At 37.0% G+C, this 144179-nt stretch overlaps 1 protein-coding gene across 2 annotated transcripts; it reads left to right on the top strand.

Annotated features, from left to right (window-relative positions):
* The first annotated feature begins 38647 nt into the window (after window positions 1-38647).
* Gnai1 (G protein subunit alpha i1) lies at window positions 38648-130177 on the top strand. Of its 2 annotated transcripts, none has more exons than XM_074064886.1 (8): window positions 38648-39055; window positions 88455-88497; window positions 88593-88734; window positions 112889-113046; window positions 116411-116539; window positions 121974-122103; window positions 123581-123734; window positions 128097-130177. In XM_074064886.1, exons 1-8 carry the CDS (start codon window positions 38938-38940, stop codon window positions 128285-128287), a joined length of 1065 nt encoding a protein of 354 aa, XP_073920987.1. In that variant the 5' UTR covers window positions 38648-38937; the 3' UTR covers window positions 128288-130177. The 2 variants fall into 2 exon arrangements, with proteins under 2 accessions (XP_073920987.1, XP_073920988.1); XM_074064887.1 differs by lacking the exon at window positions 38648-39055 and adding an exon at window positions 61965-61985.
* The last annotated feature ends 14002 nt before the right edge of the window (window positions 130178-144179 follow it).

Genomic DNA, 144179 nt, shown 5'->3' with positions numbered 1-144179 from the left:
TGAGTAGCTGGGATGTGAGCCATCAGGCCCATCTGCAGCACTAGATTTGATGGTTAATCTCTCCTAAACACGTGGAATTCATGTCTTCTCTCAGCAAGGAGTGCCATCAATATTTTAGAGTAATTTTTTAATTGGGAAAATATAGTCATTTAGAAATACTATCTGTTGTTTTTCAACTGAATATCAACTTAGTAATGTAGTTTATATTGTAGAATAGTCCAAAATACACAGGCATGCTGGTCCATCAGCTAATCATCTTATGAATATTTACAGCTAGAATTTGAGTCATTTCCTAAACTATTTCCCAAATTAGAAACTACTTGATGCTATATTTTATTCTAAATTGTACCTTTCAATCTGTTTGACGTTTGGAATGTTGATAACTAAACTGAATTACATGACTTTTAAATGTCTAAACAGAAGGCAAATTTTTCTGCATTGAGTTTCAGTTTGGATTCCTGCTGCAAGGGTTTAATTTTCCACTTCTGTTCCTAGTATATTTAGTAAGCATTCCATAGAATAATATTTTATTTGAATTAATTGTGCACTATAGAGAGATTTACAAAAGCAATATCAATGTTAGAACGCTTGCTTTGGCATTAAATTTTATTTCAGACTACTACTGAGTTGTAAACTTCCTGCCTTAAGGTTGCCTCAGGAATAAATGACTACACTTAAAGTTATTTAAAACCCTGAACTGGTTACAATGTGGTATTGACAAAATGAGAAATTCTAAATTCTGGGATGGATGCATGATAAAAAGTCTGTAACTTATTTTATATATAAATAATTGAGTTATTCTCATAAGTAAAAAATAAATGCTAATATCTAGTTAAATTATGGTGGTAAGAGGGATTTTGATATTAACCTTTTAAAGGGATTAGCATAATTGTTCAATATAAACTATCCTCCATTAGGCCTGAAAGTTTCTTTTAATGATTGTAATATCAAGGACTTTCTCAAAAAATTCTGGTTTTGCCTGTGTTTTAATGTAAAATTTTTTTTCATATAATACACGTTATGCAATATTTCACATTCAAATCATAAGTTACACAAGTCAATGAAAGTATACAGAGTATTGTCAGCCTCTGGGTAAAGAAAGAGAGTAGTGTAAAAGTTTTGCTTCTTCTGGACAGTACATGTGGAATTAAGTGTGAAAATGAAATTGCCAAAAACCTTCTGAGTTCATTATAATTATTTTAAATCATTTTTAGAAATAGTGATAGCAATACCTAAATTTCATATTCTGTTCACTCTTGCCATTAATTTTTATACATAAAAATACATTTTATTTGTCTTTTTTAAACCAAACAGATGCATGTCATACTTGAACATAATAAATAAAAGGGAAAACAACATTGACATCTTTTTTTGAGACAGGATCTTCTGTGTAGTCCAGGCGGACCTTGAACTTGCAATCCTCCTACTGGAATTGCAAGCATTCACCACTATGCCCAGCTCAACATCTTTCTTCTAATGAGCAGTGTTAAACATGTATGCATGTTTCAAAGTATATTCCTATACTAAGTGGTGACAAAATAGCTTACATTATTCTGTTCTGATAGAGAAACAAAAAAAGGAAAATTTTATTGCTTCCAAAAGTGAATCTCTTTTTATACTCCTTTTTTCTAAGGCAATCTTTTGTTTGATGCCCCAAAAGTATTTATTTTTTTTGTAGCAAGTGCTTATTAGTACTATCTGCATACCACAATCTGTCTTAGGATAACTATAGCATAGTAAAAAGAATCAAACTGTGGACATTAGACTAAGTATACAACTGATAAACAAAAGATCGATTTAATATTACAGAAAAATGAATCTGTAAATAGAGAGAGCCAAATAAACTTGACTAGCAATGGAACCAGCAACTAATGCAGATCCAAGTAAAGACAAATTAGAAACAGTTGAGAGGATGGTTTTGCTGGCCAGTAGGTGGCACTGTTTTGTGAAAAACTCATTAAATGTCATAATTTATATCTAATTTATATCCCTTTCTGATTCTTTTTTGGTCACATATTGAATTTGGATGCTGCCATATTATATTTATAAAGTAGTTATATTTTTTGTCTGGGATTAGTTAAACCCACACAAAAATGGAAATCATACCGTATTTGAAAAAGCGTAGGATATATCAATATTGATGACAATTTTTGGTTGTTAGATCAGAACCATTATTGATCAATAATCAAGGGAATTATTAACAGAAACCCTCAGTGGTTGGAATACCTGTAACAAGATGACTGCAGAAGCATGTTTATAATGGCATATTGCTAGCACCCCAAATTCTTTTCTTAGGAATGGAATCACATATAAGGTAATATAAGAACATTTTTTGAAAGCAAATCTACTTTTTCTATCAATTCATATTGATTCTAAATTGTATATAGGTGGGTCCACATCAAAATTAAGAAGATGAATTTAACCTTTGTAACAAATCCATTGTTATCCAAATACAGAAGACATTTTTCTTATAAATAGAGTAGATCTGAAGGGCTGATTTTATTTGCTCCCTAAAATAAACCTAAGCAATATCATTGACACAATCTTTTAGTGTCAGGCAGTGTTGATGCTCTGTTGGTCTTGTATATAACATTTTTTCAACACACACGGAAATTTGGCAAAAAGTTGTACATAGATGAGATTTTGTACTTTTCAACTAACACTAAAGTCTAACTATTGATAAGACTTTCCTTTGAGTAGACTTCCAAGTCTGCCCCATGTAGTTAAAGTAACTGATGCCGGTGAATAAGCTATCAGACCAGTAGATGAAGACACCTAACAAGCCACCATCTGATTATTTTCAAGCATTCAAGGTCATACGCTGTCCTAGCCCAGGGCACTATTGCTGCACAACATATTCTCTGAAACTTTGGCAGCCTAAAACAAATAAACATTTATCATTATCTCACAGTTTCTGAGAGTCAGGAATCTAGGAGTGGTTTAGATGGATGGTTCTGGTGCACATTTTTTTCACAGGGTGGTTAAGCTGTCAGCCAGGACTGCTTTCAAGTCTCAACTAGAATTGGATCCACTTCCAAGTTCTCTCACATGTTGTTTTCAAGCATCCATTTCTCTCTAGCTAGTATCCAAAGACTTTCATTTCTCATCATATAGCCTTCTCTATAAGTAGGCTCACAGTATGGATAGCTTGGTGGCCTGAATATGAGAGAGAGAGTTAGCACATGACAAAGGAAGTAGCATACATCATACCTTCATTGGAAGGGCACCAGTAATTCCAGCCCAACTTCTCAAGGGAAGAAGATTGCACAATGACACCAGTGTCAGAGGGTGTGGCTCATTGACAGCCATCTTGAAAACTGCCTGCCACATCAACACCAAAGTCTATGTATGTACCCTTCAAGTATCTTGTTAAGTAGCTAAAGGCTTTCAAAAATGAATAATGCCTTAGCAGCTTCCATCGAATTACCAATTAATTTTTAAAATATTCATTGTCAACACAGGGTATTAATTTCCTGAATTATATATAAAGAAACAAGGCTGGGAACATGACTCAAGCAATTGAGCTTCTTCCTAGCAAACTCAAAGCCCTGAGTTCAAACACTAGTACTACCAGAGACAGAGAGAGAGGGTTCTGCTTCACACTGGAATCTAAAGTTGATAAAAATAAAATCTAGTAAAGAAATTCTGTCATTGTATTGCTCAAACCACCCAGGCAGTTTCCCTGATTATCAGAAGCATATCCTAAATTAGGATATAATAGGTTAATGACACTGTTTCCTAAAATCATTCACTTTTCTTTTCTTAATTTTAAATCTACATATTATATACAAGCAATATAATCTTGGCAAAGTGATGGTCTATCACAAAACTGTCTAAATATCTGTCTTTCATCTGAAAACTAGAAAAATTCCCTGACGAGTCTTCTTAACATGAGAATGTTTTCATTTTACTTCTTAGTGCACCCTGGAACGTGAGGAGATGTGGCTGGGTTGTTTGTATCCTCATGATTAACTCCACTGATTGGACTAGTTTGCTTCTTCATTATGCCAAGTACCTACCTCTCTAAGCTATGACCTGGATTGACAGAGATGATATATTCGAGAAAGTGCCAATTAAAACTTTCACATTTTACTTTATTAGTCTCCAGTGACTCACTGAAAATAATTTCCCAAGAACCCAGTAATACATGAGTAAACCTGATAAATGACTTTGGCATATAATAGATACACAGTAATTTGTGAAATGCCTGAACATGCAACCCAGAGGACTAATTTGACCACACATACTCTTCTTCTCTTTTAAAGATCTTTTAATGTTGTTAGAAAAACATTCTCTATGCTTTGTGTTTGTTTGATAGTTACTATGCTTTTAGAGTGTAACTGGTTATTGGAATAACTATTTCCCTTATCCTTGCTTCTTATATCTAATTAGTTATGGTAAGTTTGCATCCTAAGCTAGTGAAGTCAACTAGATTCAGTCCAGAGCTAGAATGATGAATCAAAATGCTGAGGGCAAAGGTAGAATTTACAAAATCAGAAGAAAGAGAAAAGGAAAGAAAGGGAGAAGTGTGACTGGAACTATAATAGTCAAATAAGAGAAAAAAAATAGAGTTTCCATTCTCTTGGAACAAAGGCAGAATCTTTCAGTCTTCACACAGCCACTGAACAGTTAAGCACCTTGGAAAACAAAATTATGTTATTTTGACTGGACCCCAGGTGATGAACAGGTAATATCAGCTTTGAAAAAAACATAAGCCACAGAAGACCCTGATAATATCTTTTGAAATAAAAAAAAAAACAACCCATGGTTATCAGTATCAGGACTGAAAGTCATCCTTGAAAACACAGACACACAAATTTTCTTTCTTACCATGCCTTTCTCTGTTACCATGAGAGAATATAAACAACTTACATAACCAATTTTTAAGCTTCAATTTCTTCCTCTACAAAGAAAGACCACCTGTTTTACAAAGTTACCTATGTTATTGTATTAATTGCTTGTGTTTCAGTGGAAAACCATGTGTGTGTATATCTTCTGTTGTGTGCCTTTCTGGGTTATCAAGTGCTAAACTTGATCCTTTTCCATGAGCTATTTCAAAATCAGTAGGTAACTGATAGATAAGGTAATTCTGCTGTCTGATAATAACTTAACTGACTTCTTCCTCTCTCTGGAAGACTTCGTCACAATGTTTGTTTATTCCAAATAACAATAAGGTACTCTTTTGAGTTTTCTTTTGAAGCAGTTACAACATGTGCTGGTACCTTCACGTCATGTGAGAGAAATGAATTCCCTTTTTATTCATTTATTTTTGGCAGTACTTCAGCTGAACTCAGGGCCTTGCACTTCTAGGCAGAACCTCTAACTTAAGCCACATCCTCAGACCTTCTTACTTTAGTTACCTTTTGAATAGTGTCTTTTGTTTATGCCCACACAGGCCTGGACCACAACCTCCTATTTATGCTTCCTGCATAACTGGGATGACAGGCTTGCACTACACCCAGCCATTGGTTTAGATGGGGTCTTACAAATTTTTTGCCTGGGCTGGCTTCAAACCACTATTTTCCTGATCTCTGCCTCCCACATATCTGGGATTACAGGTATGTGCCATCAGGCTGGGCTAGGAAAAATCAATTCTTTACTATGTATTTGCTTTATGAGCCATAATTTGATGTTTTTCTGAAAATTAGTTTTTAACACTACATGACACTGCTAAGCACAGCGTATGACACATATTTGAAATTCTAAAATACAAATTCTATTCCTGCCTTTTTGTACTATTATCACATTTATTATGAATTCTTCAATTTATTTTTATCCTTAATAAAAATAATTCACAGATATATTTTAAAGATAGTGCCAAGGTATACAAAGTACATCGGTGGTTCACTGCAATATTCTATCTCTTAGGACATCACTCCTGATAAATCATGAACAACATTTACAGCTCTTTCCTCTGGTCTTTACTCCATCTTTGTAAAGAATTTGCAGCTATTTGATAACTTGCCAATTTTAGAAATTTCCTATTGGTTTCACAGTCATTTTTCTGAGACATGAGGCATTCAAATATCATTTTCATTAAGAATTATGATGGATTTCTCCAAGGTCTTCTATGATTCAGTATTGCTTTTGAGGGTGATGCAACTCTGATGTTCTGACTCTGATAGGTATCCTTTGTGTTTTTCTGGAAACTGTAAGTTTTCTACTTTGTATCTGCTGTTATGAAATTTCCCATTTTGTGTGCTTTGTGGGATCTTCTTCAATTTTTCCATGGATCATGCTATAGTTGGATTTTAAATGTCCCTCAAAGTCCCATGTGTTAAAAGACTTAGCTCCCAGCTTTGTGCTATTAGGTAACAGTGGAGTCTCTTTTCTTTTTCATTTCCTTGGGGATTGAACCCAAGGCCTTGGACATACTAGGTAAGCCCTCTACCACTGACCTACACCCACAGCCCTAGGTGATCAAAACTTTATGTAGATCCTGGAGGCATACCTTTGAAGAGCAGGTGGCACTCTGTCATTTCTCCTCTCTCTCACTTCCCTGCCACGAAGAAGAATGTTTGCAAATGTACTCCTGGCCGTGATGCACTTGCTGCTTCACCATATGCCCGAAACCAATAGGTCCACCCATTCAGGGACTGACCACTTCAAAACTATGGGTCCAAACAAGCCTTTTCTCTTCATGGGTTAATTGTCTCAGGTATTTGTTACAGTACAGAAAGCTAGCTAACATACCACATGTACAAGACACTTCTACTCTGGAGATTTATGTTCTCAAGACATAAAAATGTATATTCTTCTTGCTCCTTTATTTCATTATTTTCTCTTTACTTCATACTATTTCATATTAAATGAATACTGAATCTCATGAATTTAGTTATTGGATTTCTTTTCTATATTTCCTGTTTTCTGTGTGTGTGTTTTAACATTTTACCCTTAAATTTATCTTTCAATCTTTTTATGTTATTTATTTCTGTCATATTTTTGTTCTCTGTTTTTTCCTTTTCATAGTACCCTAGTTTCATTGCATCTATTTTAGAATATTAGTGTTTTCATATTAAGAATATTTTCTGTATTCTTATCTGTATGGTTATCTCTTTTTTAATTGCTTTATTCCCTTTTATTTCAGTAAGGTTTGCAAGAGAAAAAAAATAATATATTATTGTTTGCATAGGTTTTTAAAAGGAAATCACTTTTCCCTTTGTATTTTCCAAAACATTCATTTCAGGTTTTTCCAATTGTACTGGTTAAATAATGTCCCCCTAAAATACATGTCAGAACCTGTGAGTGTGGACTTACCTGGAAATATGGTCCTTGCAGATGCAATCAATTAAGATAAGGTCATACTGAATTAGGTTGGGCTCTAAATCCAATATTACTATTATTCAAATGAGAAAAGAGAAATTTGGATCCAGACACACACACACACACACACACACACACACAGGGAAAGGGACATGAAGATAGAGGCAGAAATTGGAGAGATAACACCAACAAGCCAAGGAACAAGGAGGATTACTGACAACCGCCAGAAGCTTAAGGGACAAGACAGAGACCTGGTCCTGCTCATGCCTCGATTTTGATTTCTGTCCTCCAGAACATGAAAGAATAAGTTTCTAGAAGTCATCTAGATTTGGTGTTTTGTTAAGGCAGAACAGGGAAATGAACACAGCTTTTCATTCTTATGATGAAAGCAGAATTTGGAAACAGATTGACTTGATTTTTTTAGAGTTGCTTCAGATTGGTACCTTTTAAACCTTCCTTTTGAGGTACAGAAAACACAAGACAGCTGAGACCAGTACCTCTTCAATATAATCCTTCCATCAGTGAAAAATTTAGTGTTGCCTCTCCTTGTTCCATGGTTTCTCCTGGCCAGGTCAGTTCAGGCAACACTAGAGATATTTTCCACCCAGTGATTTATGGGTAAAACAAAAGAACAAAGCAGTCCTTCCATGGTGATAACTGAAGATAGAATTACAGTTTTTTTTTATATTTAACTAATTAGAAGTGTAGATAATGACTGCTTTCCATGTGTAATTTTGGGGCCTGGGCAGTTTGATGCTTTTTTCTATACAATCAGATTGACATCCATTTTTCTTTTATGATTAAGGATTTGCTTCACTCTGCTCATAATTTTACTGAAATATTTTTGTTTCAAGACTAGTGAGAGATAGAAGGAAATGTAGGAAATAAGAAGACAAGCTCAGGAAATGATAGGTTCAAGAACAAAATGGTCAACTTAGTCAAATGCCACAGACTACAAATAAAAGACTGCCTGGCAAGTGTTTTATGTGGAGGGAGTTACTGACGTCTTTGGTATCTTGAGGAAGGCTGTGAGAGGCCAAACTGAAGCAGGCTCCTGACTGAATTAGAGGTGAGGAAATGGGTATGTATGGCGTGCTCTACTTTCTCAAGCAGTTTGGTTTTGAAAACAAAGAGGGGGGTAGTTACAGTGCAGTATTTTTAGAAGAAGAGACCGTTTACATCCAGAAGGGTAAGAAAAGAGTCTGACAGGAAAGGGCCTGTGGAGCTGCATCTGAAAATACTGGCAAGATAGAGGTGAGGTAGAGATAGAGGTAGAGAAAGATGATAGAAAGAGGTAAAAGGGAGGAGAGAGAGAAACAGACAGACAGAGAAAATGAGAGACATAGAGAGTTGGTAAAGATAATTTTTTGAGCAGGTGTAATACTAATATGCAAACAATGGCCTGTATCATTACCTTTGGACATAATAAGCACAGTCCCTCAGATAAGAAAGGAAAATACCTGATGTGGGTGCAGCTTTGTTTTCTGAGAGTTAAGTGGGAAGGGACAGGAAATTGAGAGCTCTTGATGTTCTGTGGATGTAGAAGGCAAAACTCACGCACTGAATGCATTTATAGAAAGAAACTAAATTTAATAAACTGAAATCGTTATTTTATCTCGAAGTCAAAATAGGAATTAAATGACTAAATAAGTACATGCTCCAAGGGCTCTCTTAAAACAAAAGAAAGAATCATTGAGCGACATCAAGTGTCCTAAGCACATGGCTTCTTCATGGGCAATTAACAGAAATTATGGATTTCATGCAGTCCATCCATTTATTATTTTTAGTTCATTTACAAAAGAGTAAATGAGAGGTACAGACTGTGGTTTCAGATGGCAAGAGACTGGTAGGTTCTGCTATTCTATCTCTTAATGCTCTAAGTATCCTGTTTCAATTGAAAAAAAAATTATGTGCTTCCTCTAACAGACATCCATTGAGGATGTGGCTTTATGAGCACAGTTTTACTTTATTGCCTAAGTGCATGCTCCTCCATGTGTAGGAAAAAGCTGCATAGAAAAAATATTTATATTACATTTATAAATATTTATATTATAGTTGCACTGTAAAAGTCACTCAAACAGTTTTTGCTGCAAAGCACTGACTCCTTACTTGGTCCCACAAATTAACTAAAATCAGTAGAAGCTTGGCATCTCTGCCTTCATTTTGTGTCTATCTTTGGTCTAAGCCATTCTCTTTATAGTCACTTTACAATCACCTTGGATTCCAGAAAGGACCAAACTGATAACATCTTTATGACAATGAACTGGAGCCACCTGGTGCTGCCACTCTCCCAGTGAGGACAATTTTCCCAAGAATACTCTCAAACAGGAATCAGATTAATCCCTCTAGGTGATCATTTCCCAAAATTGGACCAGACCAGCTGCCTGACCAAGATTGTCAGCCCCACCAGTCATAAACCAGCCAGACCACAACTGTGTCTGAACTGTTTAACTATGTTTACCTTTGTTCCCTGCTCCCAATTCTTTGTGTATTTAAACCTATAGCTCATGTCTGTAGCCCAGAAGATGGCTGAAGATGAGCTGAGTTCTTATTCTGCCTCTTCCCATGGCATGTCCCTAGCAGAGCCTTATAATAAGCCTCCTTTCTCTGCCATCACCATGCCTCTTTGGCATTTAGGGGCTGGTGGCCAGACCTGGTGCATATAGAATATCAGGAGTTTGGGCCTTGGGTCCAAAAATCTGGTTTCAGCACCATAATATTTCAGGAAAAAAAATGATAGAATACTTATCCATTTTAACACTGAATGTTAATGGACTCAATTCAGCCATCAAAAGACACTGGCAGGTGGAGTAGCTCAAGTGGTAGAGTGCCTGCCTAGCAAGCATGAGGTCCTGAGTTCAAACTCCAGTGCTGCCAAAAAAGAAAAAAGACACTGGCAAACTGGATTAAAAAGGAAGATCCGACAATCTGTTGTTTACAAGATTGACAGAAAGAAACACTGGCTTAGGGTGAAAGGCTGGAAGAAGATTTAACAAGCCAATGGCCCCTGAAAACAGGCAGGAGTAGCAATACTTATATCAGACACAGTAGATTTCAAACTTATATTGTTCAAATGAGGTAAATAAGGACACTGCATACTAATAAAAGGTGAAATATATCAAAAACATATAACAATTATTAACCTATATGCACTCAATGTCAGTGTACCCAATTTCATCAAATATACACTAAAAAACTTAAAAGCACCAACACAGTGGTAGTGGGAGACATTAATACCCTTCTATTACCAATAGATAGGTCATCCCAACAAAAGATCAACAAAGAAATCCTAGAACTAAATGATACCATAAATCAAATGGACCTAATTAATGTCTACAGAATATTTCATCCAACAACACAATATACATTCTTCTCAGCTGCCCCCATGGAACTTTCTCCAAAATAGATCATTTCTTAGGACACAAAGCAAGCCTCAGCAAATATAAGAAAATAGAAATAACTCCCAGCATTTTATCTGATCACAATGCATTAAAACTAGAACTCAACATCAAAACAACAGTAAAAACATGCAAATAATTGGAGGCCAAATAATATTTATCTCCACAATCAGTGGGTCATAGTAGAAATAAGGGAGGAAATCAAAAGTTCCCTGGAAGCTAATGAAAATGAAAACACAACTTAGCAGAACCTATGGGACACAGCAAAGGCAGTCCTAAGAGGAAAGTTTATATCCATGAGTACATATATTAAAAGGACAGAAAGATCTCAAATAAATGACCTAATGCTACATCTCAAACTCCTAGAAAAGCAGGCAAAACCCAAAACAAGCAGAATGAGAGAAATAATAAAAATAAGGGCCAAAATTAATGAAATAGAGACCAAATAAACAAAAGAATCAAGAAAACAAAAAGCTGGTTCTTTAAAAAAATAAACAAGATTGAAAAGCTGCTGGCAAATCTGACTAAAATGAAGAAGGAAAAGAACCAAATTAGCAAAATCAGAAATGAGAAAGAGGAGATAAAAACAAACACCACAGAAATCCAGGGAAACATCAGAGACTACTTTGAGAACCTATATTACACTAAATTGGAAAACCTTGAAGAAATGGACAAATTTCTAGATACTTTCAACTTTTCAAAACTGAACCAACGAGATATTAACCACCTAAACAGATCTATAACATGTAATGAAATTGAGGCAGCAATAAAGAGTCTTCTAAAAAAGAAAAGTCTAGGACCTGATGGATTCTCAGCTGAATTCTACCAGACCTTCAAAGAAGAACTAATACCAACACTCCATAAGCTTTTCAATGAAATAGAAAGGGAAGGAGCACCTCCCAGCTCATTCTATGAAGCCAACTCATCCCAAAACCAGACAAGGACACATCTAAAATGGAGAACTACAGCCCAATCTCTTTAAAGAACATCGATACAAAAATCCTCAATAAAATAATGGCAAACCGAATCCAACAACATATCAGAAAGATCATTCACCACAACCAAGTTGGCTTCATCCCAGAGATGCAAGGGTGGTTCAACATACGCAAATCAACAAACGTAACACAATGCATTAATAGAAGCAAAGACAAAAACCACATGATCATCTCAATAGATGCAGAAAAAGCCTTTGATAAGATTCAACACCACTTCATGATAAAAGCACTAAGGAAACTAGGAAGAGAAGTAACGTACCTCAACATTATAAAGGCTACATATGACAAACATCATACTTAATGGGGAAAAACTGAAACCATTTCCCTTAAAGTCAGGAATGAGACAAGGGTGTGCACTCTCCCCACTCCTATCAACATAGTCCTGGAATTCCTAGCCAGAGCAATAGTGCAAGAAGAAGAAATAAAAGTGATACAAATAGGTAAAGAAACAGTCAAAATATCCGTATCTTGCAGACATGATCCTATACCTCAAAGACACAAAAAACTCCACCCAAAAACTTCTAGACACCATAAACAGCTTCAGCAATGTAGCAGGATACAAAATCATCTCACAAAAATCAATAGCCTTTCTATATACCAACAATGAACAAATTGAGAAACGATACAGGAAAACAATTCCATTTACAATAGCATCAAAAAAGAATTAAATACCTAGGAGTAAACTTAATGAAGGACGTAAATGACATCTTCCTGGAGAACTACAAACCACTGAAGAAAGAGATCGATTGAGGAAGATAGAAGATGGAAAGATCTCCCATGCTCATGGATTGGTAGAATCAACATAGTAAAAATGGCTATACTACCAAAAGCAATCTACATGTTCAACACAATATCCATCAAAATTCCAATGACATTCATCACAGAGATTGAAAAATCTACCCTAAAGTTCATTAGGAAACACAAAAGACCATGAATAGTCAAGGCAATACACAGCAAAAAAAGCAATGCTGGAGGTATCACAATACCTGACTTCAAACTATACCATGTAGCCATAGCAATAAAAACAGCACGGTACTGGCACAAGAACAGCTATGAAGACCAGTGGAACAGATTAGAGGACCCAGATACAAATCCACACAGCTATGCCTACCTTAATTTTGACAAAGATGTCAAAAACATACAATGGAGAAAAAACAGACTCTTCAACAAATGATGCTGGAAAAGTGGCTATCTGCCTGCAGAAAACTGAAACTAGATCTATGCCTGTCACCCTGTCCTAGTATCAACTTAATAACCTTAATATCAGACCCAAAATCTTGCAATTAGTACATGAAAGAGCAGGGAATACCCTGGAAACAATAGGAATAATAGGCAAAGACTTCCTCAGTAGAACTCCATCAGCAAAGCAATTAAGAAAAGGATGGATAAATGGGACTACATGAAATTAAAAAGCTTTTGCAAAACAAAAGAAATGGTCTATAAAGTGAAGAGACCACACACAGAGTGGGAGAAAATATTTGTAGCTATACATTAAACAAAGGACTGATAATCAAATATACAGGGAGCTCAAAAAACTAACCCCCTAAATTAAGGAACCAATAAAGAAGTGGGCAATTGAACTAACAGAACTTTTTCAAAGGAAGAAGTCCAAATGGCCAAAAAACACATGAAAAAATGCCCACTATCTCAAGTCATAAGGAAATGCAAATCAAAACCACACTAAGATTCTACCTCATCCCTGTTAGAATGGCTATCATCAAGAACACCACCACAAACAAATGCTGGTGAGGATGCAGGGAAAAAAGGACCCCTCATATACTGTTGGTGGGAATGTAAGCTGGTACAATCACTATGGAAAACAATATGGAGGCTTCTTAAAAAACTAAACATAGACCTGTCATATGATCTAACAATATCACTCCTAGGGATATACCTGAAGGAATGAGACTCAAGTTATCACAAAAGCACCTGCACACCCATGTTTATTGCAGCACTATTTACAATAGCCAAGCTATAGAAACAGCCAAAATCCCCACAACCAACAAATGGATCAAGAAAATGTGGTATTTATACACAATGGCATTTTACTCAGCCACAAAGAATGAAATTTTATCATTTTCAAGTAAATGAATGGAACTGGAGAACATCATCTTAAGTGCTCAGAAGGCAAAAAATCACACATTCTCCCTCATGTGTGGATTACAGACCCAAAACAAATGCAGTAATATTATTGGACATGGGCCACACACTAAGGGGAGAACATGCACTGGAGAAGTAGGGAAAGGAAAGGAAACCTAAAATTTGAATGTGGTTGACGTGCTCCCCGTTGAGTTAATAAAGTAATCTTAAATTGGCAGAGGCCACTATGGGAAGGGACCAAGAAGTAGCAAAGACATCTAGTAGAAATGAACCAATGGGGTTGTAATACACAAGAGCATGGAAGCAATGCCAGGAATCTCTTTGTATAGCTATCTTTATCCCAAACTAGCAAAATCGCTATGTCTTTCTTATTATCTCTTATGTCTTCTCTTCAACAAAATCAGAGAAGAGGGAAAAACAGGATCTACCTGGAAGCAGGGGGTTGGGAGGTGGGGGGTGACAGGAAGGGGCACAAACAGTGTATAGACATGTAAGTAAATGTAAAAACAATAAAATAAAAGGAGAAAGAAAGAAAGAGGTATGTAGCACCTGTAGATAAAATGAAAGTTTCTGAGAAAAATTCAAACATCAGTAAAATATAGATAAGTTGCTTTTCTTAGAAAAGAAAGTGCTTTCATAAGGTAAGCATATAACTTACTCAATCCTCTCAATTAAATGAGTGCATTTATGATTGAGCATAGCACAAATGTTCACTAGAATGCAAAGACACACACAGAATAAGACTGCTATGTACAAAAAATTTTATGGAGATATTTTTGAAGCACAAAAATTCAAGGAAACACTGTACAAGTATCTCAGTCTTACTGTTTATATTTGCAATTTTCTCCTTGCTTTTATTATGCAAGTAAGGGTATTCCAGTCAAAAAGGGAAAGTCATGGCACAGGTATAATTTTTGTATCGAGAACAGTGCATAACTACTTGTAGCTGATTCCATTTCCAAGTGAAATCACACAGTAGCTAGTATAAGCCATTCTGAACTTGGACGAAATCTACGCCTATTTCTAGCAAATTTATCAATGTTACCCTTTCGTCAACCACTTTACTCTGCTTTTCTTCCTGCTCTGGGCTAATGATGAAAGAGTGAAGTTGTATTAAATGCCTTTCCTCTCTTCCTGTTTGCACTTTTTCTACCAAGGATTATTTCTGAATGGATTTTAGTTGTGCAATTATCGCACAATGTCAGGTTCAAGAATTCTAAGGAAAGACTGAAAATACAGAATTATGGAAATGATCCTAGCCACACTTAAAAGCCTTTATTGTACTCATGCAAATGACCCTGCCTTAACTCTAAAATCAGATAGGAATTGAGGGTTTTGATTACCATAGAAATAGAAGCACTGAGTTTTTTAAATGCCTGTTTTCTTAATATAGCAGGTAATAGAAAGGCGTTTCAAGATTTATTGAGGGGTACAAGAAGCAATATGTGGGCTGAAAGATATTGTATGCCCAGTCAATGTATAATTAATTGATACTAAAACATTACATTAGTGAAATTTTTCATTTGCACTTTTATGCTAGATTTATCATTTTCTTAAAAAAGAGAAAATATGTTATTTTAAAAAAATTTATATTAGCAGGTTTTCTTTTATATAAAAAATTAAATGAAATGGAAAGTAACAAATATTTATAGTAATATGTTAAATATTTTAGAACAAGAGCATATATACATAAGACACCGACAATGCTATTGTTGCCAGGTATGGTAGTACACACCTATAATGTGCTCAGAGCCTGAGGCAAGAGGATGGAGAGTTTGAGGTCAGCTTGGGCTACATAGAGAGACCCTGTTTCAAAAATAAACAAACAAAAAAGTTATTCTTAAATTCTTGACTTTCCACGTTTAAACAAATGTCTGTATAGTATGTAAAGCTAGGTTTGTGTTTGCAGCAAAGAACCCCAGAAAACTTATACACTTACTGCTTGTGTTGATTGACAGTTGCACATACTTAAATATCTCATAACATATACAATGATTTTGTAGTAATTTGGGTAAACACCCAGTTTTTAAAATAGAATTGTATGGTGCTGTGTGCCTGGACAAAGCTAAGCCCCCAAAGACACATGAATACATTTTATCAAACCTGTTACAACTTGTATGTTTTTATTTCTCAGAATTCTCCTAATGAAAATCACAATTTAGTATCTTGGTTTGGTTTGCCTTCTGGGGCCTTATTACTCAAATGTGGTTCCTGGATTAGCAATACTCCCACCTCCTGCACTTCTGCTTGTGAGAAAAGCAGAATCTGAGGCCTTACCCCAGAGCTGCTGAATCACACTTTACATGTTAACAAGGTCCTCAGGTTGTCTGTGTGAACATTAGAGTTCCAGCTCAGATGCTCAAGGGATTAAGAATCACATATGTTAGAAGTCTTAAAGGCCTCAGGAGGTGTGGAAAGAATATAAATTCCAAGGAAATATAGCCCAAATCACATGCAAATTTCCTTTTCCTTATCTTGCATTCCCTTTGGAATATACATATTGCAATGAGGTCATTGAGTGAGTCAGTTCAACAAATACAGTTTAACATTTGGTAGAAACCAGAGGTTTTATTTAGGCTGAAGGAGGCTGGAAAATTATTTTTTAAATAGAGTTATCAAGTGATTATTAGTGATTATGTTTTTCTGGCTAATTTCTTCATCACTTTTAAATCACAATTTCAACGATAGGCAATATATCATTGAATCAAATGCAAAAAAGCCTTAAAAATTACAGTAATTGAACCCTCCATGTGCTTTCTTTGCTTGACTGGAAAAGATTTCCAAAGCTAAGGAAGCTGTAGTAATGTTGCAGACTTTGTTTCTGTTTTGAGAATTCACTACATGTCTGCTTCGGAGATTTTTTTTGTGTCTTCACATGTTGTGTTCACAATGAACACTGTTAAATTAGTCTGCAATTAGAGACAAAGACTATTCCTCATGAAACAGACTGTAACAGAAAAAGATATGGGGTAATATCCACAAGGCAGACATATCCCAATGTTTTTATGGGACTGCATATAAAACAAGAAAACCGATTTATTTCAAAGTAAGAATTACATTATCGTGAAAAAATTGCTGGTCAGCACTCTGTCTTCCTGGAGAAAATATGTGTCAGAAGCAATGTTATAATCCGAAAGTTATTGTGTACCAAAGACACTAGGTGGATGATTATAATGGCTAGTGCCATCAAGCCTGAAAAACTGATACATAGCTTTTTACCCTAAGACCATACTAAACTCACAGAATAGATACTTGGTTTTGTGTGTTCAGGGTGCTTCATCCTTTGATCAGTACAGAGGTATTATATTATTTTTCTGTGCTCTGATCTCTTCCCTTCTTACCCCTCCCTCCCCTTCTGTCTCTTCTCTCCTTCTCTCTCCTTCTTTTCCTTCTTATCTACCTCCTCCTTATCTCCCCTCTCCCACCTTTCCTCTTCCACCTCCTCCTCTTTCCCTGCTTCCCTTGTTTTGAGGAATAGTTGGAATGGAAACAAGATGAACTGAGGGAGGCCAGTTAGGAGCCTATTGCTCCAGTACCTGTATGTTTGTGTATGTGTGCATTCATGTGACCTCACTTACTGGTTTTGCTGGACTTAGCATTTATCCAGGATTTTTCATTTCTATCAAAACATTAGTATTAATATTTGCATAAAATTATCAATGATGAGATTGTAAGGTTTATTTTTGTATTTCCAGCTTCTGCCATAGTCTTGGGGCACATAGTTATATCATAAAAACATCCTCAATAACCATCCAGATTTTTCTTGGGTCTTTCAGGATTTGCTGAACTATCATCTCCCTTTCAAGAAGTACACAGCCACTCAGTGAGAAAACCAAATGCACTTGGAGATGAGTGGCTGAGGACAGCCTGCACTTTTTCACAGTTTCAGGTGGTGATGGGGGATGTTTTTAAGGTTTTCTGTCTGGCAGAAAACTAGCTAGCTCTGCCATGACACATACCACAGACTGGAAGGTGGGTGAAGCCACCAGTCGACAGGCAGCAGGAAATATGGTAAATGAATGGTTAGATATATAAAATAACTTCTGCAGTATACTGTAGAAAATATCTTAAAGTCTCTTGTTACAGTAGTCTTGCTATTTTTTAATATTGTAAATCTATAAATACTTATTTTATTGTTTGGTAAAGTTTTATTTTACATTAAACCTCTTTTTTTGGTGATCCTGGTGCTTGAAATCAGGGCACTGCTCTTGGTAGGCACATGCTCTACCACTTGAACCACTCCTCCAACCCTTTTTTTCCTTTAGTTTTTTTGCAGATAGGGTCTCAAAGTTTTGCCCTACAGAGGCTGGCCTCAGACTGCAGTCACTCTATCTATGCTCCCAAGTAGCTGGGATTGCAGATTGTACCATCATTCCCAGCTTGTTTGTTGAAATGGAATCTTGTTAGCTTTTTGCCCAGACTGTCCTAGAATCTCAATCCTCCTGATTTCTGTTTCCCTAGTAGTTGGGATTACAGGCCTGGGCCAACACACCTGGCCAACTATATTTTTTTGGTAGTAATGGACTCAAAAAATGAAAAGCATATTTAATTAGAAATTTCATGCTAAATACCCACTTTCAAACAAGTGGACAATATGAATTTCCACACAAAAAAGTTCATCAATGCCTATTACTCACCATGCAGACATGGTAAATAGTCACTTCAAGACCGGAATACACAAATCTCTAAGGAAGCATCAATGTCTACTTCAAAAGCAAATAGTTATTTTTGAAAGAATTTTTCCAAACACAACAATTTAATACACACAGCTGCTACATTCCAGGCTCAAAAACATGAGTTTTCATTTAGATCAATTGAGAGTTCTTCATAATTCAGTTTGTTTTCAATTCCAATTTTTCTTACTCACATATGAAGCAGAGGAAATAGCTCTGACATTAGCTTTATAAAATTGCATTAGCTGCTTCAAATCAGAAATCATAGAAAATGACTCCAATAACACTTAAGATATCTTCCCACCTAATTTATGGAATGTTTTAGAGAAGGTAAAACATCTATCATTTATAATATGATATCAATGTGGTAAGTTCAGCTTGAAAGTTGAACATTTCAGATGTAATTGTTATGTTTATAGTGATAAGAGCATAAATTTTGGGAGGGAAAGCATTGCAGCAGAAATTAATGTTGTGATTAATCTAAGAAAAATAACATATCAATTGGTCATTGACACATTAATGTTCCTTATTAGATCAGTCCCAAGTCCAGTGGTTTAAAACTAACTTTATTCTCACGGATAAAGAATTTCGTGTTTCTCTTCTTTCTCATGGGACCAAGTGTCTGGACCAGGACAGTTCCTTCTGTGGTGAAGGCAAAGGCTCAGGGGCAAGAGCAATGCAGAAGGCCTCCTAAGGCTGAGGCTCAGGCCCAGCGCATTGTCAAATCTACCCAGTGCCAAAAGTAAGAGAAGGATGGGGAAGTATACTCTTCTCCAGGTTACCTATTTTGTGTCATCAAAAGTAGATGTACTACACATTTTTGATAAAGGTTATGTTAAATAAATTAAGACTCAGAGTGGCAGTATGTGCTTTCTATCTTTCCTGCTCATCATCAGTAGGACTTTAGGAAGCAATTGAGACTTGGAAGAATTCATCTGAAAAACAACCCAAAGACCTACAGCGGGGCTGGACTTAAACATACAAACAAAACCCAAACAACAAAGCCTTTACATTTTGGTTCGTTTAGAAATGTTTAATATAAATGTTCTGCATATGAAGCATTAAAAAACCATAGCTAAAAGTATAGCTTTTCAAGCTTTTAGAAAGATAAAATTATTGAAAACAATGCTTAAAACATTGTTTAAAGGCATTAAGATATATCTCTACAACAGCAAGGAAGAGACAGAAGAAATTCAAGAATGGGACCTCAAATAATTTACATAATTTTGCAATCATATAATTGCAATTGGAATATTTACATTTAAAGAATGAACCTTTTGAAAGAGTTTTTCTTTGTAATAATTTTATAATTTCTACCAAGCTTAAATAAAAGACTCATAATTTTGATTTTGATGAAATATACAAAAAAATAAAAAAGAATTTATTAGATGAGGTTTTTTTCTTTTAAAATGTACGAGGGCTAGGTACATAGCTCAGTGGTAGAATACTTGCCTGGCATGCACCAGGGCCTGCATTCAAACCCCAGAACTGCAAAACAAACAAGTAAATAAGTACATAAGTAAAGTTAAACAAAATGTACAACAAGAATGAATAGAGACAAAAAGATAAATCATGCCAAAATATTTTGGTTGAAATATATGCACATTTGAATACAAAAAAAAACATCTGACAGTAGGCTCCATTTGGCAATGTTTGGCCAGGTCCTGCCATGCATCTTAGCATCTAGACAGCATTCAACTGAGAACATGGAATTCACAGACAAAAATCAAACTAAATAATCAAAAATTTTGAATTTATTAACAATAAGTTGTAACTTTGATGATTCTAGGTAATTCTATGAAAATTGAAAATAATGAAGACAATATTTTTAAAAGAATTCAGAAAAACAATACCACTGACATTGATATCAATATCTAACAAACTGAGTAAAATGTGAATAGTCCCAAGAATAATTATTCTGCTTATATTTTAATACTATTATAATCCATATTAACCAATACTAAGACTTTTGTATTATTGAACATGCATACATGATACTTTTTATTTTATAAATTATTTTATAATTTGAGAATTAAATTTTTTTGGCAGAAAGAGAAACCATTTATAAATATGCAGGATTTATCTTGGTATCCTCTTCCATTCCCTAATGTATCCCAGATTAATGTTTAAAATAAATGTTCAAATCTATATTCAGCGATTTGTGCATGGTAAGATAGTACCTAAACTAGATAGATGGTAGTTGTTGGAGAGAAATGTGCACAGACTCTAAAAATATTTAAGAAGTAAAGTCAACAGGATGTGAACTAGACAATTCCAGGTTTTATATTTTGATTAGTGAAAATGCTTGTTCAGTGGAACTAGTTGGTTTATAGATGCTGGCCCTCGAGGGATTTAAAAAAAAAAAAAAAAGACAGAAAGAAGTGTGGTTTATCTGGAAACTGGTTTTCAAGTGGGAGGTGAAGAAACTTTGCCACATAAATCTAAAGCCCAGAGAGGCCTTACCCATTAATACAAATTGAAGGAACAGCTTTTTCCCTAAATGATTGTATTGAGGCATTTGTCTTATACTGTGTGCAGAGTTCCCCTATTCATTTGAACTTCTGAATGGATTCATTTTTGGTGTTTAAAAAGAAATTAGGAAAAGGATAATATTTTCTGTGTTTATTTGGTATAATATATTGGTAACAAGTTAGTAAGCAAAAGAAAAATAATCACATACTAATTTTCGGTGATATTAGGCAAATCAATGATGAAGAGTTCAGTAAGATAATACGAAGAGTAATTTTATAATTCCATTTGCCCAGAAAACATAATGCATAATTCAACTAAATAATGAACCCACTGGAATTTATTGCACTGAGGAAATTAAAAATGAATACATTTGTATTCCATATTGATTTATTTTGTTACTCTTACAATCTACTATGTGTTGTGTATAAACATATATATGCTACATCCACTGAAATCATAGCCCATACAATTCCCAGTTGAAAATATAGATTGATATATAACACATAAAAATCAGACAATTTGGCATTGTAAAGGTTCAACAAATACTCTTTTGAATTTTAACCTGGTTAACTTTTTTAGTCATCCAAATTATGTGATAGAACACTTGATAGTACTAATGAAGTTCTTCATTTGCATAATCTTGTATGATTATTAAAATCTATTTTTTGTGTTTTCTCCTTCTTAAGATCTTAAGTTACAGCTGGGGACATGTGCTGGAGATATGGTTCAAGTGGTAGACTACCTGCCTACCAAGTGTTAGACCCTGAGTTCAAGCCCTAGTACTGTCAAAAAAAAAAAAGGAGTGTCACTTATGGGCTGGGGATGCAGCCAAAGTGGTAGCGCTCCTACCTAACAAACTCAGATTCTGAGTTCAAATCTCAGAACTGCTAAAAATTATTTACTAGATTAGTTTATCTTATTGATTTAATTGACTACCTTGAAATTTTTGCACATGGGCATATGTGTACATTTTGGGAACTGCTTGTGGAAAATGCAATACAGAATCTTGCAGTAATATAACATCTGAATTATAGGATAGGAATTGGTAGTTCTAGGACTTCATAGTACATCTGAGGGATTCTAAATAACTCTTTATTGAAGACATATAGTTATTTAATATGGCAAGGTGTCGCTAAGTATAGCTAATCAGGTACTTCCCAGATAACAAAATGGAATAGATTCTTACAATTATTTGAAGGCTGATTCTAAAGTTAAAATGAGGCCTCATTTTCTAAACTTTTGAAAATATGTCAGTCATACTACTTGCTGCACTCATGGCTCATGCCTTGAGAAGATACTCATTCATTATGATACCAGAACATAACACAAGGATCTCTTCCTTGCTCCTGATGAGAATATCTGCTGCCCCATCCCACCCCCAGTTAACTGTTACCCAGATCTTTCTCTTACTTTAAATCTTAGGTGAGACACACTCCACCTTGATGTTCACTGAAAAAGTTACTGGCAGCAAATCAATTATCTTCTCTACTGCACCTACATGTACAATGGAACTAACTGTCCTTCTATCCAGTCTATTCTCATAAGCATGCATACATGCTCTATTTCCACTTTAAAACCCTTATTCTGACTCCTATTCGGACTCTACAGTTATTGTCCTATTTTACCAGAGAAAAAAGTCTTTATTAAGAGCCTAGCTTACTCTAACTACATTTCTCCAATTCATTCGTCAAACTATACACATTTGAGTTTATTCTCCTTTGCACTGACTCTATTCTTTTCAAGGTCACCAAGGTGAGATGTGTCAATTGCAACAGGAATTTCTCTGTGTTTAGTGTGCTTGGATTTTCTGACAGAATTCCACACGCTGGTAATCCTGTTCTGGAAATCATTCCTCCTGGACTCCTTTAGGCTTTTTCTCCTACCTCACTGTCACCTCAAACTCAGTCTCTGATTTAGGTCCTACTTTTTCTGATCCAAGACTGTATTTTTCACCACTACCCACATCTTCCTTCTAGGCTATCCCTTTCTTTCCTATAGCTTTAGGTAGCATTCCTGTATTCCCATGACCTGACTCTTTTGTTAAGGTCATACATACTCTTGTGGTCTGACTTCTAGATTCATGTGTTCGACTGCCTGTCTGACATCTTCGCTCAGATACCCAATGGGCATGGAATATTCAGAAGGTAGCTGATAGTCCTCTGTTATTCTATTCCTCTCCTTGTTTTTCCATCTTATGAAAGTCAGGGTACTCAAAAAAAAAAAATCATGCTTGATTGGTCTCTACTCCACACCAGCATCTCTGACATCCAACTGATTATCATCAGGTTCTGTTGGTTCTAATTTTAGCTGCCACTGCCTTATTCTAAGTTGCATTCCTCTCTTTCCTAAAATACTGTAAGAACATTTTTTTTTTCATTTGTATTTTTTGGTGTTTTTTAAAAAAATTTTATTTTAGTGGGGTTTGAATGCAGGGCTTTGTACTCACTAAGTAGGCACTCTACCTCTTGAGCCACTGCCCTGGCTCTTTTTAATTTATTTTTCAAATAGGATGTCACCTTTATGCCCTGGTCAGCCTGACCCTTGATCCTTCTATTTATACTTCCTGATTAGCTAAGATGACAGATGCACATTGCCATGCTCAATGTTACTCCTTGAGATGAGGTCTTGATTACTTTTTGCTTGACCTGTGTTCAAACTGGAGTCTGCCTCCCAAGTAGCTAGGATTACAGGTAGAAACCACTTTACCAGCTCCAAGAACATTTTATATACTATTTCTGCTTTCATTAATAATTTGTCTATTCTCCACTTTGTGACCAGTGTGATCCTTTTTGAAAAAAAATAAGATCACATTCCTACTCTGTTTTTACTTTTCACAATATAATCCAGACTAAGTGATATAACAATCTAATTGTTTAGGAAGTTCAGAAAATATAAAATCCTAAAAGACCTGGAAACACAGCATAGCTGAAGAGAATAAAAATAAAATAAATACAGTACGTTTGGAGAACTTTTTTCCTTTTCTGAAAAATTACTCAGAAATGTAAATATAAGTACAGAAATCTTTAAAAATTATTTAAGGAAAAACAATCTAAGTACCTAAATTCCCTTCACCTCATTAGAACCTCAATTAATATTTCATTATATAAATCTTAGGTTATTCTTGTGGAGGGCTAGACATTTCTGTGTCACACTTGAAATGTGGCTATATAAATGAGCAGGTGAAATTTTTTCTTTTAAATTTATTCTTAATAAAAATTAAATTAAAATTGAAGCAATGAAAAATCACTGTTTTCCAGTAAATACCACGTTATTATTTGGTGTGGCTACACTTCACTCTAACTGCAAAATTTAACCTTGGAATTGTGGTGTGTTAAGTGTAAAATATATGCTAGAGTTTGGAAGACAATATATGAAAAAGGCAAAAGATCTTCTTAATAATGTTTTTATGAGTGACATGTTAAAATGATAATATCTTGGATACAATGCATATTAAATATGCTTTAAAATAAATTTAACTTACTTAATTTTAGTTTTTCTATTTGCTTACCAGAAAATTTAAATTATATATGTGGTTTATGGCATATTTCTATTGCATAGCACTTACCTACATGTTTTTAATTAAATTTTTAAAAATAAGCTACTCCTTTGACTTAGCCATGTCATAAAATCATTCTCTGAAGTCTGTAAATACAGATACATATCTAGCCTTTTTGAATGTTTAGTATTTCACTGTGTGGAATATTATTGATATTCTTTATTAGTGAACATTGAGGTAGTTACTGAATTTTCATTTTTATATACAATGCTAGAAGAAATGCATTAAGGGATAATTTTATTGGTAAGGGATGGTTTTAAAGACCAAGTATCTTCCGTACTAAATTTTAAAAGATTTGGAAAAGGCCATGAGAATTTTTTTGGAAAATCATTTTTATAATTTATGTAAGCTTATATACTTTATAAAAGTACAGAGTTTATAACCTTGTATACTCTCATAAAATACACAAATCATTATATAAGTTATATAATGTATGTTATAAAGATTTCTTCAACTTATTTTTAAATACTGACATTTCTAGCTTTCTGAAGAATATATTATGATGATATCATCTTTCTAAGAAAACTTCTCACAATTTTAGACAAATGGAATGTTGTCATTTTTTAAAATAGAATACAAGCCTTTGGTTATAAACTAATGGAATCTCTGGCCTACCTCTGTTATTTTTGCCTGTCTCTGAGAATATTCCCTGAGTACAACCTTCAAGGACAAAGATAGGTACATGGACAGGTATCGTGGAGTGGCCTTCCTGAGAAAGCGTGTTAGCTCTATGCTTATGTCACCCATCTAGGCTTCATTCAGTGGTTTGCCAAGTTGTAGAATGAACAGGCTAATTCAAGGAAAACTTCATCCCCTGAGATCCAACCTTTTAAACCTACTCCAGGTAGTGAGAATCTACAATAATGTCCCCAAAGGATCAGGACATACTCTGTAGTAGAGAAAGCAAACAGTAGGACTGACTCGATTCTCCAAGTGTTTGAGTATACCATATGGTCAGTATTTCTGTATTGAACATTCCATGTATATTTCAGATATTAATAATCCAGTATCTCAGAGTACTATTGGGTAGCTTGTGTAGGGACACTCAAAAGATTCAGGCTTAACATTAAAAAAAATATGGATATGGAAAAGCAAGTACTTTAGGTATTATTTTGAAATAGAAGATAAACATAGTATTGCTAGAGAAACTCTTTTAGAATTTGAATCAGTTATTATTTTGGAAAAACCCAATCCTGGTATATGAGAAAAAGCAAGTAGAAACTGAAGAGGCAGTGAGACCCTACAAAGAGGCAGGCAGATCTAGGGCTGCATGAAGTACAATTTCAGGGACCTATGGACAGAAAGCATAGCTTAGATAATAGCAAGACAGAAGGATCACTATGTCCAGAGGTAGGAGGAAGGGATCTGTATGCTAAGCTAAACAAAGGTGGGTGTGGTCAACTGATACATACATGGCCTTTGTCACTTCTCTTTTTATTTTTCTTTTATTCGTATGTACATACAATGTTTGGGTCATTTCTCCCTCTTACCCTCCACCCCCCGCCCTGCCCTCTCCCTCTCCCCTCCATTCCCTCGCTTCCAGGCAGAAACTATTTTGCCCTTATAGCTAATTTTGTTGAAGAGAGAATATAAGCAATAATAGGAAGGACCTAGGGTTTTTGCTAGTTGAGATAAGGATAGCTATACAGGGAGTTGACTCGCATTGCTTTCCTGTACATGTGTGTTACCTTCTAAATTAATTCTTCTTAAACTAACCTTTTCTTTAGTTCCTGATCCCCTTCTCCTATTGTACAACATCAGATAAGAAATCATCCAGGTATCGTTGATTGACATACACGTTCGACTAACTATCTTACCCACTTAGTTTGTCCAAAGGGCTTGGTATATATGCCAGGATCACAATTGGGAAAAATAGCAGGCATGACCAAGATGGTTGAAGTCACATCAAACTGGCTCCCTACAGTTATGCTATTTTCTTCATAAAATAAATAACATGACATTCTTGGCTAACAGCAGTAATTCAGTTATTGTCATTTGTTCCTTTGGTCACTAAGTGTTTTGCCTCCTATGTCCTCTATTGGAATCTTATTATAATTTCAGTCAGTTTAAATGAATAATAAGATCTAAACAATGTTCAAGTTCTAACAATTATGCCTCTTATAAGCTAAGTTGGAAATTTAGTTAGAAGGTACTCCTCTTTGCATTACTGAGACCAGAGTTTTGGACCCAAGGCCCAAACTCCTGAGATTCTATATGCTAGGTCCAGTCACCTGCTCCTAAATGCCAAATAAAGAGGCATGGTAAAGGCAGAGAAAGGAGGTTTATTATGGCTCAGCTTGGGACATACCATGGGAAGAGGCAAAGTAAGCATTCGGTTCATCTTTAGCCACAGACATGAGCTACAGGTTTAAACAGACAAAAAAATGGGACACAGACATGAGCTACAGGTTTAAACAGACAAAAAAACTGAGGGCAGGGGCCAAAAGTACACATAGTTAAACAGTCCCAGTCACAGGTGTGGTGGTGACTTGTGGAGCAGTCTTGGTAAGGCAGGACATCTGATCCTGTTCTGAGAAGTTGTAACCGGGAGGGAGTAATCTGGTTCCTGTTTGAGAGGATTACTCTGGTTTGGGATGTGAATTGTTCTCTCTGGGAGGTTGGCAGCTCCAGGTGACTCTGCTTCCTTATTATAAAGATGTTATCCATTCTGTCTTTTCTGGAATCCAAAGTGATTGCAGTGACTGTAAAGAGAATGGCTTAGAGCAAAGACAGATACAAAATGGAGGCAGGGATGCCAAGCCTCTCCTGATTTGAGTTAATTTGTGGGGCCAAGTAAGGAGTCAGTGCTTTTCAGCAAAAGCAGTTTGAGTGCCTCTTACATTATCTCTGAAGTGTCACCCAGAAGCTCTGACCAGTTTTTTCTGCCTCTGATTATATAACAAAGGACATAATTAATTCCTCTGAAAGTCAACTTCCTGATCTATAATATAGGGACAATAAATCCTATGGTTTCTGCATCACAGAACTGTCATGTCATGAGAATCAAATGCGGAAAAACATATAAATACATTTTGAGGCAGGGGAGGGAGAGAGGGAAAGAGAGAAAAGGAGGAGAAAAAGGAGGGGGGGGAAGAGAGAGATGCCATTCCTGGAAGCTTAGAACAATTTTAATAATAAGTATAATAAACCTTCATTTTGTAACTATTTCTTATATTAGAAATATTATGATTATAAACAATAGAAATCAAATCAAATTAGCTTGAGGGGAACAAAAGGTGGAGAGAGGACTGTACTGTAAGGACACAAAAGCATTTCCTGGTATCAGAAATCAGGAGTACATCAAGATCTTAGTATAAGTACCCGGAACCAACTACTTCTCTCCTCTTTTTTATTTGTTCTCTGTTTTTCTGAAGCATTTAAAAAAAAAACAAAAAAACTAAAGACAGATTTCTTCTGCTTATTCTTGAATGAGAATGTGGCTGCCTACAGATCCATAGTGTAATACGTTAGAGATCCATAGCGTAATACGTTAGAGATCCAGCCACATAAAGACACTAATCGCTCTTTCACTTCCAATTACAAACTCATAGGGATTCTGGCTATGCTAGATTATGAGTGATCAAAGATAAGATAAATAAACTGGCTGTTGGGTGAACAGTGCTGTTCTTCCACATTGTAGAAAGAGAGGCCTCTTCTCCAGCCTCCTGAAAAGGGTTTGTAGAATATAAATTCCCCTAGGAATCCACCATTCTCTTCAATTTTTCAAATCACTTTTACATGTGAATGAAATGGAAAAAAAATGTATTATCATTACAATTAGACATAGAATTTCTCTGCGAGATGGAACTATTTTTGTTAAGAAAAAGTTACTTTGGCAAATCATTTGAAAGAGAAGTGAGATCTTGAAGGCATTGGTACAGCTGAGTTCTAAGACACAAACAGTGTTTACGGTACTCTGCTGCAGAAAAATTAAAATGCTCCTCACAGGATTGGGGAGCAAAGAGATAAGAGATATGAGACTGGAAACCAAAGAGACCAAGATGTGCACTCTATCTGCGTGTTAAGGACTTGTATAAAGGTCCCTGGTGATACAATATCTCCCCCAGCACCCTCATGCCCATTTTTAAAATAAAAAATATCCAATATGGGATTTTTATTTGTGTCAGAATAAGTTGTGGCATTTAAGGACAATCTCTGTGGTTATTATTAGAATGAGGAATGTGCGTGTCAAATCAGTGTATCTGGGCTAAATCAGTACGGAATAGAATGAATGTGTTTTAAATCAAAAGCAGAGGCAAAATATATACCACTGAGATGTGGGGGGCAGGGAGGCATCAGCTGACTGAGTTACAAATGCATTATTACCTATAATCTGCCATTCTCAAGTAATTACAAGAGTTATCATTATTGTTTGACAGAGGAAACTCAAGACAACCATTTACCCCAGGTCTTCCTGCAAATTAGTCTCAGAACAGAAATAAAGCCTATATGCTTCTTCCCTCTAGGGCTCACGCATTACCATGAACTTAATTCCTTCAAATATTGTGACAGCAGGCAGAACAGTAGCAGCATACCATAGTGTCAAGAATCAAGATGTCAGGCCTTTAAGTGAAATGCTTTTAGTATTTTTTAACGAAACCACAAAGATTACCTTTTATTCATTCTTCTATGTATTTAATATATGTTTGATGAATTCCTAGTCTATAACCAGTATTATGATAGGTGAGAGTCCTTTGCTTATGAATAAGGATAATTTGATCATAGTGAGCCTTGAAATTAGGAAAGAAAAAAGAAGATTAAACAGTAATGGAGGACCATATAATTCACAGTGTTTGTTTTTTTTCTGTACTTTCTGAAGTTTCAGTGACACACAAAGTCTGATTATGGTGTTGGCCACATTCAAGAATTTCAGACTAATTATATCAATCTAATACAGTGATAGTGGGAATGTAATGGTTTGAAAAAGTTAAACACAAAGTTATCATATGACTCAGCAATTCCACTCTTAGGGATATGCTCAAGAGAAATAAAAACAGGTATTCAAATCACTACTTGTACATAAATATTCGTTGTAGCACTATTCACAGTAAAGGGGAAACAACCCAAATGCCAATCAACTGATGACTGGATAAAGAAAAGGTAGCATATCCATATACAAAATGACATTATTCATCAATAAAAAAGGAGTTGCCCATCCATACTGCAGCATAGATGAAAGTTGAAAACAATATGAAAGAAGACATGAAAGGCTACATAGTCTATGGTTCCATTTATATGAAAAGTCCAGAAAAGGCAAATGTATAAGACAGAAAATAGATTACTGGTTTCTAGGAGATGGGGCCAGTAGGGAACTGAAAGTGACTACTACAGAGTATAGGTTTTCTTTTGGGATGGTGAAATGCTCTAGAATTCATGGTAATGATTACCTAACATTATGTACATATTAAAAATTCCTGAGTTCTTCACTTTAAAATGGTGAATTCATGTGAATTACATCTCATAGCTATATTATATTTCTGTTTTTATACAAACATAGGACAACAAAACCAGTGTCATCATGAGCACTGAACAGACTGCCGTGTAGTCTTTCATTATTATGTATTTTTTTCAGTGTCCTCTTTATGTTAAAAAGCAGTCTCAATAGTCTTAAGGAAGCTGAACTTCTAAGAAACAGCTGTGCCTTGCTTTGCCTTTCTTTTACTAATATTCTAGTTCTATTTTATGATATTTTTAAGCTACTGTCCTCAAAATACACTTCTTGTTATTGCTGAAAAAACAATTACTAGTGGCTCAGTCTAGTGCAGATCAATTGTGTTTTAAGAATTGTTGGAGGTTAAGGTAATACTTTGATAATTACTTTAACTTTTCCTTCCTAGGATCAAGAAATGCTTTGAAAGTGTCCTGCCAGCCTAAATTCTCTTCCTCATCTTGGAGTTACCAGGAAGCTGTTTAGAAAAGGGACAGGAGCACTTTGTGGATCACAGCACCATTCTGTCATTCACTATGAAGCCTCCACATATCCAAAGTAGATCCTGGATCAAAAAGGATGAGGGTGAACATGTAGCTGAAGCTTTAGGGATAAGCAGCTCCTTCGAATGAATACAGGTTAGACATGTAACCCAGGCAGGCTCTGTGTCCATTTACCCACAGGGTGCACCAAATCAGAAAGCTAGCCCCTCAGAGGCCCTGCATGAGTCTGTCTACTCCATGAAGGTGAGAAGCAAGGCATATGAGCAGAGGATGGTGTCTTGGATCCCACCTTTAAGAAAAAGTCAGTGTTCTGGGACCCATTCTGTGTCTAGGGCTTGGCCTACTGAATTATTTAGAGTATCTTCCTGAGTGCTAGGGAAACAATGAGCTAATAATAAAGAGGTCGTGGATAGGCGAGGCATAGGAGAGGCGACCACAGATTTGATTTTATTGCATCTATTTCTCTCCAGTTACTTTTTCCTGCAGGAGATTTAGGACCTGGTCACTTCCCACATTTGGATGATGGACTCTCCATTTTGCATTCTGCTGTGGTTGGAATATGGAAAACACGAATACTTTCATGTCTGGAAGCTCCCCATATGTGATATTTTTCCTCATTCAATGACCTTTAACTGTTAACAAAGACCTTATTTCTTAAAAACTTAATGTAAAACATTATCCCTTGTATCCCCTGGTGTGTATGTAGCCTAATGGTATGGTTGTTCAGCAGATGTTTGCTAAGCTACTTAAAACCAGTATTTGGAATAATATTGCCACTAACAGCAATTAGGATAGAAAAGCTCTCAGTGTTTCTATAAACCCTTTTGGCCTGGCTCCTACTCCAGTTCTCCATCAAGCCTTCTGTCGTAGTTCCTGCTGAGACGAACAAGAGGCACACATGTCAGCTTCACAGCTTACACAGAGAACTACAGTGAAAGAAAACCAGCTGAGCCAGCAGGAAGCATAAACAGAGGAGGAGGTGTCAAGATAGCTACTTTTTAATCCTGTGTAGTAAACAAACACATAGGTTTCAGTAAAGCCAGGTAGCTCTTTCCTTGAGAAGCTAGCCTTTGCTTCAAGCTTTGCCCAGGTTCAGCTATTAGAACAGCTTTTTTGAAAATCTGATCACGTCAAACAAACATTGGGGCAAGGGAAGACGTCCTCATTCTTAGGCTTACTCTCAAAAAGTGAAGTAGGAAGTCTGAGAATCATGAAAACCAAGGTAAGTGGGAATCAAATATCTATCTATCTATGTATCTATATGTATATTTGTGTGTGTGCATATAAAATTGTTTTGTTATTCGTCAAGTTGTAAGTGGATATTGTGCCATTGATTTGACTATAAAGTAATTTCTCCTCTTTAGATCTTATCCACACCTCTCATCTTTGCCCTCAAGGCCCTCAATTGTCCCCTCTACCTTAACCTCTTTTCCTATTTTGTTATTATTCTTTCATCTTGCAGAGCAGAAAGAAAATAGTACTATTAATTATGAACACATGATATGCTTTTGTGCTAGGAACTGTGTTATGCATCATATTATTTAATCATCACAACACATCTTATGTCTTCAGTTTTAAAGAAACTGACACAAATATCAGTTTAGAATAAATGTGGAATAACTTCAGAATGAAGTCTGACAACCTCAGATTGACCTGTACAGTTCTATGGAATCTCACCCTGACTACGTTGCAGCCATCACCTCTCTTACTTCTTACCTGATGCATCCTCAACATTGAACTTCAGCCAAAGTAATTTTGGGTTACTTGATCAGGCCAACTTCAGTTCTACTTTAGGGACTTTACTAGCACTCTGCCAATGAGAGAGACTGGAAACCATCCCTGTCCCACCAATCAAGTTCCTTCATGTTGAATTGAACACTCTGAGAACATTCTAGTTCTTAGCTGAATTGTGTTATCTTCTTAGATGGATCTCCCTCAACACTCTGCTGAAAGTACCTCACTAACTCCTTGCTCTGGCCACTGAGGTGCATCACTCAGACCAAAATTTAACAGAGTCCAGTTGGCTGACAGCCTCCAACTGCCTGCCCCATTTTTAGATCCCTCGCAGCATTCACACATAGGTCTGGGGCCCATGCTAATGAGGCTGCCCTACAGCCCAAGACTGAGCAAAGGTGGGGGCAGTAGACCAAGGCCCTTCTTGTCATTTCTTCCCAACATAGAACACCTCTAATGAGCAATATCTTCTCGGGATGGCATGCACAGAGGTCCCCACAGTCTTGGTTAAGACCATCTCACAGCTACACCATGGTTTGAGGATCTTCTTATACAAGATTTTCTCTTTCCATCTCTTGTCCTCAGCTGTCTCTCCCAATCTACTCTTGTTCACTATCTCCCATGTCCTTCATGGACCCTTCCCGTAATAAACCAAAAATCACATCTAAAATTCTGTTCTGTTATCTGCCTCTCAAAAGACCTGAACTGGTGTACTCTCTTGTAAAATAGTTTATCTTCATAATAAAGCTACCTGCATTTTTATCTCATTTAGTTGATCTACTTATATATTTATTTCATATCTCCCTCCTACCACTGCCACCATCTCTACCTCACTGTAACCTGCCATATTCCTAGTGCTAATAATAATTCTTGGTTCATGGTATGTCTTCAATTACTATTGTTGAATTAATGAATTAATGGATTTAGAAGATGACATACCCTAAAAATTTAGTTCCCTAAAATTTAGTTCCTCCTCTTTACTCATGGATTTTACTGTTCTAAGTATTAGACACAAAATAATAAACAAGAGGCAAACTATCTGCCTTTTTGAATTTATACTCTAGTAAGATACGTAATAAACTATCACAAAATATATATTATATATTTTGAATATATTTCATGTATTTATCATATGTGAAATAAATATGATATATATGATATATGAGAAAAGTTACAAAGAAAATGCAGTGTGTCGTAAAGGAATAAAGAATGATGTGAGGGAGGATAAACTATATCTCTCTGATAAGGGGACATTTGAACAGAGATTTGAATGAAATAAAGGAGTAAGTCAAACAGCTATCTGGCTGAATAATGTTCTAGGCAGTTAGAACATAAGTGCAAAAGCCCAATGACAGAGTCTATTTAGTAAGTTCAAAGAATACCAAGAGGGCAGTGAGGCTGTACCACAGACGGTGAGAGGGAGAGTGGTAAGAAATAATATGAGTGAAAGGGGTGAACATGGTGAATCAGGTAAATCCTTGTATGACATCATAAGAGATTTAGATGGGATTTTCTCCAAGATGGAAAGTGAATGGATAACTCTGACTGACATTTTAAAAGAATAACTCTGGTTGCTAGGTAGAAAATAGTAAGGGATAGGGGTGTAAGCAGAGGAACCAGAGAGCAGGTTATTACAATATTCCATAGATATCTTGAACTAGGGTATGCCAGGTAACATAGATAGAATCCTGGATATATTTGAAGGTAGAGGTAACAGGATTTTTTTTTTTTTTGTGGCAGGTTGAATATACAGACTTTGAGAGAAAGAAAAAAATGAAGGGTGACTCCAAATTTTTGACCCGCACAAATGAAAGGATGGAGTTGTTGATTACTGTGTTTCTCCAGTTAAGTGTTGATTGATAGGTAGTGATACAGATAGACAAAGAATAGAGTCAACCAGATTTCAGATTTTTTTTGCCAAATACAATGCTGTGGGTGCGCTGAGTGTATATGCAAGAGAATATTTATCCTGGTGAAAATGAAATATAAGCTAAATAAGTGGAAAGATTAACATATGAAAAGGTATGAAAAACTGGGAAATGGCATATGGTCAATTAATGGAGGGTCTCTGTGGGATTGAAAAATTAATAGTGATCAGGTAACAGAGGGAGGGAAATGAAAGAATTGGAGGTGGAGTTAGAAAGTGGGGTAGCCATGTCCTTTCCTTTGTACCACAGAAATCTCCTTTCCTTCTCTTGCATAATAATTGTGAAGTCATTCCGTCATGACAGAAATGAAACAAATTCTGAAGCTACCTCTCCATCTACCATCCCATGTGCCTACCATATTTTATGGTTAAAATTCTTGAATCTCCTCACTCAGCTTTTTCACTTTCAGTGTTTGCTTATTTTTTGATCCCATATAGTAAGGCTTGTATTCTTAATAGGGTATGATAATATTTTTGGAGATTTGTTCACCATCTATCTTGTTGAAATCCAGATTACTGGAACCGTGAAGATGATCTAATTCAACAGTCATGTTTATAAACAAAGACTTTCAAAGATAGATATGTATTTGAAGACAGAAGTCTGAATTGCTCTAAGGTTACCTACTTACTGGCCTAGAGCTTTTTCCACTATATTACTAACAACAGCTCTTTGTCTTTTTTTTTTCCCTAGTAATTTTTTGTGTATTCGAAATCATATATTTCTTTTTTTTCTGAACAGTGTAGTTGAAAATTCAACAGGAATAATTCAAAGTCTCATATGGTGGTCTAATTAAAAAAAAACCTTCAAAATAAGAAATAGACTCTCAACAACATATCCCACCAGTTATACACACAACCCTTCTGATCTCTCACTTGTTCACCCCCCATCTCTTTCCTCCCACTGTCACACACTAGATTAGTCTGACTCCATCTTCTATGTTCCTCCTAGTCTCACACCAAGCCATTAAAACTTTAAATCACCACATCTCACATAACTTCTGCTTGTTTGTCTAATGGTAGTATAAGAAGGGAAGCATTGGAGCCTAGAAGGAGTTTCTAAGCATTATAATCTCAGTTCTGATACCAATTCTACTTGATAGCTGAATAATACAGAATCTCAAAACTGGAATTGATTCTAAAAGTTTATCTTGATTGAGATTGTATCCAATGTGAGATCATCGAGTCTAGATTTTTCATCTTAGTCAAGAAAGAATGTGTGTCTGAGATGGCCTATTTTCTTTTGTGGGAGTTGTACACAATTTTTCTTTACACCAAAGCAAAATTTTGTTTGCTAAAACTTTCTTTCAATACTTTTAAATCTACAAAATTTGCCTGGATGCCAGGCAGAAAATGTCTATTACTTCTGATTTATGACCTCTCCTCAGTCATTTGGATATAACTATCAAGTCACATGTATCTTCTCATTCCTGCATTAAATTTCCTCAGTTTCTTCAATTATCTCTTTACAGTTTGGAGTTACTTTAAAACCTGATGGTCTCAGTTAAATGTGTTCCAGTTTGGATCTTAACATATGTCTCTAAGTCTCTTAACACAGGATGCTCCGTATTATTCAGTAATATAAAGAAATGAAGTAATGAGACATGCTACAATCTTTCATGGGTAAACCTTGAAAATATTATGTTGTGAAAGAAGCCAATTATGAAAGACTGCATACTGAATGGTTCCTTTCATATAAAATGTATAGAATAGGCAAATGTAAGTAGCAATTAGATTAGTGATTGCCTACAGCTGGGGAATAGTAGGATTGGAGATGATAGTGGCGGGATGTAGAGTTTTTTTGTGGGGTACTGAAAATGTTCTACAATTGGTTGAGGTTATGGTTGTGCAACCCTGTGAATATACTAAAAGCCATCCAGTGGCACACTTTGAATAGGTAAATTCTTTGGAATGTGATTACTATCTCAATAAAGCTGTTAAAACCAACATGATGCTGAAAAGGAACAAGAGTACTTTGGGGTATAGTGCTTTAACCTCTGGAATTTAAATTGCACTCTTTTACTCTCTACAAAATAGATAATAGATGCTCCACTTCCTCGACTAAGTTGTTGCATCACAGTTTGCAACATCATAATTATGTAAGTTGTTAGTCTGAATGACTCTTACTACATCATACCTGGATTACTAACACCATTCACTTCTTGGTAGTGCATTTGTTTTACACATGATAGCAAGAGATGAAAAAAATACTACTAGCCAACTCAGGAGAATTTAGGAACACTTAGTACCCATTGTTTCAAGTCCCATTCTTCACTTTAATATTTAAAACTCTTTTTCGATTTTGTTCCACATGTCCTACCATTCATTATAGCCAATCTACATTTCAATTGTAAAATAATTGCTATGTTTTTTGTATCCTTGCATATTAACCATTTATTTGGCTATTCTTTTGAAACAAAATACTCCCTGTTCTGATCTGAATGTTTGTGTCTCCCTAAACTCATTAAGTTGAAGCACTAACACCCAATATGATGGTATTTAGAGTAGAGCCTTTTGAAAGTAATTTTATTCAGAAGAGATACTAAAAATGGGACTTCTATAATGAGATTAGTGACCTTGTAAGAGGAGGAAAAGAGAAACAGAACAAAAATGCCCTCTCTCCCTCCATCTCTTCTTTCCCTCCCTCCAACATAAGAGGACACAGCAAGATGACCATCTGCAAGCTGGGAAGACAGTCCTCACCGGAGAAACAATCAGCTGGCACTTTAATTTTACACTTATCACCCTCAAGCAATGTGAGAGACATATCCCAGTTGCTTAAGCTATCCAATCTATGATATTGTATGGCAGTCCGTACTGACTAATAATACACACTTTCTTCTAGAATTTCCCCTGATACTGACTTCTCCATTACTTTCCTCTTAGAAGTTTTGCTTCATATGACACTAGTTTGTGGTTCTCATTCGTCTATGTATTACAATTCCTTGCCTAATTGAAAAGCTTTTCGAATCGGGGTATTGTGCGTAACCCTGTTACAACTTTATTTCTCCAAAACACAAATTCTGTAGTTGTTCTCACCAGTACTCAGTCATGACTGATTCCTCTTGGCTGAAAATGGTGCTCGTATACTTATCTGGCCTGAAGCTTGTAAGAAGTACTCATATTCCCTGCCAATCTCAAGTGGCTGATCTACAAACACTATTGAAAGTTGATTTAATTACGTTTAATTGCAGAGTTCTTGATGAACATCTAGAGTGTCAGGAATTATAGAGAAAGAAGGTGACCAAGTATCATTTAAGGTTGCTCTTTTTTTGTTGTTATATTATGAAAGTCCATAGGAAAAGTTGAGGCAGGTATTGAAATTCCATCTCTTAAGCCCAACAGGTTTGACTCTGTTAGGAGAACTAGAAAGGGCATATGTCATAAAGAGGAAACCAACAAACTTTGCTACTCATAGGCCTGGTCTAACCTAAAGCTATTGAGCTTGTATCATCAGCACAGCTCACCTTCTTAGAAAACTGAATCCAGTTTTCTCAAATAAGTTTTTAGAAAAGAAGACTTTCAGATGCAAACGAAAGAGCAATTTCCTAATTTAGAAGCATCAATAAAGGGATTTTCTTTGGTACTAGCTTCATCTTCTAGTCAGTCAACATATTTCATGGTAGTATTTATAAGATAAAGCCATTCAGCAACTGACAGGGAGAGCCCTACCTTAAACCATTTGGGGTTGGGTGGAATGCCTCTTTAGCCCTGCCTATAGAGCTGGAAGGATGGAATATTAGTATAGATCAACTTCTTTTATGGGCATTGAAGCTAAGGCCTGCAAAAAAGGAATGACATGCCTATTGGCACAGGAGTTACTAACATGGTCATGAATTTTGGTTCAAAACTTGGCGTGGAGCTTACCTGTGTCCTAGAGGAGATTTGTTACTGTTGAGGGGCGGACTTGTTTGTGTGGGCGTGTTTCATTGCTGTTGTCATTTTGAAATATACTGATTTCATTTTCTCAGGTTATGAATAAATTCTTCAAAATGGGTTCTGCTTGTGATAAGGAAGCTGAGAGTGGATGGGAGAACGGAAGGCTGGCTAGAGAGGAAAGAATAACGAAGGAACTTGACCTTGACGCCTCTTGGACCTCGGTCTGGATTCTCTGTTCCTTACTGTCTACACCTCTGGTTTCCAAGCTCTTGTCAGCTCCCTGTTTCCCACTGCCCAGAACGCCAGCCACCTGGGTTTACATTTTGAAAACCCTTGCGTGACTGCGGGCGCTGTGCGTGCTCAAACGCCCAGGACTGGCTTTTTTCGGTTCCCAACTTTGGCAGCTCTCCCACCGACACCCAGAGGGGCAGGTCCGCACCGATCCCTTGAAGCGCGTAAACGGGAAGAAATCACCGCACCCTCGCCGAGGGAGCAGAGACCGCAGCGCGACGAGCCGGAGGCCACATCCTGGGGACAGGTCGGCGCTCTGGGCGCTTCCAGGGAGCGCGCGAGGGGTCCGCGGCTACGCGGGCGGGCGGGCGCGCGCCTCCGAGGGGGCGCTGTCCGAGGGCACGTGCGCGGGAGCGCGCGCCGGGAGTGGTCGCGGGTGGCGGGAGGGGCGGGCAGGGGCGGGGCCGCGGCGGCGCGCGGACGCGGAGCTCGCTTGGGCTTTGCGCGGCTGCGGCTCGGCCAGCAGTGGGAGGGCGGTAGCCACTGTCCCCAGAACCTCAGCGCCGGAACTCCGGGACACTGAGCGTCTTCAGGAGCGGAGTCTGGCGTGGGGGGAACGGCCGTCCAGAACTGCTGGCTCCCTCGCGGACAGCGCGGCCCTCGACTCCGTTGAGGACGTGGTGGGGGCGGCGTGGGGACGCCCGCGTCGGCCAGGAGCGTATCCACCTGTGCTCGGAGACCCAGGGCGCGGAGGGAGCGCGCGGCTCTCGCTCTAGGCACCATGGGCTGCACGCTGAGCGCCGAGGACAAGGCGGCGGTGGAGCGGAGTAAGATGATCGACCGGAACCTGCGCGAGGATGGCGAGAAGGCGGCGCGCGAGGTCAAGCTGCTGCTGCTCGGTGAGCGCGGTCGAGAGACCGGGAGGCCGGGAGGCCGGGAGGACGGCCGGCCGCTACGGGCCCGGAGGGAGAGAGCGAGCGAGCGAGTGGGGCGGCCAGCCGCGCCCGAGGACGGCTCCAGTGGGAGCGGGTCCCCGCGTCCCCTCCTCCCTGCGCCCCGCGGCGACAGCACCCCGCGGTGGGTTCAGGGACTGCAACGACCCCACGGGCACCCGCGTGCGCGATCGGGCGGCGGGTCTTGTGAAAAGCTTTGCTTTGAAGTTCAGCTCAGCCTTCCTGGCAAGAAAAGAAAAGAACACTCCCTCCCGCCCCCGGAAAAGCCTTCATCCCGGGTGTTGTACCGCGGTCGTGGGGTTTTTTTCTTTCTGTGCCTGGAGTGCCACGTTGGGTGAAGTCAGCGCACCTTCCGTGGGTCCTCTGGGGTTGAAATGAGTCTTTACTGTCAACTTCCTGTGGCGACTGAGTGTAAACGACACTGATCACATTTACTCTGCCCAAGACCAGGGGCTGGGAGGGGCTCCTGGTTCTCTGTATTCGGGTGGGGATGGGAAAGCACTAAAGTTGGGTTAGGTTCGCCCATAGTAGCTGGGAAACCTGGGGAAAGATGGACTGGTCCTTCACACAGCAGGGCTCCCTCTCCACTGCCATGGCTTCTGATGAATGAGCTCTGGCAGCCACATGCCAGGCTTTCATCTGTTGTCAGCACTGTTCTCCTGCTGGTCTTTTCCCGTGGTTTGAAGGGGAAGGGGAAGACAATAAGAGTAAGCCCAGGTTTTGACAGTGGGATGGATACATTAGGAAAATAGTCAAGCTTAAGATTTTCACTTCTGTGATTTACGGTTTCCTTTTGTTTGCTTCTTTTCTGTCCACACTGTGTAGGTTTTTAGGTAGATGAAAGATTTCGAAGAATTTTTTGGCTGGCTTGTGGTATTTTTTGATTTTTTAAAAATAACATTTGTAATAAAAGAGAAATGTTATTGCATAGACCTGCTTTCAGTAAGCTTCTGTTTCATTGGTTTAGTGACTGCAGAAAAATGGTGGGTTTTTCTTCATTACTAGTAGGCTTAGAAGAAGCAAACTTGGCATGACTAAAAGTAATAATGATCTGAGTCATTTTGCCAGCAAACTGTGAAATAACTTTGCATTTTAAAGACCTCAGGTGGCTTTTTTCACCCTCCACTGCCTCCAAGATAAGTCTTTTTCAGTAAATACTGTTAGCCTAAGCTTTTATGTTATCAAAAACAGTGTATTTTGACAAGGTTTGTGTAGTCTTAGAGTATTCATAGGAGAGACACTACTTAATAGGGAACCATGTGTACATATGCGCCTTTTGTGACATAAAAGGAGGATTGAAAAGTTCTCTTCCTGCAGTTTCTGTGTGCCTGCCCTCATACATGATCTCACTGTCTTTGTGTGTGACTTAGTTGGAGCCAGCCATCCACCATGCTTAAAGAAATTGAAAAATGAGTCCTCTGAGATAAATCACTTCTGAGTGGTGATTTATCCTTTAATTAGATGTTTATTACAGAGAGATGGGCTAGGATGAAAGTATGTTTTAGCTTATACAGTGTTCAGAAGAGATTAGTGTTTCTTACCCCAGCACTGTTGGCATTTTTAGCTTCACAGTTCTTTGTCGTGCAGGCTGTCTTGTGCATTGTAGGATGTTTGACAACATTTTTGACTTCCACCCATTGGATGCTAGTAACAGCCTCCTATCCTCTGACCCTCCAAAACATTGCTAGGTGTCCCTTGGGGCAAAATTTAATCTCCATTAAGAACCACTCTTCTAGATTAACAGTTAAATTTAATTAAATATGTAATATAGTACCCAAAGTTGAATCTCTGTAGCCATCTATGGTGAGTTTTGAGAGAGGTGTGCCAGAGACCTGATTTTTAGAAAAAAATAGGGAATTCTTACTTCTCCATACCATTGACATTAGAAAGATTCCAGAATGATTAAAAAAAATAAAATAAGGAACTGAATTCCATCTGCTGTCTTTTCTAGCTTTGGGCTTTTCCTTTTCTCTACATCTCTTCTGTTTATAGAAGTCCAGTCTCATCCCTGTCTTGGTGGCCCAGCACTTGTCTCTACTATCTTACACCCACTCCATTCTCCCCTGTTGTACAGAGTTCTAACACTCTAGCTTACAAACAGAATGCTGACTTTTTTCATAAATCTTAATTCTTGGAATTAAGAACTTTTTTTTCCTGTTTTGCCTTTAGTAGTGGATTATGACCTTTGGTCCGAGTTTGGATGTTTAAAATCTGTGTGTAAGCAACTCCATAGAATCAGTCCATCTAAAACATGGCAACTGTATCAACTGGACATGTAAAATGGTTTCTAGGTAGCCTGTAACCAATGTCTCTGGTTTACATCAGGTTTTCTTCCTCTTCACTTGTTTGCTTTTCTTCATGAGATCACTTTAAAAAATATATTTAAGGCATAAAATGTGCAAGTATATTTGAAAGGTTATTAAATAGCCTATTATGTTGCATTTTTAATTAAAGGGTGTATAGTCTTGTTAGACATCTTTGCTGAGAGATTCAGGCATGAGACTTGTATGTTATTAGTACAGATTTGGTACTGGGTGTTTTTTATATACATGATTTAAATCAGAGGTATTTTACTATCCTAATAAGGCACAGTGAATTAGGACTTAAAAAAGACAGGACTTATTCTGATCATTGACCCAAAGAAAATTAGGTCAGAATTTGGGGGATTTAATCTTTCAGGTTTAGTTTTTAGGCTTTAGTATTAGAATAATGATCCTAAATGGAAAAGAAAAAAACATTTTAATGAGATAAATAATACAAGTTTTGTTTATACTATATGGATAATAGATTTAGAAAGAATATCTTTTATTGTTACATCTTTGAGAATGTTGTCATTTCTCATTCTTATAAGGGAAATATCCGGGCTGCTTTTCAGTGAAATTATGGTGTTCTGCTTATTAAATCTTATTTTGCCATGATTTTCATGATATAAGGTGTTAGATTATATAAAAGTACAATGTTCATGGGTTATTTCCTCCTATGCTGTTTCACTCTAAGACTGACTTATTTTCCTTTATTTCACCTCACTATCCTGTCCTGTTCACTTTACCCCCTCTACAGACAAGCACACAAAATCTATGCCCTCATCTTCTTGCTTAGTTTGCAAATAACAGGGTTGGATGAAAATAAGGTCTTTACTTTACTGGAACTCTTCTTTTTTGGTGGATATTTTTCCGTTGCTGCCACCAGTCTGTTATTTAGATGCTGTGTCATTAATCTTGTCGCTTTGTTTGAACTTGCCCTGTGACCACCCTAGTTGAGAAATTCTGTCATTGCAGGACTTTTAGTCTTGCCATGCTTTAGTTACTTCCTTACAGTTGGCTCAGTACCTTAGGTTCAAAAAGCTGAGTTCTTTGAATAAATGGTTCTGGCATTTCAACATGGCTGTGTGTTGTGTGCTTCTCTCTCCCTGATCTGCCTTTTATTGGCAGTGGCTTTAATGGAAGCCACAGATAATATAAAAGTACGTTGAATGTGATGAATGTGCTGATTTTCTAGATCTTCTTCTCACACTCATAATCCTAGTCCTTCTCTGCTTCCCACAGTCTTATTCCAGTAGGTTTACTCTCCTGGTCTGTCTCTGTAAGCCTGTTCTTTCTACTACTTGCTTGATCAAAAGTCTTTATTGCCTTCATTGCCTACAAAATAGAAACTTTCTTTTAGACCTGGCGTGCCTTTGTCTCCCTCAGGGAATCCCTGCCTCCAAACAGAGCAGTTAGCATAGGTTGAAGCATATTCGTGCTTGATTTCTAGTGCTGTTCAGTCTTTTGCCCCGTTTCCCTTCTCCTGTGAACAGTTTTGGGGCAGAACTGATACTTTATCTTTGTGTTTTTAAAAGTGCGTCTGCTTTGTCATGTGTAAAATGTATTCCAGATTATGGATGCAGGGTCGATTTGAGTCCTTGGGAGCTGGAGGGTGCACTGTGGTAGGCAGAGTTGTCGTCCCCAAAGAAGCGTACACCTCCACCCATGGAATGTGTAGATGTGTACTTCATCTTCTGCTGTTTTCAGTATCTGAGAATGAACAATTGTCCAGCCAATGTAAAAAAAAAAAAAAAAAAAAGAAGAACAAACAGTAAAAGTATGTGATGACCAACCTAAATGCTGACAGCAGATGGTGTGGTTTAATACTATTTTCCATATTTATAAGAGTTTTTGTAGTCATGTTATTTGATAAATTAGATAAATTTTAGGAAATCACACTGGGCACTTGTAGGTGGGTCTGCTATGCATGCTGACATTGTGATCTGCTACTTTAATTATTTTTTGTAAAGTAGATCATATTTCTAATATTTATCCTCTTTTTATAAAGGCTATGAACTTGTGTAATTTATCAAGTATAGAAAATATTTTGCCTGCCTTATAGGGTTTAGTGGAAGCTGTTAAGAAATACAATGACTACCTTACAGGATTCAGTAGATGTCTGAACTTGATTTTTCAAGTTTAAGATTGCTGTAAGTTTTTGAACAAAAAATTGAGTATCAAGCCACAATCTTAATTTTTATTTGGTTACACATTTCTCACTGCTTTGGAAAATTCTAGATACAACTCATGCAGGTAAGAGGACTTCAGTATATTGGTCACATTTCTAGTCACATATTTCTTGATCACATGTCCTGGGATGCATTTACCCAGTGTGTGACTTTCAGAGTATAACACTGGTGATTTCACATTTCAGATGGCGTTTGAGCCTGTGAGCAAAGGTTAACAGTATCTAAGCTCATAATGCTTAGACTGCTTTCTGTCATAATTTGTTAAATACTAATTAAAAAACTTAATGGAAATAGGGAAAATAATTAAAATGAATGTTTATTACCATATATTTTGTTGCTTTAAACAACACAGAATTTATTACGTAGTCCTAGAGTTCAGAAGTTCAAAAAGTGTTTCTACTGGGCTAAAATCAGGATGTTCACAGAGCTTCTGGAGGAATTGGTCCCTCCTTTCACCTGTTCTTTTCAGCCTGCCTAGAGGCCCCCTGCTTTCAGTTGCTCATGGTTCCTTTCCAGGTCTTTAAGGCCAGCAGTGGCAGGTATTGGGTAGAGTTTTTCTCATGTAGCTTCACTTATCTGCCTTCTTTCACTTTTATGAGGACCCTTGTGATTTCATTAAGTCTACCCACACCTTCCAGGGTAACAACCCTATTTCAAGATCCTTAATTACATCTGGAAAGTTCCTTTTGCTATGTAAAGTAGTCTCCATAGATTTCAGTGGTTGAGGCTCTGTCTCTTTCGGGACTGTTACTCCAGGATCTATCCTGTGTCCCAGGATTACCTTCCTTCGAAAAACTTCAACCCCTTACAGCACCAACTAAAATTCCAAAACTCATGATCTAACTGGGAGTGGGTAAGGGTCTACATGTAGTCAGTACTGGGATAAGTCCTTTGTATTTATCAACCTCAAAGCTAAATAAAACAAGTTAGCTGCTCCCATAGTATATTGGTAGGATAGGCGTAGATTATGAGTTATTGAAGGGAGAAATAGAAAGGGAAAAAAAGGTGTTATTAGTCTCAAGCACTTGAAACCATTTGGTTTCAAGGCTTGGGAATGGTTCTTTGTGACTCTGTATCTTTTAAGCACTGGGCCCTGCCTTTGGTCATTCTTCCTTTCTACTGAAAGGTGGCACATGCTTGTGGCTTGTAGTTTCATCAGCCTGTGTCTGGCTTATAGAATTGTGGTGGTCTGACAGCATTATTTCAATTGTGTAGTCTCATAATTAATTTTTCCTCACCCATTTTACTATAAGCAGCAAGGGGCGCGGGGGAGGGGAAACAATCATCAGATCACACTTTTAATACTCTGATGGAAATCTCTTCATCTAAACATCCAGATTTATAGCTTATTGGGTTTGTTCTCCATGTAACTGGAGGACATTATTCAGATGAGCTTTCTACTTCTATGTAGTAAGGATTCACATTTCTCTAGTGTCTACTATAATGTTCTTTTCCACCCAAGTCCCCACCACATGTACCTGTCTGTTCATGGAAATTTAGATATTTTTTAAAGATGAAATACCTCAAATGCTTCTCACTTCCTTCTGAGCCCTCTACAAGAGACCTTAACAGCATGTGTCTACTAATAGCATATCAAGGCCATCTAAACTTTTTCCATCATGCTCCTCAAAATCCTTTCAGCCTCTCCCCGTAACCAGTTCCAAAGCTATTTCTAAATATTTAAGTATTTGTTACAGCAGCACCCCTCTGCCAAGTATCTTCCTTGATATCTTGTGTATAACTTTAGAGATTGCTTAATGATTATGATTTTGAAGTTTCCAATCCTTTGTGATTTATATAACTCTGGTGACCCTAAAATCACTAATCTTTGGCATTACATATCGAATCCATGGTGTTTTACTCAAGTCATGTGGAAGACTCAGACTTTTCTTTGCCTTGTCTTCAGAGAAGTTTTTCTTGATCATCCATCCTAAATTAGTGTTCCTGTCTCTTCCTAATTATACCACATGGAAACCATCTTGTGCATTTGCTTTATTTTTTGTTTGTTTGTTTGTTGTGTTTCTCTATGGGAATAGCTCCTACCTCAGAGCATGAATCCTGGAGAACTTGTTTATCATCTGATGGATGGCACATAGTTGCCTCTTCATAAATGTTCTGATGAATGGATAAAATAGTGAACAGTTAGTTTGACTAGTGTACTTTAAAGGGAAAGAATGAATTTGTTTTTTTCAAACCATGGGTAATTTGAGCGACTATCCCCATTTATCTTTTTTCTGCTTTGGTTAGAGAAACTAAAATCTACTATATTACTTCTAACACCTAAAAATTAATTTAGGGAACCAAATGCTTGTTGCATAAAAAATTAAATGGTAGAATGGAACATAATTTTTCTATTTGTATATTCTGTGTACTTTGTTTTCAACAGAATTGTCACAATGTTAGTAAACATTTGACTACATAAAATGCATAGCTGTGCAAGGAAGCATTTTCTGTAGTCCCACAAGGATTTATGTCACACAGAATGATGTGATTGTGGGTGATCTTGGCTTTTAGGAGCCAGTCAGAGGCTCACCCCAGACTGTTCTTTATGTTTTGCCTGTCTTTGTGGGTGAGAATTATTTTTGGTGGCATTCATAAAGTGTGTCCTTTGCTTTTGGTATCAGGTTATGCCTTAGGCTTACCAATCTTTAAGAGAATGTGTCCAGTTCCCTTAGGGAAATGAAATGTATACATCAAACAATTCCTCACATTGGCAAATGGTTAGAAATAGAATAGTAGTGGATACTAAGGGAGAAGAGGTTCAGTACAGGAGACTTCAGTGTTGATCTTGTGGAGTGGGGATGGAATGTGTCTCAGAAATTCCTGTGGTTATAAATCTGTCAGTTTCCTTCCTGTATTTCTGAGCTGACTGTTTGATCCTAATTGGTTGTAAGCTCTGTGTTGTACAGAAACTTAGAACAGTTTACTATTGGTGAATTAAGTTTTCTTCAATTCCGTACGATAAGGAATTTTATTCTTCCAAGGTTTATTAGGCTTTGTAGGGAGACTTACTCTCCAGACAAAGCAGTTAAACCAGAACTCTGGTGGTAAAATGTTTTTCTGGAGACCTTGGACAAGTTACCCAAATTATTTTTAAGTTTTTAGGTTTTTTTCCCTATAAATGCCCAATAATTAATGTATGTACTTTGGGGTGGGATGGGGGGGACAAAGTAAGTTAGTGTACTGAAGTACTTAGAACATTCACTTAAGTTCTTAGTACATATAAGCTGGTACTATAAACACTTTGGAGACTCTAAGATCTGTCCTTCCTTACAGTTCTATCTGTTCATGGTCATAGTCATTAATCCTTTTGTTGGCTTTTCTTAGCAAGAGTATGTATATAGCAAAGGCTCCAAGAGTGAAAATCAGTTTTAATTACTAGGTTCTGATCCCACCACAGATTCCTTGCAGAACCTGTATTTCTGTTAGCAACCACCTACTGGGACTAGGCCATTACATATCTGTGCTTTGTTAAGAATTCTAAACAGAATAATTTTGTAGTAATTGAAACACTTTACAAATGATGTAAAAGCAATTCTGTTTTCATTTTATTACTTATTAGAATAAATGCAGTGGTTTCTTACAGTTTTCCTTTTAGCTTTTTTTGCAAATGAAACAGAGCTGGTAGTATAAATTATGAAACATTATTTGAGTTGACTCAAAAAATGCCTTTTCCCAGGGGGTTTATGATTCTTTCCTTCAAATTTAAGCGTTCTGTATTGTTGACTCGAGATTTTTTTAATAAAACTCCAGAGTTAGCTTGAATTTACTTTTAAGAGAGAACAAGCATCAGTTGAAAAACTGTAGTAGTGTTGATTTAGAAATAATGAGAAATTAATCCGTAATAGTTGGGCCTTGTAATAAATTGTAAAAGGAGTCCTTTAAGAGCTAGCCTGGAGTTGTCAGGAGCTCTTCCTGTTTGCTTTGCCTTTCTAAGGTAAAGACTTTTTTTTTTGTTTTTAGTATATTTATCTATATTGCATATTTTTCTTGCTTGGACACGTCTTTTATTTGGCAGCCTTTTCTTAAGACTTACTAATTTTGTTCTTCGTGATATTTAAGAAGTATGAAACTGTAAACTGCAGTTAAGATTATTGTAATACACAAGGAATTAGAAGAAAATTTGAGCCTTGTACGATTTGATAGTTCCTAAATTAATCTCATTCCAATAATGAAATTTATTTCTGTACAATTTATAATTGGTCCAGGTAACTCACTGACTTTTCACAAACTGAACACTTCAGTGCAGCCACCAGTTAGATCAAAACACTTGTGCCACAGTGGGCTGTAAGCTGGCCAGTATGGTTGCTGGGACTGATGAGATGGTCCTCACCTAAGTCTCATTCTTCCTCTTTCTCCTCCACACCTTTCTGTCCACTTTAACCCTCTCTGGCCTATTTACTCTGTTTTAAAGACTCCTGTGTTCTGGTGTATAAGCATTTTCAGGTTATGACTAGGATTAAAAGTTATACTATCCAAACAAAACTATTCGTATACCTCTTAAGTAATTTTTAATCTCTTATGTTTTCTTTTAAACTTTCCAGAATATTAAGCCATATTTCTGTTTTTACTTTTTCTTGTCATTCAAATTGCTTTGTATTTTAAATTATGGGTTTTTTCATTGATATAGAAGTACTTTAAATTGTAGGCTTTTTTTTTTAACGGATCTAGAAGTATTGAGAAATACAACAGACACTCTTGTAATCCCACCTGTCTGCACTTATTTAGAGATAATGTCTTGTATTCTCTTTTCCCTCCTTCGGCATGGAGTACATCTATATGTAGGTTAGGCTTGAGCTTCTCTTCTAACTTCTGTTAACATGTATGGTTTTTGTTCTACTTATGTGACGGGTTCATTTTATCTGCAGTATTAACCTAATTTACACTTTAATATGTTGATCTTTTCATTTTAATGGTGACAGTTTTATTTCTAGAAACTAGTCTAATCTTTTAAAATTTATTATTCTGGTTCTTTATTTTGTAGTTTTTTTAGTCACTTTCATTTTACTGTATTTATTTATAACGTAGAAAGTTTCATTTGGGGCTCGGCTGTTCCTCTTGTCTTGACTGTACCTTGGGTGGAATGTGTTGTTCTGTAACTCCTCACAGTGAGCTAGATTAAGCTGGGCATTACCTGGGTGATTCTTGTGCTCCTTGGGGTGGCTGCATTTTTTCTGTTCAGTCCTGTGGGGTGAGGGGTGGAAGACAGGTTTATTTCTGACTTAACCCTGACACAGTGTGTTCAAAGCTGAAACATCATATTTAACCACTTTCTCCTTCTTCCCTGGTTTTTCTGTCTTTGTTGATGGTAGCACTAACCTGTGACATCTTATTTACCTTCACACCCAAGAAGTTAAAAGCCACACTTTTTCTAAATAGTTTACTCATTTTCCTTAGTCTCATTTTGTGATCCAGTAACAACAAACTGATGGCTTCCTAGGAGGCGGAGGGAGAGGATAGGGAGAGAGAGAGAGTTTGGGAGAGAGAGGGAAAGGGTGTCCTTAGCACTGCTCTGGGGATCCTCACTGACTTTCCTGGTGCTCCAGCTACTTCTTACCTGCTGGTATCTGCTGCAGGTAAGAGATATGCTTGTGGGTCCATCCTCTCTGTCTTGGCCTTACTTTGCTGTGGCCCTCCCAATCACTGTTCTGTCCAGGCAGCTGTTGCTGCAGAGCCAGGCTCTTAGTTATCTCGAGTGCTCTGCCTTCTCCAGCCATCTCCAGCTTGAGGAAAATCGCTCCTTTGCTCTATTGCATAGGGGTGCCAGCTCACACGTTCCAATGACCACACTTTTCATCAGGCTGTGAGAAGACTTTCTTATCCCAAATAGGCCCCTCTGTTTTTAGCAATCTCTTCATTTTCTCTAACCTGTCATTCCCCTCTGGAACTTTGGTCCACAGAAATCAAGACAGAGGTCTGACTCTATGCCTCCCTGTCAGCCTCCTGCTAATTGATTGCACTGTGCCTCCTGGGTTTGTGGGCTTTGCCAAGGGTTGTCCAGGAAAGTAAGCTACTTGTGTACGCTTCTGTCTCTATCTAGATAGCTCTAATGTCTGCTTTTCCCATCAGTCATGTAAGTGCAAAAAAGAAAAAAAAACACTAATAATTTTCAAAATATTTTAAGCATTACATTCTGTTATCTGTTCTGAAAGTTAGGTTTTTCTCCCCCGCCCCAATAGTACCTAGTGTGTGTCCTTGCTGCATGTGCTAACCTTATTTTGCTAGAGCTGCTCTTCCTAAGCTTAAACTTCAATATGCATAGAGATAATTTGAAATCTTTTATTTATTTCTTTCAGTGCTGGGGACCAAACCCAGGCTTCCCAGCTGGAATCTTGCTCTTAAGTGCATGTTCTCATTCAGTAGGTCCAGGGTGGAGACAGGGCGGGAGTTTCTGCAAATCTGACAGCTTCCTACGGCATGGTTGTGCTGCAGAGTCCTAGAGATGATCCTTTTGTCTTTTTTACATTGATCTATTTCATAGGAATTTTTCAAGTCTTACCAGTTTTTTTTTTTTTTGCCAGTTCATGAAACCTCCCACAATCTAATCAATATAAAGTATTTACAACAATGCTTACTTGCACAAAGTAAGCCCTCATGCATGCACATTAATGTATGCACCATCTGTCACACTTCGGTATTATTTTCTGCGAGCTTTTGATGTTAATCTGAAATCTTATTTTAGGACTGCTTTTTGAGAAATATTACTAGTTTTATCTTTCATGTAAACTTGCACTTCCTGAGGAGTAACTGAAATCTACAATTCGTGACAGTCTTCAGTGTATTTATAAGTGGGCAAGAACTTTCTAAGTGGAGTTCCTCTGATAATGAGATTATTCGGTCAGGTTGAAAGAACCCCCATAGTGTTTTTATGACTGTCCTCATCTGGTAATGGTTGTGATGAAATTCCTTTGTCAGAAGTAAATGGCACTTGGTGCTGCGACTGGAATGCTTGTATTCTCCCAAAGTTAAAACCCTAATCATGAGGACTTGGCCTTCAGAAGGTACCCCCATCTTTGATTTCCAGTCTCCACAACTGGGAGAAGTAAATGTTTATTTATTTATTTTTTTCTTTATACATACTTTTTGGTGGTACTGGCGTTTGAACGCAGGGCCTCATACTTGCTGGGTAGATGCTCTGTCACTTGAGCCATGCCCCAGCCCTGCTCCCCTTTTTTCCTTTTAGTAATTTTTTTCAGGTAGCATTATGTCTTTTTTGCCCAGGGAAGCCTCCTACCTATGCCTCCCACATAGCTAGGATGCCAAGTGCACCTGGCTTATTGGTTAAGATGGGTCTTGCTGACTCTGCCTGTCCCCAGTGGCCTTGAACCATGATCCTCCCTGTCTCTGCCTCTCAAGTAGCTGGAATTTGACATGAGACACTGCACCTAACTGTTTATTTTTTAAGACACCCCATCTAAATATGCTGAAATAGCAGTCTAAAGTAACTGAGACATTGGCAAAGTGTGAAGGTACTAGAGCCATCTGATAAAGCAAATAGATGGTAATTGGACTTGAAATATTGATCTGTTATTTTTATATAACCTCAGCTCTCCTAAGCTATAGTCACACATGTGATAGTTGTCTTTGTCTTTAAAAGGGAAATCTGATCTCAGAAAATAACCTTCACATTAATATTTAGTTTTAAGTCATTATAAAATATGAGATGTTTTGTGGTTAAACATAGTCTAAAAGTTCTATAGCGTCTTTCTCTCATCATAGTATTATTTGCTGGTTGGGCTTACTTGAAGGATAGTCATAACATCTGGTTCTTATGAAACATGCAATTCATTCATATTAAATATTCAAATATTCATAGAATGGCAGTTCTTTAGCCTGTGTGCTCTAGATATCGGGGAATAGAACAGTCGTGGGAAATTGATATAAATTCGAAAACATTCTTTAAACATTTGCCATTGGATGAAACGATATGGTTGTTTTGGTTTATTTCATTATGAGTTTTAAATATTTAAGGAATGGGTTCTTGGTATTTTCTCATTTGTATGGTAGGTAATTTTAATTTTGTTTTGAATGATTGCACTTTGTAGGTCAGGTTGAATTTTGTTGCTTTTTGCCAAAAGTTATTCCATAACATTTAGAGCAAAGACTAAGTAATGAGCTTTACAGTAATTTATATTGTGCTTAGAATTTCAGAATTACTTTCCTGGAAAGTTGTCAGCCAACAGCTGTAGTCCATTGTAGACTTAGGAGTCACATCTGAAATAAGTTAAACTGTAATGTTGGCAGTGACTAGTGTAAAGAGTGTTCTGAATAAAATATAAAACTGTTAATGAGACTTAATAATGGCTCCCCTTGGAGAATCAGCATGACTCATGCTTTACAGTTCAGTCTTGTGTAGATTTTGAGTTGTATTTGGGTGTATGTGCACATTTTTGTCCAGCAGTGAATAAATGTTATTGTAAAATTAGCCCAGAAACTTAGAAAATTCAAGCATTCGAATGTCAGATAGGCAATTTAATGTTTATTTTCTGAATGTAAGTAAAAAGTGGTATGAAGAATTTCTAGAATGGATCCATACACATGGGCAAATACTTTGAAAGCTGAACTTTACTATTTTTAGATTTTATAGTGGTATTTCAGAAACCATTTAGCATAAAGGTTTCTCTGTTTCTGAAAGTTAAGATTTAAGTATTTTGATTCATGATATTTTTATTCGTTAAATATTATATGAATAAACTTACCCATAACATTTCCGGCTTTTTTGATAGAGCTTTAGAGTTAAAACATAACAAATATACTTGTCATATATTTCCCAGTATGTAGTTTGAGTTTGAAGAACTTGTTCTTAATAATGATATATCATTTACATTTGTGGAATTTTTCAAGGATGAGTTTACAGTAACTAAGTTTTTAAAACTCTACTTGCGTACCTAAAGTTAAAGCCCTGAATCTTAATACTTCTGTTCATTAGTAATCTTAGGAATACATTTCTTTTGTTAATAATGAATTGTGTGATATGGATTCGAAATTCCTTCATACTTGAATATAATGTTACAGTTTCAGAGTAGAGAAAAAATCACATTCTGCAACTTTCTTGGACATAAAATATTTATAAAGTGTTTCTTCTTTTCTAGCTATCTCTATTTCTCTAAATAGTCATCTTTACTGATAGATATGGTAAATATTTTGTATTATGTATAATGAACACTTCTGATTTTAGGTAGGGCCCTTTATGTCCTAGGGAGAGCTGCTCCTTAAGCTAGCCCTTGCAGAGGGACCATGATTATACAGAAGGCTCAGAGGAAACTCAGGCTGAACCTCTCTCTGCAAAGCTCCTTGGTCAGGCACCAGGATTGGCACCATAGGCTCTGGAGCCATATGGCACCAGCAGGGGATTTTCATCCAGTCTTCCTGTTTCCTCACTTCATGAGCTGTAAGCTCAATTCTTACCACTCAGTGCCGAAGCTCTTGATTGATTTTTCCAAAAGCACAGAAATCTAATCGTCTGGTCCTGTTTTGTCCCAAAGAATGTAGTCTTAGGCTTTCTCAGGTTGAAACTGGGCTGCTTTTTGGCTTAGTCCTCCACTCTGGTCCAGGGAGTTGTGGTTGGGGGATGTAGTACAGCCACTGGACCCACTTTTCAGTGAAGGCAAGGGAAGTGCTGTCAGACTGTTAAAAAACGCTATGGTACTGCTTCCAAATCCTTTACATCTCTGGTATCAGAAAGTACTTTGTGTGTTAAAACATCAAAGAAATAGGTTTTTATTAAGCTCTTCTGTTTATGATGATGTATGTATAATTGTCTGTCATGTTTTGCCATCTTCAGTCTTTAGACCAATATATTACTAAGTAATAAGTGAATATAATTTGAATGTCATAAGTTAAATGCAGCAGTAGTATTTTAGTATAAGAAGTATTCTTGTTTATTCTAGTATTTAATTTTTGAAATGCTGACTATAATTATAAAGTATTATATTTGTAGTATAATTATACTATGGACATTAGGAAAATAAATATTTAAACAAGTTTCTTTATGAATTTTGGTAATTGGTATCATACTGTGTAAGTATGTACATTTTTGTCTTAAATATTTATCCATCATTTAACATTTTCTACCGATTGTGCTTAATGGCTACATAATTCATTCTGTAGCTTTTCTATAATTTACTTAGTAACACTTACGTTGAAAATTGAGCTCTTCCAGTTTTATAGTTATATATTGTATTGTGATGATTATATTTTGTGCATATGTCATTGCCTGTGCTCCTGGTTATTGCATTAAGTTATTGGGTTAAGAGTTTTGACCTGTTTGAAATGGCTTATGTTCATAGGAAGATCACAGGAGGCATTCAGGGTGTTGGAATGTTTTAATTCTAAGAGAGTGCTGGGAGCCCAGATGTTTATCATCTTATTTTCTAGATATGACAAAAATGTTTTATACTTAAGCAGAGATTTTGTTACTGTGGGCCAGTTCATGTCAGTTTTGTCATCTTTTCCTGTGCTCTCACATCCTGTGATTTCCTAACTTTGTTTATTCTGCATTTGCATTGCATTGTGCATGAGCCTCTTTTTTCCTTCTTCAAGTAAGTTGGTCTGTTGTAATATCCTCCTACCTGGTCTTCCTGCTGACATACTTTCTGCCCTTCAGTCTATATAAGCCTCCCTAGTGACAGCTTTGATCTAATAAGTAACTGTCAGAAATCTTCTGTGCTTCCAGTTATTTACAGATTGCCACCCTGTTCATTAGCATGGTATTCAAGAGTCTCTGTGGTTTGGCTTCCTCCCTGTCCTTTCGTATTCCCCAAGACTGCCACTCTCAGCTTTCCCATGGGTTCCGGTCTTCATACTCTTGCTCTTCTTCTTCCTAGGAATGCATTCTACCCTTATCTGTTTTCAGCCCTATCTATCTGTGTGCATGGGTAGAGTTTGAGACTTTTTTCCTCAAAATTGAATACTGGGTCACTAATAAAATAATTCTTATGTGTGCCTAATAGTGATTGAAATGTGTTTCAATACCACTTAAATGAATTTAATTATGCACACATGTACCTTGTCATAAAAATTATCTTTCTCAGTCTTAAGAAACCACAAAGCCACATAATTGTACACAAGGCAACAAACTAGTTAAGTTCCCATTCACATCACTTGCTCTGTGCTGGACGTGGTATCAGTCAATAAGAGACCGCTTTTGCATTTGGCATGCCTTCTACCAAGTGCCAGAAGGTGTTTCAGTTCTCCCTTCTCTCTCTCTAATTACAAAACCCTCATTCTTGGAACATTCCCACCTTCAATAGAATAAATTCTTCAATGAGACATTTCTATGATATCATGAGTCATAGACTCATTAGTGTTCCTCCAATTGCCTGCTTTTATACACGAGAAAAACACATCTGGACTCAACTTTAAATAGCCTAAGTGCAGATGATGATTCAATAAACATTAGCTATTGCCTGCTGTGGGCTGTAATATGCATTGTGTAGATCCAAGCATGCGTCCAGCATGGATCCTTCCCTCAAGAAGAAAAAGTGAAACACCACTTACGGGAATAATGAATTCTGGGGAGTGGGATTTGAATTTGTACAGGAAGGCACTGATCTTCAGACCGAAAGATGAAGATCTACTTAAGTTAATTACTTAATCCTTCAACTCTTGAAAGGAAGTAGCAAGAATGCAAGGTCTAGCCAGATGCCAGTGGCTCACACCTATAATTGTAGCTACTTGGGAAGCTGAGATTAGGAGGACTGCAGTTTGAAGCCAGCCTGGGCAAAAAAGTTCTTGAAACTCTACCTTCAACATAACCAGAGCAAAATGGACTGGAGGTGTGGCTGAAGTAGAGTGCCTGCCTTGCAGGAACCAAGTCCTGAGTTCAACTCTAGTGCCCCTAACACCACCACCAAAAAAAACAAGTTCTTTATGTTTATTTTGAGTTGATTTTTCTGTTTTAGATTTATGTACTTCTCTCTTCATTGTCTCTTCTCATTTCATTTTCACAGTCTCCATTTCTTCCGGTTTTTTAGAACTAGGCAAGATGGTATTACTCTTAAGTTACAAAGCAGGAAACTGAGACTTCAGTTAAGTAATTTGCTCAAGGGCATACAGCTCCTAGATGGGTTTTATATTTCTTCTTGTCTGATTTCTGTTTCTTAACCCCCTTGATATACTTCCTCTTAGTACTTTCTTATACTTGAATTTGAAAAAAGCTTATATCCTTACCATACAATATTTAATACGGACATTTGCAACTGTGAAATTAAAACATTTTCCCCCGTTAAGGAGATAGGACCCAGTGGAGTAGATGCTACGTAAATGTTTGTTGAATAAATTAACAATGATATGCTGAAAGGGTAAATTAGCTAAATTAGCTATAACTTGTCACACCAACATTAACTGATATACCTAATCAGGTGTTTTAATCAGATTTCTAAAGGTGAAACTAAATCTTTTATATACCTTAAAATAGTGTGTTCTGTTTTTTGAAATGAGTAGGAGAAACCAACTTCAGGATATAATGTGTAGTTAGTATAAATTCAAGTCTTTTATGTCTTCAATATCTAGGGCTGAAATATTTCAAATGAAAAGTGAAATTTACTTAAAAAAAATCCTGAGGCAATTAAATGTCCTGAATCTTTGAAGAGAGAGTTAATTATACTTAATATCCTATATTTACTGAAGAAAGAATGTAGACTGTTTTATTTTAGAAAGTTTTTTTTTTTTTTTTTTAACATCAATGACTTTCCAATTAACCAGGGTCATGAAAGTACTTGTGAGAATCTACCATGGTGGAAAAGTATCCCTGTCATTGACATGCTGGCCACTGCAAGAGTATGACCTTAGGAGAACACATTAAATTAATCCAGTTTGTCATATGTGAGATGGTCTTACAGAAGGATCAAAGTGTGCATTTTGAGTTTGCATCTTAGCTTTTGATATTTTCTGTATTGGGGATTGAACTGAGGGTCTCGGGTTTGTTAGGCAAGAAGTCTGCCACTTGAGCAAAAGCCCTTGTCCCTTTCTTTTGATATCATCGGGCTTAAAGTTTTCATTGTAAAAGATGTATCTTAAAAATTAGTATGCCAGCCAGGTGTACTAATAACTGGTGCGCTTATACTAATGACTGGTAACTCATGCCTGTAATCCTAGTTACTCAGGAGGCAGAGATCAGGAAGATCTTGGTTAGAAGCTAGCCTGGGAAAATAATTAATGAGACCCTATCTTGAAAAAACTCATCCCCCAAAAAAGGGCTGGTGGAGTGACTCAAGGTATAGGCCCTGAGTTCAAACTCCAGTACCTCAAAAGAATAAAAATATAAATAAAATAAAGATTAGTATGCTGAAGTTAATGCTTGTAATTTCCAATAACTTTTTAAGTATGTGTGAACACTGAAATTAAAACCATTTTTAGCTCTGTGAGTTAACCAGAGATATGTTGGGGGTATTCTTTACTTCTTATTTTTTGTGATACAGTAGGAGAGACTCAGTGAGGTTATTAACAAACAAGTCAGAGATGGCTGAGATAGGATGCTTGTTCCATCTAAAATACTAAAATAGTAAATACAACAAGGCGAGCTTCCAGTCAGTTTATTTTGAGGGGTCATTTCCAAGTGGCCTCAACATTCTGAATCGTGGTCCTATATGCTTTTGTCCAAACGCCATCAAGAAGAGATGCCTCCTTTGTGCCATGGTCAAGAAGAAGAAAGGGGAAAAGTTAGTGAACAGAAAATAATATTTTCCCCCTTGCATGTAAACTAGATTTCTAATTTTTCCAATCTTAGATCTTATTTTCTGTGGCAATTATTTTTTTCCTTTAGAGTTACTCCTAGAAATAGAAAGGTATCCAGTTTACTGTAGTTACTGAATTGATTTATTTTAGAAAATATAATGGCACACTTTATTTTAGTTATTTTTGTGGTTACAGTGTCTTGTGATTACTTGAGCTCTGGTTGTAAGTTTTTTGTTAACAGTGTATTTTTATTTTATTTATTTATTTATTTTTTGTGGTACTGGGGTTTGAACTCAGGGCTTCATGCTTGCTAGGCAGGCGCTCTACCACTTAAGTCACTCCACCAGCCCAACAGTGTATTTTTAAGCATCTAGGTGAATTTGGTAAGTTTTGTACTGCTGCAGCTGTGAAAACTGAGATTGAACTTGGTACACAGGAACTTGAGAAAGAAAGTCCTACACTTCTATAAGTTTTTTGAGTTTGGCTCTAGAAAGAGTGGAAGGGACTGTTGACAACATGAATCTGTCAACTGTGTGCGTATGTTAATTTCCAGTCTGAAGCTACTGGGCCTTCCAAAATCCCAGTTTTTATTTGGGTGTTTCTTACATAAATAAGTTGCTGCCATCATTGATACACTCTCCACTAGAGTAACTTTTTAGGTTCATGATTGACAGATAACACAACTGAATTATTGCACCACTTTTTGGGGTTTTTCTTTTATAATAAATGATAAAAATATTTTACATTGAAGAGAAAGCTATAAGATATCATTTGAAAATTATTTTTCCCAAGTTGCAAGAGCTTAGCAAGGTTTCGATTATTGTAACTGGAGCTTTGGGATCTGCAGTAGCTTTCTGGGCTGTGTTCCAGAAGTATGCAAGGGGTATAATTGTAAAAGACAGATTTGCAACTTACTTGGTTACAGATACAATATTTTTAAAAGTAGGTTATTTTTCTATAAAACATAGTTCCATCTTTAATAATATGGACTGCTGCAGGACCCATACCTGTTACTTGTTACGGGAAAAATACATTGGTTATTCTTCCTTTTTAGTCTGCATTTGAACTCACTTAAAAATGTACTGCTTATGTTACAAATGTATTTCTAACTACAGTGCACAGGTTTTTCAAAATTATTGACTCAATATGTGGAATTGTGCAAGTTTTGAATTATTGAACTCTTCTTGGCACAAGGAAACATTTAATGCTTTGTATAGTCTCCTTACATGAACAAGGGCAAAACATTCTGAGTGGATATTAATCAAACACATGAATTATTTTGGTTCTTTGGATATTTTAATCACAGAGTTATTTTTCCTCACATAAGCAATTAAATACAATTATTTGATATAGTATCAATTTCAAATAATTTATAATTCTGTGTTTCTACCAGACAGTACAATTATAACACATAAAAATGACTTTTTTTGGTGTGTGATGATTCCAGAATTTGATTATTAAAGGTTTTGTTTTTATTGATTTTGAAAAATGATTCCATTAAGATTAAACAAAAACTGTGTGCATTCCTTCTTTAAATATATTTTATAGTCTAGTTTTCAAGACTCTACTCATAGTTATTAAGGTGTCAACGTCAATTGAGTAGGCTGGTGTCTTTATTATAAAAGATCAGTTATTATAATTGAGGTTTTGAAGTTTTAAGTAGCACTGGTATTCCAGGAGGAATGATAGCAGAGTTATGCAGGTAGATGTTTAAGGAAAAAAAAACTCTTGTCACTGAGCAGACTATTAGGAAGCCAGCGTTCCTATCAGCAGGCAAATCTGTCTTTCTTCCTTGTGACAGGAACAACTGAGAGCTCCTGGGGCTGGCCTTAGTTGTCTCAGGATGCTATATTCCTTTGCATAATCTTCCCAAACACTTTGTTCCAGCTTAAAACACTGTTGTGTCTGTATTCATCAAGCATGTATTGTGCACTTACCGTGTGCCAGGTGTCTTGTTAGAAGACCTGAAAGAACACAAGGAAAGAGAAGGTTCTCATACTGTGGATCTAGCAGTGAGTAAGATATTCTTCTATAAAGTGAAACAAACCCCTAAGTGTATGTGATGTGTCTACTTATTCTACAGGAGGGCTTTTTAGTACTAAAATGGAACCATCACTGTCTGTATACCGAAGTACACAGATTTGTCATTTCATCCCATGCTCATGTGTGCATAGACTTGCATGTTATCTGCATTCTCCAGCAGAACGGTACATTTTATAAATGGATGACATCTGCATTGACACATCGTTATTATCCAAAGCCCATAGTTTACATTAGATTCACTCTTGGTCTCGTCCATTCTGTAGGTTTGGGCAACTGCATATCGACATTTGTACACCATGATAGAATTGTAGAGAGAAGTTCTACTGCCATGTAATTCCTCTGAGCTTCTCTTGTTATCCTCCTTCCCTTCCACCTAATCCCTGAAAAGTACTGATTTTGTTTTAACTTTTCCCTTTCCAGAATGTCATACATCTGGCATTGTAGACTTTTCAGATTGGCTTCGTTCACATAATATGCATTTAGAAACCTTGGTGGTTTTTATGTCTTGATACCTCAATTTGTTTTTTTGCTGACTAATACTCTGTTATCCGTGTGTACCACAGTTTATTCATGTACCTGCCGAAGGACATCTTGGTTGCTTTCAGGTTTTGGAAGTTACAAGTCATGCTGTGTGCAAGGTACTGTGTGGATACATTTTCCATATCTTTGGGCAGATAGAAGGAGTGAAAATGCTGTATTGCATGGTAAGAAAATGACAGTAAGAAACAGTCATACTGTCTTCAAAAGTGGCTGTCTCATTTTACAGTCCCACCAGTAAAGGATGGATGGGAGTTCCTTTGCTCCTTGTCCTCACCAGCCTTTGGTGCATTTGTCAGGTGAGGGATTTGGGGCATTCTGATTGGTGTAGAGTGTGATCTCCTGGTCTGCATTTGCATGTCCTACCTGACCTGTGGTGTGAAGTATCTTTTCATATGCTGTGTGTCTTCTTTGGTGAAGTGTCTGTGAAGGTCTTTGGCCTGTTTTTAGTTTTTTTTTTTTAATAAATCTTGAGTTTTAAAAGTTCTTTGTATATTTTGTTTTTAAGCTTTTATTTTTTTAATTGGCAAAACAGATTTTGCATAGTATGTATATTTTATTACTATATTTTCCGCAAACAGTTTCTTCTAGGCTTGTCTTTTCGTTCTCTACAGTGTCTTTCATAGAGCAGAAGTTTTTAATTTTAATGAGGTCCAGCTTATCAGAGCTTTCTTTTGTGGATCCTGCCTTGGGTGCTGGATCTGAAAAGTCATCACCAAATCCTAGATTATCTAGGTTTTCTGTGAGTTTTTGTAGTTTTATGGTTTTGCATTTTACATGTAGGCATATAGATTTATGATTTTTTTTTTTTTTTGCAGTTACTGAGGATTGAATTTAGGGCCTCATGCTTGCTAGGCTAGTGCTTTGTCACTTGAGCCATGAGCCATGCCGCAGTCCTTTTGCTTTTAGAATGTTTTTCAGATAAAGTTTTATACTTGTGCTTGGGCCTGCCCATCCTCTGAGTAGCTGGGATTATAGGTGTGTACCATCATACCTGGCTTGTTTTTGAGATGGAGTTGCTAACTTTTTGCCTGGGTTGGCCTCACACTGCAATTTTTCCTATTTTTGCCTTCAGAGTAGCTGGGATGTATCATTATGCCCAGCCTCTGTGATCCAGTTTGAGTTACTTTTTGTGAAGGGTATATGTAAGGTCTGTGTCTAAATTCACTTTTTACACGTTTATATCTCCAGCACTGTTTGTTGAAAGAACTCTTTTCTCCATTGTCTTTGATCCTTTGTCAAAGATCAGTTGACTGTATGTATGTGAGTATACTTCTGGTCTCTCTCCTGACCAGTAGCATGCTGTCTTGGTTACAGTAGCTGTCTAGTAAATCTTGAGGACAAGTAACCTGACCCTCCAACTTTGTTCTTTTTCAATATCATGTCATCTTCCCCGGGTCTTTTGCCTCTCCATATAAACTTAAGAGTTAGTTTGTTAATATCCCCAAATACCTCACTGGTTAATTGCAGAACTCATAATGGTGAGTTATTAGTACACTTAATCGATATACTAATATTTAAGTGTTTGTAGGTATTTGTTGAATTCTTTCCCAAAAGTTAGCCTTTGAATCGAAAATTGCAGTGCGAATAGCAGAATACTCTTTCCTCAGTGTACATCAAGCTGCTCACATTAGCCTTAGAAAATTCCTCTCTTGAATTCCTCCCAGTCCATCGTGGGCTTGTTGGGGAGGATTGTTCAGTTGCAGTCTTGGCTTCCATGCAGACTTCATTTTCCTCCTCTCTTGCGGTGGTTCACAGTGGCAGTGTTTTCTAAAGCTGAGACTGCTTGTGTGTGTTGTATTTACCTCATAGCCTCACAAAGCCACTTGTGATGTTCTCTGTAAAGCTGGAAGTACTGTCCTGGACTACACTGTGCTGCTGGCACAAGCTCCAGTGCCTCGTGCTCACTCAGTCCACAGAGGCTTTGTTGTAGCAGGTCTTTGTGGCTTTCCATGGTTGTTTATCGTGGCACCCTGTGTCTTATTCCAGTCCGAGTCAGGGTGAGCTGTGCTGGGTAGCACCATGTTCTGCACCTTAGCGCTGAGGCTAGTCCTTTGCTTTTCAGCCAGACTGTGTAGCTTGACACTGTCCCCTCCCTTGACACGTCTAGAAAGGCCGAATTCCTAGGTAAGCACAGCTCCAGCAAGACATTTCTATTTACTGTTACCTCTTCTAGCCAAATACGAACATCTTAAAATACTGTCTGTTCTCTCAGGGATGATGAGAATCTTTAATTGTGGTTATCACCAGGTAGACGTTCTTCATTGTACATTTTTGTGCTAAAAGACTCTAGTATCAAGCAGGCCGACTTCAGTTTGAATCTCAGTGTTCTTGATCTGGTGGGGTGACGATGGCGCCTTTCTAAGTGTCTGGGGACTTTGTCCCCCTATGCATGAAGGTGGCAGGAAACACTTGTCTCACAGGAGTCATTGACAGTTTGACATGTGTCTAGTCTGGGACCATCTGGATCCTCTGTGTGTGGTTATATCACTCCTTGTTTCAGAAAGCTTTGCCTAAGCACAGCTCTCTTGCCCACCACTATTTAAGCCTCTCTCAGGGAATATGACTTGTCTTCTTTTAAAAGACAAACGGTTATACTAACACCCTACAATTCACCTTTGTATCCTATAGGTATCTCTTTTAAGTTAAGTAACTGCAGATGTTTTTCCCTTAAAAACTGAGAGGGAAGTAAAACTGTTTGCTTATGTGAAAATGCAACAGTCAGCAGGGTGTAGATTAAAAAACAACATCCCACAGAGCCAAGCCTCTGAATTCTCTGGATGGCAGTTTGGGTACTATGAAAAGTGGAATGAATGAACCAAGTAATTTTGTAAGAACTTTTCTGTGTTAAAAAAAAAAGTCCATTATTCTGTAAGACAGGGTCTGCTGTGCTCAACTTTGTGATTTAGATGGGACATTTACATAAATAAGGATGTATTCAGAATTTGGAAATTGAGCAGACAGCTTCCAGTCTCTTTGTGGCTTTCACAGATTTCCATTACATTTAAAAAAATTAATACTTGTAATGTCCATTTAAAAATACTTCCCAGTAAAAGCACACATGGTGATACATGCTTATAATCCCAGCAAGTAGGGAGGCTGAGGCAGGAAGATCTGGAGTTTGAGGCCAACCTGGGCTATATAACAAGACCTTATCCCACAAATGAAATAAATGTGTGCAAGTGTGTGTGTGTGTATGTGTGTGTGTACTTTCTTCCAGTGTGTTTATAGTGATCTGTTTTAAAAAGCAGAAACATTAAAGACGTTATGTTTTCAAAAAGCTGTAACTTTTAAGAAGAATTCCTTCAATTGATAAAGCCTACTATATTCTTCACAGCAGTGTGAAAATCTATTTATTGAGGAGAATATTTTGTTAAAACGATTTGAGTATCTCCCAAGGAAGGCAGTAAGAACTCTGTTTTTTTTTTTTTTTTAATATTCTGATAACAAATGTAAACATTTATATTGTATAGTATACTGTCTCTCAGTCTTCAGCACAACACAGAGTTTCCATAAATCAAGTAGCTTTCTGGTTAATTCTGTCTCAGGGGTGCTAAGTTAAAGAAAGTTTAAACTTAAAAATGTGCTCTTTTGAATCTCAAATTTGCTAATGTGAATTGTGAGTCCTCAAAAAGAAATAGTACATAGTTTATTTAACTGTGTAGTGTGGTATCCACAGAAAATCTGTGGGCATTTTTCTTATTAATGTGCCAAGAATCCAGTTCCAGGAAGCTCTGTAGACCCCACTTTGCATTTTATCAAGTGCTGTCCTGTTCCTACCTCGTGAGTCTCACAGTGCTGAGAGGTATGTGAGCATCTGTGAGTACCTTATGAAGACACATACTTTGTGGAGATTAGTTTGTGTTGAGAAGGACACTGGGTCTTAAATCAGCAACCACATGTTGTTTTGAGAAATATTTGAGATGATTGAGTATGGCTATGATGATTAGAGAGAATCTGTTAGAAGAGGTTGATATGGAGTTGAGTTTAAGAATGTCAACTATTTACCACTGGGCATACTAGGGAAACTTTCCACTCTTTGTAAGAACAAGAAAGAATTTCTTTAGATGTCATACATGTTTAGAAGTGCATTATGGATCTTCAGTATAAGCTCTTTGGGTTCTTGTTAAATTAAATTTAAGTATACGTTAATCTGTAATGATATTGTTGCTTAAGGATGGGTTTGTGTTTAAAGTAGAAGCTCCCTACTCCAGAGTGCCCTGACTGACAGGAACTTGAGTACAGAGTTTTGGTATTGCTGGTCCATCTTCTTATTCAGAAAGCTGAGATAATCCCTACACCTGCAGGATGGTGGAGTTGTATTGCTTGAGTGAAAGTCACTGAAATGACAATTGTGCTCAGTTGTTTTCCTTATTAACAGGTGCTCATATGTTACTTACTGTTTGCCAGACAATGATCTGTAAATATCAGATTATTTAATTAATATAAGTGAGGTAAGAACCCCTCCCCCTCCTGTGAAAGCCCTAACCCACAAAGGATGGTATTTGGATGTGGGGCCTTTGGGAGGTAACTGAGTGAGTTTGGATGAAGTCATAAAATGGAGTTCTCATGATGGGATGAAGGAGAACTCTTTCCACCATGAGAGGATGCAGCAAGAACATAGCCATGTGTGACCAGAAAGCAGGCCCTCACCAACAACCCAGCCCCGCTGGCAATCGATCTTAGATTTCCAGTCTCCAGAACTGTGAGAATAGTTGCTGTTGTGTTAGCCACCTGGTCTGTGGTATTCTGTTAACAGAGGCCCAGACTGACTAAGAAGTCTGCTTATGTGCCAGGGAGTTTACCTGGTTCTTTATCTAAGGTATTTTATAAAATCTTATGGCAACTCACAAAGGAAGTCTGTATTACACTCTTTATAGATGAGGAAACAGATACTGAAAATCTCTCGATTCTGAAACTGAAGGAGCACAGCTGTTTGTGAGGAGTAATATAAACAGCAGGAAAAGAACTACCCCAGCTCTTCAAGGAAAATCACTGTTTCTTTTCAGTTTCATGTTTTCAAAGAGAAAGTTTTACTCTTGTAGCTGCCATTTCAATAGCAATAGGAATCTCCCAGCCTAGAAAGAAATCTTGGGTTGAATGAATACTTTGATGAGCTCTTGGAGGTTGGGGGAGAGGTGTTGGAGGCACTTGCTGAGAGAATTAATAAGTGGTCCTCTTTAGGCCTAGGATTTGGTGCAGCTGTGTGTGGTAGGTGGGTATTAAGACACCATGTGGGAAGAGATTGAAGAGAATTTAGGTGATTTTTTTTTTTTTGTGGAGAGAAACACGGGAAGGAAGCATGGATATGTATAGGTTGTATGTGTAGGTTTCTGCTCAGCATTGTGTGAGGTGTATGTGTTTTTCTGGTTTTATTACAATATTTTACTTTATTAAATGTTTGCTTTAAAAAAATAATTTGCAAAGCTGTATTTGTTTTAGGGAATGTGGCCAAATACTCACTACAGCACCAAAAGAGGCTTAGAAGACTTGCTGAGGCCTCCCAAAAGAGGGTAACACATCTAGGTTTCATTTATCTCTCTGGAACTTACATTTATTTCCTTTAGGAATATAAGTAACAGTTACTTTTTTTTTTTTTTTTTTTTTTTGCAGTACTGGAGCTTGAACTCAGGGCCTACACCTTGAGCCACTCCACCAACCCTTTTTTTTGTGATGGGTTTTTTTCCAAGGTAGGATTTTGCGAACTATTTCCCCAGGCTGGCTTCCTGATCTCTGCCTCCTGAGTAGCTAGGATTATAGGTGTGACCCACCAATGCCTGGCCCAGTTACCTTTATTACAGCATCTGAAAGGGTTTAGGTATTAGGAGTACTCAATGGTCCTTGCCCTGGAACCACCTCAGAATTCTATTTAAATAATTTTAGTCTTGTAATCAAATTTTACTACATTACCTCCAGAAACCCAAGCAGCCTCTTGGCCTTCTGTGGACAGGCCTACATATTGAAAAGCCCAGCTGTGTTCTGAATAATGTTAGTGCTTGCACCTTGCTTGATCTCTGCATGTCCTCTTAGTAACATGTTCTTGGTCACCCTGTTTTGTCTTTACCAAACTCTTCACTGTTGGCATGCTAATTGTGGTCAACTGAAGTTCACTTATGTAAGTACTTTACTCAAAACAGTAACATGTATTAGATACTGGGTCATTTTAAATATAAGTTCTGTATTTTACATTAATTTTAAGACTTGAAGAGAGTTTGCTTTGGTTTAATATTACTGGGTTTTGAGATACGTTCATTTTCTCTTTGCCTTTCACTTTTTTATATTACACTTTTTATTTGTCTTAATTGGAGATTCACACATAGTGGAAACTAACAATATAGACATATCTCATATACCCTTTATTTGTTTTCCCATAATGCTAACATTGCAAAACTGAAGTCCAAGATCACAACCAGTACATTCACAGTGATGCAGTGAAGTCCAGAATGTTGTAATCAGCACGAGGATCCCTTAAGTTATCTCTTAGAGCAATGCTTACTTCACTCCTCCCTTCCTCCCTCCTTAACTTCTGGCAATTAGTTCTCCACTTTTATAACTTTGTCATTTCAAGAATTTTGTATAAATGGAAGCACACAATATGCTGGCATCAGGGGTTAATATCTTTCACTGAGCATAATTCTCTGGAGATTCAACCAGGTTGTTGTATCTATCAACAGTTTATTCCTTTTACTGGTGAGTAGTATCTATGGTATGAATGAACCAGTTTCTTTTTTTTTAAGGCATTTCCCCATACCATAGCAGGACTCTTAAATTGTAAAGCTTTTGATATCTGGAATATCCTAATTCAGGAATGTGAAGACAAGCTAGATCAGAGGAGGAAATCTAAAATACGTAAGTATTCTAAAATCTGAGCAGTAAAAAAAAAAAAAAATCAAAGAATACAATTGGAAAATTAAGCAAAAATGTAAATATAATTTCACCAAAAAAAAAAAAAAAGAAAGAAAGAAAATGGATGTACAGATAGATGGTAAGGGAGCTCATGGAAAGATCTCCAGTATCATTGGTCATGGGGGAAGTATAAATTAAAACTTCAGGGAGTAATCGCTATTCATATATCACAGTCCCTCTGTCTTTTCGTGCACTCACAAATTCTAAATTCTGCAGCACATCATCTATATGTCAGTGCTATTTGATTAAGCAGCATTCTTTTCAAGTTGTTCCACCCGATACAAACTCACCTGACTGAGTAGAGTCTAGTAGAGTCTAGCTTTGTGTTCTTGTATTGAGCACAGAATATATGGGACATACAGCTAAAGCTTTGCCGAAATTAGGCTACTCTAGGTCTCAGATGTAGCCATGTCTTCTCTGTCTAATAATCTTATGTCAACAAGACTGGCCCTTTTTAGTGATCCTGTGCTACTTCCAGAGCTTTCTTTTCTGAGTACTCACAATGTATCTTTTAACAATTTTTTTTTCAAAGCTGTCAAAAATTAACTCTGGGCTTTATCCCATTCCCACTTCCCCTTTTAACTTGGGGCATTTGTCCATTTTCTATTTTTCTCATGAGTTTTTAGATTGCATTTGATGAGTTTTTGTATAAAGATACCAGTAATTGGAGAAGCAAGACCAATGCCTTAATAATAGCTGTGTGACATTTCAGAGCATTAGAGTACCACCTGCTTCTTTATTTGGCTTCTAAACAGCAAGGCAGAGGCATCAAGAAAATAAACCTTAAGAGAAAAAGCTGAAGATGGTATTATTTGTCCCCACTGAGACCAAGCCAAAGACTTTATACATGAGGATGTAGTGTGATGGCCAGCTGCTTTGCACATTCCACAGAGACCAAACAAAAGGAAATGGATTTAAGCTGCATTATTCAAGGATTTATTTTGAGTATAAATAGAATTTTATGATTCTAAATATTGTCCATCTCTGGAGTGACTTTTTGGAAGAAGTTACCATTTTTCTCCTCTTCTAATTCTAAAAATAGCAAGTTTTCCTCTGTCAGTAGCATTGGAGTCTCACAGTGCTCCCTAGGATATATCCTAGGTGACCTTCACAAGTCCTTTCTTGTTCAGTGGTTCTCAGCTCACATCTAGAGCTCTGTAAAGTTAGATTCACTTTTTTCTTCTTTCTCTTTCTGTCATTTAAAGTGCTGTTAGCATTCCATCATGAATCTGCTAATGGAAAAGTGGCCATGCAGCATAGTGTGCTATACTCAGTGTAAAAATAAAGGTTCTTCATGTCTTCAGCTAAAACAAATATTTCATGCAGTGTTTCAGGAATTTAAGAATCATGAGATGCTTGATAAATTATTTTTAAAGGTAGTCTTTATTTTCATTTTGCCTTCAGAGTTTTAGCAGAACGTTTTTTCTTTCTGATATGAAATTAAGCATGCCATGCATTTATTTTTATATTTTCCTTCAAACAGGTCATTATTAGTTTTTTTGCCAAAATATTTTGTAACCGGAGGTAGTTTTCATTATGTTACTTAAAAACAGATTACTACAAAGCAGGTCATACTATCTGTCTAAAAGAACAAATGCTGTTTGAGACTATCTTCCCTGAAAGTTTCTGATTTGAAAATGAAGGAAATTGTAGATTTATTTAGCAGTAACTGTTTCCAAGATAGTTACTTTTTCATTTGGACAGCATGGTCCCATTTCACCTTTGTGTTTCAGTGTGAATTAAAAACAAGGTAAATTAATATAAATTTTGACTCCTGGATTCCTGCTCACACATGATGTAAGTGGACAGTTTGTTTAATCCTCAGTCTTATCATTCATAATTACATGGTAATAACCTAGTACCTGTTAAAATTAGTGAAGAATGAATGCAAAATGCTTAGCATGGTACTTGTTATGTAGAAAGGGCTTAAACATTGTTTTTTGGCATTAGCAGAAACAGAGAGTTGGCCTACTACTGTTTACTAGGCATTATGCTAAGCCCTGAACATGTAAGAAGGAAAATACTCATTTCTTGCACTGGGGGACCCCTCAGGATTACAAGGGACATGTAGAAATAAGAAATTGTGATAAGAGAAGGATCATAGAAATACAATCTTTCAGAAAGTGAAGTCGGATGGTATTGTAACTTGATCATTGGAGAATACAGAACTTCCAAACTGTTAAAAAAAAATGTTAAAAAAGTGAGGTACTGTTTATTTAGGTTATTTTCCTTTATGCAAAATATATTAACGTATTGTTTGTTTGCAAGCAATAATAAGATTATTTCATTTGCTTGAGTATAAATACAGAGTACAGCTGGAGGAAGAGAGGAGTCAGCTTCATTGTGAATATTTGCATGTTGATATTAATTTATATTCTAAGTTGGCTTTCAGATTACTTATATTGAATTTTGATTCTACTTTTTTTAACTCTACATGTGGTAAATTTATTTTAATCCCTCAAACTATATTGGCATTTCGATAATAATACATGAAGTTATTTTTATCTCCTTCCCCCTACACCAGTCACTAATCCTGACGTCATAGGTTGGAGATGAAACACTACAAATGAAACTTCTGTGCATATTGCTTTATAAAATATGTATACCTGTGGCTCTTAAAAGTCACTCCAGTTCCCCATTACTCCCATTCCCCAAGCAGGTTCCAGGTATACTTTCCTTTTTAGTCTTGAGGTTTATAAGTTGACAGTATCTACAGGGTATTTGTGTTACTACAGATTTATGTGTCATCATTAAGGTGTGTTACCTCGGTTATCGTGTTGCTTGTGAGAGCTGATGAAGGGCAGCATTGTCAGTAATAAGCAGTGAGAGTAGTAGGCTGAGGGGTGGTGGAGTCCTGGTTCTGCTTCATAACCCAAGGTCATTTGAGTCATTGGTGGTTTCATAGACTTCTTAGAGTTGGAAAGAAACTTGGAGTTGACCTTCACAGCTAAATTGAGAATGGCCTTTGTCACTTACCTCTCTAATGTGCATCCGTTCTTCGAGAAGTTGCACATGCGTGGAAGAAAGAGAAGCAAGTTTTTTCTTGAAATGCTTAGCATTCTGTGGAAAACAGACAACGTCTGTAGTGTTTATTTGGAGGCATCAGGGAGTTAGCTTTGCTGTTCTGTAGTTAAGATGGTCAGAGCTAGGTGTGGTGCATGTCTGTAATCCCAGCTGCTCAGAAAGATGAAGTGGAAGGATCACAAGTTCAAGCAAGCTTGAGCAGTATATTGAGTTTCAGGCCAGGCTACAGGGAGAAGCTCTTGTATAGCTGAGATTACAGATGTGCAGAACACATCTGGCTTTGTTGTTGAGCTTTTTTGTTGAGATAGTGTCTTGCTAACTTTTTACCCAGGCTGGCCTAGAACTGTGATTCTTCTGATTTCTGCCTCCTGAATAGCTAAGATTATAGGTATGATGCATTGTGCTCTGCCCCTTAACTCTGTTTTCAGTGATTTACTAGGTCATTTTTTTTCAAGATTACCATGAAATTTGTTACAAACAAAACCTACGCATAGAAAGACCTAGAACACCAGATTTGTGTATGTGTGTGTAAATATACATAACGTAAAACTTAGCATTTTAACTATGTTGACGTATACAATTCAGTGGGATTAGCTATAATCACATTGTTTTTCAACTATTGCTATCCATATTTAGAGCTTTTACATCATCCCAAATTAAAACTGTTGAACTATTGAACTGAAACCCATGGAGCAGTAACTCCCCATTGCCTCTTCCTCCCCGCTCTTGACAAGCACAGTTTGACTTTGTGTTTTTGAATTTGACTGTCCTACAATTCATATGAGGAAACATTCAAAAGTATTTGTCCTTATATCTATCTCATGTCACTTAGCATCCTGTCTTCAAGGTTCATCCGTGTTGTTGTGGCCATCAGATTTCCTTCCTTCTTAAGACAAAACAATATTCCATTCTCCATTTCTATATTATATACCACATTGGTTTATCCCTTGTTCTACCAATGTATTTTTGGGTTGTTTCCTTCTTGTGACTATTGTGAATGATGCTGCAATGAGTATGGGAGTATAAATGTCTCTTTGAGATCTTGCTTTTAATTCTTGCCAATATATATCCAGATGTGGAAATGCTGAGTCATATAGTAATTCTAATTTTTAAAAGATGCAGAATTAAAAAGTTACATTTAATTTCACACTGCCATACTGCTTTCTGTAGTCTCCACACATTTCCTGTTCCCACCCACAGTGGACAGGACTTCAATTTCCACATCCTTTGTTCTGACATCTGCTGTTTTTTCTTTTGTCTTTCTTTCTTTTTGCTAGCAGTCACACTAATAGGTGTGAGGTGTGGTGGTAGTTTGATTTGCATTTCCCTAATGATTACTCATGTAACCATGTGCATGTTGGTATATCTTTTGCCCATTTTTCTATGTGGTACTGGGCGTCAAACCCAGGGACTCGCTTGCGCTAGGCAGGCACTCGGTCATTGAGCTAGACCCCAGCCCTCTCCAATTTTTAATTGGATTGTTTGTATTTTTGGATGAATTATATGAGTTCGGTGTATTCTGGATTTCTTTTTTTTTTTTTTTAATGAAGATTTTTTAAATTACATTTTTGGGCAGAAGTTAGGTAAAGTTTTTTTTTTTTTTTTCCATTTATTCACATGTACATACATCGTTTGGGTCATTTCTCTACCCTGCCCCCCTCTCCCATCATTCTTCTCTTCTCCCCCTCAGTTCCAGGCAGGTCCTGTTCTGCCCTTACCACTAATTTTGTTGAAGAAATGACATAAGCATAGTAAGAAAAACAGCGTTTTTGCTAGTTGACGTATTCTGGATTTCTTATCAAGTGTATAATTTTCAAATATTTCCTTCCATGCTGTGGGTTACCTTTTCATTTTCTTTGTAGTGTCTTTGATGCACAAGCTTTTGATTTTTGTGTATAGTTTACTATTTTTTCTTTTGTTGCTTGTTTTTAGTGCCCAAGAAAACATTGTCAAATCCTATGGCATGACTTTTCCACCATGTTTTCTTAGAGTTTGTTAAGTTTTATCTTCTATGTTTAGATCCATTTCAGGTTAATTTTTGTATGTGTGTAAGGAAAGGATCCAGCTTTATTTTTTCCCATGTGAATATCTAACTTAACTGAGTTTTTAACTTTTCATTTTGAAAATTATCTTTTGTAAACTTAGCTATTTTACCATTGTAATATCTCAATCTCCTTGTCATGTGATTCCAGGATATTTAAGTTGGCTGTACTTTTTTTTGTATTGTTAAAATACATATATGTTTTAGGACCATTGCCAAAAGGCATAGCAGTGTTTGAATTTAGGGTGGTTTTTTTTTTGTTTGTTTTTTGGGTTTTTTTTTTTTTTATGGCTTTACGATATATTGTCATTGTCCCTTGAAAGGTCCTAGCAGCCTACTCCCAGTACCACTGTGTCAGTGCACTCCTCTCTCCACCATTTCTACAATGTTAAACACTGGTTTGACTAAAAATACTGCATTGTGAAATTTTTCACAATAGCTGAGTTTTATCTATCCTGTTAGATAAAACTGGTCCTGTATATTTACTCCATCACCATTTCTTATGTTTTGTTTTCTGCTTCTTTATTGTTGTTTGTTCTGTCCTTATTCTGTATTAGTGTATTGGTTTCATCTTACCTATTTTAAATGTAAATACTTTTCTTATTATTTTCTTTCTGTTTTCCTGTCATTTATTTTGATTTTATCTTTTACCACTTTTACTTGTTAGAATTTAAAAAAAAAACAAAAAAACCTTTAAAATATTTTTGGATTCAAGCCAGGGGATCAGGAGGCTGAGATGCCAGCTAGAAGATTCCCCATCCTACATATGCTTCTGAGCTGGCTTTATTCACGTGCTCTATGGTAGCCTTGTGGATGTTTTTTAATAAAGATCTTTTGTGACTGTTAAATGGCCTAAAATCTTTGAATTTTACAAGTCTGAAGACCTACAGGGCAAAATTTCCTCCCAAGAGAATACTTTGTTAGTGTAGTATTATACTGATGTAGTAGAAATGCTCCATTCTCTGATCTCAAACCCCATTCATCTAATAGTAATAAAATCTTAAGAAACTTGTACTTTATATAAAATTGCTAGTCTTTGAGCAAATTGTATAGTTAGAAATGCTGCAAAGCAGAAGGGGAGGTAGAATGAGGTTTGGTCTTAGCAAGGAACCAAATGTCAGCGTTTCAGATGATTTCATGGGAAAGAAGTCAGTAGAAAACTGTATTCAGGTTGTCAATGTCATTCTTAAATTATCTTATTAATTACCAACTATCAATTTTATTAGCTTTTTGAATTTATTTTTGAATTAGCATACTTATTTTATTAGTTGTCAACATGTGACTTACTCATTTAAAGTACAGTTGATTATTAGCGGTACAATCACAGTGCTATATAGCCAGTACCATAAATCAATTTTAGAATATTTGGAATGTTTATTTTCCTTACCTCCAGATGAAGCCCAGTGCTGTTCAGTAGTCACGTCTTGTTTCCCGCCTAACCTCACACCCATCCTAAGTAACCACTAATGTGCTTTTGTCTCTGTAGATTCATTTTTTCTGTACGTTTCATACAAGTGGGCTTATACAGTGTAATATGTGATCCTTGCGCTTGGGTTCTTTCACCAGCATATTATTTGTGAAGTTCATGTGTTGCAGCATGACTCACAGTGCTTCTGTTGTGTGGGTGAGCAACATTTTGTGTATGCATCAGTTGAGGGATGTGTGGATTATTTCCATCTTTTGGTTGTTTAGTATAATGCTGCCATGAATGTTCATGTATGACTTTTTGGATTTTTTTCCCATTTCTCTTTGGTGTATATTTAGGATTGCAAATGTTAGATCAAATGATAACTCTGTCTTTAATTTTTGAAGACTGTCAAAGTGTTTTTCCAAAGTAACTGCACTATTTCACATTCTCACTAGCAGTGTATAGGGTTCCAGTTCTTTTCTGATCCTCACTGTTTTTATTATCTACTTTTAGTCTTGCCATCCTAGAGTAGGTGTGAAGTAGTGTCTTCATTGTGGTTTTGATTGGTATTTCTCTGATGGTTACTAATGGGGTTAAACATTTTTTAGGTTTACTAACTTTTTTTTAATGGGTGGGATTGGGGTTTGAACACAGGGCCTTGTGCTTGCTAAGCAGGTACTCTACCACTTAAGTGACACACCCACCCTTTTTGCATTAGTTTGTTTTTAGATGGAGTCTCAGGTTTTTCCCCAGGCCAGCCTCAGAACATAATTCTCCCACCTACCTTTGCCTCCTGCATTGCTGAGGTAAAGGTGCATACCACCATACTGAGCTTGTTTATTGAGAATAGGGTCTTCCTAAGTTCTTTTGCTCTGGCTGACCTGGACCCTCAATTCTCCTTCCTCTGCCTCCCTGGTAACTGGGATTACAGGTATGCATCATCATGCCCAGCCACAGCTTTTATTAAGTCTTAAAACTTAAGACCTAATGGAAGCTCTAGCCTGACATTTAGATCTATTAGTGAGGATGGATCAAGGGGACATAACATATTTCATTAATTCCAAGTTATACATTTTTCACATTTAATGTTACTGCAATCATCACATCTTACAGTAAATGTAGTGTGGCTTTTGGAAAGACATTCAGTCCTAGAGTCACTGGGACTACTGGGAACTAAAATGTTTTCGAATTTGGACCAAATAATTCCTACTCTTCTTGGTCATGAGATTAGAGTTTTAAATAATGTATGGTGTGAAGTCTCCACCTGTGTAATCCCTTACTGATTAGCGGTTGGTACTTGCCAACCTATTTTATCATGCTCAAAGCCAATCTGGAGGGATTTGATGTAATATTTACTCTCATTGCAAAAAAAGAATAATTTTTCTTACAAGGAAAAGTTTATTTTACCGAATATTAGGCATTTTTGTCTGTACTCTTCTCTATCAACTTCCGGTCTCTATCTGGTGAAGGGGGCAGGGACCTGGTTACACGGCCCTGTAATTGATCGTTGTTAGGCTCACTCTTGTCTGCTGGAGACAGATGATGAGGAAGGCAGTGAAGGTTTATCTTTTATTGTTCCTCACTGGACTTTGGTGCTCTGTAAGACTGGCTGTGGTTGGAACGTATGAGCTCACATAGTAGTCGTTTATTTTTGTACTTAAGTTTTAACATGACTGCAAGAGTCAAATAATGTTAATGACTTCCAAGACTGTAATCTAGTAGTTTTTTCCACATTTCTTTTTGATTTACATTTTGATGTAAAATGACATCTAGTGAAAAAAATACACACACACACATAGTCACATACACACACACACTCTGGAGGACTCCTGTGGAGGGTGACAATCCTGTTGACAGGTGATACAGTTTTATAGATTCTGGCATCAGATTATTAATAGATTATTCTTTTTCCGGAGCCAGATTTGCTTCTATGTAGCTGCTGTTACTGATCTTAATTCTAGTCTCTTGAGTGTCACAAAAAAATTCTTTTTGCATGAGAGTCCTTAAGTATTTATCAGGTATCTCATTTCCCTTAGTCTTTTTCCCCCCTAAACATTCCTTCCTCCTTCACCCACCCTTTAAATGAAATAGTTTGTAGTTTTTTATGCCATCTCCTGGACATAATCTTCCTTCCTAGAAGAGTGATACTGGGGATGTTAGTGGACCAATGAAAAGTATAATAGAGTCGTAGTTCTTATACTTTGGTATTACATGTACTTTTACACATCTTATTTGCATCAACTTTCCCATAATCTTTTATTGTCTGTTTCTTGTTTTTCATTAACTTGGTCCTTACAGTGAGCTAGTATCTGCATTACTTTGTTTTAAGCTATATTAATAGCAGGTCTTGGTATTTTAAGAAAACCATCCACATACATTAATCACGTCATTTCCTTAGCGCACAATCTAAAATGTTTCCTGACACCTGTCCTCACTTCATCTGATCAGGGCCCAAGGATATCCTTAGTGTCTAGCATGGCACCTCTCATATCCTAGATATTGTAGGTACTTAATGTAATTCCTTTGAATTGACTCTCCTTGTAGGCTGGATTGAATTTTGGAGAAATAGGGGATCTATACTTTTATTCAACTTTGACTTCATTTTCTAATAGTCTTTGATGCAAGGCACAGGAGTACTGGCTGCATGGATTAGACAGATTATTTTGAAGATTTATATGACTGTGGAGTGGTTGGAGATAGTAAAAAGAAGTAAGACTGAAAGGCATTTAGACCCAGTTCTAGAATGCTTAGATACCTTGCTAAGAAGTTTGCAGTAGAGGTGGTACATTTAAACATTTTAGAAAAATAGACCTGAGAGGAAATGGAGATAATTAAATTTTGAATTGTTATGCAGGAAGAAATTTCCTCTGTACTGATGGGATCAGAATTCATCTGTCAAAAACAACCTGACTTAGAGGAAATCCTAAAAATAAAATAAAATAAAAATTACAAAAGTACCTTCAATATTTTACTTTAATTGAATACGTGTAAGTAAGTATGATTTTTTTTTTCCAGCTATCTTTTGATGAGGAGTCATGGCCTTTTGTTTTTGGAAAATGATTCACTGATTATAGTTTACAACCTTGTCTTTTTTTTTTTTTGTCATATCCGAAACGGACTCTTAATTTCTGTCAAGTAAGTGAGGATTTAAAGATACTTGCGAAACAATTTCAGTGTAGAGTCCTTCTAGACTATTAAGTTCTTTTCCCACCCTATGTGTCTCACTTTACCTACTTCAGTAGCAATCATTTTTTTTTTAAAGAAACTAGCCTTATTCCTTGTTTTTCTAAAGCATTCTACTTAGTTTTCAGGAGGAAAATCAAAACAAATTAAAAAAAACCTCCCAACTCTTTCATTTTGCATATGTTGAACCACATATTTAATTTAAAAATCAACTTAAGGGTGAAACAGACAGAAAGGAAAGGAAAGACTAGGCTTGTGGAATGTAGCAGAGACTTGTGGCTGTTTCCCAATGTCCAGTGGCCCTCAGAATCTATTTTGTGGGGACACCCTCCACATAGCTAGTGAATACATTTCCCAGTCTTGGAACCCTGTGAGACTGGGAGTCCAGTTGTGGCCATTGGGTTGGGAGTGGAATTGATACAGACTCCTGGGTTATGCTTTCATGGGAAAAGACATTCCTGCCACTTCCTCTGCTGGTTCACTCCCTCCCACCGATTGTAAACCACTGTCTATGGCTGAGATAAAAGCACATTACAAGATGCACAGCAAAAGAATGCTCCTCATTCTAAATATGCTTAGTAGCCTATGGTTAGGTATTAACAGTACCGGTTATAAGTGTTGATTCACATTATTGCTTCCATGTACCAGGAAAAATTATTTTAGTCTAAAATCAGGCTAGCTCCTGCTGATCAGTAGGGAACATCGAAAAATTTAAAAATGCTTAAGCATTTTTATCAGTCCATTTATGTACCTAAAAACTGCTTCATCAGTCACCTGTTGTTCTTCCTAATAGGGTAGGTCAGAGGGGAGGGAAGAGGGGCTTACCCGAGCCCATTTCAACAGGGACAGTCTGGCTCCTCAGATGTGATGTGCTCTCCCTCTGCTCTGGGAGGCCATGGCTCTGTCATGGAGGCCTCTGGCATCACAGTCAACAATTTCTGGTGCTGAAGTTCATGCCTGAGGTTCTGCAATGTCAGGTCTTGAATCTCTTGTCTTAGTCTCTATAGTGCTATGGTCCTGGCTTTCTGCTACCTTCATGGGTCACTTAGCAGTCTAGTGTCTGTTAGCTGTTACCACAGTCTGTGAAAATTGGAGGTTCCTTGGTTAGGAAAATGGACCCTGAGTTTTCCCTGCCTAACATGTTGTGATCTTTTCTAGGACCAAGGTAGATACGGGGCTCAACTTGGGAGAAAGTGCAGGGGGAGGAATGGAGGCCAGGATGAAAGTTCTGAGAGTAAAAGCAGTTTTCTGTGACTGGAGTGTGACATTTATGTGCGTGAGTTATGAGATGGGAAGGTGGGTAGATGCAAATGAGTTTAAAGAAGATGATTTTATTCAAGTTTCATCATGGGAGAGATGCCACTGAATTTTTCTAAATAAATTACATAATTTTGATTCAGTCTTAAGTATCATGTAAGAATTTGGAAATTGCAGAAATGTTTGAGGAATAAAATCACATTACTCAGATATAAACACTTTTCAGGGTTTTTCTTCCCAAGCGTGTTTCCCACTGTATAAAAATATATGTATTCATAGACAGTTTTGAAATTCTGTGCTTGTCTTTTTTCTCAAGAGTCATTTTTGTGACTTTTGCTATTCATTCTTTTAGAATAACACTGTATCCCCAGTGCCTAAGATAGTGTCTAGCACACAGTAGGTACTGAATAACATCTGCTGAGTGACTGAACTCTTTGGAGCTTGGGATGTCCCTGGGAAGTGGGTGATACCCATACCACCTTGTTGCTATTGGTGTTTTTCCTTATCAGTGAATGATAGTTCATGGTGTACTGATCTATGCTTTGATATTCATTATGAATATTTCCCCTATATTGTACTTTGCCTTTCCATTTTATGTTTTTCAAAACAAACATAGCTTCTGGAGCTTTTTTAACTATATATTTTTATGTTATACATGTATACTTTTGTTTATATATTTAAATCTAGCCAGCTTTTATAAAAATATTTAAAGGCCAAGGTCTTATATCAGAGAAACTTAACTTGATCATGTCTTCCATGTAAGAGATTTAAGATTAAGTAGTGTAGGGGCGTTCTGCCTCCTATCATCGTTCAGAAACGCAAGTTCCTGCCTTCTGATTGTTCCATCATATCCTGGGTGTGCCGTAATCCACGTGGTAGAACAGATCCATAGGCACACCCCTGTCATGAGCCAGGCACAAGAAGAAGAGCCCGTGGCTGCATTTTCCTTTCACGCACATGTGATAGGGCTTTGGTGAGCACTGTGGTGCTGGCTTCCACCTAGCAGCAGGGGAAGGTGAGAAATGTCACCTGTGCTCAGCTATTACTCTGCCACTGAGCTACACTCTTAAGACTCCAGCTTCTACCCTAACACAAGGAAAGGACAGAGAAACACTTTTTTTTTTTTTTTTTTTGCCAGTACTGGGGTATGAATTCAGGGCCTTCACCTTGAGCTACTCCACAAACCCTTTTTTATAATGGCTGTTTTTGAGATAGGGTCTTGCGAACTATTTACGCAGGCTGCCTTTGAACCACCATCCTCCTGATCTCTGCCTGTTGAGTTGCGAGGATTACAGGCATGAGCCACCAGCTCCTGGCTTCAGAGAGAAACTCTTAGTGGACAGTCACAAGCTTCCACCACACTTCTTTATCGGTCTGTCTTCTAATAGAACACTCCTCCTTCCACAGTTTATATAAATATTTACTACATTTTCTTGTACTCTCTTCTTTTGGTGTTTTCCTTTCTTCTTTCCCTTAGCCAGTGAATTAATGTCTATTGAGTTGCTGCAGTGTGCCAAGTATAGTGGTATGTCCTAGGTGATAAGAAACATGGGCTCTGTTTTCTCTTGCTTTATAGTCAGATGTGTGGGGAAGACATGAAATCATGGTTTTGGAGTGGAGGGTCCTCCTTGGACCCTGGAGACTATCTGGGATACGGTCTTCATAATAATAGTCTATAACATGTTGACTGCCTTTTCTGTTACTGCTGTTACTTGTACTGATGATACAAAATACTACTGGGTTGGAATGCTGGCACCTTAGCAAGAATCAAGTCAGTAGCACCAAATTGTACTAATGTTTATTGTAGTTTTTAACTACTTTGCATTTCTGATTTTTTAGAAAAAAAAGCTGAAGTGGTAAAAATAATTATTTATATTAAGTCTTGAGCCTTACTTACACATTTTTTAATATTCTGGATTTTTTTGTTTTGTGGTGTCTGGGGCCTCACACTTGCTAAGCAGGTGCTCTACCACTTGAGCCATGCCCCAGCCTTTTTTAACTTTAGTTCGTTTTTCAGACTGGGTCTCCCTAACTTTGCCAGGGCAGGCCCCTAACTATAATCCTCCTACTTCTGCCTCCCTAGTAGTTGGTATTACAGGAATGCACCATCTCACCAGCCCTTTTGTTTGGTGGTGTTTTGCTTTGTGGTTTAGATAGGATCTCATTGTGTAGCCCAGACTGACCTGGAACTATGTATGTAAGGCAGGATGGCCTCGAACTTGAGCTACCCCTGCTAATCTTCCTGTCTCATCCTCCAGGTGCTGGAATTACAGGCATGACCACCATGCTTGGACTTTTAATATTCTGTGTCTTGAGATGGGAAGTATACCTAAAGTACTTTTGCTGTATATCAAAGCATGATGATTTTCTAAGGAAAGCAGTGTTCTGAGTGAGTTCCGAATTGATCTAATCCTTTTGTTGGAAAACCACTTTTACTTGAAAGGGTGACAACTTTCTCTCCAAGAAAACAGCTAGCAGGATATGTCAGTAATAAAATTTAAACTTTGAAGAAAAGCTAAGTAAAAAAAAAAAAAAATCAAACTTGTCCTTGCTACTGGAACCTTGAAGTCTTCCAAGACAAATTCTTTTCTAATGAAATTATAGGCAATATTAAAAAGGTAAATGAGATACATGTGTAGTAATACAATGATATATATCAACATTCAGTTCTGTATAAGACTATCCACAGTTATCTATAAACATTGTTACATTCTTCCCTTTGCTAAGTCCATAATTGGGTGAAAATGAGTTTTCTTCATATACTTCAACCAAAGAAATATATTGTACAGAAGTAGGTAAGAGAATTGGCATGCTTTTTATTAAGCAATTTACAGAACTGTAAAATACTATTACTTGCCTCACTATCGGTGGGGGTGGATTTACTTTATAAAAATAATGTTTTGGATTTTTTTGAGACAAGGTCTCACTAAGTGCCTACATTGACCTTAAACTTATGGTCCTTCTGCCTCAGTCTCCCAAGTGCTGACAGGACTACCATGCTCAGTTAATGTATTAGTTTTTAATACTCCTTGGTTATGACTAGAATGATAGTTTCCTGCCTATCCCAGGCCTGTCCCAACTCCCCTCCAAAAAAGAAAAAGGCAAAAAGTGTCCCAAGCTGGATGGAAATTATATGTTCTCCCTGACTATGAGTTCATTTCAGCGTAAGCAGCGCTGTCAAGATTCTGTAGTTTTAGCTCTCTCACAGTCTCTCAGTACTGCCTCCCTCTGTTTTGGCCCCATCCTTTTAATGATACCTTCAATGATTCAATTATGGAAAGTGGCTTCTGTGGGCCATATTTCACATTGTCCTTTCAGTACAGTGATTTTTCATGATAACCTTCGTGTAAAATTTCAGGTGAGGAATGTGACTGGCACCGAGATCTCGTTCCTTTTTTTGTGTGTGTAGTTGCAAGGGGGAAATTACCATGTTTAAAGTGGTTTTTGTCTGTATATTTTTAATATATTTATGTGTTCCATAAAAATATATTTACATATATTAATTTGCAAAATATTTTGCTTGGTGGCTTTTATAAGACCCACAGTATAAGGAATTTCACTCCCAATGACACAAGTCCGATGGTCAAACTTGAAATACATGACTCTGTCTTTGGTGATCAGAGGTCAGGTGTTTGAAGTGATGGACTGAGGGATATTCAATGCACAGTACTTGCTTGGCACTTGCTTAAGTGTCTTAAGAACCTATAAAAACAAACTCAGATGTAGACTTTGAAATTATATGACCCTGTTTAGACATGTGAAGTCATCCACGTGACTCAGAAGTTTTGTTAGTTTTTATTACTATACAAATAAAAGCACTGAATTAAAAATTATTGCAGAAAACTTAGGGATCCCCAAGAATATACCTGTGGCCTTTAGTCCTCCAAGTTTCCTCACCCTCATCTTGTGGGTCTGTTTAGGCTTCCCAGAAAGAGCTCCAAGTGCTGTCTGGTTAGGGTAGCTTTGTATGTGTATTCATTTTTTTTTTAACTATATATTATTTTTTCACAGCCCTGGAAGCTAGAGCTTCAAAATTAAGGTGTCACCAGGCTGAGTTTTCTTTCTTCTTTTTACACATTCTGTTTACATTTACCTGCATTATTTACAGCTTATAATACAGTGTTTTGGTTATATATATATATCTAAGTGATGCAATCACCTCACATGCTTGTCATTTTTTTGTGGTGAAGACATTTCAGATCTACTAGTTTTAAAATGTACATTAACAGTTGTCATAATGTTGTTTGTTATCTTTAGCTGATAATTCCTCATTCCCCCCGCCCCCCAGGACCACTGTTCTATGTTGTTCTATTCTGTTCCTGTGAGTTCCTCTTTTTTAGAGTCTGCATTTTAGTAAGATCATTTATTGTATGCCTGGCTTATTTCACTTAATGTATCGTAATATAGGTTCATGAATATTGTCACCAGAGACAGGATTTCCTTTTTTAAGGCCCAGTAATACTCCATTTTGTGTATATGACGAGTTGTGTGTGTGTATCTTTTCTTTATTCATTTACCCACTTATAGACCCTGAGAATAATCACCTACTTTGGCTGTTGTGAGATAATGCTGCAGTGAACATGCATATATCTCATGGACATGTGATTTTTATTCCCTTTGTATTCATTGTTCATAGTTCTGATAGTATGATACCTGTCTGAGGCATCATGGGAGTAGTTTTTTGTTGAATTGAGACTGGGCAAAGTGGATCATTTTGAGGATCTAGATTTTTGTGTTTATAAAGTCATTATCAAATTATTCTAACATTTCAGAATGCCAGGTATAGACAGACACACACACAGACACACAGACACACAGACACACACACACACACACACACGGAGAGGTTGATTCTTACAGTTAAATAGAAAAGATTATAGATCATGTTTCCTGTTGGGGAGTTGCAATTAAAAATAAAAATCTCCCAACCCAGAAATGCTCTTCACAAAAGTAGTATTTTTTTTTAATTTATTTTTTATATTCATATTTGTATACAATGTTTGGGTCATTTCCCCCCTTCCCCCTTCCCCCTTTCCCCCCCATTCCCTCCCTCTCCCCCCAACCCCCTCACTACCCAGCAGAAACTATTTTGCCCTTATTTCTAATTTTGTTGTAGAGAGAGTATAAGCAATAATAGGAAGGAACAAAGGTTTTTGCTGGTTGAGATAAGGACAGCTATACAGGGCATTGACTCCCATTGATTTCCTGTGTGTGTGTGTTACCTTCTAGGTTAATTCTTTTTGATCTAACCTTTTCTCTAGTTCCTGGTCCCCTTTTCCTATTGGCCTCAGTTGCTTTAAAGTATCTGCTTTAGTTTCTCTGCATTGAGGGCAACAAATGCTATCTAGTTTTTTAGGTGTCTTACCTATCCTCATACCTCCCAAGTGTGCTCTCGCTTTATCATGTGATCAAAGTCCAATCCCCTTGTTGTGTTTGCCCTTGATCTAATGTCTGCATAAGAGGGAGAACATAGGATTTTTGGTCTTTTGGGCCAGGCTAACCTCACTCAGAATGATGTTCTCCAATTCCATCCATTTACCAGCGAATGATAACATTTCATTCTTCTTCATGGCTGCATAGAATTCCATGTGTGTAGATACCACATTTTCTTAATCCATTCGTCAGTGGTGGGGCATCTTGGCTGTTTCCATAACTTGGCTATTGTGAAAAGTGCCGCAATAAACATGGGTGTGCAGGTGCCTCTGGAGTAACCTATGTCACAGTCTCTTGGGTATAACCCCAAGAGTGGTATTGCTGGATCATATGGCAGATCTATGTTTAGATTTTTAAGAAGCCTCCAAATTTTTTTCCAGAGTGGTTGTACTAGTTTACATTCCCACCAGCCGGGTAAGAGAGTTCCTTCCCCCCCGCCCCCCAATCCTCGCCAACACCTGTTGTTGGTGGTGTTGCTAATGATGGCTATTCTAACAGGGGTGAGGTGGAATCTTAGTGTGGTTTTAATTTGCATTTCCACAAAAGTAGTATTGAATAGGCATTAAACCAGAGTGCCAGGTGATGTGACTCCTGTCACAGGCTAGCTGCTAGATATCGAAATACGGAAGTAATCTCACCCCTTACACAGCCCAGCTGAGCCATTGGGTACATGTTGACAAGATAAACACTTACCATGTCCTCAGGAGGACTTGACCGCACCTTTTTTCACAGGTGGTTCATCCTAACTTTGCTGTGGCAATTGAAATGACCATCTGGATTAGTTAGTTAGCCGTATTCAGGAGAGAGACAAATTTCTGTCTTTAGAGAAGTTCTGGCTCCACCCTATCCCAGAAACTGGGAGATTGGGGCACTGTCTTCTTTGATGTTTACATTCCCAGGTCTTGAGGAATACATTCCAGGTCTTCAGACTGGCCAAAGACGTATTTAGTTTTCAAGAGACATATATACATTTCAAAGAAAGGGAAAAATTATTGAATTTTCTAAACTAAATACTCTAAGGAAAAGGAGGAAGAGCAATCTCTTTCCCTTTTAACAGGGAGAATTAAGCCTCTATCATTTTTAATTTTTATTTGCCATCTTGTCTCCTGTATGTACTTCTTAAATAAAAGGACTTTGATCTTTATAATCTTATGTTAGCACTGTGATAAACAAGTAACTTAAATATACGTGTAATTTAATTTTGTCTCATTTAACTAAATTTTAATTTAGTTTTATTTAATGTAAGCAATTTAAATTGTTAACTTCTACATAAGTAATTAGGATTTTTTTTTAAAAAAAGGAGAGTAGTAGTGTCAGGAATTCATCATATAATTTCCATATTACTAGCTGATCACTTCATGACCTTGGGCAGCCAACAACCCTGTAGCCAGGAAATAAGTGATGTAAATGTGACCTTAAAACAAGAATCGGACAAAAGATTTTCATTAAAAAAATTGTTTTCTGAGGTCAAAAATATTTGTTTTTAAATTTTGCCAGCATTAAAACATTGAATTGGGGGTGAATTCAAGTATGATATATTTGATACATTGTAGCAACCTTTGTAAATGTTATAATGTACCCCCACCCACAAAACGATAAAAAAAACTTTAAAATTTGCTGTGTTATAGGGGCAGAGACACTTAACTTGGTTATCATTTTTCTGTAATTCTGATCAAGGAATTAGGATCTAGCCGATAGTTACTTAGCTTAGATTTTGATTTGTTTCAGCTTTTCCCCACCCCTCCTCCTTCCTGACTTTATGCATTTCCCTTCATGGATCCCATTAGTGGGCTGTTGTACCTTTGGGAGGCAGTGCTCCCTCTCCCTGCAACTGGTAAAGCTCCTTTGCCCTTCCTTCCAGCATCTGTTTTGCAGTCACATTTGCTAAGCTCCTCTTCACAGACCTGCTGGGTCTGCCTTTGCTCTCAGAGATGCATTCTCCATTGGCCACTTGCTCCTTAAAGGAGACATGAGGGAGAGCTCACCTCTGTGCCTTGGGCTCTCTTTTGGCTTCCTAGCCACAGGCCTGTGGACCATATGCAAGCATTAGTAGGCCTCTGAGAAACACCATCACCTTCCCTTCACTCACTTTACTGCAGTTATTTTACAAGCCACTTGTCACCTTTACCTGCCAGGCCTTGAGACTCCAATGGCCACACACTTACATCTTTCCTGACTGATGCATGCTGTGCATACATTTCTTGTTTCTTCATGTTGCTGGTGGTAGAGTAGGGGCATTTTTCTTTCTCACTCTGGATTGAAGTGAAAAGTAATAGCTGCCTGACTGAGATCTTCCTGGAACATTTGTCCCTTTCTCCCTGACCCTGTCCCTTCACCACTCAGTGTGGGTTTTATTGTTTGTTTGTTGTTTTTAAATATGATTGTTTCCTGCCAGTCTCTCAACCAAGCATGACTGATTTTGGTAGAGAACAGCCTTTAACTCTTTCCTGTACACTCTATTGGAGAGAGAATATCAGTGTTTAGAACCTTGAAACCTTCATCATGTACATTAGCTTTATTGATGGGAGTCTCTCTTCATGGAAGTGAGAATTGAAAATTAATTGCATAAATTGGTAAGCTTTGAAAGATTTTTCAGGGTTTCTATCACTAGATAGCTATTCTACAAAGAGTACTTTGTCACTCGTGAGGGGAGTAGAAATCCAATTAATACGATTACCATCTTCACTCTTTAGTGCCAATCAGACCTCACAACTTTTGAACCACTAGCCACAGACTACGTGCTCATTGCAATATAGTGAATTAGAATTTAAAGATGATATCTAGCATCAGAAAAGTTTTTTCTCATTAAGTTTAAAAAATTCTCGCTTCACACATAGTTCAGCTGGGAATGATCTTTTATTCTTTACTGTTTCTGATTTCTCCCTCACATGGCTGTCAGTCCTCACTAGCTTCTATTGTGTGAGCCTTTCTCTAGCCTTTGAGCTGTTTCCCTAACAGCACAGATCAGGGGTGGTTACTCATGGTAGCTCTCTGTGTGTGTGTGGAGTCACCCCTGTGGATGAATACTGGCGTCTGGCATATCCCATCACAGTATGGCAGCTGCAGACTCAACTTGCAGCACTCTGAAAACCCAGTGCGACCTCTTACCCATGGCCTTCCTGGAAAATGCCTTCCGTAGTGGCCTCCCCTGTGTGGCCTTAGGTGACCAAGCCTGGATCAGAGAAATGTGTGATACACGCATAATGCCTGCAAGTATGCTTCTCACAGAGCCAAGCATACTGTTGTCAATTAATAATAAATAATAGGTTGTTTATCTTGGAATTGTTTTTATTGGCAGATGACCTGAAAGATTCAAAGGCTTGCTGCCTGTAAGTGAAGAATGCTCTTACTGTTTATTCAATGACTGATTCTCTATTTAATGTGAGGGTATCTTGGAAAATTTTTCTGAATATCAAACCACAAGTTAGCTGGCTTTCTTTCTGAATTTTCCAAATAGGCCATTTAACTACAACCTGTTCTCAGATACGTGGGATGGTGTGTGTGTGTGTGTGTGTGTGTGTGTGTGTGTGTGTGTGTGTGTGTGTGTGTGTGTGTGGTTCCAGGGAAAGCAGGTGAAGAGAAAGATGAAGCCTAGAAGTTTACCATCTTGTTGTGTCAGTCACAAATAACTTAAATAAAATTTGACCGTGTCTAGCACCATATAGTTGCTGAGAATTCAGGTAGAAACACATGCATCAGATATCCCATGTGGAGTGGGTCAAAAGGGGTTGACAAAGACGATAAGATTTTTGGTTGATAGAGAATCAGCAGGGTGGCAAGAGAAAGCAGAACAAAATGCATCTGAGCAGGGAAGTAGTGAATTTGAAGGTTGTGCCATGATCAGCAGTGTGTTCTTGAAACCACACATTTCTTAGTAATGCTGAGCATAAGACACTGTAAAGGAAAGGTGTCCCTAGGAAGATAGAAAAATGGGGTCTAGGTAATGAAAATCTAGGCTCTGTCCCTCACATGGCTGTGGCCAAGAGAACGTGAAGTGATAGTCTTGTCATATCTTCCTTATTTCCTGTGTTCAGATGTTCTCAACCGTCCAAACATCTGGAAGACCCTAAATGACAATTGATCTAAGTGACATAAAGATAGCGGTCTACTGTTGAATGGGAGGGGTTCAGAGTTGAGTGAGGGTTCTAACTCTGTACGGGTTCATTTTGAATAATATTTCCATGTTGGTATAATATGATGCCAGGGACTCAAATCATAAAGAGACCCTGCATATGAAGAATAAAGGGAAGCTTTGAGGATGGCTCCTGTCTTTTTACTTGCGTGAAAGGAAGGTGAAAGTGCTCAAGAGACTTCCCAGCACACCATTACATCTCCAGAGCTAGCTGTGTGTTTGGTGTTTAATAATGGTGATTGGACAAATGTTACAAAGACATAGCTATATTAACAGATTATTTAAATTTTTTTCTTTTGGTTGTTTTGTTCTATTTCATATTTTATTTTAGTAAGACACGTACATAGCCCAAGCCAGCGTTGAACTCATTATGTAGCCTAGACTGGCCTGCATCTGCGAGTGTTGGGATTATATAGGTGGACACCACCGTGCCCGGCCTTAAATTTTTTCATATGAGCACTACCATTTTACTTCACAAGAGCCAAACGTTAAGATTATTATAATTGGCTAGGTAGTTAAAAAAATTTTCCAAAGTGGAACAAAATCTTGAATAAAACTAATTTATAGTTCTTCGGTTTGTAATAAAAGATTGAATTTTTTAATGCTTTAGAGAATCCACAACAATGAAGAGTTTTTTTCTTCAATTGAGTTTATTGAATTTTAGTATTCTAAAGTAACAGACAAGTGGGCTTATATCTGAGAACTTTTGTTATATTCGGAAATCAATAAAGTTCATTTTGCATTTTTAAAATATTATTGTGTACTTTAAGGTATACATGATGTTAGAACATAGCCAAACCTAGTAAAGCAGTTACTGTTGTGAAAAAGTTAACATAGCTATCATTTCATGTAATTACTTATTTTTCCTCTTGTGATAAGAACAGCTATAATCCACTCACTTAGCAGAAGTCCTGAATGCAGGGCTGGAGTGTAGGTCAGTGGCAGAACCTTTACCTAGCATGTGCAAGGTCCTGGGTTCACTCTCCAGCACTACAACAGAAAAATATTCTGAATACTGTACACTATAAGTAACTGTCCTAATGTTGTACAGTAGGTCTTTATACTTGTTCATCCTATATGTTTGCTGCTTTGTATCTCATTTTAATATAAAACAAAATTCAGCTATAGGAGATACATAGTGCGTGTGTACTGGGAACTGGATATACTCAAGTGATGATGTTGAAATTAGAAATCCCTTGTTTTATTTTTTAGGTGCTGGTGAATCTGGGAAGAGTACAATTGTGAAGCAGATGAAGTAAGTAGATTTAAATCATTGAATTTGTTTTTTATGTTTAAGTGTACCCTTCTGTGAAAGGAAGTAAGTGTTCTTCTTGCCTTTCGTCTCATTAGAATTATCCACGAGGCTGGTTATTCGGAGGAAGAATGTAAACAATACAAAGCAGTGGTCTACAGTAACACCATCCAGTCAATCATTGCTATCATTAGGGCCATGGGGAGGTTGAAGATAGACTTTGGTGACTCAGCTCGGGCGGTAAGTTATTAAGTTTATTGAAGTAGACCTGTTAAGTAAAAAGAATAACTCATGTGACAGTACTATACTACATGATACAGTTTTGTCAGCCTTCAGGAGCATTTTATAAAAGTGGCCAGAAGTGAGTCAGGAGCCTTAGAAGTAATTGAGATAAGAGTATACAAAGTTGTTTAATCTTACGTTTATAACTATACTTACCCTATCCATCAGGTAATGTAGACAGTTCAGTAATCACTGCAGTATTCTCTGAATAACATTCTGTATTGTAGTGTTAGTCACTTTCTTCACTGTGACAGAAAACCCAAGCAAAACAACTTAGAGGAAAGATTTATTTTGGTTCCCAGTTTCAGAGGTTTCAGTCCATGGTCAGCTGGATTTATTGCTGGGGGCCCTTTAAAGACAAGCTCCCAACGAGGTTCCCCCTCCTAACAGGCCATTGAGCCTGGATTAACCCATTGATGAGGTAGCATCCTCATTATGCAAGTACTTCTCAGTGGTGCCATCAGCTGGGGATTAAGCCTTCAGTATATGAGCCTTTGAGGCCATTTTAAATCCAAACTATAATAATTAGATACCTCTGAGTGTCTGTGTTCATCATTACTGTTACGGTAACAAAATACCTAAGGTAACCAACTTGAGGAAAGGTTTGTTTTGGCTTATAGGTTTGAAGGTTTCAGTTCATGTCCATTGGCTTAGTGCTTTGGGGCCTGTGGTGGCAGTAAGTACACCATGGTAGGAGCACATGGCAGAGGAAGCTGCTCACCTCATGGTGTCCAGGAAGCAAAAAGAGAGTGAACGAAGAGGCTAGTGTCTCATGTGTCCATTTGATGGCATGCCCTCAGTGATCTTTGACCTCTTACAAGGCCCCGTCTTTCCAAGGTCCTGCCATATTCCCATAGTGAAGATGGTTCCTTGGTTCCCTAGGGAGCCAAGCTTTTGACACATGAGCTTTTGTGAGGTATACTCTAGATCTAAACTGTGGCAGTTCTATAACAATATTTTTGAGTATTAAGTAAACTTCTTATGCTGGTAACTCTTCAAAATCTGTTTTTATAATTGGGACACTGAAATGATCTCACTATTTGTTTTCATGCCCAGACTAAAAAGGATTAATTTTCTTGATTAATGAAAACAGTATAAAAGTTTGCTTATCTTTGGAGTGGGAACACATTAACTATTAAAAAACATGTATCAGAGCTTAAGGGGACCTTTGAAGATGAGTTAGTTCCACCCCTTTATTTTCCTGGTAAAGAAATTGGAACCCAGGAAATGGCATGGTAGAAAGAGTTCAGTATAGTCAGTGATAAACTGAGGCTCTGTGCCTGTGGTTCCTTACTTGACCTAGTAGTGGATTTTCAGTTTTACTGGAAGCATCCCTGGTCCAGTCTGTAAGATGCTCTGTTTTTCTCTTTTTCTCCAGTCTGTTTCAGTGTTTAATCTGTTAATTTTAAGTTACTTGTTTTGTTTTAATAACAGGTAAAATTTGATCTCACCACTTTTAACTGAACCCTAGCTTAAGTTTTAATTTTTTGTAAAGTAGATATATTATTACAACTGTTCATTTTTATGTTTTCTTCTATTTTTATACATTTATTGTGTGTGTGCACCATTTCTCTACTAATACTATGAAGATCTTCTTTGTAGAGAGTAACTTACTGTCTTGGTTTATTTGTTTATGAGTTATTTTCAAATTTTGTTCTAAGTTACTGGCCCAGTAACTCAGTTTTTCCTTTTAAGTAAAAAATTAAAAGGTTAGTGTGGTCAAAATTTCCATGTAGATTTCAAGATTTTTTAAAAATAAATTTTATTATGTATATTTGATGTTTACAACATGATGCTGTGGAATGTACATAGAGAGTAAAATGGTAGCTATAGTGTAACTAACCATACTATCATTTCACATAGGCTTTTTTCCCTGTGACAAGGGCAGCTACAGTCTTTTCAATAAAAGTCTTCAGTATAGGACTGGGGGTGTTGCTCAGTGGTGGAGCCCTGGATTCAATTCCAGGTACCACAAAAATGAACACACAAGTAAACAGATAAAGAAATAATTACTAATATAATTTTTATTAATTATAGTCCTCATGTTGTCCAAAGACAAGAAATAACAAATCTTAGTGAGGATATGGAGATAAAGGATAAAAAGGAACCCTGGTATATTATTAGTGAGAATATAGATTGGTTTATCTTTTATGGGAAACAGTAGAGAGATCCCTGAGGAAATTAAAAATAAAACTACTGTGTGACCCAGCAATCCTGCTTCTAGACACTACCCAAAGGGGTTGAAATAACCACCTCATAAAGACACCTACAATGGCATGTTCATCTCTTCACTGTTCATAATAGAGAAGATAGGGAAATAACTCAACTGTTTTGTCAGTGGAAGAATGCATAAAGAAAACATGCTATACATATATACTTTAGAATATGTATTGTTCAGCATTTAAAAAAGCGGTCCTAGCCAGGTGTAGAGGCTCACACCTGTGATCTTAGCTACTGGGAAGGCAGGGATCAGGAGGATTGTGGTACCAGGCAAAAAGTTAAGGAGACCCCATCTCAACCATGGCAAGCATATAGTTAGCTGTAGGTAGAAACATGGCAGTCTGAGGCCAGCCCCAGGCAAAAATGTAAAACCCTATCTGAAAAATACCCTAAAAGCAAAACAGGCTAGTGGAGGTGTAGCTCAAACACACAAGTGCAAGACCCTGAGCTCAAGCCCCAGTACCAAAAAAAAAAAAAGGGAGGTCTTGCCACTTGGCACAACATGGATAGCTCTGGAGGATATTAAATTTGAAATAAGCCAGCCACAGAGAAAAGAATACTGCCTTAATTTACTTATATGTGGAATCAAAACTGAAAGTGTCAAACATACAAAGATAGGCAATAAGATAGTAGTTACCAGGAACTGAGGGGATGTGTGGAAGGAAATGAAGAGATGCAGGTGAAAGGACATAAAGTAGCAGATGTGTAGATGAAGAAATCTAGAGGTGTCATGCACAACTTGAGCACTGTGGTCAAGACTGTTTTAAGTAATGCTTTTCTCATTTGTTCTTTCAGCATACTCAGAAAGCATTTGTTAAATGAATAAGTGATAAATGCATAATTTACAGATTGAAAGAGTAGTGGAAAGGCAAAAAATAATATTCTGGATCTAACCAAATCTTATTTCAGGAAAGACAGTTTAGAAGATGTTATGTATTAAAATTTATCCTGAAGTCTTCTTGGAAATGCTAATCACACTGAGCTCTTTAAAAGGACTGAACAAAAGGAATCCATCCAAAGATGGAGGAGAGGTATAAAGTTGTACTTTATACCAATTCCAATTATGATAATTAAAATCTTACCAAATTCACATCTACAGCATTCGGCACTCAGATTTTATATGCAACTGTAAGAGAATGATTTGTGGCCTATGCTTTGGGAGATAACGAAGTGTTAGCACAATCTGCTTTATAAGAGGTCATTTGATTTTCAGATTTTTCTCTTTTAAGGAATGTTACTCTTTTCTACTTAAAAAAAAAAAAGATAAATTGGACTTAGTTTCAGGAATGACCAGGAATTACTCTCTTACCATAAACTCTTTTTGTTTTGTTTTGTTAACCAGTGTTCTTGTGCTTTGGAATCTATATATGGGTCTGCTTTGCTGGGTTCTCTAGATAGTAGCCTAGTAATTGTTTTCTTCCATTGGCTGTCATCACTGTTTCACTCACAAAAAGATCATGTTCTCACATTGCTTCTGATTGGTCAGTTCCTTGTTTTGTGTTGCCTTCTGTTACATAAGCCTCAGTATGGGACTTGGCCCATATGATTAGGCATAAGAATATAAAGAAGAAATACATGTGGCCTGAATATGAGAAAGATGGTTGAGCTCAGCATTGAAGCATGAGTAAGTTTTCTACACAAAAATGAGGAAAAAGCATTCTACAATTGAGGAATAGCATATTCAAAGGCAATCTGAATATATCTGTATTTCTGAAGTATTGATTCCTGAGAGTTGAAGGATAGCCAGATAATTAATTTTGGTAAGCACCACAGATTTGCTTTCCAAATATAAGCAGTGTGAGTCATCTTTTGTAGCAACCATGCATCAGTGTCTTATTTTCCCAGAGTCTCACCACCTTAGATACTATCGATAGTATAATTTTTAACAACTGATGACTGAGTACTATTATCTTTCTTTTCTGTTTTCCTCTGATTTTTAGTGAGGTTGAGACTTATTTTTAAAAAATTTGTCCATTTGTTATTCCATCCTGCAACAGCACAACATACATTCTTCTCAGCAACTCGTGGAACTTTCTCCAAAATAGACCATATCTTAAGTAACAAAGCAGGTCTCAACAAATACAACAAATTTGAAATAAACCCCTGCATACTGTCTGACCACAATACAATAAAACTAGAATTAAACAACAAAAGCAGCAGAACAACATGTTACTCAATGATCAGTGGATTACAGAAGAATTAAGGGAGGAAAGCAAAAAGTTCCTAGAATTTAATGAAAATGAAACACGACCTATTAGAATCTGTGGGACAGAGCAAAGGCAGTCCTAAGAGGAAAGTTTATAGCCATCAGTGCGTATATTAAAAACACAAAAAGATCTTGAATAAATGACCTAATGCTTCATCTCAAACTCATAGAAAAACAAGAACCCAAAACAAGCAGAAGGAGAGAAATAAACATAAGGGCTGAAGTCAACAAAATAAGAGACCAAAAATAACTTACAAAGAATCAACAAAACAAAAAAAGCTGGTTCTTTGAAAAAGTAAACAAGATTGACAAACTCCTGGCAAGTCTGACTAAAATGTGGAAGGAAAAGACCTAAATTAATAAAATCAGTAATGAAATGCTGGAGATAATAACAAACACCAAGGAAATACAGGGAATCATTAGAGACTACTTTGAGAACCTCTATTCAAATAAATTGGAAAATCTAAAAGAAATAGACAAATTTCTAGATACATATGACCATCCAAAATTGAACCAAGAGGATATTAACCACCTAAACAGATCTATAACACGAAATGAAATTGAAGCAGCAACAAAGAATCTCCCAAAAAAGAAATGTCCAGGACTTGACAGATTCTCTGCTGAATTCTACCAGACCTTTAAAGAAGAACTTAAACCAACTCTCCTTAAACTTTTTCACAACATAGAAAGGAAAGGAACACTGCCAAACTCATTCTATGAAGCTAGTATTACATTCATCCCAAAATCGGACAAGGACACAACAAAAAAAATAGAATTATAGGACAATTTCTTTAATGAACATAGATTTAAAAATTCTCAAAGGAAAACTGAGTTTAGCAGCATATCAAAAATATATACCATGAACAAATTGGCTTCATCCCAGAGATGCAGGGATGGTTCAACATATGCAAATCATTAAATGTAATACAGTATATTAACAGAAGCAAAGACAAAAGCCTCTTGATAATCTCAATAGATGCAGAAAAAGCCTTCTATAAAATTCAACATCCCTACATGATAAAAGCTCTGCTGAAACTAGAAGTAGAAGTAATGTACCTCAACATAATAAAGGTTATATATGACAAACCTATAGCCAAAATCACACTTAATGGAGAAAACTGAAAACCATTTCCTGTAACTTCAGGAACAAAACTAGGATGTTTAGTCTCTCCTCTCCTATTCAACATAGTCTTGGAATTCCTAGCCATAACAATAAGACAGGAAGAAGAAATAAAAGGAATACAAATAGGTAAGAAGAAATCAAACTATCCCTATTCACAGATGTCATGATCTCATACCTAAAAGACATGTAAAACTCCACCAAAAAACTCCTAGACACCATAAGCAGCTTCAGCACAGTAGCAGGGTACAAAATCATTTTATAAACTTAGCAGCCTTTCTATACATCAACAGTGAACAGATTAGAAGAATATAGGAAAACAGTTCCATTTGCAATAGTGCCAAGAAGATCAAATATCTAGGAATACACTTAACAAAGGATGTGAATGACCTCTACAAAGAAAATTAAAAACCATTGAAGAAAGAGATTGAAGAAGACTACAGAAGGTGGAAAGATCTCCTGTGCTCATGGATTGGTAGAATCAACATAGTGAAAATGGCTGGACTACCAAAAGTAATATACATGTTCAACGCGATTCCCATCAAAAATCCCGAATGACATTCGTCACAGAGATTGAAAAATCAACCCTAAAGTTCGTTTGGAAGAACAGGAGACCATGAATTCCCAAGGCAATACTGAGCAAAAAGAGCAACACTTGAGGTATCACAATACCTGACTTCAAATTATACTACAGAGCCATAGCAATAAAAACAGCATGATACTGTCACAAAAACAGGTATGAAGACCAGTGGAATAGAATAGAAGACCCAGATATGCATCCATATAGCTTTACCCACCTAATTTTTGACAAAGGTGCCAAAAACATAGTATGGAGAAAAGACAGCCTCTTCAACAAATGTTGCTGGGAAAACTAAAACTAGATTCCTGTCTTTCACCCTGTAACCCTGAAGCTAGTGCAGGAAAAAGCAGGGAATGCACTGGAATTAATAAGCATAGGCAGTGACTTCCTCAGTAGAACTCAAATGGCTCAGCAATTAAGAGAAAGGATCAACAAATGGGACTACATGAAATTATAAAGATTCTGCACAACCAAAGAAATGGTTTCTATATTAAAGAGGCTGCCCACAGAATGAGAGAAAATCTTTGCCAGCTACATATCAAACAAGGGCTGATAACCAGAATATACAGGAAGTTCAAGTAAACTAAACTCCTAAGAAATCAATGACCCAGTGAAGAAATGGGCAAATGAACTAAACAGAGCCTTTTCAAAGGAAGAAGTCCCAGTGGCTAAAAATCACATGAAGAAATGCTCACCATTCCTGGCCATAAAAGGAAATGCAAATCAAATCCACATTAAGATTCCACCTTACTCCTGTTAGAATAGCTACCATTGAGAAGACAAACAACAACAAATGTTGGTGAGGATGTGGGGAAAAGGAACCCTCATACACTGCTGGTGGGAACATAAGCTAGTACAACCACTATGGAAAATAACATGGAGGCTTCTTAAAAAATGAAACAGAGGTCTGCCATATGATCCAGCAGTACCACTCCTAGGCATGTACCTGAAGGAATGTAACTCAGGTAATTACAAAGGCACCTGCACACCTATGTTTATTGCAGCATTGTTCACAGTAGCTAAGCTTTGGCAACCACCAAGAAGTCCTACTACTGATAAATGGATTAAGAAAATGTGGTATTTATATACAATGGAATTTTATTCAGCCACAAAAAAGAATGAAATTTTGTCATTTGTAGGTAAATGAGTAGAACTGGAGAACATCATCTTAAGTGAAGTTAGCCAGGTTCGACAAGCTAAAAGCCACATGTTCTCTGTCATATGTGGACTATAGACCTAATGCAAATACAGCAATATTATGAAATATTGTTCACACTAAGGGGATGTCATATTTGAGAGGGGTAGGGAAAAGAAGGAAACTAAGAAGATGAATTTGGTTGATATACTCTCTACAAGAATGAATATAGAATTCTTATACCAGCTGAAACCACCTTAAGAAAGGGACTAAGTTAGAATGAAGAAAATGAGAAGAGATGAACCAGTTAGGGTTATAGTACATGCACACATGGAAATACCACAAAGAAACTCCCTGTGTAGGTACCTTTATCGCAAACAAACAAAAATGTCATTTTTTTTCTTATTTCCTTTTTCCTCTACAAAATCAGAGAACAAGAGGGCAGAACAGATCCTGTTGGGGGAGGGGTATGAATATGGTGCAAATACTGTGTACACATGTATGTAAACGCAAAAATGAAACCTGTTGAAAGTATTCCAGGAATGGGGGAAGGATAAAGGAGAGTGGAGGAGCCAGTGAATCCAATTATGATATATATGATACATTGTAAGAACTTTTGTAAATACTACAGTGTACCCCCACCCAGAAAAACAATAAAAGAAAAAAAACTTTGTCCATTTATGTTTCTTCTGTGAGTTCCTCTAAGCATTCTTACTTACTTTTTTTTAAAGTACTTTTCTTTTTCACAATGATTCTCTTTGAATATTAAGGATATTAACATCTTTATATATTGAAATGTTTTTACAGCAATTTATAAAAAGTTCTGTTACAGAACTTATTTTTGTAGTCAACTCTGATATCTGTTTTGTGTCTTGATAGAAAGATATTATTCATCTTACACTTATTTTAATTCTCCTATTCTCTGGAACGTTTATAGTTTTTAAAATATATCTTTCTCCACCCACTTGAATATAAAAAATCTCTTATAATGTAATTGTTACTTTGCTTTGTAGTCACTTATTAAATAACCAGTCCATTCCTCAGTGGCTTGAAAGTGTTACCTTTAATATTCCATTGGGTGTGTTTTTGGGAAAACACCTGTTTTTCTTCCACTGAAATAACTTTCCGAGATAAGTCACTAATTAAGTTCTTAACCTCTCTAAGTATGTTTCATTATAATGAAATGAAAATAATGATAATAATCTACCTTATTGGATTGTAAGGAATAACATACAATGAATTGTTTGCCATGTTTCCTGATTCATAGTAGATGTGATGCACAGATGACATGCACAGGAATTTCAGGTGCTCAGGGTTCTTGAGCCTGCTCTGAGAATGAAAGCACAGGTGGACTCCAGCAACAGAGGTTGGAAAGATTTTATTTGTAGAGAAGAGAAGAGAAAGACTGCATAGTGGAGAAATGCAGGGGAACCTGGAAACTGGTGGTCCCATGGGTCAGGTTCGGGATTGGGTTTTATAGCCTTTTTGCATTGCTTGAGGGCAGAGATGTCTCTCAGATGTAGGCAGAGGTTTCCTGGGAAGGAGAGGTGTCTCTTTGAGCACTTACCACCTTTTGGGACCTACTACAATGTGTCCTTCAATCCTCCCTTCTCAATGGTCGCCCTAACTACTGTTAGGGATAGGGATGATGAAGTCTGTTCAGTAACTGCTTCCTGCTGATAGGGCAATGAAGGGGCCCGCAGCATCAGGGCTGACCGCGAGAGGAGTTGTCAAGGGGACCACAGTAGTAGGTCATTTTCATCTTCATCAGAGGCATTTTTAGTTTGATGGATTCTAGGCGAGAAGAAACAAACTTGACAGGTAAGTTTAAATGCAAGGCCCAAACACAAGCAAGAGAATAATGGCAACTATAGGCCCCAGAAAGGGTAGGAACCAAGTCCTGGAGGGGAGCCAGGATTTTATTTGGTCCCATGTTTGTGTAGAAACAAGAGATTGCTCTTGGAGCCACTGAGCCTGTTGGAGAATGTAGTCTGCATGTTCCTCTACAGTGTCTGAAGTGTATTTATATGTGCAACAGGAAGTATTGGCAATGGCACATACCCCTCGTTTGGCCAAAAGAAAATCTAGGGCCAGACGTTGGTCCATGACCATACGGGCAAGGGATGACAAAGACCTTTCCATGTCCTTAATGGCAAGGCCTACCTGGTCTAAGGTGTCCTCTACTACTTTGGTTAGGTTTTCTGCAGTTACATGATTGGCAGTCACCCCATAGCAGATTCCATTTACAGCTACAATCAATGCTGTAGATCCCTAAAACTAATAGAGTAACCTCTCTTTTATCCCTATGGGAAGCTGTTCTAGTTTGTTGGGAAAATTCAGTTTGTTGTATTACAGTATTATTCAACAAAGAGATATGCTCAGGATTAGGTATTAGTTGGGCAATTGCCCAGTTTCCTTGAGTATGGGTGTAGGCATGGTAACCCCCATACCTGGTCCTTTTTCCATGACCTCCCTACAAAGAGATATCCTTCCTCAAGGCATAAGATACGTTGGGTGTTGTTAGCCTGGGCCTGGGAGGTGTCTCCTGGAAACAGGTAGTCAGAGATATTAAGTCTGCTGGTAAGATGGAGGCACAAGGTGGAAAGGTAGAGTTACACAGTTTTTCTAATCCTGTCATATATTTTGTTAAGATACATTTGTGATGGCCAGAAGTAAGTATGCAATAAGAGTTTTTACCAGTGAGGTTTGAGGACTTGGTCAGCTCGGAGACAAGCTCCCATTAAAATTACAAGCACTGGACCTAAGCACATTGGGATTCATAAAAGTGGGGCTCTTAGAGTTATTCATACAGCACCAGCTTACTGTGAGATGATAGTCACCTTTTAAGGGTGGTGAAGTCAAAAATGTCTTTTTGGGATGTAGTCCCTAGGTCTCTTATTGACAAATGACAGACTGGGACAGAAACGTTAAACATCCAAAGTTTTGTCTGAGAAATGAACCCAAGCCAAGAGTAGGACATAGTAGGCTCGTTCTTCCATGGGACCCCTGTAAGAGGAACCATGGCATTGGAGAAATTATCTGGCCTAAATATCAACAGAGGGACAGGACCCTGAGTGAAATTTAATAGGACCCATGCTGGCAGGTGAGTGGCTGTCGATCTCTCATAGCAAACCCAGGAATCCTTCAGTGGAGATTTTGGAAGGGTAAATGCTCGAGAGAGATTTAAGAACCCATTGGTCTTCCATGAAGGGCTGTAGCTCCTCCCATATGGGGGTGCTAGTGTACCCAGAAGACCAAGCCGCATAGCAATATAGTTAGCAAATAAAAGAAACATGCTGATGCTGTCTTTTGAGCTCTAGTCCAACCAGAGGGAGCTGTAGCAGCTAGCCCTATTCCCAAAGTAATTACAAGCAGAATGAATAGGAGGTATTGGAAGTTTGGATCAAGAAGGGTTATGAAGATGTTTTCTTTTTGAACAGCAGTTTTAATCCATCCAAAGGTTCACATGAGAGGGAGGCAGGCTCCAATTCTGGGTCTGGAGGTGGAGATGTGATGTTCATAGAGGAATTCCAACCCTTCGCTCTTGAGTGATGGATCCAGGAATCCAGGCCAGCCACTCGGACTGCCATCGGAATAGACAGAATAACTGGATACGGCCCCTCCCAGAGCGGAGTGTTTAAGTCCCTGGTTGGATTTGGAGACTATTAGGACTAGGTCACCAGGGCAAAAGAGAGGGGGTCCCTTTATATCCTCCCTAGGGGTGGCTTGTTTGATCTCCGAGAGTGTTTGTTGGAATATAGCAAGTTGAGTGACATGGGGAATTAATTGAGCTGTCTCTTGGTCAAGAAGAGGTCATTGGTTAGGAAGGGCCTGCCATATAGAGATTCAAAAGGGGTCAGTCCCTGCTTGCGTGGAGTGTTTCTGAGCCTGAGAACAATAGGGAGGAGCTTGGTCCAGGGGAAGTGGGTTTCTTGGGCCAATTTAGCCAGGTGTCTTTTAAAAAGTTCATTTGTTTTTTCTATCTCTCCAGATGATTGGGGGTGCTAGGCACAGTGGAGGTGGTATTCTATGCCTAGTGCTCTAGAAAGTCCCTGAGTTACTTCTGCCTTAAATGCAGGCCCATTATCACTTTGAAGGCTTTTGGGGAGGCCAAAGCAAGGGATTATTTCTGTGATTAGAACTCGGACCACCTCCCTAGCACATTCTGTACTGCAAGGAAAAGCCTCCACCCATACAGTGAACATATCCACAAATAATAACAGTAGTTTTGACTTTGGTCCCCTTGGCATATGGGTAAAGTCTAGTTGCCAGTGTTCCCTGGGATAGGATCCCTATCTCTGTACCCCTGGCATCTGGAGTTTTTATTTGGGGGATTTTTTTTTTTTTGGCACGTTTCACATCCATGTACAACTTGTTGGGAAGTGTCTCTTAATTTAGTTCCCCCAAACATTTTGTTGACCAAAACCAAAGTATTGTCTAAGTCCAAATGATAGAGTTGGTGGAGAGTCTTAAGAATTTTCCATTACAGTGCCTCAGGGAGCCATAACTTTCTTCCAGGGGACACCCACCAGTCTCAGTGATCTAACTGGTACCCTTGGTCTGAGGCTTGCTTACTTTCTTCTGACCGATAGTGTGGTCTCTCTGGGGGAAGGACAGTTCTTTTCAAGAGGAGAGGGTCTGGCTATATATTCCTGCATAGCTGCCCCTTTAGCTGCCTCATTGGCTGTTTTGTTTCCCTTTGTTATCTTATCATCTGAATCATCCAGACCTCTTTAGGCAATTTAACAGCATCTAGGAGAGCTAGTATGTCACAAGCATATCTAATGGGAGAGCCTGTTGTAGTCAGCATTCCCCTTTCCGTCCAGATGGCTGCATGACCGTGCAGGATCAGGAAGGCAAACTTAGAATCTGTATAGATGTTGATGCTCTGTTCTTTTGACAGTCTTAGGGTTTCTGTTAGGGCCACTAATTCTGCCAATTGAGCACTTGTATTAGGAGGAAGAGGACCTGATTTGAGGATGCCAAATTCTGTCAAAATTGCAAACCCTACATGTCTGACACCATTCTTGTCAAAGGAACTGCTATCATTGTATAATTCTAGATCTGGATGTTTTAAGGGCCGATCAGTTAAGTCAGGTCAGGCAGCATAATTTTCCATAAGTACCTCCTCACATAAGAGTTCAGGATTTCCCTCTGCCTCTGGTAGAAGGGATGCAGGATTTAGGCTTGGACGGGTCCTTAAAGTTATTTCTGTCCCTCCCAGAAGTTGGGCCTGGTATTTAAGTAGATGGCTGTCGGATAGCAAAAGTTCTCCTAGATCCCCTTAGGTTGTGTGGGGTATAAACCATTAGGGGGTGGTTTAGGATGAGTTTTTGAGCTTCAGGCACTAGAAGGCTTCCTGCAGCCACTGCTCTTAGGCATCCTGGCCATCCCTTGGCTACCTGATCTACCTCTTTGCTTAAGTAGCCTATTGGCTGGGGAGTGATGCCCCAGAGCTGAGTCACCACTCCCAAGGCCATTCTGTCCTTTTCATAGACATGTAATTGAAACTTGTCTTGTACTGGGAGACCCAGGATGGGAGCTGTCATATGAGCCTTTTTTAACTGGTGGAATGCGTTTTCTGACTTGTCATCCCATTCAGTAAAGGGCTGGGTATCCTTTTGTGCTTCCTTAAGGATTTGATATAAGGGCCTGGTTAGGTGGGCATATCCCAGGATCCAAATTCTACAGTATCCTGTGACCCCCCCCAAAAAAAAGGCACTCAATTGCTTTAGAGTTTTAGGTAGAGAAATGTCAGGATTGGATGGATTCTATCTTCTCTTAGAGCCCCCATTTCTTTCTCCAGGACAAGACCTAAATATGTAACCCTAGACTGACACAGTTGGGCTTTTTCTTTAGAGATTTTATATCCTCTATCTGCTAAGAAGTTTAGTAAGGATTCAGTGGCTTGTGAAATGACAGGCTTACTTGGTCCACAGAGCAGAGGTCATCTACATATTGTAGCAGAGTAGCTTGTGGATATTGCCACTCTGCCAAGTCTTGGACTAGAGCCAATCCAAAGAGGTAAGGACTGTCTTTGAATCCATGGAGGAGGACAGTGCAGGTGACCTGTCCAGACTTTCTTGTGAGGTCCTCAAAAGCAAAAATAGGTTGACTTTTAGGGTGTAATGGAATGCAAAAGAAGGCATCCTTTAGTTCTAGGACAGAGTAGTAAGCAATACCTGGAAGTATTTGGGCTAAAAGTGTATGGGGATTTGGAACTATAGGGTAGAAAGGCACTAGTGCTTCATTGATCAGGTGCAGATCCTGGACTAGCCTCCATTTGTTAGGTCCCTTTCTGACTCCGAGAGTAGGAATATTATATGGGCTGGAACATTCTATTAGCAGTCCCTATCTCTGTAAGTCTTTGATTATGGGAATTAGCCCCTCCTTAACTTCTGGCTTTGAAGGATATTGTTTTTTATGGGGAAACCAGGAGGGGTCCTTGAGATGAATTAGGACTGGGATGGCTGTTCATGCCCGTCCCACAGTGTGTTTATCCATCCACACTGTGGGGCTAGCTGATCTTCTATTAGGGGCAAGCAGAAGTACTCTCCTGGGGTAAAAGGAGCTGTACCCCCAATTTAGATAGAAGGTCTTGCCCTAGCAAAGGAGTAGGGGTTTCTGGGACAGTTAAAGAAGAGTGACAGAAATGGAAATGTCCCCAGGAGCAGGCTAAAGGCTGAGTGAAATAATGCTCTAGAAGTTGGCCTGATATGCCTCTAACAGTCATTTTCTTGGAGGACCTGGGTCCAGGAGAGAAAGGAATAGATGAGATGCTGGCTCCAGTATCAGTAAGAAGGCTGACCTTGTGCTTTTCGATAGTGAATAAAATCCGAGGCTCCTCTGCTTTTATGGTGGTCACAGGAGCCTGTATGGAAGGCCCTGGGACCCGTTATTGGGTGGAAGTCTCTGGCCTCACTTCCCCTGGGAACCAGGGACAGTGTGCCTTCCAATGTTTTCCCCTACAAACGGGCCACAGTCCTGGAGGTAGCTTTTTCCGGTGGCACTCCCTCCTAAAATGGCCTGCCTGTCTGTCCACATTGAAAACACATCCTCGGATTTAGACTCCAGGGAGGCCTCGCTGAGGGCTGCGATCAAGCCTTTTACTTCTCCAGGTCCTTTTCTTTTTCTAAGTCCCTATTATAGCATACGGATGTGGCTACATGGACCAATTGGTCTAGATCTCTGCTCCCCTCAGCCACCAGTTTTTGAAGCTTTTTATGGATATCTGGTGCTGACTGTGTTAGAAATTTATCTTTTAGGATGATTTCCTCTGCCTGTGACTCTGGTATAATGTTGGTACGCTTTTGTAAAGCATCCTTAAGTCTCTATATGAAAGCTACTGGGGTTCCTAAGGATTCTTGCTGTACAGCTGTGACTTGGGAGTAATTAAGAGGTTTTTACCTTGGTTCTCCTTAGACCTCTAGAGTGCAGTGGCTGAAATTGTGGCTCCATTCATCCTTGTCATTTTCAGGGTCCCACTTAGGGTCATACCTAGGTACTGCCTGATCTCCTGTTGGAATTGGGAATCAAGGTTCCCTTTTAGGTATCCAGTGTCTTTGTCTTTCTTCTCCCTCCCCCTCTCCTGTGAAGGCCCAGTTTGAGACAGGCCTGTAGGGCCACATTTATCTAGGTGATAATCATCTCCAGCTTTGGCTGTCTGATATAGTACCCACTGTTTCTCCAGAACAGTAAGGGTCTTAGATAGCAATAGCATTACATCTTTCCAGTTCTGTTGAAAATTTTGTCCGACTTCTCTAAATGCCTGGATGTACTGATCTGGGTTTTCTGTGTAATTTCCTAAATCCTTTTTTATTTTTTGAAGTTCACTCACTCTAAAAGGAACATGAGCCCCATCCCCTCCAGGAATTAACTGGAGGGGATAGAGTCCTGTGAGACGATGTCTGGTGTGTGAGGTAACTGGGTAAGAGGGGAGAGGACAGATGGATTTTTTGGTTCAAGGGAGTTTGGGAGCTTTTTACAAAGTGTTATCATGATCTTGGTATCTAGCCTGCATTTGCTCAGCCATTCTGGGTGGTCTCTTAGGAAAAAGAACAGTTGAACATATGGAACTTCTGTCCACTTTCCCTCCTTTTTACAGAACATATCTAATTGAAGAATGGTATTATAATTAATGCTTCCCCCTTTTGTCCATCTTTCTTAATCTCTCAGAGGATACTGTGGCCAAGCCTGGGTGCAGTAAAACTTGAGTTGCTTTTACTGAAGACTTTCTGGATCAAGATCTTTCCAATGTTTTAATAAGCAGGCAAGAGGGGATCCTTCCTGGATCCTTGAGGCTTGATTCCCCATCTAAAAAGGGAAACAAGGGAAAATTGATCACCTTAACAGAGGTTTCTCCTTTTATCTCGGCTTCCCCAGTTGAGGAGAAATTCTAATGAGTGAGGCCATCTCTCTCTCTTTTGCTCCTGCCACTGCCACCTGTGGCTAAGGTCATGTAGGATTTCCAGGTATTTCAGGTGCAGCCACCGCCCCAAAATGACCTTTGACCAACCTCTTACCTATTTGACTTGTCTGTTTGCTCTGCGACCCAGTACCTGGCTCTCCTCTACCAGCTAGCTGAAGGCTTGTAATTAAAAAAAAAAAACAAAACTCTATCAAAGTAACCAAGAGGGCTTGCATGGCCAGAGGGAGGACCCCTGCAGAGGCATGGATGGGGACTCCTGATGAAGTAGACTTCTGTCCCCCTATATATCCTGTGAGGCATATATTTTCTGTGAAAAGAGAGGGAGTGTCTGAGGGCTTTTGCTCTGGTAAGGGGAGAAGACAGAGAAGACCTGAGGTCTTTGCCTTTTAGCTGTTTTTGTTTTGTTTTTTTTTTTTGCCCTGAGGGCAGGCTGAAGAACCTGTTTAACCAGTTAACCTGATGCTTGTCAAAGACAGTTAAGCCTAAACTAGAGACTAGCACTTTCTGGTGCCTGCAGAGATTTTTCCCAAACTCCCTGAAGAAAGAAGCTCACTGCTATTTAGAGCAAAGGGAGGTGGGTGGGGACACTCATCCTGAACTGCTTGGGAAAGGGGAAGGAGAGACTGAGGGTTGGGGGAAAAGAGAGTTTCCAGGCTCAATGCAGGAGGGATTATTGGTTACCACTGCTCTTCAGGTCGATCCTGCCCAAGGGCAGTACTGGAGCACTGGAAGTAAGGGGTGACCCCCACTTTCAGGCTATGCAAACCATGAAGGACTTGTAAGAGATCTGATTGTCTGTTTGCCACGGACATGGCTGGAGGGGTCCAAGACTTAGCCGCCTTTGGAGCCTCAGGGCAGGTTAGGAAGTTGTGTCTCCAGCTTTTGGGTGACACTGGGGAGTGCCCCAGCCAGAACACCATTTATGGCTTGAAGACAAACTTTCCTTTCCACCAGCTGTTTTCAGACCTCTTCTTAAGTGGGTCAGATCTTGAAAGAAAGAGAGTTAGAGTTTAAGGAGAGGAAAAAAAGCCTCAGTGCACTGAAGTCTCGCTCTGCCCACGTAGCATTGGCGGTCCAGTATAAACCCCCAGCCAGCCCCTGAGTTCTCTCAGATTGCCTGCCTCACAGCTGTAATGGGCTCGAAGCTTTTCCTCAGTTTTCCAAGGGAGAAATCCTCCTTAACAAGACAAAGAGTGAGAGAGAGAAGGTCAGCCTGAGAGTTGCTCTGTAGCTAGGCCATGGTGGGGGGGACTCTCCTGGAGAACAGACTCCATTGGAGTGCTGAACAGTCATGATCACTTTCCTAGGCAGCCTTTCCCAGTTTGGCACAACCTATACCCACCTCAGGTGACAGCTGGTCTCTTCGTGGGTCGCCAAATATGATGCACAGATGACATGTGCAGGAATTTCAGGTGCTCAGGGTTCTTGAGGCTGCTCTGAGAATGAAAGCACAGGTGGACTACAGCAACAGAGGTTGGAAAGATTTTATTTGTAGAGAAGAGAAGAGAAAGACTGCATAGTGGGGAATGCAGGGGGACCCGGAAACCCTGTCGCCCCATCGGTCAGGTTGCAGATTAGGTTTTTATAGCCCTTTTGCATTGCCTGAGGGAGAGACGTCTTTAGGTGCAGACAGAGGTTTCCTGGGAAGGAGAGGTGTCTCCTTGACCACTTATTTTTTTTTTACCATCTTCTGGGACTATCCTTCAGATGCTCAATAAAATATTTGTTGATGCTATTGCTTGTAATTATTATACTATTACTGTTTTTCTTGTAAGAATTACATTATTTTAATTTCTCTTACTTCATAGAATTGATATCTAACAGGTTAAGATTACCTCATCCTTAACTGTTCTTTTACCAAATACCAAGGCATTCATCCATTTCTCTTCAAATGAACTTGAGAATCAGTTTTCCCTAACCTTGTTGAAACAAAACAAACAAAAAAGCCTGTCAGTATTTTGATTGGGATTACCTCTTAATACGTAGATTGATTTGGTGAGAATTGATTTAAAAAGTGTAAGGTTTTTGGCAGTCAGCAGATTTGCAAAGCAGATTACACATTAGTTATTTAAAATGAGAAGAAACAGTCATTTTCAAGGCAGGCATAGAACAATCAAATGTTATGCCTACTGTCCTTTTAAAACTTTCTCAGAATGAGGGAGGACCCTCTGTAGATGGTAATATATTGATAGTTTACTTGTTATATTTCCAGTGATGTGACCTTAGAGAGGACTCAGCAGGAGCCTATTAACATGCCTTTGGCACTGGCCACTTAGAAGAATGTGGCTTAGAATGTGCTCCAGGGCCAGTGCCTGTCCACAGGCACTGCATGAATGGAAGGATAAGTGTTTACACAGGCTTACAGCCTTTGATAGAGTACATATTAACTCTGAGAGCTTTATGGATTTATATTTTATATACCACTTAATTTTATGTTTCTAGTAAGTAGTATTAGTTCCAAAATAGATTGAAGACAGAGTAAACCGTATTATAAGACTGTTCTTTCATAGATAATTTGGAAAATACCTACGTGGATTACCTTAGGCTGTCAGGAACCAGAAACCTTGCCTTGAATTCACTTAAACAACCAAAACTCTGTGTGGTCCTTCTTAATGGTCATGTTTTGGCTTAATATTTTTGTAACTTTATTTTCATTAGCTAGTTGGTTAGTTTCTGTCTCTGCCTGGATAGCTTTTGAGGAATGTTGCATCAGTTTACCTTCTTAGCAGCAGTCCATGGGAAGTGCTTTTCTTTTACCCCTTTGGCCAGTTAAAATTTAGGAGTCTTACGTTTAAAAAATCTTTGCTAATTTGTTAGGAGGAAGTATCATGGCAGTTTAATGTTCAGGCTTTTAGTGTCCTCACACAGTTTTCCATGTCCTTATTGACACTCTGTTTTTACTTCTCTATTGTGACTTGTGCTCAGTGTTTACTTTCTGGAGTCTCGGTATTCTGATTATCTGTTTCCTTGTTTTTATGTATGTATAGATTAACCCTTTGTCCACTAATTTTGAATTTCATCACATTTTGCTAGTTGTCTTAAAACTTATCTTATATATGTATATTTAAAACTGCCCTTACTGTTTCTTCCATTGTGTTTAAATTTAAATAATCACTGACCAACTAAGGATTTATCAAATATTTGTGCAATTTTAAAATTTTGGGGGGGAGTAAATCTTAGTATGTTTCTATGTTTGTTATTTTAATACCTTTGAAACTTGTTTTGTTCTATGAATGGAGTAAAAATCTATATTATTTTTCCCTATTAGATAACTAATTACCCATAATTTTTAATGGACTGGGGGTTGAATTTTGGGCTCCATACTTGCCAGGCAGGTGCTCTACCATTTGAGCCATGCCTTCAGCCCTTTATCAGTAATCATAGTCTTTCCTGTGGATTTGTCTTGCCATTTTTATCATGCAGTAAATTCATATTTGAGGGTTTTTTTCTACTGATCTGCATTAATACCAGACTGTTCTGCATATTGTAGGTTTTTCATATACAGTAAATTCAACTCTTTCCTTAGTCTCTTTTGTCAAAAGCATCTCCCAGGTATTTTTACTTGCTTTACCAATAATCACTACCAGATGATTATTTGAATCATGTGTGATAGTATTGCGCTTTATGTTTGAGAACTAAGATGAAGAGGCTTATGATTTTATAACATTTTGATTCTGAGAAATATCAATGTATATGGCCAAATGATACTATTATTTGAAATGTAATGTACTTCTAGCACAGTATATTTTTACTTCTCTTAGTTTGTTTTGGGTCTTTGCAACAGGGTCTTGCTATATATAGCCAAGGTGGGCCTTGAACTTGTGATCCTCCTGCCAGTCTCCATAGTACTGAGATTACAGGCATGTGTCATTATACCTGGATTCAGTTCACTTTTGTGAATTTATGTCTCTGTTGACAGCAGGTTCTATTCTACATACAAGGAACACGTAATTGTATTAATTGGCATATATATTTATAAGGTTCATAAATATGCATAAAAGGTTACATTTGTGGTTATTGCATTTTTATCAGTAATTTCCTTTCTTGATACAATGAAGCTATGTTTCATGCTAAATTCATCGGAGTTTTGTTCAAGATTTTGCTTTTTGCAATTTAGTTAAAATTAACATTTTATTTTAGGCTTCTCCCCTTTTAAGGAGTCTTATAGACAAAAGGAAAAATACCTACTGTTTTGCCTCAGGTCATTTTTAGTTTGATTTGTGTTTTTAGAGAAAATTTGGGTTTCACATTTACATGTTTCTTACAGCAGTCTTTCAACAACTAAGATTGGCACTATGAGCCATGGAGAGATGGGTCCACGAAATTCTTAAGAATTCCTCAAGGATACACTGACTTTGATTATAGTAGTATAGCTGTCCTAAATTTATTGGAGAAATAATGCATGCTGTAGAAATGTGGTAGGGGTAAATAAATGAGAACTCATCATTGTATGTGGGTTTCAATATTATTGGTTAATGTTGTTAATGAAATAAGCTAAACTATTGAAACAAAGGATTTCCATATATAATGTCAGCCATGACATGATAGCAGTATATTATTCCTATGACCCAAAATTCAAAGATAACCACTATTTTAAACACTGGTTTATCATATTATTTACTCTGTAGTTTAGAAAGGCTCTTTGGTGCTTTCTTTGTAAACTCTTAATCTTATGTATAAATTCTTCTGTTAGTATGTTTCTGTGTTTGTTATTTTAATACCTTTGAAACTTGTTTTGTTCTATGAATGGAGTAAAAATCTATATTATTTTTCCCCATTAGATAACTAATTACCTATAATTTTTAATGGACTGGGGGTTGAATTTTGGGCTCCATACTTACTGTTACTGTAAATGATCATTTAGCCTTTGTTTGAAAACTCCCCTTTTTTTCATTTTTTTAGATGGTTTTGAATGTTCCTGTTTTTTTGAAGTCTGAAATTTTTGGTCCTAGGAAATGCTCCTTTTTCTGCTCTGTGGCAAACAGGAAGTTTTTTCATTATCTTTTAGGATCTTTAATATGTCAGAAGACAGCCATCATTATCCCTTAAAGGCTTTTATTTCCCATCAGGGCAGACTCTACCAAATCCTGTAAATTGGGTGACAACTTCAAATAAAGTATTTATCACTAAATAAGTACATTATGCTAAGCGTTTCCTGACCATCACTGGAAAGAGGTCTGCTATTTGTCTCTTGACACAATACCCTATTAAGCTCCTTTCTGAGTTCCCAAAGCATACTGTTGTGTGAACTGGAATTCAAAAGAATCGTGCTTTACTAACCTGTAGCCCTCCTGACCAAACTCCAGTTGTGTCTTCAATAATCCTGTCCTTTTTGTGCCCTATGTCACATTGTTTGAGTTACATTTATGTTTCTAAATTCTCTTGAGTAATTTTTGTTTTACATAAATCTTGCAAGAAACTCATTTCAAGGCAAGATAAGATCATTATCATACTATATAGTTTTTAAATTTCTCTATTTTAGACAATGGTTGCTTAACTAATTGTTGATTTATTAACTTATATGATTATTGGGTGAATAGTTAAAGGCACTTAAGTAAGTTTCCTAACCTCTCTGAGCCTTTAGTTCTTTTTGAACAAAAGACTGTGGAATAATTTCTGTGGTGTTTTTTCTGCTAAAATTCATTATGCCTAACATCACTGTACTCATCTGGATGTCTAGCTAATGACACTGAGGTGAATATTCCAATTAATTTTTCAAGAATAGGCTATTTTTGTGTGTGTAAAGCAGAGACTTTTAAAAAGAAATAACTTTACTGTCTGTGTTTGAGGTTTACAACTTGATGCTTTGGGATGCATACAGTTAAATGGTTACTGTAGTGAAGCAGATTAACATAGCCATCATCTCACATAGTTACTGTTCTGTGTGACAAGAGCAGCTTAAATCACCTTGTTTAAAAATCCCTAATACAACATAATTTTATTTATATTCTTACGTTGTACATTAGATCTTTAGGCTTGTTCAACCTACCTGTAGGTTACCTTGAATACTGTCCCCCCATTTCTTCTCCCATTTCTTTTCTCTCTCTTTATATTTTCTCCCATTTCTTTTCTCTCTCTTTATATTTGACCTTTGTTTTTAGACCTTTAGAGGACATTATGCTAAGAGTAAGCCAGATACAGAAAGAAAATAATGCATGAGCTCACTTATATGTGAAATCTATAAAAAGTAAGAGACATTTTTGAATGCCACGGAGAGTCATTTTATAAAAACAGCTCCTGAAATTTGTTCTATCTTTTCCTAGAAAGTTTGAAGTGACTGTGGTCTGATGACCCATACCGGAGGGCATTAGTCTTTTTGTCAAAAAATTATTGAAATTTGCTAAAAATATTATAATGAAAGCTCATTTAAAAGCCTACTTAACTGAAAAGTACTCTTCTAAAATAGAGAAATTATGTTTAATGTAGTTTAATAAATAAAAGTGCTCAAACTTAGAAATTTCTCATGGGTAGGTAATTATTTGGAAAATTGAATCGTTGTTTCCTGTAATTAGGTGAATGGTGCTAAGGAATGACTTAACCCCGAGATGCAGGGTTTGTCAAAGACATCATGCCTGCGCTGCTTGCTCACATGAGTTTCTCTTGTGAGTTACTAAAACAAGAAACATATGCTTGAATAATGTGTTCCCATGCTGAGAGACTTAATTATTTTTCATGATGACTTCTAGCTGAAAATGTTTCACGAGTTGGCAAGCTCACAAGTTGAAATTATATTGTCAGCTAGTACTCTCTGCTAGCCCGTCACCAGATGCAGCTTCTCTTCTATAACCATATCCCAATATGTTCAGTCACTTTATAAGAATCTACGACAAGACCGTCGTTCCCCAGTAGCCCTGGGGAATGGGTTCCAAAACCCTTAGTGGATACCAAAATCTGAGGATGAACAAATCTTTTGTATAAAATGGTGTATTATTTGTCCTCCCTGAATACTTCCAGTCATCTCTAGATCACTTATAATACCTAAATGCAATGTAAAGAATATGTAAATACCATAGTTCTATGTTTAGTAGGAAATGATAAGTTTGTACAACTTCAGTTTCAAGTAACAGTTTTTTTCAAATATCTCCAATCTGAAGAATTAAAAAGCTAACAACTCACAGACATGGAAGACCAACTGTATTTCAGAAAATACCCGTTGAGAGTAATAAGGGACTGTGTACCCTGTTAATATAGAGCTACATGTCTCAGACTAAAGAACCTCTGTGAACAGAGCAACTTTTCACCTCTCTCTCTCTCTCTCTCTCTCTCTCTCTCTTTTTTTTTTTGATTAACCAAAAAATTACCTGGATGCTGTAGAGTTATGTTATCAAGTATGGTAGCTACTACCCACATATGACTTTGAAATATGTATAAACTGTGCACCAGGTTTTGAAGACTTAATATATATAACAAGTAAGAAATATCTCACATAAAAGTTTTATGTTAATTACATGTTGCAATGGTAGTATTTTGTATATGGGTTAAATCAAATATATTATTCCAGTTAGTTTCACTTTGCTTTTTTGTTTTTTGTTTTCTAATGTTGCTGTTAGAAAATTTAGATTGCATTATGTGGCTTAATGTCCTGTTTCTCTTTGACAGCATTGATGGAGAGTAGTTGATTAGTTGTGGATCAGAATAGCTGAATGCCATTCTGTCTCAACACTTATTGAATTAACTGTATTCATAGCATTCTTTAAAAAATTTTGCATCCTGGGCTGGGGAGTGCCTCAGGTGGTAGACTGCCTGCCTAGTAAGTATGAGGCCTTGCGTTCAAATCCCAGTACCGCCAAAAAATGTACGTGTTGTATCTTCTATGTATATGTGTGTTCCAAAGCTGTGCTTACTTTGTTCTCTCTACCTGGCTCCAGCTGCTTCTTTACTGATTTTACTTCCTAAAGTCTCTAAAGAATTTAAAACCAGTACATGAAACTATTCTTCCCTACTCCATATTGATTGTCACTTCTCTGTACATACTTTACATCTATGAAGAATATTAGAAAGCTAACAATTAGATTCTAATATTAGGTTATCTCTAATGATGTTTTATGTTCCTTAGATGGAAAACATTTTGAGGAGGAAGAAGCCAAATATAAGTTCTTTCCCTGCTTTCTCAAAAATAATCATTTTCACTGTGCAACAGCCGGTTAGCAGGTGCTGTAATTTTAGGCATTCTTCCAGCTTTCTGGTATCATGATGGATACTGCTAATCACTAATCACACAAAGCCTAGGCTTGTGATTTATGATTATGTACTTTTGGCTAAGCCAAGTTTTCAGGGGTGTTTTAGAGAAAGAAAAACTATAAAATCATAAAGGAAATTCACTGTTATGTATTTTTTACCTCTAATGTCTCCTTTTCTGCTTTTTAAAAAATCTCTAATGTCTTCTTTTCTCCTCTCTATAATACTGGTTGTGGACCATTCAGGATGATGCCCGCCAACTCTTTGTACTTGCTGGAGCTGCAGAAGAAGGCTTTATGACTGCAGAACTTGCTGGAGTTATAAAGAGATTGTGGAAAGATAGTGGTGTGCAAGCTTGTTTCAACAGATCCCGAGAGTACCAGCTTAATGATTCTGCAGCATAGTAAGTGATCACAACTTCAGAACCAAACTGTCCTGTCCAAGTCAGTTTTATTACTGACATATTCCAATACAACTTAGAATATTCAGGTTAACAACATTTGAGAACTTTCTTGGTCTTTTTTGTGTGTTTGTAAATAGCCTTGGTACTATTTTCTGAGTGTTCAATAGTGTCTCAAGAGACCCAGGCTTATGTAAACTCTTAATTGGAACAGGCAGGATGGAATGTTTCCAGTATATTTCCAAGAAAGTAACTGGAACTTCCAAAAATTCTCTGTGAATTTGAGTATATCTCTAGTTGACTTGGAGCTAGCTAAACAAGAGGGTAACTGATTTGAATTCTTTTCATTATACTGATGGCGTCTAAAAAGAGTTCCTTGTTCAGTGACACACCCCTTAAGTGGGGACCTTTAGAAGTGATGCATGGTGATCCCAAGATATTTTCTCACAAAATAAAATAGCTCTACACTTGAAAATTGTCAGTTGTTTGTTCCTTGTGGTGTTAGACTCTGTTTACTGATATTTAAATACAGGTCTTTGTAAGAAAAATCTGCCCTGATAGTCCAGGTAGTGATCCCAGAAAGTATGCAAAGTAGGTTATAATGAAATCCAACCAGTTTTCTATTTGGTGATCTACAAAGAATTTAAAACAAACAAATAAAAAACAAAAAAACTTCAAAGCCGGGTATGGTGGTACACATGTGTAATCTCAGTGGATGGATCATGAGTTCCAGTCCAGCCTGGTGGGCTACATGTCTGTCTTAAAACAACCTCAACTATTTGTTTCCATAGTTTGGCACATGTGGTCAAAATTCAGTTGCTATTTGTGTAGCGTTAATTCTATTTAAAATGTGTGTTGTGTACTCTTCCTTGCCTTCCAAGATTGCACTGTTTTGTTGAGAGAGGTATTGACCCATGGGGAGAAAAATAAGTATAAGATAAAAGATGACAGGGGCTGGTGGAGTGCCTCAAGTGGTAAGAACACCTACCTAGCAAGTGTGAGGCCCTGAGGTCAAACCCAGTGCGCCAAAAAAAAAAAAGATGACAGGTATTGGAAGGTCTTGGTAAATACATGCACCTTGCTGCAAACAAACGGGTTATGGACCTAGGTATTTTTTCATGCATCAGTTTGAACATCTGAGTATGCTCTGTGTGTTGTGTGATTTAGTGTGAATCAATACTGTACATCATCGTATCACCGACAGCAATCTTTATAATTCTATATTCCTTAATCTGTGTTTTATACTTCTGTAAATATATATTGTTATTTAATAGGATTTACAAATGCATATGTAGCATATTCTTATTAAACATTAGCCTATTGTACAACTGGTATCATTGCTTCCAAGGAAATATCCTTTGTCCACTGAGTAAGTCCTTTTCTGTTTTAGGTACACATGCTATGTACTTTCCTTCAGATTTACATTTATTTTGAGGGTATTTGATTTATTTTTATGTTACAACTATTTGATTATTTTCTCTCTGTCACTACATTGTAAATTCAATAATGTCTACTTTTGCCTAATGTTGTATAACCATAGTTACCCATTGTGATCTTGTTTAATAATAAATGAATTAATAACACAAATCAGGAAAAATTAAACAGAAGAAAAACACAACCCCAAAACCATATTATTTGCTTTACCACCAGCAGCTCCTGAAGAAAGATTTAAATAGGAATCACTATTTTGCTAATCCCAGCAAAAGGAGCTGCTTCAGTAATTGAGGAGCACTGCTGGGGACAGTAGACCAAAGTCCTCATCCTTTGGGGCTACTTCCAGATGGAAGGCCATCTCTTCCTTGGTCAACAAACTGTGTAAACAGCATGGGCATGTATTGAGAGAAGTGTGTTGCTTTGGATTCCCATTATTTCATTTTGAGTATTTCTGACCTTAAAGTGACAATAATTCACTCAGTTTTCAAGAATGAAGGAAGTCGTGGAAACCTTTTTCTGCACAGTATTTAAAGGGCGTCTTGATTTCTGAGTTCTTTACCTGAAGCCATGGGATCTCGTCAGCTTGCTGTTTAAGCCTGCTGCCATTTGCAGTTTAAACTTGTGATCACTTAAAACAATGTGAGTTTTCCACAATGCCTGTTTCTCTTTTCAGTCTTATTGAAATATAAGTGCATATTATTTTTAGACAATTAGAACTATAGCAGTTTTAATCAAAAATATCTTTATGAGTAATCAGCACATTTTAAATAAAAATAACTCACTATTTTAATGGGTCAGTTAGTAAAATATTGCTATGTTTTATTTTGTTTGTTAAACCAGAATTTTCTAACAATAAGCTCTCCCCCTCTGTACCTAATTTATTGTTCTCTAGTACAGAACACTGCAATGGTACTCCTTTCCCATGTTCAGCTGACCTCAGACTCATTGCGAGCTTCTCCTCATGTAAGGTTAAATGTATCTTATTGGGCTTAGTTTCCACGCTGTTTTACAGCTTCTGATGGGAATGGCATTCCCTGTTTTCTGTCCCATTATTCATATTTCCATTTACACCTGTCAGTATCCATGAATCCTCCTTTAATCACCCAGGTTCACATTTATCTCTCCTTACTGGACTTTCTTTAAATTATTACTTCTGCAGTCAGACACAAAATAATTTCCTTTCTTACAATGCACGGTGTGATAACACTGCATTTTTATGTCACAACATATTTGGTGTCTTTGGCAGGGAGTATTAGCTCAGTGGCTAAATATGTCAATGGGGTAAGTAAAATATAGACATTGACTTAGAGAGTTGTAAAAGATAGAACACAGGAGCATGCTTTGTTTTCCTGTGTATGACAAAAAACTCAGAAGAAAAGACTTCACATTCAGCCTTTGCCTGAGGCTTCCTTGCTCTTCCTCTAAAAAAGACTTATAAATTCACCAAGAAAAAGTACAACATGAGCACAGTGTTACATCAAAATATTATAATAAAGAATTTTCTTGTTTAGAGGTACCAGGTTTTAAACTCAGGGCTTCTTGCTTGCTAGGTAAGTACTTTACCACTTGAGTCTCAGCCCCAGCCCTTTTTTGCTTTGGTTATTTTTTCGATAGGGTCTCATGCTAGTATGGGACTGGTCTTGGACCGCAGCCCTCTTACCTACACCTTCTGCATAACTGAGGTCACAGGTGTGCACCTATGAACTGCTATGTCTACAAACAAAGTTCACATTTAAAAAATACTGAAGTGAAATTCATTTCAGTAGGAATTCACATCTAAGTTTTTATTGGTTGTTTTATAACAGTATACAGAAACTTGAAAACTTGCAGTGAATTCAGAATATTGGATTCACTGAAAACTGTTTTAGTCTTTGTTTAGATGATCTGTATTAGTTATACTTACTGTTAACTTGTTGTTCTGCTGTTTTTTCAGCTACTTGAATGACTTGGACAGAATAGCACAATCCAATTATATCCCAACTCAGCAAGATGTGCTGAGAACTCGAGTGAAAACTACAGGAATTGTTGAAACCCATTTCACTTTCAAAGATCTTCATTTTAAGTGAGTAGCTTCCAGACATATGATTTATAAATTTGTGTATAAAAGACATTAGAAATCAAATATAAGAATAGAAGGTTACAACAGTTTTAGAGTTGGAAAAACATTTCTCAGATGAGTATACAAAATAACTTCGGGGCAAAAAGAAAAGCATTATTAGGAAGAATATTTTAAATCTTTTAACAAAAAATTAGCCCACCAAGTGCCTTTGGCCTATACTTTTATAGTCATTCAAATGAAAATAGTTTGCCAGCTTTTATTTCTGAACAGAAAATGCTGCTCTGATGTACCATAGAGTATTGCTACCTATCTATAGGTTAAAAAGAGAGTTTTACTTAAGAATATATGGTTATACATGGAAATGTTTAAAAAGAAGAATACATTTTAAGTTTTGTGAAAATGTGCATTTATAGTGAGCTGACGGTTGTACCATTTTAAACAAGAAATGTTTACTTAGAGTGTACTGACTGTGAACTTCCTGGGGTCTAAAGTAATAAAGTAGAATTGCTTAAAAGCATCTTAAAAGAAGGTTCCTAGTCAGGTAAAAAACAAATAATTATTAGTTCAGTTCCTAAAAAAAGCTCACTGTGACATATCGAAAGCAAAGTTAAATATATACAATTATATTTCTGAGTATTTTAAATATAATACTTTCATTACTGACATTTATCACTGATTTATCAGTGATTCACCTAATCGAGTTTCCCAGAAAACAAAAGTTCAATTTCAGTTTTCCGTGGCCCCTTCCCAACATTGTCGTGCCACCGTAAATGAAGACACAGATCATAATTAGTTTATCTGACAATATTAACTTTGTATTTTGTGTATGTTTTTGCTTTTTTATTTTCATTGTTTTTTGAGCTCTCTGGATATATTTTGCTCCTGGCTTTCTCTCTTAATGAATCATTTACCTTTTATTCTGCTTGTTGTACTTCTGTAATATTAAATGACTGTGTTATATCATCTGGGGACTATTATCATAGTTATCTTAAAGCTATTAAATTATTTTTAATGGTAAGGAACCTCATTGTTGGAATGAGGATTTAAAATTTGTTTTTTAATTTTAGTGCACCTTAGATTCTAGTTTTTTGTGTGTTTTATTTACTTGTTTTAATGACCATGTTGTAAAGAAAACTTAAATAGTTATGCTCAACTCAGGTAATGGCATATTTCTGGCAAGAAGTCAAGGAGAAAATATATAAAGTTGGGGTTAGTAACTAAGGATTCTGCTTTCCCCTGTTAAGTAGCTGGGCAAACTCCATTAAGAGTCCCAACAGAGAGACTATTAACAGTCTTCTCCTTGATCAAACACTTAATTATAAAATGAATTATTGCCTATTAAAAACATTGCAAAGGTGAAAACTCCATAAAAGGTGAAAAATAGCAAAGGCATATGTTAAATGAATTATTTGGTACTTAAGACAGTCTGACTGTATGAAGTCACTTTTAGTCCTGAGTAGATTTCAGTCTTAAAACATTGATCCGTGATCCTTCCATGATGCGCACTTACCACACTCCATTTAGACTCCTTCAGTGAGGTACATATTACAGAATGTATTTCATTACTGTTCTGATTTTCTGATTTAAAAGGTGACCACAAGTTTTTCTAGAACTTCACATAAACTATCTTTATTTTAGATTTGAGCTTGTTTTTTTTTTTTTTTTTTTTTAGGTATTTCATTAAGTTTATTTATTTTCTTTTATTTACTTGTGCATACAGTGTTTGGGTCATCATTGCTAGTGTCTGGTTCCAACTTTGCTTTTTATATGTTAAATGAGCTTTAAATTAAGGCAGAAATGTATTTACAATAGTTCTGCTGGGAACCCTTGAATGTTGTCATTGCTTTGTAGTTCTGTATATACTTAATGTTGTAATTTCTTGTCTCAGTTTAACTGCTAAATAAAATGTTTCACGTTTTTTGTATGGTTGGATTAACAAATACAAAATGAGGCAATAGAGCATTTATTATAATTTAAGAATTCATATTATCATCTGTGTGAATAGACATTCCTGGGCATTGTCTGTGATTTACTTTAAGAATCGCTGGTTTTCTTTATTATCCCTCCTGTTATAAAATTAGCATAATATAAAACAAATTTCTACTGTTTTTCCATAGTAGTATAAGTTTGTAATAGATTTTGGGATATACTGTCCTACTTAGAGTTTGATATCCATAAATGGTCAACTAGCTTTGTAGTAGTCAATCTTGGCCACAGTAGTATTAGATGACAATCCAAGGATACCTCACCACGTCTTGGATATCCAACATCCCTTTCATCTCCACCCTCCAAAAAACACCTAAGAAAACTCAAATTCATTTATTGCTTGATGCTATCCAAAAACCTTACTTTTATATACAGGGGAACGGAATATGTATTTGTTTTGTTTCTTTAAAATAGTAATTCAGAATTGAAAGAGTAGCATATTAAATAAGATAATTCTATTGTATATGTGGAGCAATAAATAATGCTCCATACTTTGGGTTTATCCAGGCGATATCCCACCTGTTGATTCTGATTCACCACAAAAGTTTGAGAACTACTTACTGGCTTAAGCTAAAAGTTCTTTGTTTATTACCAACATATGAAACATCATTCATTAATAGTTTATAAATTAAATAAATTGAAGAGATTTCCTCTAGCCAAGTTATTTAATAACCTCATTATAATTGAAGCTCTTTGAGATTTAACATTCCTACACCATAACTTGCAGATCTGGACCTTGCACATAACAAAGTTAGTCTGTTATTTCTCGAAAGTTTTTTAAAATATTCATTAGGCACAGTTCATTCATTCAGTCAGTAAATATCTTTGAAGTACTTTGTGTCCAATGTTGGGGACATAAAAGTCTTTGTTTTTACATTCTTATAGTGGAATTGGGATAAGGAAGTGGCAATGAAAAGAAACAAGTATTTGATGTTTAGGAGATGGTAATTGCTGTAGAGAAAAGTAGAATTTATGGTAAAGAAGTACCTGCACAATAAGAAAATGTATTCATTTTCTAGGACTGCCATAACAAATGGTAGAATTTATCACATCATAGTTTTGGAGGTTAAAAACCTGAAATCAGTATGCTACAAAGGCCGTGCTCCTTCTGAGGGCTCTGAGGGAGAATCTCCCTTATCTCCCTTGCAGCTTCTGGTGGTTGCTGGCAATTCATAACATACACCAGCTCGTAGCTGTATCATGCCAGTGTCAGCCTCGGTCGTCACATGTCCATCTTTCATCTGTGCATGGGTAGGGTGGGTTCCTTGCTGCTTGGCAGTTCAATCCTCGGTTTACCTTTCTGCTCTCATTTTACTGTAAGCAGCAAGGAGACCCAAGGACCACATCCGTCCACACTGCAAATTTTTCAGCTAAATATCCAAGTTCTACCTTCCACCCCAAAATAAAAGGCAATTCAGCTGATTGCTTGCTATTTTAAAACAAGGATTGCCTTTCTTGTGGTGTGTGATACATGCTTTTCATTTCCTTTTGAGTGCTTGTTAACAGTGTCTCTACTCATTCACATATTAACAGATACTCTGTTCATGATAATAGTCTCTCTGAAGCGATAGAAACTTTTCTACTGTGCTCCTCACTCATCTGAGCTTATACCAGGATCAACTTTTATATCTGTATTTCTCCCAACCTTTTCTTCAAGATACTCTAGGTATTTTTTTCTGTGAAATGCTTCAAGATTCTTCCAACTACTCAATTTCAAAGTCACTTTCACAATTTTAGATATTTCTTTCAGTAGCACTGCTCTCCCTGTTCTATCATTTGTATTTTCCAGAGAAACAGAAAAATTAGGTTGTGTTTATTTGAAGAACTTGACTTATGGGATTATGGAGGTTGACAGATCTGAAGATTGTAGGGCAGGCCTTCATGCTTAGACACAAGCTGTTGTGCATACTTGAGGAAGAATTATATTAAATTCTGAGAAACCTCAATTTTTGCTCTGAAGACCTTTTAACTGGTTGGATGAAACCTCTCCGCATTATTTAAGACAATCCTTATTACTTGAAGTCAGCCAGTTGTAGATGTAACCATATCTGTAATGCAGAAGCATCTAATTGGTGTTTGATTAAATAATTGAGTTGACACATGAAAGTAAACATCACATAGAGAAAATGTGGGAAGAGTTGGGTTGTGTTGCTGCTTTATATTGAGTGGACAGGGAATATGTGACATTTGGTCAGAAAAGTTATCTGTAATATGTTACTTGGTCGCTATATATTCCTAGGCAGTTTATCAAATAGTTACCTAATTAAAGTCAGTTTATTTTATCTTTTACTTTGTTCTTGTTTGGTCTCCAGTACCATCTTTTTGTATCTACTTTGTATTCTACCCTTTTTGTATCTCACTCATTCTAATTTATTATGTGATGGAATCGTTTTATTATATGGCATGCTTTAGTAAACAATTTCTAGCTAAACCAACATGGAGGCTGCCTAAATGATGATAAAAATAACAATACTAGTTGATGTACTCAGGTTTAGTTTATAGGCCAATATTGCTCTGTAGGGAAAATTCTCTTTGCCTGTAAATTAAATAGGGACTGTTTTAATTAGTGCACCTCTAGATAAATGGAACCTTTAAAAATGTACTAGTTTGCATAGTGCTTCTGTTATATAAGTGGTTATTTCTAGGTTGCATAATGTAGTTTATGCAAATTTAAACTTTTGCCTAACTTTAGAAAGTCTTCCCAGGAAAAAGAGGAAAGGGCCATTGTCATTACATTGTTTGATAACATTGCCCTAACCTACAACGGTTTGATTTTGTATCTGGTTTAAAAATTGAGGTATTTTTCACTCTAAATTCCAAAGCTATTCAGTAGGGCCACCATTTACCTCATGTTTCAGTTCTCATTTTTGTTCATACCATGGTTTTACTTTATAATCTAGGCAAAACTGTCTGCCCCTTTCTGAGTTTGGTTTGCCTTCCCGGCGTTCTCTTACCTGGAATTGTTTCTCCTTTACACCAAAGTCTAACTTATTGCCTCTGAGAGAAGTCACTTCTCAATAGGGAGAGGGCAGCCATTTCTTTGCCCGTAATGTTCTGTGACTGGTAAATTGAATCGTGTTCTTTGATCTCTGCATTCCCCGTTGCTTTATGGGACTCTCAGTGTTTATAGGGGGTGCAGTCCATTAATTTATATTTGCTTTAATGTTCTAAGTGTTTCCACATGTTCCCACATGAATGTCGTAATTTTTTAGGACATTTTTGTTTTTACTTTAGAGGTACTTTCCCTGCAATTAAAAATAAAAACACAGAGCAGACTTTTCCCCCTTGAGAATACCAATTTGTGACATTGTTTTCCTCCCACAAAGTCATCCTACATGCTCCCAGCTATTTGGAGGTTTTTTTTGTTTTTGTTTTTTTGTCAGCATTACAGAGCTCCTCAGAGCTTTTGAACATTTAATGTGATGTCAACTCATGAATTTTCCTCTTACAGAATGTTTGATGTGGGAGGTCAGAGGTCTGAGCGGAAGAAGTGGATTCATTGCTTCGAGGGAGTGACCGCCATCATCTTCTGTGTGGCACTGAGTGACTATGACCTGGTTCTAGCTGAAGATGAAGAAATGGTAAGCAGAACTACTTCTAGCTGGAAGCTCTGAGTTCAAACCCCATGATTGCCAAAAAAAAAAAAAAAAAAAAGTAAACTTCTAAGGGTTGAGTGTGAAATGTTGCCAAGAACTTTTCCCAGAAAAATTCTTGAGAAATTGTTGCTTATGCTTGAATTATTTGAAAGTTCAGGCTCTTTGCTTCAGCTTTTCTGTTTGTGTTTTGCTATAGCAGCCCAGATGCATCTTGAGGAAAAGGAAAAAATTGAAAATCAGTCTCAACTTCAACCCTATACAGTTAACTGTGAATTTCCTATATCTGATATTTACATGCTACATGACAGTAAAGTTAATTCCATAGTAGACCAAGACTCATTTTTCTTCACTTATTGTTTCTGTCAGTTTAGTAGTCTTTGATACATGTTATACTTTGTTACTTCTGTTTTATTTTCAGTTATGTTTCAATGTACCATTAATCTGGGGGAAATACTTTTATTATAAAGTTAAAATTCTTCCATTTGAAATTAACTTTAATCAGTACTTAAAAGAACAGGTTAAAATGTCAGTATTTTAAAATCAAGTATATATAGTTGTAGTACAGTAGGTATAAATAAGTTATCTCCTAATGAAAACTTAGATGACCTTCATAGCAATGGCATGTTTCTTCAAGTGTTCTTGCTTGGGATCCCCAGTTTATAACATCAGGCATCAGGTGGTTTCCTGGCACAGAGCTTGATACATAGTGGGCAATGAGAAGTAATGATGACATAAATGAAATGATAAGTGATGATGGTATACTTACCTTGCCAAAATCAAAGTGTGCTATTTTGAAGTGGCAGAATATATTTTTGTGGAATTGTTAACTGCAATCCTAGGTCAGGAGAGTGACTAGGGGTCCCAACATACCAAATGTGGTACCTGCCACCTCGAGAGTCCAGTCAGAGAGTAGCTAGTAATGGTGAAGTAGGAAAGGAATTTATTTAGTGGCCATACTGGGAAGAACAGGGGCACTAGCATCCTAAGCTATCTTTGGGATACTGAGAAGAACTCTGGGATAAAATATGAGAAGTACACAAGAAGAGGGAAAGAAGCATGTGTAGTCTTAACAATTTTGGTCTAACTGTGCTCTGGTTGATCATTTTCTTTGGTTGGTTCTGTGGGGTGCTGCTGGCTGTCAGGCAATTGTATTGCATGGGAAATAATTTGGTTCCCATTATGAGATAATTATTCCCTATTGGTGGGTGGGCCTCTGTTCTGTCATAGGGTGTAAGCCTGCAGCACTCATTCTTCCTTGAATTTGGGATAAACTGGAAGGACTCAGAGAGAACAGCTTAGAGACAAAAATGGAGTTGGTTAGTATCATAACAGGGTCCTCCTTTAGAATGTTACTTGCTTTTCAACTGACTAACAACTGTCCTACTGCAACTTTTTCCATTTAAAAAAATATTCCTCAAAATCCTTGTTATTAGTGAGAACTTGTTTCTGTTTTCTATTACAGAATCGAATGCATGAAAGCATGAAATTGTTCGACAGCATATGTAACAACAAATGGTTTACAGATACATCTATTATACTTTTTCTAAACAAGAAGGATCTCTTCGAAGAAAAAATCAAAAAGAGCCCTCTCACTATTTGCTATCCAGAATATGCAGGTATTTTGCTTTCTCTGAGTAACTTATCAAAGGAGGTATTTCTAAGTGAACCTTTCCCTAAAGCAAGATTTCAGTTGTTAGTTTGAATCTCTTGGCTTAGTAACTTTTGAACCGTGAAAGGATAGTATTTATCAAACTGAATTTGAGCACAAATACTTCCTTAAGATGTAGATGAGATTACTGAAAATACCATGTGCATTTTATGGAAAAGCAATTAGATAATTTCCAGTGATGACTCCAGTTCTTCATAAATTTAGAACACTGGTTTGTTCATCCAGTCATAGATCCCATGTCAGGTGTCATGTGGTGCGTGACAAACACTGTCTCTGCTCCCTGTCTGATCTCAAAGACAGACATGCTGATAAGCAGACAGCAAACAGTAGCAGTGCTGCATGCTACCAAGAGGGAACATGAATGTTATTATAAGGGGAAAAAAGAAGATTCATCGTGAGGCAGGTAATTCCTCTGGAGTGTCAGGGAAGGTTTCATAAGAAATCTAAACCTTCAATAATGATGATGTTAATGGACTTTACTTCTGTTAACTATGGAAAGTGTACTAGAGTGAGGAAAACAGACTTGATATATAGTCCTAGCTTTTACAGAATTGGCTCTTTGATCTTGACCGAGGCAGTTAATTTCCCTAGGTTTCAGTATCCTATCTGTAAAGTCAGGAATTGGGCTAAAACATTGGCTTTGATCTAGTTTAGTTTCTCAGAGAGCCTCCCAGGCTATGGAAAGTAAGTGCTGGTAGCAGAGCTGGGTAGGCCCCTTACATGCACACACACCTTGCAGCTCCTCTCACGTTAAAGCAGACTAACTCAGTTTTCATCTGTTTTATACCTTGGGTTTCTAAATAAGATTTTATTTTAGTGAAGAGCACTCTGTGCCTTAAAAAAAAAAGTGTGGTTATCACTTATTTGTATGATTTAGATCTAAAATCTAAATATTCCAAAGATTTTATTTAGTTCTTACCCTTACCTCATCCTTCCTGTTTAAAAAGAAAAAACTCCTAAGAATTTGTTTTGTTATAAACAAACTTTTAGTCAGTATGGTATTGAGTGAGTTGTACCATGACTACTGCCATTTCACAGGTGATGTTAGACAGGTCTGTGCTGTCAGCACTTCTGTATCCCCACTAGACAGGTGAGAATATGAGCTTAATGAAGTCACAGAGTCCAATTCCAGACCCAAGTCCACTGCACTCCCACCCAGACCTTTAACGACTAAGATGCATTAGTTAAATTCGCATTGTAACTAAAGTGGAAATATTCTTTGATAAATCATGCGAATTATGATAACCTTTTTGGATACTGTGGAGTTATACCTAAGTTCAAAATAAGTTCACACAGTGATTCAAAAACCTTTGCTTTCTTTTGGAAAGTCATAGTATCCAAACACACCATATTCAAAAGAACCATTATGTTCTCATTTATCACACCAAATGAATTCATAAATAATACATACCTATAGGGATTTAAGAGCAAACAAGAATATAATTGTTAGCCTTTCCCTTGTTAGGTATATAATGTGTTAAAAATCCTTTGCTTATGTTGTCAAGTTAGTAAGAATCCCTGATCTTGGAATCTTTGTACAGAAAAGAATGTTACATAATTCTTTCATATTCCCATTGTTAAGATTATAATTTAAAATCTGAACTGCCTGGCATAAGTATTGATTCATTTGCTCTTGTTTCAACCCCAGCTCTCAGTGTTTGAACTCAGGGCCTTGCACTTGCTAGGCAGATACCCTACCACTTGAGCCAATTCCATCACATTAAGCCTCCCCACAAACACACACTTTGCTATTCTTTGCTTAAGATTTAAAAACAGATTGAAGAATATATTCATTAGTTCATTCGAATATGTGGTGGCTCTTGAGGTGTATGTAGCTTTTTAGCTACCCAGCAAATACATACCAAGTGAGCTATGTAATCAGTGTAAGCCATTTTCCCCAAACATATTTTTAATTAAGAGGATTGCCTTAGCTTCCTTGGGCCAATAAACACTGTTTATTGCTTCAGAATTTTGGAGCACAAACCTTATTATGATTTAATAAAACAAATTTTGATTTGTAAGAGTATATGGTTATCTGCTGGCAAGGGCTATAGTTTTCTTACCTTTTTGTCCCTTACATAGGAGTTCCATTGTTTATGTTGTCAAAGTACTTTTAACATGACATTCCTGTGGGCCTCTGTCATGTTTCATTTTACTATGATATTGTGAATATTAAGTGCAACACAAAAGGGGGTTCAAGGTCTATAGGATATGTTGTTTTTCCTTGAAGTTACATTCTCATTTAGGAGATTTTATGCTGAAAATACTTTTGAGATAGTGTAACAAAAACTGAAGTAGAGTGTTCTGTAGTCTATAGCAATTCTTAAGTAACATAGAACCCATCTGGAGCCAATTTTGAGCAAATATGAAAGTGGATCAGGTAGTACTACAGAACACAGGGGCAGTTTGTACATTACGCAAACACCAAATGTGAAATAGAGCATCTCCAATCATTCCAGAGCAGACTGGGTAGCAGAAGACTTTGAATGCCAGACAGATAATTTTGTATTATTACAAAAGAGGGATTTAAACAATTTTTTTCAGGTGAACATTTTATTGAAGCATTTGATACACTGTTATATTAATGTATTTTGTCACATTATTATTATTATATACACAAATATATCCATACACACAGTTAGCTAAGTGTGAAGTATTGATTTTTTAAAGGTTAACACAAAAAATGAAAAGTGGAAAAGTAATATACACTACTCAGATCAAGAAATAGAATTATTTCCTGAACCCCCGAAGCCCTTTTGTTTTTATTGTTGTGTTGGGGGGGGTACATTGTGAAATTTACTAAAGTTCTTACAATATATCATACTTGAATTCACCCTCTCCATCATTCTCCTTTATCCCTCCCCCTCCATCCTGGAATAGTTTCAGCAGGTCTCATTTTTTCATTTACATACATGTGTACACAGTATTTGCACTATATTTTCACTCTTACACCCTTTCTCCACCTTCTCCCCCATCACACTGGTACCAGCCTCCCCAGAGAGGAACTGTTCCACCCTCCTGTTCTCCAATTTTGTAAATGAAAAAAAAAATGACATTTTTATTTGTTTAAGATAACTACACAGGGAATTTCCTTGTATCATTTCCATATATGTATGTATTATAACCCAAATTGGTTCATCTCCTTTGTTTTTCTTCTTTCTACCTTAGTCCCCCTTTTATGGTGGCTTCAACAGGTTTAAAAATTCTATATTCATTCTTGTATAGAGAATGTATCAACCATATTCACCTTTCTAACTCCCAGAAGCCCTTTCATGTCTCCTTTCAATCTTAACTAATCGAACAAAGAATCATTTACTTGACTTTTGTCCTCATCTGTTCATTTGATTGTTTTCAAACATCATTTGGATCACACAGTGTCTACTGTTTTGTGTCTGCTTTTGTTTAGCAGAATGTTAATGAGATGCATCCATGTAACCGTGTGTAGCAATAGTACTTTTCTGCTCATTTCTTTATGGTGACTAATTATATAAATATACCAGAATTTATTGAGCAGATGCAATTTTGATAAACTTTTAGGTTAGTTCCTAAAGTAACTACCTTTAGCATTCTTCATATATTCCTTTGCTTTTCTCTTCTTGGAATCAAACACATATGAAGAGGCAGCTGCATATTGTCAGTGACTATATGCATGTAGTTCTAAAAACTAAATTGCTGGGTCAAAGTTCATGTGTGACTTTCTTTAGGTACTGCCAAACAATTTCTAAAGTCTTTGTGGTCAAAGGAAGTCCTTAGTTACCTGAAAACAGGAATGTGTCATTTGCTTTGTTTGTAAGCTCATACCATGAAACCACATTGTAGATCGTTATAAAATTTTTAATAAGAAAATGAGCATGAAATGGTGATTAATGTGTAAATAGGAAAGGTAATTAAAAAAAAAATACTCATCAGCCTTTAGCCAGTGTTACTGATCCACCACTGGGCAGAACTGTAATAGCATGCCACAATCAGGCAACGGAGTACTTAAATGTTGATATGTAGATAGAGTATCAGTTACGAAAAAGAGATCTGACACTTGAGATTTAGGCAGGAACAAAGGCCAGGGCTAACATGGAATACCACAACAAAGGAGTTTTAATTTTAAAGAAATTTCTAGTTTTAAAAAGTAATTAATACAGGTTTTTTTTTTCATTTAGAAGAAATTGATTCTAGAAGGGAAAAATACAGTTATGGAGTCTACATAGTTTACTTGATGCATGAAACTGACTTCAGTATTTGTAAGTCTATTTTGCTAAGCAGTATACATATTTTAATTTGTTTGGATTGTGTTTCTTTCCTTTTCCCATCTCAGGATCAAATACATATGAAGAGGCAGCTGCATATATTCAGTGTCAGTTTGAAGACCTCAATAAAAGAAAGGACACAAAGGAAATATACACCCACTTCACATGTGCCACAGATACTAAGAATGTGCAGTTTGTTTTTGATGCTGTAACAGATGTCATCATAAAAAATAATCTAAAAGATTGTGGTCTCTTCTAAGTTTTGCAGTTAATGATAAAATGCATTTTCAAACCAAATGAATACTTATATATGGATCTCTCTAGACTAGAGTCGTGCAGTGACACAGAATGTAGTATAGCAAATGCATCGTGGACCTGACCAAAGTTGTTCTCTTTTGTGTCTTTAACTGAAAGTGATACAAGGACCTTTCTTAAAGCTTAAAGGTGGTCCTGCAGTGTGAAAGTGAAGGACAGTGTTAAGGCTGGGCTCTAGTGTATTGATGATTTCTGTGTAAGTGTAAATATCCAAATGTATGTATAATGTATTTATAACTTTAATTTTCCATATTTCTTTTAGGTTTTAAGAGTGGCAATTTACAATTCTAGTGTGATGGCTTTGGAAATAACATAAATATTAAGTACCTTGTACTAAATGACAGATTATTTACTGTGTTTGGCAGTTTTAAACAGCTTTATTTATGTTCATGTCCTGTAAATTTTTAGGTATAGAAATTAATATTAGGAAATGTCATAGCCCTGTCCTTGATTATATGTACACTTGTATTCATAAAAATGTTATTTGTACAAACATTGCACAGACTATTTTAATAACATGATTTGTTCTTTACTATGTTTTATTGAAACGTTCTTAAAGCGGATGAGTATACTTGCCTTTGAATCAATTATTTAAGCATTGTATGGATTTTAATGTTTCTTTTAGAGAGTGCATGCTGCTCTGATTCTACATTAGATTTGGCTGGAAAACTAAAATTTCAGTATTTTGAGGATATACTATCTTAGTCTTCTCAACTTAATTTTTATTCAGTTGGTTTGTTTTCACTTTGAATTTTAATATCTGGATGGAATTCATGCATTGCCTTAAAGGTGATGCCAGATTAATTTTATACACTTTAAATAACTGCATTTTTATTTATAACTAAGTTTAGATGGACATCGAAAGCATTTTTGTGGGTAAAATTTTTTAGTATAATGAATTTTGAGACATTCATTTGTGTATTTCCTTTGGGAAATCCCTTGTATTTAGCATACATGATAGTTCCTTGTTTGGAAGATGAAATATCTTTGAATACTTTATTGATGATATTATGCAAGCTTAAAATTCATACATGTAACCAGTTTCAAGTTTAATTTCCACCCTTTCCCCCTTAGATGTTCAAATTCATTCTACTTGCTTAAATTTATATTATTTCTTTTTAAATTATGCTATTATTCTTGAGAATTAAATGGACAATTACACTTAGAAAATGAGTAATAGTATTTAACAAAATCAGTGATTATATGTATACTCAAGTAAGTATTACATAACAGCTAGATGTTGAAATTTGGCAGAATCATTTTTCTTTTGATTATTTACAGTGTGTCTGTGACCTTGTTTCAGCAAAATGAATAGCATTGCCTACCCCATTTCCCTGGGTTTTTTTTGTTGTTGTTTTTAACTCATCCTGAAAAACTAAGTCTTTCAGTAAGTTTCGCTAGTAAGTAGTTTCTGAGTTTGGTCATGTGTCATCATTTTGTTAAAGTATGTTTATTGATGTATTGTGCATATGTGTGGATATGGGTAACCATAAACTACTTGCATATCTGTTTTATTCAGGAGAGATTTTTTTCTTCTTTGTAATGTAAGGAAGTTCTAGGCTATCAAAATTCCTTAAGTGTTAGTTTAGATTCTTTATGTGCCTTTCACGAAAGATATGTTTTCATTCATTTTACTGATGGAAGACCTGTAAGATCCACATTGTGAAGCTGTGTATGAAATTTAGCCATAATATGAATAAATTTGAATGATGAGAAATACGGTTTAAAAGCCACAAAAAGCACATATTGGTGATCATCATTGATGAATTCCTAAACTTTATTCTGTGTAATTGTGTTACTAAAGTCCTAATAAATTTAAATTTTTAAAATTTTACAGACCTGTTGGCCTAACCCGTTTTGCCTTAGAATTCAAGACTCAGTGTATAATTTTTTCTTTTACAGTGCTTACCTTTTTAGTTTTATCTATTTCAAAAACTTGAGTTTTCCCTGCCACAAGTTTTCTCTTGCAGTAAGATGCGACATTGTGTGAACTGTGTGCCTAATATCCTCTGCTGAGAACTCATCATCACCTGCTCCAGCTCACTGTGCCCCAAACCAAATTTATCATCATTCTCCCTGGAAGCCAATTCTCACCCTTGCCACTTCAGCCAGTGCTGTAGTTTTGGTCTTGAATGTCCCCCAAGTAGTCTTTGAGAGGTGGCGCCTTGTGGGCAGTCCATAGGTCTTAAAGGACTTGCTTTTGAAGGGGCTATGGGGCTCTGGTATCTTCTTCTTTCTTTCTCTGCTGCATGTGAGGTGAGTGGTTTTGCTCTGCCACATGCTCCTACCCTGATGTGCTGCCTTGCCACAGCACTAAAACAGCAAGACTATTTGATCATGGAACCTCTAAAAGAGTGAGCCAAAATAAACCTTGCCTGTCTACAAGTTAGTGATTTCAGGTATGTTGTTATAGTGACAGGAAGCTGACTAACAAAGGTTCTAAGTATCATCATTATTTAATTCTTCAGTGGGGAAAATTTTTGCATTTGGAACTCTTCATATCCTTTAACTCCACGTCTTGTATACTGAGAGTTCTACTTTTCCAGTGCCTCCCATCTATTTTATGGTTGTTTGTTTGTTTGTTTCTATTTTCCATTCTCTTGGTCACATACTAAACTCAGGCCTTGGCTGAATTTCCATTTCAAGTAATTTATTGATTTAATTCCCACTACACCCTTCTCCCTCTCCTAATCCAGGTTGGATATAGAACTGTGAATGTGTTACCCTCTGTGCTTTGACCTGCATTGTCTCTCATTTTTTCGCCTCTCATTCAAAGCTCTGCATCATCTGAGCCTACTTCACTACCCCTAAATAATACCCTTTCTAAACTGCATCCAAATAGTGTGTGTACACAGCCCAAGCTTTTCTCCAAGCTTAGTACTGTGTTCTATGTGTGATATGCTTCGAAATGATGCCATGAATATGGGACATCTTCATGTCTTGTTTTATTTATTAGTACTTTTGTTTGTGATACATTTTGGAGATTTCTCTGGTAATCTGTTTTTCAGTAGTTTGCTATTTGGCTATCTGCATGGTTCTGTTGAGTTGCCAGTCACATTTTTCACTTCCCTAGCTATAGCAGTCATAATCCCCCATCCTTCAGCAGATGACCCAAACTGAGCCAATCATAGTCCCAGTTTCCATTCGTAAAGTTGCTAAAGCTCTTGTGGTTTCTAGAATCCCCTCATTTCAGTGACCTTTTGAAAAACTACTTTTATGGTTTATCTGACTAAGTAATGTTCAATCTCTTACTGAAAATGTACTGAGTAAAATGTATGTTCTTACTGGATGCTTACAATAGCTGTGAGATAGGTAGATGTCAAAGGCTGTTAGAGGTTAACTTTGAACATGACCAGATCAAGGTTTCAAACCTAGGATTTCTGCCTCCATGACTGTCAGATTCCAAAGAACGCTACCTTATTTCCAGAAATGTCCTAGTAGCCTTTTATCTGTCCCACTGACCCCTTCTGAGTTTCTTTAAACAATAATACTGTTTTAGATTTAAAAAAAGAGGGTACTGAATATGTCTTGTATCAACCTATTTGTGTTACCTTAACACCCATTAAAGGCATGGTTGTGTGCATGTATTTTTGCATAGTATTTTGTCTGCAGAATCATAATTGATACAGTGTAATGTATTTTACTTAATAATGTGGTCAGTATTACAAATAGTAGCATGGTCATTGCTTACTGTGTTATTTTAGAAGTAGAAAGAAATGGTGAAAATCCTAGACTGATACCTACTCTGGGCCCAAATTCTGACTCTCTTTATGTTGGTTGGTTAACCTTGGGCAGGTTATTTAATCTCGCTCTGCCTCCTTATCATCTGAGGAAAATAGGGATTAAATAGACCATTAATCTTAATGGTTGTTGTCAGTCTTAAATTTAAGTTCACAATGCACTTTTATCCACTTAAGGGAGCACAGCATGTAAAAGCTAATTTCCAATAAATTTGTTATTTGGTTATAAAGAATATTTGATTTTAGAATACCTTAACATCATAATCATTTAATAAAGTAGTGACTGGTTTGAGCTTTGGATGAAAGCCCTCAAAAAGAAAGTAACTATGATAATCTTTATAGTTAAAACTGCTGAGGGTCTTTTATTGATACTGAGTCTGGAAAATGTAAATGAGAAAAAATGCATCAATTTTAGGATACTTCTCTGTTGTTTTTAATAATGTAACCAAAACTTAGGGAGGTTTGCTATTTTAAAATTATTTGGGGAAATTTTCTCTTTCAGTTGCTTTTCAAAACCCTGTCTTAACAGTAAAAATGCATTTATATCAAGATTTAGGTTTCAAAACTCCACTGGCCTGTTTCCCAGGCATTTCTTCCTAAACCAATAACTGCTTATTTTGATGTTTGTTGTGATTTCTTTTATCATACTTAAAAGTTATTAAACATATTTCATCAAGTCTAGAGACATCAAATATGCCTCCAGGAACTGGCTGCAGTTGTCCAGGCCAGAGTTGGTGAGACTGGAGCTAGATCAGTCCCACTATGTGTAATAAATCTTGAGCACCATGTACAAGGTCAAATATTTCCAACTTCTTTGCTTTTACTGCCCGTTTTCCTACATCTGCATTTATACCATGGATGAACACATTGCCATTGCAAAGAGATAGTTCTTTAAATTAAGAAATGTATTCTAAAAGATTAAAAGTGAGCTATGCATGCATAGAGGAAAACATGCATAGAAGACTAGGAAGGGATTGTTTTAGCAATAAGTACTAAATGGAGGTGTCATTTCTCCTTGAATGTTATAGTCCATCACCTAAAACAAAGTACCTAGAGTAAGACCCTGAGAGCCTAGGACCTAAAGAAACTTCTTTTCCCACACAGTCTCTGTGAAGGTACTGTGATAGGAACATGTCCAACAAAAGTTCATCTTTTGAAAACTTACTCCCTAAATTCTTTTATTGTGGTATTTGGAAGTAGGATCTTTGGAAGGTGATTAAGATTGGATGAAGTCAAGAGGATGGGCTCCCATAATGGGATTAATGGCTTTGTAAAGAAGGCCTGAGTGCCACCATCTGGATTCCCACCATGTGATCCTCTTGCTATGTCATGCTACCACCTTGATATTGGACTTCTAGCCTTAAGAACTGTAAGAAATAAGTTTCTGTTCTTTATAAATTACTCATTCTCCAGTATTCTGGTAAAGCACCTGTATACAGACTAAGATAAAGGAATACTTAAATTTTTATTCTTGTGCAAACACACTATGTATATCCTCTATCGTGGCAGGATTTTCTGGTTTTACTAAATCAGATCTACAATTTTGTAGTTATTTTTACAAAACTGACAATTTTGCTGAAAAGCTAGTCTTCAAAATAAACCACCTTGAAGATGGGATAGTACCTGGAATTTTCTGTTGTTCACAGTTGAACCATAATTATTTTCTGTGGAAACTTCACAGAATGTCATCCTTGCCCTGCTTTTGGAAATCAAAAATAAGAGTGAAGCCAAAGCTATTTCCAAATAACTCTGTTTTCATAAAATTGAGTAGTACTACTTTGTCACTTTTGTAGCTTGGAGAATGTGGACAGTCCCATCAGCAAATTCACTAATAAGATTTGCATAGGACTTGATTTACAAAGGACTTGATTTGCAACACTGCTGAAGAGTAGTGAACATATCCTTACTTATAAAGATAAATAATTACCTTTCTGTAAGGGACCAGTTCTAGTAACCTAGTTCACAAGACAATCTACTTCTAATAAAACTTTTTTTTAGACTTAGGTGTACATTTTACTCTTTAAATCCTATTACATAGACAACTAATTAATTTTAACTGTGAATCTTTTTCTTTAAAAGAAAACTGATCGAAAGTCTAATACAGTTTCTCTGGCTGAGGTCAGAGTGGAAAGCTTGGAGTCGGTATGAGGTATACAATTCCCTCTCTGAGAACCCCATCTCTGCTCCCCTGTCATAAGGCTTCCTGGCTCATGTTTGAAACAATAGTTCTAAATCAAATCCCTTGAAAAATTTACTAATTTTGTGTGATTCATTCAAAACCATAAACTCATGCATCGTTTCAAATATAGTCTGTCACTTCTGATACCATCAAAATATACTCAAAATGCATACATAATACATTATTGAGTGCCTACTGTGTTTAGACACTTCTCTGGGTACCTCAGTAACATTCTCATTTAATCATCAGAATAGTCCTGAAACATCAGAACTTTCATTTTCCAGATAAGGGGAAAGTTTCAAGAGAAATTAGTATTTTGTGCAATATTGGCTACCTAGTTAGTGGCAGAACCAAGAGTAAAATCCAGAATTATAAGCCATTTGTTAGTCGTATCTTCAGAACTCAGTAGCATAGTTTTTTCAAAGGGTACTTGCATGGTGTGCAGCATGTCCAGTTGTGCTACTTGAGTTGATGTTAACAGGTATTGTGTGATGCACATTAGTGTGATGCACATTAGTGTGGCTAACCAATAGCTGTGAAAAGTCCTGCAGTGAAATGAAGAGGTGTTTACCCACTGTTTCACAAATACAAGGCTGCAGCAACACAGTAACCACCACCCCCATGTAGCTGTACAGCACTTGGAAATGTCACTGGTCCAAATTAAGATGTGCTGCTTTCATGTTGCATACAAATGACAATTCAAAGACATTTTTTAGAAAAGAATGTACATGTCAAACTGATAGCATTTTTAATATGTTGGGTTAAGTCTATTTTTAAAATTCCACCTGTTTTTTAGTGATTATAGGAAGATAAGTACTCATATGTCTTGCACTTATATTTTGTGAAAGGTGGAACATTTTTTATCTTCCAAAAAATTTTCTATTTTCATTCTGTGGAAAAGTTTTAGAAAAGAAGACACAGATAAAAATGTTCAACTTTGAGTGTGGAAGACCTGAGTCTTGGTGCCTTGAGTAAGTCACTATTTTAGTGGCACCCTTGGAAAGTGGTGGGCCTCAGTGAAGGAGTAGACTGTTCTAATCCTAAAGAGCTGTGCTTTGTTTTTGATGTAATACGGCCTTTCTTGTGAGGGAGAAAAATTCCATTTTCATTTCAAATATGTCAGCTGTAAATACACATGTGAAAATCCATACTCAGAAGGGAGTTTTGAAATTACTTTTAGTTCTAACACTTGTAGTAGGAGTAGACCCATGAGGTACTAGAAAATTACTAAGCCCTGGTTTCCAAACTCATCACTTGGTGTTTAGCCAAATCACAAGATTAGTTTTTTGTTTTTTATGTTGCTGTTGTGTTGTTTGGGATTTTTTAATGTTTCATTTCCCCCAGCCAAATTCCTTTCTTCCTCCACATCTCCCACAGGGCTGGACTGAGAACAGTTACACATGAAGAAAGCTTCAGAATCTATTTCAGAAAACGTATCTCCAGGGAGGTGTGGAGGAGGACAGGAATTAGATACTCTATAGGACCTAACTCAGGAGAAGTTATCAAATATCCCCAGGCCTTGGATTAATAGTTTGTTTTCTATACAGAAAACTGAAAATGGTTTTCTCTTTAAGGGTCAAACTATATCCGCTCATCTTATAACTGGAACGGAGTAGGTTATCAGACTTTCCTCATGATTTGAGTTCATTAGTTAAATGAAATTCCTTTTCATATGTGTATATTTTATATATACTTGTCTTTAGAATATATGTATACATAGATACTCCATAGTGACTTTGTCTTGAAATAATGTGCATCAAATAAAAATCTGTAGTGAAGTATGTGAATAATTTGTAATTAGTTTAAATTGCCAAGACATTTTAGAAAAAGGTATATTTTTAAGTTGGAGGTACCTAAATAAGGTCATTTTAACAATTATGAAGAAGAAAAAGAGTAGGTTTCATTTTAACCTAATTGCAGTTTGATTAAGCAATTCCAATTCCAATATCAATTAATCTAATGTTTGAAAAATCTTTTCTTAATTAAATTATCGTGCTTCATACTTATAGAAGACCTATTATCATTTAGTCAATTTGCTGGTTTTTGCATTTTGTATCACTAAGTTAGTAGGATGCACTTACCTTTACTGAAATATATCATGATTCAGATGGAAAATAGAATTTTCCATGGAAAAGAAGAAACACCAACCCTCTTCTTAGAGTCCGCCTTTATCTTTTAGGTCTGGGATTTCTCTTGGTGTGTGTGGATAACCAAAGTCAGTGGTTGTTCTGTTTACTAAGCAGCAAAAGACTTCACACATTTGGCTGACAGTACCAGCACAATGCTGATTTTCAACATGACTTGTGTGAAGGTTAGCAAACGTGCTCATTTATGAAGTCATATAAATGCTCTGTCTTTTGTTATCACGGATCTTTGATGCCCTTCCTGTTCAGTTACTTTCAAGGACACTTGGGAAGCTTCCTGCTCTATGTAAACTATAGTTGAACTCTAGTTTAAAAACAACTTTTAAAAGGTATGTGTTCCTTCTAGTATTTCCCTTAATTTTAATAATTTTAATTTAGATCTGAAAAGACCAAGGACAACATTTTGTGTGGATAGCTTTTATCTATCAACCTATCTATCTATCTATCTACCTAATCTACCTTAGTTTGCCACAGAGGTTTGGCTAGAACACAAGCTATCTATTGACATCATTTCTTTTTTTTTCCACTAAATTTAAGATAAGGTGTGTCAGTGTGTAACCTAGAGTACTTTGCTTTTCACATGACTACTTAGCAGCCTCTCTATGAAAACTCTTATTTGGGAAAGCAAGATGGGGACAGTGATGATGAAGGCAGATTGTCTGAAAATGAACCCTGGCTCTGCCACCTCCTATTTTGCAACCTGGAGCCTTAACCTTTTCATGCCTCAATAATTTCTTATAAAATGAGGATAATGTTAGTGTCTTCCTCCCGTAGTTGTTAACAAGGTTTAAATGAGTTAATAATGTGAGGTGCATCATATGCCTGTCAAATGGTAAGATGGAAATTTTAGCTATTGCAGTTTTCATGATTGATGATGATGAATATATTACCAAGAGTGGAGACAAAGGCAGTGGGGGTAGGGGAGCAGATAATGTTAGCAATTAATAGTGATCCAAGGCAAAATGAAGTGGGTGCCATAGTAGAAATATAAGGGTAACCATCTCCTTGTTGTCCATCCACTGCACTCTGGGAATGGAATTGCAGTCATTGTAAAGAAAGACGACCTGCTATCAGAAAGCCAGGAGATGAATTTTAGGTCTCATGCAGGAAAAGAGTTTTGGACTGACCCATGAAATGAGTGGGGGTGGAGAGGGAAAGCCATTTCTCCTTTCCTTGCCAAGTACCTCTTGGAAAGGAACTAGTAGGGTAAAAGCTATGAATTCCTTACATTTTCAGCCAAGTAGAAAACAACAAAAAATTCCAAATAAACCTCTATTAGTTTCCTATTGCTGCTATAACAAATTGCCACAAAATTAGTGTCTTAAAGTGATAGAAATTAATTCTTTTACATTTGGTCAGGGCTGGCAGAGTGGTTCAAATGGTAGAGTACATGCCTAGCTCTGAGTTCAAACCTTAGTACTGCAATAATTAATAATAATAAATTCTGGAGATCAGAAGTCTAAAATAGGTCCACAGGACTTCACATCAACTGGAGCCAGAGGAGGAGTGTGTTTCCTAGTCTTTTCAGCTGCTAGAACCTGTCCACATTCCTTGGCTGGTGATCTTCAAAGGCCCCTGACCTTCAAAACCAACAGCCTCTTTTCTCTGATGTCTGCTCATGTCTTTACATTTGCTATGCATGTTCTGACCCGCCTACCTTGCTTTTATAAGGATGCTTGTGATTACCTTGGGCCCAGCTCAATAATTCAGGATAATTTCCTCATTTTAATATCTTTAACTTAAATCACATCTGCAAAGTCCTATTTACCATGCTCAGTAATGTAGCCAATAGTTCCAAGGATGGGAACATGGACATTTTTGGACAGTCATTGTTCGACCTGCCACAGAGCCTCCTCGCTTTCATTGCTCTGGTATGAAGAACAGAGTATTTAAAGCCAAAAGTTATTCCATTCAAGATAAAAGCTTCAGTATTTTAACAATCTCATACACATGCTAAACCAGCTAACTACAATTTTCAAAGTCAAAACCAGGAACTCACTGAAAAAATATAGCTCAAAACCTCAATGTGACTTTTTAGACATATGTTTAAACTAGAAAGATACAGGAACAGGAAACCATCATTATCTGAAAATAATAAGTAATGAAAAGAATTTTAAATTGAATTCTCTTAAAATATCCCTTTCTTAAACCATAATAAATAATGATAAAGTTGTGTGTTTCTTGATAAATGAAACTTAAAATTATAAAAATAAGCGGGTGAGCTTATGTTTGCCAAAATTTAGATTTTAATTTATTAAACAAGGAGTAAGGCAAGTTGACTTGTTTGGTATAATATTTTTTCAAAAAAAGAAGTGATAGAGCATGACTGTCATTACATTAGCTTTCATGAACTGATTATAAATAATTATTTGTGAAAATATATTTGAGGGCTTACCAGACTTCTGAAAGATCTTAATAGTTCACCTCTTAATGATCTCTTTTCTCTTATAATTTTTTATTTTTTAACAATTCTATCAGATCTTCATTTCTTTATGGGACTGAATCCAAAATTATTTTATCAATCACATTAAATCCTATATCCACAATACCATTTCTAATTTTGCTTCATGGATTGTACTTAGAACTCCTCTTTTTCCCACCGCATGTCTATTACTTTGCGTTTTAAGAACTTGGCAAGTAGAGAACGAAGGGAAAACAAAGGAAAGCAGATGAAGAAAAGAAAGGAGAAGGAGAGAAATATTCCACAAATGTCAGATAGGTGGGTAAGTAAGAGGTTGTGCTCTGGAGCCCATGGTGGCTGGGTGAGGAGAGACTTGTTTACATCAGAAGACAGCAGTGGTCATCATCCACAGGAAGTCTTACAGAAGGAACTATCCAGTGTTAATGATATGCTCACAGCTGTCTGTGGTGGTTTGCAGAAAACATTTAGGGGAGAGTTGGTGTTTGGGTTCTTCCTATGAGTTTTATGAGGCAGGTAGTCTAGGGAGAGCCATGAATGCTGACTGATTGGGCTTGCCCATTTAAGTGAGCCTTTGTGAAAATGATTTAATTATGAAATTATATATGAATGGGTGAATGGGTATATACAGTACACATAATGTACACAGTATGTGTGCATATATATATGAAATATGTGTAATGTGTATGCATATGGTTTAAAGAAGAATGAAAGAAACTCACATTCCCTATGATATATAAAGTTGCATTGTATTTGGAGTCCTCCAGGTGCCTGACCCTGATTACAGCTCTCTTTCCATCCTCTGTAGAGCTAACTAGGACCCTGAAGGTTGTGTTCACCATTTTCTGTATTTCTTTTTTGACTTACCACATATGTACACACTCTTTATATATTGTTTACTTTTTCATAATTTTTATCTTTAGCTATATGGACTCAACTTTAGATTGTCTTCTATGAGTTTCTTGTTTAGGTGTTCAACGTTGTGAGATTTATCCATATTGGCATATGTTGCTCTTCCTTTGTTTTGTTAAATATCCTAATTTGTTTAGTCATTTTCCATTGCTGGCAGTTTTGATCGTTTCCCCTTCTTTAGTCAGTACTACCATAGACATGCTTGTCTTGGGCAGATAGTTAGGGAATGGAATTATTGAGCACAAACTCATTCACACCTTGAATTTCTCTAGATGTGAAATTGTTTTTCAAGGTGGGTGTTGTGACTTGTACTCCTACCAGCATTTGACTAAACTTAGTTTATTAACATCTTCAAGAACACTTGGTTTTGTTCAAGTCAGCCAGTTTGCAGCAGGGCAGCAAAGTTTGATCAGCTACAAGGAGGCAGAGCTTGTGGAATTTTGATTACTTCTATGAACATTTCTATGCTGCTGCTTTGTAAGTCAGCATGAGTCCAGACCCAGCCAGTCTGGTATAGTATCCTGTTTTAGGAAGCAATTTGTTTGAAAAAATAAATACTTACCTAATATCGCTATCCTAGCAGCTGAAAGGTGATTGCTGTTCAATCCTGAGCAGGTATGGACTGGCAAGGACATTGATGCAAAGAAGGGAGTTGCAGCTGTCTGACTGCATGAGATGCACAGAACCAAACCAGTGGTGGATAGGAACTTTATAGTTCTCTCTTCTTGCCTGATGATTGGAAGCAGAATAACCTCCTTTGTATTGAGTCAGCCCTTTGGGGTTTTTTTGTTTTGTTTTGAAAAGTGACAGAGCCTTTTAATCTCAGAAATACAATAAAATTTTCTCATGGAAAAGAGATTGCTTTTACAAGAAAGATCTTAGAATTTTTTTTTGTTGTATATTTATTCACATGTGCATACATTGTTTGGGTCATTTCTCCACCCTGCCCCCCTCCCCAACCCTTCCCACCTCCCCCTCTTGCTTCCTGGCAGGTCCTGTTCTGCCCTTAGCACTAATTTTGTTGAAGAAAGGATATATGCCTAATAAGAAAGACAAAGCGTTTTTGCTAGTTGAGTTAAGAACAGCTATACAGAAAGATTCCTACTATTGCTTTCATGTACCCCTGTGTTACAACCCATGTTGATTCAACTCTAACTGATCTTTACGTTGGTTCCTGATCCCCTGCTAGTGATAACCTGTCATTTTAAGGTTTCTGTATTAGTTCCTCTGGAGCAGGGACATCAAACGCTTTCATGTTTTGGGTTTTCTACCTATTCCTATATCTCCTGTATGTGCTCTCCCCTTTTCTTGTGATCCAAGTCCAACCACATTGCTGCATTTGCCCTAGATCTAAAGTCCGCATATGAGGGAGAACATACGATTTTTGGTCTTGTGAACCTGTCTGTTGAGTCAGCCCTTTGGTTCTTGGACAATTCAAGTGGAGGATTGGAGTGGCAGCATGGGGGGTGGGGCATCTTAAAAAGGGAAATAGGGGATCTCATCCTTTCCATGTATAAGGAAATTGAAAGTTTGAACAAGTAAGTGAAAATATGAAGTGTGATTGTATTTATATTGCAATAAGTTGAACAAATGGTGTTTAGGTAATATAAAAATCGTATTAAAAAAATCCAGTTTAAACTTCTCTGATAAGTCACAGCCTATCCCAACCTTCTTATAACTATCCACACTTATTTCTCACAACTCTTCAAAATTGCACTTGATTTTATCAGTCTGGTCTTCTCAGAGCCTTGTGAATAGGCGATGATTCATTGCCAATATTTTCCTCTCTCTGAAATGACCTCCCTTCACTTCCTTCTGATATAAGTAGTCTAAGGTTATAGTCAATAGCTATATAGCTTTAACCCTCTAGCAGCCTCACAAAAATTCCAGTATTTGTAAGGATTTCCCTTTTCTAAAAATTTCTTACATTTGCTTGTGGTGACTCCAACAGGACAGTACTTCAAATAAAGCTCCTAGAGAATAAACTCCATTTCCAAATTCCTTTCTTTCCAACAGTTGACCTTGGTCCTTGAGCTATGCCAGTGGTTAGTACTGTTCTTCCTGGTGGTACAATTGGACATAAAATGTCACTGATGGAAGTCACAACCCTTCAATTGTATGGTACACCTGAACATTATTCACCCGTTCCTGAATGTGCCATTGTTGCTGTCTCATGTGCTTCTCAAGATCCTGATAAAACATCTGTCAGTAGTTCCTTCCAAACCATGGTTCCATGGAAATAATGATGGTCTGTCCACCAGATAGACCATCTTTGTAAAAGAAACCAAATGCAAATTCAATCTGGCTTAAGTAAGTCAGCAAATAAGTACGTAAATAAACATACACAGTATTGATTCATACAACTGAAAAATCCAAGCACGTGGTAGATTTTGTGCATATTTCCACTCAGGGTTTCTAACAAATCTATTATACTTGTTTTCTCTGTATCTCTGGGCCCTAATTCTCTGTCATTCTTATGCAATCTTCTTTTCTACAAGTAGGAGAAATGGCTCCTCTCAGCCCCAGGGCAATTATCTTCATAGTTTATGAACCAAAAGAAAAAGAGCTTCTCTCTTTTACAAAGGCTCTGATCTCATGAATAACTCAGGTCCTGCTTGGGCTACCCGCCTTGGGCTATCACACTCATTGATTAAAGAGATTATTTTGGTGAGGACCAGGTTTAGGTCCTAGTTCTGTGGCTGAGAGATGGTAGGATTTTGTGATTGAGACCACAGGAAGAGAACCATCTCCCCAACCAGAATGGAAATGGTAATGGTAAAGCATGCATGTATGTGTAGACATGCACACACACACCATTAAGGACTTCTAGACTGAGCCCAGCTACTCTAGCTTTTATATATGGGGCCATATATATTATAATGGTATAAAATCCTTTCTTAAAGTAAAAAAATGTCACTTTCTAGGTTTTCCCTTGGTGCCAGGCTGACTGCTTAGAAAGTTCTGGAATTAAGTGTCCAAGATGCCTGGAAAGTCACTATTTTCAGAAAACTTAACTCTTGGTTTTAGTTCACTGGCCCTGCCTCTTCTTCTGAGATGAATTTGTTTTTGAGGAAATACAAGCTTCATTTGGCTCTGTCAAACAGTTAGGCTTTTATACATTAAAATCTCAGTGATCAAGGAGTCAATACCGTTTCCCCCAAGAAATGAGAACATTTCTCTAACTATAAATGAGAACATGGGGTGGGAGTGCCCACCCTCTAGCACCCAAATCTTAACTTTAGAAATGAATGGTATTTCATTCCATTGTTCAACATTACCTGAGCACCAGATTGCGAGACTCCAAGGAAGTCCCACATTATTTTTCCCCAGGGCCTCTTTCAGACCCTCTAATATTTTTAACTTTGTGGTCTGTATTTCAGCTGCTTTTGCCGTGTTCTTTCCCTGAACTTTTACGCACCTATAATCTTTACAATTCAAAACACTTATGTACTAAAGTCTATTGTATGTTCAGCAAGGAAGAGTATTGAAACGCAGACTTTACATGCATCATGTTGCATGCATTTCCTTTTATAAACTCACAGTTTCTGTGAGAGAGGAAGGAAAGGTCTTTGTGACACCTTCTTCCTCAATTTTCTTGGAGTGAGAAATTACTGATTCACTTAAGCTAATGTTTCTTAAATTGTTTCACTGACAGTTCTGCAAGATGTCTCTCTCTCAAAAAAAAAATTCCAAAGAAATGATTACTGTTTTCCCTTTTGGAGATTTACAGAGCACAGTAGCACAATGAAGATTCTGAATATGTCTGCACTAAAGTAAGATGCTTGCTTTAACCCAGTACTTCACAAATTTATTGGACTAGACAGAGATCTTACATGAAACATCTATTAATGTCTTACAGATTCAGTGCTCCAGTAACAGTGTAGGAAATGCTAATTTTGTTTTAACAAAAAATGTAGACTTTCTTTAATAAGAGATGTGGACCTTATTTTAGTAAAACAATGGTGTCTCTGAAATGTTTTGCCAGAAGACACTTGCTTCATGCATAATAAAAAGGATTAAAGTGTCAGGATGGCACAAGAAAAAGGACTGTCACTGGGCCCTATATCTATAAATAGCACATTTAAAATGCAGCTTTCATTCCCCAGTCTTTATTACATTATTGATTTTTTCTTTGGTTCACTTCTTAATTACTTTGTTATTTGGTTACCTTACCTTGTTTTTAGGTTGTTTGAAATTCATCTTTTCATTTATTTGAGAGATGTTTATTAAAAACATATTATGTACAGGCTCTATGCTAACTGTGTTAATAAAATGTTACAGATATATGAAAATTACTTCCTTAACTTTTCAGTCCACTGGGAATTTTGGAAAGGTAAGCAGGCTACAACAAAATGTATTAAGGGAGATCCTAGGGTTCCTCAGAAAGTTATCTCAAGTTTGCATCATCAGGTAAATTTTCTTGGAAGAAATCATGTCAAAGA

This window comes from Castor canadensis, chromosome 2 (genome assembly GCF_047511655.1).
Source record: "Castor canadensis chromosome 2, mCasCan1.hap1v2, whole genome shotgun sequence".
NCBI lineage: Eukaryota > Metazoa > Chordata > Mammalia > Rodentia > Castoridae > Castor > Castor canadensis.
Note: the sequence above shows the minus strand (reverse complement) of the source record. Positions and strands in the feature narration are given on the sequence as shown.

What these genes read in the sequence shown, in the direction of transcription:
- Gnai1 (XM_074064886.1), top strand. Translation starts at nt 38,938, where the DNA reads ATGGGCTGCACGCTGAGCGCCGAGGACAAGGCGGCGGTGGAGCGGAGT. An exon ending in ACAATTGTGAAGCAGATGAA is followed by an intron (nt 88,498 to 88,592) that starts GTAAGTAGATTT and finishes TCGTCTCATTAG; the next exon opens with AATTATCCACGAGGCTGGTT. An exon ending in TTGCTATCCAGAATATGCAG is followed by an intron (nt 123,735 to 128,096) that starts GTATTTTGCTTT and finishes TTCCCATCTCAG; the next exon opens with GATCAAATACATATGAAGAG.